General features: G+C 37.9%; 7 protein-coding genes across 14 annotated transcripts in view; 2 read left to right on the forward strand and 5 right to left on the reverse strand.

Annotated features, from left to right (window-relative positions):
- slc25a48 (solute carrier family 25 member 48) overlaps window positions 1-4,473 on the forward strand; it is a 10,552-nt gene extending 6,079 nt beyond the window's left edge. Inside the window, exon 7 of the mRNA XM_053631540.1 lies at window positions 1-4,473. This exon is cut by the window's left edge and continues 707 nt beyond it. The gene's annotated coding sequence lies outside the window, so the exon portion shown is untranslated.
- Window positions 4,474-14,447: 9,974 nt separating this feature from the next.
- cplx2b (complexin 2b) lies at window positions 14,448-40,421 on the forward strand. Its single transcript, XM_053631329.1, has 4 exons — window positions 14,448-14,810; window positions 30,628-30,782; window positions 35,190-35,365; window positions 36,623-40,421. The coding sequence occupies exons 2-4, from the start codon at window positions 30,752-30,754 to the stop codon at window positions 36,818-36,820; spliced, it is 405 nt and encodes a 134-aa protein (XP_053487304.1). The 5' UTR covers window positions 14,448-14,810; window positions 30,628-30,751; the 3' UTR covers window positions 36,821-40,421.
- Window positions 40,422-45,961: 5,540 nt separating this feature from the next.
- On the reverse strand, window positions 45,962-50,472 carry thoc3 (THO complex 3). The gene is made up of 6 exons (XM_053631636.1): window positions 50,237-50,472; window positions 49,676-49,832; window positions 48,961-49,165; window positions 47,266-47,427; window positions 47,033-47,133; window positions 45,962-46,858 (listed from the first exon to the last, which is right to left on the reverse strand). Exons 1-6 carry the CDS (start codon window positions 50,468-50,470, stop codon window positions 46,695-46,697), a joined length of 1,023 nt encoding a protein of 340 aa, XP_053487611.1. The 5' UTR covers window positions 50,471-50,472; the 3' UTR covers window positions 45,962-46,694.
- A 6,047-nt stretch (window positions 50,473-56,519) lies between these two features.
- shtn3 (shootin 3) lies at window positions 56,520-74,202 on the reverse strand. The gene is made up of 16 exons (XM_053631656.1): window positions 73,463-74,202; window positions 72,474-72,534; window positions 66,371-66,465; window positions 66,016-66,178; window positions 64,102-64,199; window positions 63,737-63,818; window positions 63,234-63,328; window positions 62,839-62,985; window positions 60,961-61,114; window positions 60,498-60,657; window positions 59,344-59,414; window positions 59,118-59,233; window positions 58,440-58,502; window positions 58,211-58,331; window positions 57,556-57,799; window positions 56,520-56,967 (listed from the first exon to the last, which is right to left on the reverse strand). Exons 1-16 carry the CDS (start codon window positions 73,514-73,516, stop codon window positions 56,823-56,825), a joined length of 1,869 nt encoding a protein of 622 aa, XP_053487631.1. The 5' UTR covers window positions 73,517-74,202; the 3' UTR covers window positions 56,520-56,822.
- Window positions 74,203-75,268: 1,066 nt separating this feature from the next.
- tmem216 (transmembrane protein 216) lies at window positions 75,269-80,049 on the reverse strand. Of its 3 annotated transcripts, XM_053631017.1 has the most exons (6): window positions 79,349-80,049; window positions 78,906-78,919; window positions 78,710-78,803; window positions 77,906-77,998; window positions 77,593-77,794; window positions 75,269-77,358 (listed from the first exon to the last, which is right to left on the reverse strand). In XM_053631017.1, exons 1-6 carry the CDS (start codon window positions 79,359-79,361, stop codon window positions 77,343-77,345), a joined length of 432 nt encoding a protein of 143 aa, XP_053486992.1. In that variant the 5' UTR covers window positions 79,362-80,049; the 3' UTR covers window positions 75,269-77,342. The 3 variants fall into 3 exon arrangements, with proteins under 3 accessions (XP_053486992.1, XP_053486991.1, XP_053486993.1); XM_053631016.1 differs by having other exon boundaries at window positions 78,710-80,049; XM_053631018.1 differs by lacking the exons at window positions 78,710-78,803; window positions 78,906-78,919 and having other exon boundaries at window positions 75,270-77,358.
- A 165-nt stretch (window positions 80,050-80,214) lies between these two features.
- matr3l1.1 (matrin 3-like 1.1) lies at window positions 80,215-119,421 on the reverse strand. Of its 6 annotated transcripts, XM_053631011.1 has the most exons (23): window positions 119,121-119,421; window positions 115,894-116,025; window positions 114,937-115,805; window positions 113,874-113,935; window positions 113,754-113,792; window positions 113,344-113,360; window positions 112,878-112,984; window positions 112,515-112,576; window positions 112,094-112,132; window positions 111,969-112,000; window positions 89,665-89,720; window positions 89,463-89,582; window positions 89,003-89,127; window positions 87,446-88,430; window positions 86,458-86,539; window positions 86,296-86,351; window positions 85,273-85,467; window positions 85,011-85,142; window positions 84,151-84,284; window positions 83,866-83,923; window positions 81,041-81,125; window positions 80,813-80,934; window positions 80,216-80,688 (listed from the first exon to the last, which is right to left on the reverse strand). In XM_053631011.1, exons 3-23 carry the CDS (start codon window positions 115,693-115,695, stop codon window positions 80,647-80,649), a joined length of 3,309 nt encoding a protein of 1,102 aa, XP_053486986.1. In that variant the 5' UTR covers window positions 115,696-115,805; window positions 115,894-116,025; window positions 119,121-119,421; the 3' UTR covers window positions 80,216-80,646. The 6 variants fall into 6 exon arrangements, with proteins under 6 accessions (XP_053486987.1, XP_053486986.1, XP_053486988.1 ...); XM_053631012.1 differs by lacking the exons at window positions 111,969-112,000; window positions 112,094-112,132; window positions 112,515-112,576; ... (5 more) ...; window positions 115,894-116,025; window positions 119,121-119,421 and adding exons at window positions 89,800-89,831; window positions 89,928-89,966; window positions 90,157-90,218; ... (4 more) ...; window positions 94,026-94,924; window positions 98,664-98,738 and having other exon boundaries at window positions 80,215-80,688; window positions 85,273-85,416; XM_053631013.1 differs by lacking the exons at window positions 111,969-112,000; window positions 112,094-112,132; window positions 112,515-112,576; ... (5 more) ...; window positions 115,894-116,025; window positions 119,121-119,421 and adding exons at window positions 89,800-89,831; window positions 89,928-89,966; window positions 90,157-90,218; ... (4 more) ...; window positions 94,026-94,924; window positions 98,664-98,738 and having other exon boundaries at window positions 85,273-85,416; window positions 86,314-86,351.
- A 4,165-nt stretch (window positions 119,422-123,586) lies between these two features.
- LOC128611478 (matrin-3) lies at window positions 123,587-141,436 on the reverse strand. The gene is made up of 21 exons (XM_053631019.1): window positions 141,313-141,436; window positions 135,662-136,612; window positions 135,171-135,232; window positions 134,512-134,550; window positions 133,859-133,959; window positions 133,440-133,498; window positions 132,329-132,442; window positions 131,868-131,993; window positions 131,394-131,549; window positions 131,160-131,284; window positions 130,523-131,066; window positions 129,295-129,415; window positions 129,004-129,023; window positions 128,056-128,178; window positions 127,455-127,583; window positions 127,245-127,367; window positions 127,002-127,132; window positions 126,346-126,667; window positions 126,060-126,237; window positions 124,024-124,139; window positions 123,587-123,910 (listed from the first exon to the last, which is right to left on the reverse strand). The coding sequence occupies exons 2-21, from the start codon at window positions 136,439-136,441 to the stop codon at window positions 123,857-123,859; spliced, it is 3,423 nt and encodes a 1,140-aa protein (XP_053486994.1). The 5' UTR covers window positions 136,442-136,612; window positions 141,313-141,436; the 3' UTR covers window positions 123,587-123,856.
- Between the last annotated feature and the right edge of the window lie 2,743 nt (window positions 141,437-144,179).

Genomic DNA, 144,179 nt, shown 5'->3' on the forward strand with positions numbered 1-144,179 from the left:
ACCCATCCTCATCTGGGTGACAACAGATAGTGCGATTATAAATAAATACCTTCTATAAATGTGCTAATACTACATGGTGAAATAGTGCAGTTGTGTAACCAGGAAAATACATTACAGTTTTTACATGAAGTCTGTTTTATTGAACTTATCCACTGTTCACTGATGGAGACTTGAGTGCAAAACTGTATGAGGCAATTGCAAAGATATAATAGCAATTGTAGTCTTAGCCATCATAGCATAATTTTTAAATGGTACCATCCTCAGTAATCTCAACGATCTTTAGGCTGCTCTATGCTATGCAGCAGCATGTGACTTCCAGTTGATGAGAACTCCAACCAGAAGTAGGGCATGAGGATGGACCAGGCTGGTCTGGAGAGCAGTAGGGTCAGGATCGCTGGTATCTCAGGAGTATCATGTGTAGCTCGACAGAAAGAAAGAGAGGGAGAGATTATTAGGTATGCTTATTGTCCCGTAATGGTTAAGGACAATGTACTTTGTGTGAGTACAAGCAGGGACTCTGACAAGACTAGCTATGATGGCAGAACTAAAAGGGAGAGCCAGAAGGTAACACAGACATAAGAGTACCCTAGGACATAAGGCAGCTAACCACTCCACCATCAACAAACCTGGGTGAACACGTGAAAGTGGGGGGCGACAGCATCCAAACATCCCAGTTCACTACAACACTCTATGCCTGTTAGCCCTCTAAATCTGCTCCTTTACCTAAGGAAAAACTATTCACAAAAAGCTTGACTAATCAAATATGTTTTCAGCCTGGACTTAAACACTGAGACTGTGTCTGAGTCCTGAACACTAATTGGAAGGCTGTTCCATAACTGTGGTGCTTTGTGAGAAAAAACTCTTCCCCCTGCTGTAGCCTTCACTATTCAGCAAATAGCCTGCACCTTTCGATCGAAGTGGGTGTGGCAGATCATAAAAGACCAAAAGTTTGCTCAGGTACTGTGGCGCAACACCATTCAGTGCTTTATAGGTCAATAGTAGTATTTTATAATCAATGCGAAATTTTACTGGGAGACAATGCAGCGTGGATAAGATAGGGGTGATGTGGTCATATCTTCTGGTTCTATTAAGGACTCTTGCAGCTGCATTCTGGAAGCTAATTCCATGTTTACTAATAATTTGACCCAGAGGTAGCATATATAAAAACTGTGAAAAAAGAAAAAATCAGTGGGTCAAAAACAGAACCTTGCTGAACACCAAACTTTACCTTAGTATGCATAGAGAGGTAAGGAAAGAATTTATTATTTTTAGAAGGGGGTTAATTACTACTGGAATAATCTGTTTGAGAAACATGTAAGTAAGGGATCTAGTTTACAAGTTGATGATTTTGATGAAATTAATCAAATATTCAGTCTCTTGAAGGGGAGTAAAACATTCTAATCGTTGATCTGATATTGTTATATTATTATCTACAGGGTTAGTTATAAGGCTGTCTGGTTTTAAATTAATATTCTGACTGTTTTGTCTAATATTTTCAATTTTGCCAATGAAAAAAATTCATGAAATCATCGCTGCTATACAATGATTGTGTACATGTTTCTGTGGTGGTTTTATTCCTAGTTAATTTTGCCACAGTATTAAATAAGAATCTAGGGTTATTTTTGTTATCTTCAATTAGGGTGAAGAGATGGACTGACCTAGCAGCACTGGGAGATTTTCTATAATTCAGGAGGCTCTCCTTTCGTGCTGTTTGAAATACTACCAATTTGGTTTGATGCCATTTACGTTCTAATTTTCGAGTGGTCTATATTAAGGTGTGTGTGATCGTTATACCAGGGTGCTAGCTTTTCTTTTAAGTGAAGCTACCTTATCTAGTGTGTAGCGGAAAGTTGACTCTAAACATTCAGTTGCATGATCAAGTTCTTTGAGATAATTATCTGAGATAGCTTCAGACTGCGTAAATGTGACTATATTTTCTATATTTAATCCATATGTTAGTATTAGGTACAGAGTGTGACCACCATTATGAGTGGGTCCTATTACATTCTGACTGACCCTTACTGAATCTAGAATGGACACAAACGCTGTTCTCAGAGGGTCTTCTGGGTTATCAAAATTAATATTAAAGTTACCAATAATTAGTGCTTTGTCTAGAGAAACAACCAGGTTCAAGATGAAATCTGCAAATTCACCAAGGAATTCAGAATATGGCCCTAAGAGTCTGTAAATAATAATTAGCGGAATTGACTTGGTAAACTTATTTTTTGCAGCTACATGTGTTATGTTAGGGTTAGGGTTTAAAGAACTTCAAAAGAGTTTAATTTATGACTACGTTTTTGTGTGACGCCTAGATTATCATTATAAATGAGTGTGACACCTCCTCCTCTGCCAGTTATACAGAGCTGATATATATATAACTGTATCCAGGAGGACTGACTTCATTTAGTGCTGTGTACTCATTTGGTTTAATCCATATTTCTGTTAAACACATTATATAAAACTTCTGATCAGTAATGGTTTCATTAACAATAAGTGCTTTAGACATAAGAGATCTAATATTTAACAGTCCTAGCTTCAGACCTAAATTCATTATGATCTAACTTTATGTTAATTAGGTTACTAAAACAAACTTTCTGAAAATTTCAAAATTTTTGTTTAGATCGGGGAAAAGACACAGTCTCAATATTGTGGAACCTAGGTGATGACTCAGTGCAGCTAGCAGACAGTCGGTTTAGCCTGCTTGTCTGCACCCTGGCCTTGGCTCTGGATTGTCAACGATTAACTAGGCCTGTTCTGAGACTGTGCTATGCTGCAAGAAATGATAGCAGCACCTTCCCAAGTGGGATATATACCGTCCTGCCCTAATAGGCCAGCCTTGCCCTCATTATGTCGTGGAAAACAATTTTTCCAGCCTAAGTCAAAAACTTCAGAGACAGAGAGTTAGTAGATGTCAAAAAGTAAATAAACTTTATTGAAACAATAAAGTGAGACAGTCTGCAGAAAGTCTAAATTATGCAAACACACACAGCCCTTTATATACCTTTTTCCACAGCGAACTCATCTTAGACAGGTTTTTGCCTTTCCTCATTAAAAACAGACCAATCTTCTTCACCACAATTAATTATTCATGTCTTTATGTTATCTTAAATTTGTGGGGTATGCGCAGTTAGTTATTTTTCTTGAAAAGGTTTTATGAGGACAATGTTTCTTTTTAAAAAAGATTTCACTCAGTCAGAGTCTTTTTTTTTTTTTTGCTTGTTTGTTTCTCCCTGACCTTGACCAATACTCCCTTCTTAGGCCTTATCCTAACTTAATTGGTATCTGGCCTCAAAGTTATTTGCTTCTGTGGAGGAAGATACAGGCTGGTACAGAAAAAAACAGTTATTGTACAGTAAGACAAAGAATTCATCTAACTCAATACACACTTAGAATATAGCTTGATCAAACACTGTTCTGTAGGTTTAGATTATGCTTTTAAATATTGATTATACACATAGATTATGCTTGTTAAGTAATATTGATTATTGAATTATGCTTAAGTAATCATTCTAAATGTTGGTTATACATATTGAATGCACTTCATTAACATAACCAAATGTTAGTTACACATATTGAATACACTTCATAAATATTTTCTATAAAAATTACTCCAATTATCTATAAAGTCCATATTTTACCATATTATAATTGTATTCATTAAATACAAAATAGCAAACTTCTAACCAGAGACATTAATATTGATATTTTCGATATGATTTTATGAATTTAGCAAACTCAAGTCCATAAAAAGTACAAATACAAGTGAACCAGTGTCACTGATTTATGTATAACAAGCTTCAACAACATCTGAAAGTGGGTTAGTGGTTTAATGCTTCGACAGAAATGGCTGCAATAAGATTTCACTTAAACAACCCTCCAAAAAATAAACAAATAAATAAATAAATAAATAATGGTCAGCAAAAGTTTGTAAAACATTAGATCTTTAGCTAGTTACTTTAGTTAGCTAGCTAGATAACCTTACTTCATCTGAATGCCAATTTCTATGCAAATGGATTCCCCACACACAAAATAGCACCTTAATTTTATTTTGTTTTGTTTTTCCATATATGTTAAAATTAGTATAACACCATGGACATTGAGCGTATTTAAATAAATTATGCTGCAACATACCTGAGGTAATTTCACTGAAGTCTGTGTTTATCCTGCACTGCCTCACCACCCCTCACACATACTCTGCCCCCCTCACACATACTCTGCCCCTATACAGCCACTCTCACTATGTTATGCCTGTGATTTTTGCTTCACGTTTTCATTTAAGCAAAGGTTACTCAAAGCTGAGGATCTGACTTACTCTCATCAACATATGTGGCATGATTATTTGGCAGCTTCAATAAATAAAAACATAACTACCATAATTAGTAAACTTGTTCACCATCTTTTTGTCTTTTTGATGTTTAGTTGTACAATAAGTTGTTCTATCTGCACAAATAAACTAAATGCACCAATATCCTTCTTTGTAATAGCCTGCTGTACCTGAGCACTGCTGACCATTATATCTTATCCTTTCTATCAGTTAGATAAATAAGACTACAAGGGTTGCTTAATCACTGAACATATTTCAGAATGTAATGTAATGCAATGTAATGTAATGAAAACATCACAATATTTCATTCTGTCCAAGAGATTTTGTCAGGGTGACTAGATGGTCTGTAAAAAGAGATCAGAAGTTTTTCAGTACTGATTTCTCAAAAATGCATGTGCAGTAAAAGCTACTATCCATAGTCCATAACAGCAATGCTAATGATTTTGAAGATTTCTTTCTCTGTGTGTGTGTGTGTGTGTGTGTGTGTGTGTGTGTGTGTGTGTGTGTAAAATTACAATTTCAATAATATACAGTATTGGAGAAAATGAATTTCAAAAATGACGTGATACATCTTTCCACCAGGTGGAGGCATTGTATCAAATTTGAATGATCCGTGCAGTGAGTTGTGTGTTGCCTTTTTTAACGCTGGGGGTCATCAGTTAACTTATTTGTTTAATTAATTAAATGGAATACACACTGCATATATTAAGCTAAATGTATTGTTATAGGATCTGTACTCACTGTTATCACTGTGGCTTATAAGATAAAATATCCAGAAAAACAACATTTAGATTATTTTATAGAACAAATATTTATTATAATGAATAATGACAATTACTATTATTGTAGATGTTGTTGTTGTTATTGTTGCTCTTATCATATTTCTTAAATAGTAAGTTATTCTATAGATATTTATTTTGTTATTGGCTACCTTAAACTCCAAGTTTAGTAATATCTTTTGCTTAAGATCTTCTGGTACCTTCACATGCATGGAAACTTTAGTTACTAAGCTAATATTATATTTTATAACATTATATCATGGATGTCCTTTATCTACAACCCATGGAGTCTGAGGCCAAAGGCAAAAGAAGCCATAAGGATGCATTGTGTCTCAGTACAGCTGAAAGCCTTCAGCCCTATTCCACTTGAACCAACTGCTTTCCTCTAAAGTCCATTAGCAAGATGAGTAGGCACAGGTTAAGTCAGTAGGTTACTGAACAAAATCTAGCATTTCTAGCATTTTAAATGTGTATTTTAAATGTTTTTCTTTTGTAGAATTAGTACAATGCACATGTGTAGCTATGCATAAGGAAAATAGTGTTATTTAATAGTATATAAATAACATAAATATGGGGTCTTACTAAAACCTCCCTCATGAAAAGTATTTTGTGACTGAACACATTTTAACAAATGTTAAAATCTGTTGTAGTAAAGGAGTTATATGGCAGCTGATAGCAATGTTTCTTCAGAGATTAGGTTATTGATGATTGGTCATAACATTTTCTAGAAAACCTTATTTACAGCCAGTGTCTAAGAGGTCCTGCCTCCACTACTCATCAGCGTTGATTCTGAACAAACTGACTCCAATTAATCTCTGTGTGACTGAGAAAGTTAAATACCGTATGATCAATACTCCCAGATCATGCAAGGATTGGACTTACTTTATAGAAGTGCATATTGTAGTAGGACCACAAAGTAGATCAGGTTTTGGCATCCTCTAAAATGCTTTATATCTGGGGGAAATATAATCTATTTTCCTAAGAAGAATTTAATTTATATACAGTAAAATATCCAGTGAAAGCCCAAAGTAAGATAATGAGAGAAGGTCCTTTGGTCATTGATTTCTTTCAAAGGATTAAAATGGAATTTTACAGACATAAATCTATGTATGCTTCTAACAGAGATGTATTATTGTCCTCCTTGTCTCTGTCAGACAGGCGATGGCTGCTTGACTCGGCTGCTATAAAATGGAAAAGAAATCGCAAACCAAAAGACAGACTCTGTTCTTACTGGCTTTAAATAACAAGAATAAAGCAAAGGAGCATATTCATTTAGCTTGTCTGTATTGCAAAATTCATATTGATTGTAAAACAAACAAACAAACAAAAATCTTGTTTGCAGTTTTTCTTTCTGATCCCAATATTCATGCTTTATTATCGAAACAGTACATTAAACTAAATTCAGTACAATTGCATTTTTAATGGCACTAATGCTTGAGTCTCAACAGCACTTGCAGTCCACATACTGTAATTCATTGTGCATCAGTGACTGTTTCTGTGCAGAGACACTATGATTGGGTTACCTCAGCATGTCTGTGGATGTCATGAATAAGGTTTTATTGCTCTTTTATTGTTGGGACAGGGAAGGTTCGCATGCCAGCTGCTGCTGCTGGCTGGTATATAAATCCCCTGAGTGCACCTCCCTACAAAAAGCAAACATGAGACAGGAGAAATATAATATCCAGCCTCCACATTACCTGGGGATTCCTCTTTACTAAACCAACTTTACATATTGTAGAATAGATTATCTGGACATTATTTCATCGCAGTGACATTAATGACCTGATGCACCAGACACCAAAAATGAGAAGAAATCAGTTTATACAATATGCATGAGATTTGGTTGGAACAAATACCACAAACTCTCTAAGTTAGAATGAATAGTAGTGCCAACATATGCAAATAGTGTCAAGTGTCACAATGGTATTTATGCATATTACATACATATCTTCCTGCTTATTGTGATGAGATGTATGAGAGTCCTAAAAGCAACATAAAGATCATTGCAACATGCTATAATTTTGAAAACAATAGCTACAATTATAATGCTATGATGTTTTTAGGATCCTGGATGAAATTAAATGTCTATGCCAATGGCCTTTAAGATGAAACACTGGACAAATGTTTCTCCTTGACAGTCAAATACACACTGGACACTAATCTGTCTAAACAAGACATATGTTTTCCCTATGGACCATCATGATTATCTTAGCTTAACCTTACTCAATTGCATTGAAATCTGTTTTAGGTGCAGTAGCACATTGTGTCTCCTCAAACAGGCTCACAAACAACATGGTTTTACAACATATTTATATTTCATTCATTATTATATATCTTAATAATGTATTCAGATATATATAGATACCAGCTCTGAGTCTTCTCTTATAATGCCTGATGAGGTTGGAGAATACATGGCAAGGGATCTAAGACCATTCCTCCATACAGAATCTCCCCAGGTCCTTCAAATTTTGAGGTACATGTTGGTGGACTTTCCTCTTCAGTTCACCCAACATCTTCAGTTTTCTATGGGTTTCAAGTCAGGGGACTGGGATGTCCATGGCAGGACCTTGATTTTAGGGTCAGTACACCATTTTGTGTTGATTTTGATGCATGTTTTGGATCACTGTCCTGCTGGAAGAGCCAACCACAGCCCATTTTAAGTTTTCTGGCAGAGGCAGTCAGGTTTTCATTTAATATCAGTTGATATTTGATCGAGTCCATGATGCCATATTTCCTAACAAAATGTCCAGGTCCTTTGGCAGAAAAACAGCCCCAAAACATTAAAGAGCCACCACCATATTTAACCGTGGGCATGAGGTACTTTTCCATATGGCTACCTCTCTGTGTATTAAAACCACCTCTGGTGTTTATTGCCAAAAAGCTCTATTTTGGTTTCATCTGACCATAGAACCCGATTCCATTTGAAGTTCAGTAGTGTCTGGCAAACTGATGATGCTTGAGTTTGTTTTTGGATGAGAGTAGGGACTTTTTTCTTGAAAAATTCCAAAAAAAACTTCTGGTGATGTGAGTGATTTCAGATTGTAGTTTTGGAGACTTTCTGACCCCAAGACACAACTAACTTCTGCAATTCTTCAGCTGTGATTCTTGGGTATTTTTTGGCCACTTGAACCATCCTCTTCACAGTGCACTGAGACAATATATGCACACGTCCAATTCCAGGTTGATTCATAACATTTCCACTTGACTGGAACTTCTTAATTATTGCCCTGGTGGTGGAAATTGGCATTTTCAATGCTTCTGCTATTTTCTTGTAGGCCCTTCCCATTTTGTGAAGCTCAACAACACATCACATCACAGCTATAGTCCTTAGTCTTACCCATTGGTCTTACCCATTACCCATTATGAATGATTAAGGGAATTTGGCCTATGTGTTACCTCCTTCCACCTTCCTGTGAAACAGGAAGTCATGGTTGAACAATTTCCTGTTCCTAGGAAACTGTCTCAGACAAGCCATAATAAAGGTTTACTGTTTTAAGCTGTTCTTTGCTGTTTTTGTGTGTATTTAAACTGTGGAAATCATTTTGACCCATAACATAATGGATGATTTTTTTGAACACAATAGGAGGGTTAAATGTTTTTAAAGGCAAATTTTACCCCTAGCCAGTTTAAAACAAATAAATTATTTAATGCGATGTGTATTTAATCCAAATATATGAAATTCATATTCAGATACTTTTGGCAGCTTCTAAGCTCCATGATATTCTACCCTGGCTATGCCTACAGCACTGACTGAACAGCTGTCAGTAGTGTTTGTTTGGATCTGATGAATAGGAGAGATAATGACAGATGAGTATAGCACCCTCACAGCATCACTAAAAACCAGTAAAACCCCCTTATATACAAACTAAAGTTACTGAACACATGTAACTCTAAGCTGATGATTGATGGTGCCAGTAGCTAAAAAGCAACGAAAGACAATTCAGCACTGATGTGTCCTTCAGTACAGGTGTGAAAATATAATATGGCAGACAAAGTGATTAATGTTATGTGAAAAGTGAATGTAGTTCAAATCTCCCCAAACGGTTCTCTTCTTTCAAATAAGGTACACACATTAAATATCAAATCAAAATCCTGTTACCAATAGAATATAGAAAATGACAATAGATTTCACTGCTTAAGCATGTTTCCTATGACTTAATATATTTTAATAGGCCTTCACACTGTATATATCGATCATGATTTACTGAAAATAAACAGAATATGTAACAGGTGAGTAGACTTTATTGTTTTATTCTCAGATTTTTTATTTTCTTGAATGAATATCAATGAAGAAGCTCAAAACCCCTTATTCCCATCAAATAAATGTGTTGTTGTGGCTACTCTAAGCTGCGGCGGGTGGAACACAGACACTCAGGAGGCAGGAGTGGGGAAGAAAGGTGCTCTTTTATTTTAAAAAGTGGGAGAATGGGTAAGGTGAGGAATAATGAATTGTGGTGCAGGCAGTGGGCATCACGGTTTTCCCAGCATGGGGAGCGGCCAGCAGGCTGGAGCAGCGTCGAGGCGGGACCCAGGGAGCATGGCGCTGGATGTGGGTACTAGCTGGGGGCACAGTGTAGCCAAGGATCTTTGTCGTCTTTGCTGTTGGGAACAGAGAAACATGTTTCAGCGTGACCATGACATGAGAACTTGCTCACCTCTCTGGGTTGCCTGCACCCTTTTATAGTCTCCTGGCTCCTGCAGGAGGGTGAAGAGCAGCAGCTCCACTTATTAGCTGCCAGTTGTGTGTGTTTCTGCCGCCCCGCCCTGCTGCCATGTACTCTTGTGCTGTCTGGCTTAGCATCAGGAGCCAGGCCCATTTACCAATATCCCTTGGTCAGGTCAAGGGTGGAGATGAAGCGGGCTCTCCCCAGTCACTCCACCAGGTCATCTACTCGGGGGACGGGGTAGCTGTCAAAATCCGAGACCTGGTTCAGCTTGTGGAAGTCATTACAGAGCCTGATTCTGCCATTGGGCTTCGGAACCATGACGATGGGGCTGGACCAGGGGCTGGCGGACTCCTTGATAATTCCATCTTGGAGCATCCGGCTGACCTCCTCCTCAATAGCCTGACAGCAAGCCTCCGGGACATGCTAGGGTCTTACCACTACTTCCGGTGGGGTTTTATGGTGGACCAGATGAGTTAAGCCTGGGGTAGACGCAAAGACATCGGCGAACTGGGCGACCAGCTCCATCAGCTCTTGGCGTTGTGTGGGGGTGTGCTCCTCGCCCCGGTGGACCAAGGTTTGCTCGTTGGGATCTGTGGGGAGAGTGGCAAAGGCAGACACCACTGGCGTGGGCCACTGGCCTGGGTTTGTCAAGAGATTTATGTGGTATAGCTGGGTGTCTGCATACTTACTGGGCTGTTGTAGGCGGTAGTTTACTGGGCTCACCCTCTCGAGGACTTTGTATGGGCAATGCCAGCAATCCAGGAATTTACAGGAGGTGTTCAGGAGTAAGAGGAGCCCCTGGTTGCCTGGCTGGAACTCTCTGGGCTGGGCTGGCTGATTGTAGGCCCTTTGCTGGTCTTGCTGTGCCACCTCCATGTCCTCCTGGATGATCAGTATTACATGGCCGATCCATTCCTGCATGTCCTGGATGTACTCCATGAGGGAGTGGAATGGCAAGGGTTGTTCTTCCCAGGTTTTCTGGGCCACGACCGGCAGTCCTTGAGGGCGCCATCCGAAGAGGAGTTTGAAGGGAGTGAAGCCTGTGGGCGCTTGGGGTGTCTCTCAGATGGCAAAAAGCATGTAGGTAAGGAGGAGGTCCCAGTTCCTACCATCTTTGTCTACCACCCAACACAGCATTTGCTTCAATGTCTGGTTGAAGCTTTCCACGAGATCATCGGTCTGGTGGTGGTAGACGGATGTCCTCAGATGTTTTACCTGCAACAGTTGATACAGATCAACCATTAACTTAGACATAAAGGGCATACCTTGGTCAGTTAGGATCTCTTTGGGGATCCCCACACGACTGAACAGAAGCATGAGCTCTTTCTGCCGGACCCACAGCTGGGCAGCTGGCGGCTTACATCTGCACCGGCCCCAGGCAGCCAGTGAAAGGGAAGTTGTGGGGAACCCTGGCCAATCTGGCCCAAGCAGTAGCAGGACGGGGAGCTCCGGGATCAGCCCAATGAGGAGCAGTCATTCGAACGCAGAGGTTGAAACCCGTACTTCAGATGTGGAGACCTCCTGGATGTCCCCATGGATGCAGGAAACCGGGAGAGTTCTGGTTTCCTGGGGGGCTTTGGCAAGGATCGTAGGACGGGCCAGGGTCATGGTGCTTCTGGAGTCTAAGAGGACTGAGACCGGCTTGCCATTCACTTTGACAGAGATGGTAGGGGCATTGTGGGGCATGAAGGCATGGAGGGCACAAAATGGCCAGCAAGGGTTTGACAACTTGCTGCAGGGTTGGCGGGTCTGGCTCGGTGGGCATGGGCCTGTCCCAAGGAGTTCCATAGGTGAGGCGGCTGTCAGGACATCTCCTCTCCCTGTGGAGGTCCACTTCGTTCCGACGTGGGAGCAGGATGTGGCGTGGGCAGGGAGCACGTCCCATCGTTCTCCCCTGCCAATCTCCAGGATGGCTAAGGCACACTCGAAAGCCTCTAACATCTCCTTGGGGTGTTGGCACCTCGCATCCCAATGGTCTTGCTTTTTTGGGGACGGAGCTCTTAAAAATTGGTCCATCATCACCCACTCAAAGACCTCAGTGGCAGTGTGCCATTCTGGTTGAAGCCACCTCTTAGTGGTACAAAGCAGGGTATCCATTTGGGCTCGAGGGGTGGCTCCGGGGTGGTAGGACCATCGGTGACACTGTTGGTGGGAGACAGGCTGCCGCGTTGGTGGGAGATAGGCCGCAGTGAGCAAGGATTTCACACTTGAGGGTCTCATAGTGGGCTACTGCGGCTGGCAGGAGTGTGTAGTAGGCGAGTTGCACCTCCCCTGAGAGAAAAGGAGTGACTATGTTGGCCCAGGCATGCTCCTCCCTCTCCTCGCCCAGGGTGACTCACTCAAAGGTCTCTAGAAAGGCCTCAACATTGTCTTCATGCTGAGCTTGGTGAGCAGGCGCTGAGCATCTAGGCAGGGGTCCGGGAGAGGGATGGCTGCAGGCGAGCTGGGTTTCTTCAGCTACAGGAGCTCATGGATGGTAACACGGAGGCTCTGGGCCAGCTCCTGAGTCACTGTCTGCTGCTGGATATTCGTCTCCAGCAGTTGTTGTAGCGTGGGATCCATGCCAGAGGTCTGGGCTGTGTCTGTGCTCATGCCCGCATTCTCCACCACTGTGGCGGGTGGAACACAGACACTCGGGAGGCAGGAGTGGGGAAAAAGGTGCTCTTTTATTTTAAAAAAGTGGGAGAATAGGGAAGGTGAGGGAGTGAGGAATTGTGGTGCAAGTGGTGGGTGTCGCAGTCTTCCCGGCATGGAGAGTGGCGGGCAGGCTGCAGCAGCATTGAGGCGCGAACTAGGGAACGTGGCGCTGGATGTGGGTACTGGCCGGGGGCACAGCCTGGCCAGGGAGCTTCATTGTGTTCACTGTCGGCATTAGCGTCAACTTTTGTAGGGAACAGAGAAACATATGTCAGTGTGACCATGACAGGAGAACTTGCTCACCTCTCTGGGTTGCCTGTGCCCTTTTATACTCTCCTGGCTCCTGCAGGAGGGTGAAGCGCAGCAGCTCCACTGATTGGCTGCCAGCTGTGTGCGCTTCTACTGCCTCGCCCTGCAGCCATGTGCTCTCATGCTGTCCACAATAAATGAGGGGCTGAAGCGGAGCCTTCCGTTCAGCACCCGGGCAGCAGTCGTGCGGGGGGGGGCATTGGTTTTGGTGCATGTGGGCTGCATGCCCACCATCACAGTTGTATTAATCTTACTGAGTGTATTTGTGTTGATTTCATGATCATAAGAAAAATTTTAATGGATTTGAGTGTACACTATATGTGTTAGTGCAGATGTTAAAGGTATATCGAAAGCACAATCTAGCTGTTTTGAAACATGACTCTTTCATCAGTGATCCTCCCAAAGAAAAACACATGCGTAGATTGAGAATGCTTGCGCAAGAGAAGAAGTCAACATGACTGACAGGCAAGGAGAGATGCCTCCTCATCATGGTTGGTTGGATGTTGGAGTTTATTCATATGAGCATAGATTTTATTGACAGCTTCCAGAATGGAAGAGAACTTAATAAAACATTACACAAAGTGTTCTTTAATTTAAAAAAAATGCTGTAGGCTGACTGGCGTTTCTAAATTGTCTGTAGTGTGTGAATGTGTGTGAAATTGTGCCCTATGATGGGTTGGCAGCTTGTCTAGGGTGTCCCCCACCTTGTGCCCCGAGTTCCCTGGGGTAGGCTCCAGGCAACCCTGCATAGGATAAGTGGTACAGAAAATGGAAGAATGGAAGAGAACTTAATAAAACATTACAAAAAGAGCTCTTTGATTAAAAAATAAAAAAGGTCTTGTTGGGGTGGGGGTGGTTGGGGGTATTTGAGTCATGGTGGTTTAGTGGTTAGCACATTTGCCTTGCACCTCTGGGGTTAGGGGTTCAAATCCCTCCTCCACCCTGTGTGCATGGAGCTTGCATGTTCTTTCCATGTCTTCAGGAGTTTCCTCCCCCATGTTTTTATGTTTAACACTGCATGTATTAAGAACAAACTGCATGTTAATGTAGATATTCAGTCCTGTCAGTTACAATTCAACAATAAGGATGTAGAACAATGTAAATATTAATACACACAGAAAGAATGTTTGCAGAACAACAGATTTTCATCCAGTGCAACTCTGTAAATGGTAATGCAACAGTGTAGTACTACCTGTACTTTTGCTGCCACTACCTGTACTTTTACTGCTACTGTACTTATAAAAATATTATTTTAAATTTATTTTCACTATTATACACTTTACCTGTCTATTATGCAATAATTGCTATGTCCATATATGGTATAAGTTAATCTGCTGAATACTATGTTATGTTATGTTATGTTATGTTATGTTATGTTATGTTATGTTATGTTAGATTCACAGCATTTTTTAATATTGTTATTCTTTTGCACTACCTGTTATTTCACACTAGACACTTTCACACTAGAACTGTGTACTGGTCAGCACTACACTGTCACTTACTGTGCCTATTAGTAGTTACTGTATTGTCTTGTGTTGTTTGCACACTTTTGCAGTGCACTTTATGTTAAATGTGTATGTTTTATTTAGTTCTGTGTCGTCTCATGTGGTTAGTGTGTTGTTTTATGTAGCACCTTGGTCCTGGAGGAACGTTCTTTCGTTTTACTGTGTACTGTACCAGCTGTATATGGTTGAAATTACAATAAAAACCCCTTGACTTGAATGTAGGTATTCAACATTAGGATACCATATTGACGCAATTGTCAAGGCAATGTTAGTTATGTTCTTGTTATTGTTGTTGTTGTTGTTGTAGGAAGTATTGTTGGGTGTATTACGAAATGACGCGTAGGACTGTTGTTATTTATAGCAGGTTTCTAAAGAAATTGAGGGGCCAGAGAGAGGAGGGGGTGGAGGTGCACTGTGGAGGGAGGTACGGAGAGAAGGAGGGAGGAATGGAGCTCTGCGGAAGAAGGGAGGGACAGAGGGTAGGAGGGAGACTCGGAACAGCGCAGGCGAGCAGACGCTGTTCTCTTCAAACAGATAAGGCGGACTAACCCGGAGACTGCAGCCCTCTGTCTCCCTCCTATCGGCGCAGGTCTGTATGCCTTTTGGTCATTGCAGTCTTGGCTTTTTAGCTCTGCATCATCCGCAGTATTAGGCTCGCGGCCGCAGGGAAGCGTCGAGCGCGCGACACGTGAGGGGCAGGGCGCGCGGAGCAAGACGGGATGCGCCGCTTCAGTTTCATATTGCACGGGGGGTAGAGAAACACACACACACACTATGAGTAAATACCAGTTTCCATGTCCATGAGCGCGTGCATTTGTGTATGCTTTTATGCGTACAGAGAGAGATGAGATGGAGGAGGCGGCGGAGGATGTTGCTCCTGCTGCTGCTGTGTTGGTTTCGTTGTGGAGGCTGCCGGTGTAACGCTGGTGTCCTAAAACCGGAATCACACGTTGCTTCTTCTCGTTTGGTTCTCTTCCGTTATAGTTCCATTAGCAACACGTATGGGCCTGAACAGATGCGTATTTTTATAGCAGGCTTTCAAATGCATAAACAGCTTAAATAATTAATTTGAAGTTGTATTGATCTCCTGATGCCTCACGTTCACGATCGGCTCTCTGTGCGTGTGTGTGTGTGTGTGTGTGTGTGTTCTGTAACGCTAATGAAGTAATAAGTCTTATCCTATTCATATCTTATCCTGTGCCACTATTTTTCCAGTTCGAAATGCACCAAGCATGGATATGCGATGGTGTGTAAACTGCAATCAAAAGCCTCTCAGTTAGCTTGGGACAAAGATGTTACTCGTGTAAAAACGTTTAAATTAGTTCTGATGTGCAGATCGACGACATAAGCTACAAACCATGACGATTAACACAACATGAGAGCTTGGTGAGATAGAAACAAAACGCAGGGTATGGTATGTGATGCTTTCCTGCGCTGCAGACACACTAGTTGTCAATAGGACTCTGCACACCAGGTGCCCTAAATGCACATTGCTGTTTTACAGCATTGGTTCCTGAGGCATGAGAAGAATAATGTGTAGCATCTGAACATTCTTCATGTGCTTTCTCAAAGCAAGGATGCTGTCATCGCTGTAACACTGTCAGACATGAAAAGCTGTGATTAATGTAGGCTGTATTGCTCTCATGTGTGCTTTTCAGTGCATGAAGGGTAACAATGTTACATTAATCAAAGTATAAAAGGACACATAATAAATATGAATTAAAAAGGTATACATTTATTTAATTATATAACAGTCTAAAACTGACAGGGAATGCAAATAAAAACAGATATGTAAATGGTACACATAAAATCATGTAGGCCTACATCTCATAAATAGATATATTCTGTGGAATGTTTGAATAACCATTTGAGACAGATCTAGGGAAAAAACATCAAACTAAACACGAACATACCAAAAAAACATACAGCAAACACTGCAAGTATGTGTAAAGCCTACCTCTTTGGACCACTGGGTCATGAGATTTAAAAAAAAAAAAAAAAAAAGAAAAGAAAAAAAAACTGTATCCACTACTTAAATATTAGTTTTAATCTAGTTATACAGTCTTGGAAGGACAAAATCCAGCACAGTTTGGTGATTTTTCTGCTCTGAGATGCCTATTAACATTATAATTAAGTGGTGAGTTCAGACATGTTACACAGAGCAGCAAAATAAATAAATTATCCTGCCAGACTGGAATTTGGCATACTTCATTTAAATAATCCTGATAGCCCCACTGGAAACCTTTGGCTTTTAATGCAACCCCCCCCCCCCCCCCACACCCTCAAAATATATCAGCTATGACTATATAACTAACCAAATTGAAAAAAAAAAATGTTTAGTACTAATATGTTTTGAGTGAAAAGTGAAGAATGGCATATTCGGAAACTTTTTCTTGTTTAATTGCAAAAAATCATCAGCAGAGACCCAGCAGCTGTACTAAATCAAGTGCTAAATTATTTATATCTGCACCAAAGAAATAGCCCTTGCAGGATGTAGTCTGAGCTTTCTGTGTTTCACATTCATCTTGCTAGGTTATAATGGCATTTTTCCCATAGGAAAACATTAAACATGAAACAGCCAGAGGGTAAAAGAGTAAAGCTCAGTAAAGCACATAAAACACCTTTCACACATAAAACTGCTCCTGGGTATGAGTGCATGTTTTTTTGGTAATGGTCAATACAGATACTAACACTAATACAGAAATGTCCAACCTACTTAGTCAATCAGGGAATATTTTATTTAGCTCTGTTTAAGTTTCCCAGGTTTACATAGTGGCCATGAAAAGTATACACAGCAAATGTCCATTTATCTGCACTACTAGACCTGTTCATTATTACAACCCCAATTCCAAAAAAAGTTGGGACACTGTGTAATATGTAAATAAAAACTGAATGCAATGATTTGCAAATCTCATAAACCCATATGTTATTCACAATAGAACACAGAAAACATAAATTGTTTAAACTGAGGAAATGTACCATTTTAATGACAAAATAAGGTAATTTTGAATTCGATGGCCTCAGCATGTCTCAAAAAAGTTGGGACGGGGCAACAAAAGACTGGAAAAGTAAGTGTTACTAAAAGAAACAGTTGGAGGTTAATTGGCAACAGGACAGTAACATGATTGGGTATGAAAAGAGTATCTTAGAGAGGCAGAGTCTCTCAGAAGTAAAGATGGCCATAGGTTCACCAATCTGTGAAAAACTGCATCTACAATTTGTGTAATATTTTATACCCAATCATGTGGGAGTGTAAATGATAGACGTAGTGAATGGGACAACCACATCAACATCAAATTTTAGTTTCAGATTTACATGCATCATTCAATTTTTTAAACTTTACTTTGTTACTCTAACGTCAAAATGACCTGAACAAAATCATTGTAATACAAATATGATTTGGGAAGTTAGAAATGTTTAGAGAACGTGAACCAAGCACATGAGCTTTCACTTTCAGTAGGAACCTCAAATGAATAATTTTGGCCCCAAACAGAACATAAGTGTTAAAAACTGTGTCCATTGACAGTTAGATATTTAGGAAGTTGGCAGTGAACTGAAAAAACTTTTAATTAAGCTAAATAGTAAGAGATAATTCTATTTTGGATGGCTGCTCACAACAAGCATTTTAAACGAGAACTTATCTTTCTTACCTACATTCTTCCTACTTCTAAGTGGGCAGACACACAGACACTCCTCCAACTCACAAGAGATGCATGCGGTAGCCAAACAAGTGTTTGTTTTGGGGTTTTTTTTACTGAATAATGCATAATATTTGATAATTATTTGAACTGAGAGAACCTTTAATACTGCTCAGTTTGTGTGATTTTATGATTTATAATATAATATAATGCACTGTGGCTTAGTGGTTAGCACATTTGCCTCACACCTCCAGGGTTGAGGATTCGATTCCTGCCACTGCACTGTGTGTGCAGAGTTTGCATGTTCTCCCTGTGCCTTGTATGTCCAAAGACATACAAGGCTGATTGGCGTGTCCAAAGTGTCCGTAGTGTATGAATGGGTATGTGAATGTTTATGTATGTGTATGTGAGTGTGCCCTCACATACCCTGTGACATGCAGGGTGTTCCCTGCCTTCTGCCCCATGCTCCCTAGGATAGGCTCCAGGTCCCCCACAACCCAGTAGGATAAGCGGTATAGAAAATGGATGGATGGATAATATAATATAATAATGTCGTATTGTATTATTGCTTTTCTGTCTAAAAAAAACCCAGACACATTAAAAAAAAATCAAATAAATAAAAAAGCTCTAACATACTTCATAAAGCACAGCAGGCCTGTTCCTGTGGCACAGATGGACTAATACATGTTCCACAGGAGTGTAAATGCTAACATCATTTGCTAATCTTAAAAACTACATGTTGTGTATGAAAATTGAAACCCTTTTATGTGAAATTCTTGCATGACAGATGTTGCAAGCCTGTTTTTTTATTGTTTACTTTATAAGGTCTGCATTAACTACCTGCTGTTTATACTGAGATAATGACAATACAGCAGATAGTACTTTCTACAGGCCTGATAATCAATGTAACACACTTTACATATTATTTGTAAATGAAAAGAGCAAAAAGCAGAACAAGATAGAGTTGTAAACAAATAAAACATTGTTTTATTTGAGTTGTAAACAAGTTGTAAACAAATAAAACATCAGTAGATAAATGAAAAATAAACGATAAGTGATAATTTAGGTTACCAGACTTTTAAGCTTGTTTTTCTACTTCACATGTACTCAACTTTTACTTACAGGTTATCCTTTGCTTGGTCATTAACAATGATGGTGTTTCAATTTTGGCTCAAAAGTTGCTTATATAGATCCATAGCTGTAGGCGTGACTAAATGAAGTGCAAAATCTATTTATTAGCTGTTAGATTTTAAGAAGAACTTTATTCATGAAAAATCTGCAAACATTCAATATACAGTGCATTAGCCTGTGCATTTACACATTATGGTGCTAATAAATTATATTCACAATTTACAAGGGTTTTTTTCTCCAGCTATTCAAAGTACATTACATTTACATTTATAGCAATTGGCAGATGTCGTTATCCAAAGCGACTTACTCGTTTATACAATTGAGCATTTGAGGGTTAAGGCCCAGCAGTGGCCGCTTGGCAGTGCTGGGATATGAACTCACCCTTCCGATCAGTAGTCCAACTTCTACCACTGACCAAAGTCAATCAAAGATTGAATATTTGTAACAATATCTAGTAGTATGTAGTAATGCAGTAATCTGTTTTACACCCAGTCTTCCATAAGACTTTCATCTTATGTGTTTCTTAATCTATCTAAGGTTTTTAATACTTGTTTACATGCATTACAAACTTGTTTAATTTGAAGGAGGTAATTAAAAAATTGAAGAGGACATAGAGAGCTACCTTTTGGAATCCCATAATTAATCTCTTCTATAGAATTAGTGTGCCAGTACTTTTGCATTAACTCTACACTGTGATGTATGAATTCTGCTGTAACTACTGAAGTCAGCAAATGCTTGGCAGATGTGGATACAGTGTTGTGACATGCTAATTGGCCCCCATATGAGTAAGAGGCTTCTGTGACCTCCCATGCTATTAGCACCCACTGATATACTTTGACACCTACTTAGCAGGTGGTTAGGGAAAGTGAGTGTAGAAACCTTCCTTGAAAGCAACTAGCCCCAATTGCTCTTCAATAAATATTCATATGTTGCTGTAATATAAATATTCATATGTTGGCCTAAGTGGGTCAAGAATGAGGCATCACATACTACAGAAAAAATAGACAGAACTAATAATATGTTCTATTTAATATTTTAACATTTATATACTAAAGTTACAGTGTGTATGATATCTTTGGTTAAAAATGGCCAAACAAGTCAGGGGACAAAAAATACTGTATAATAAGATGTTCCTGAGCTGCCATGAGTCACCCTGACCATTATGCTATAGTTGGAATTGGAGGAATTTTGGCAGGTCCTATGTCAGTTTGGATATTTTAAACATCATCACACCACAACATTAGGAACAAAAGAAGTCTGGCTCCACAATGGCAAGCAAGAGTCATAGCCTATCATTACGCTTAATATCCATAAAATAGTGAATATTGTTATGTGAGCAAGTGGTCAGATATGAAGTACACAGGACAAGAAAGACATGCTGCATGGCATAATGCATTTACAGCATCCTTAGTAACTGCCTGGTCAGGGTCATGGTGGTTTAAATTAGGCTAATAGTTTATAGTAAAAATAGAACCAACTACATTTGTTAGAAAATATCGTACAAACAAAAGTAATAACTGCATCAGTGGGATGAAAAATGGTCCTGTGCACATCTCTAGTTGAGACCAGTTGTGACTTTATTTGATGTAGCTCAAGTTGAGGAACTGTCAGAGCCATATTTAATAGGCCATGCTGACAGTGTTGGCATTTCTATGTCTTTTTCCCCAGTGATTTTTAGTGTTTCCAGAGGCATAGTGATAGGGTTCATATTTAATTTAAAAATAATAATAATAATAAAATGCAAATATAACCATCTGGTTTAGGCTACATCCACTTTGGGTTTAAATCTGAATACAAGTCTGAATATTTGAAGCTCTAAACAGATATAAATACAGACACAGTTAGTGCCATTGTGTTATCTGACCATTGAGAGTGAGTTCACAGTTAATCAATGAAACATAAAACACATTCTGAGCTAACTCTATTTGTTGATAAATCAATTTTTGTCATATGCAAATTAGTGTGTTTAACAACATTTAAATACAGTGGGGGAAATAAGTATTGGAGGCGTCAACATGTTTTTCAGTAAATATATTTCCAATGAGGCTATTCACATGTTCACGAGACATCAGTATTAACTCAAGAACTCCATAAATATAAGGAATTCACAACATAAAAGTCCATAAATAAAGTTATGTGTAATAAAGTGTAATTACACAGGAAAAAAGTATTGAAATGAAATTTTTATTTAATACTTATTGGAGAAGCCTTTGTTTGTAATGACAGCTTCAAGAAGCTTCCTGTATGAAGAAATTAGTCAACCACAGTATTCAGTTGTGATTTTGGCCCATTCTTCTAAACATATTGTCTTTAAATCTTGTTCAGTTGGATTCAAGTCAGGTGATTGACTGGGCCATTTTAATGCCTTGATTTTTTTCTCTGAAACCAGTTGAGAGTTTCCTTTGCTGTATGCTTTGGATCGTTGTCCTGCTGGAAGGTCCACCCACGTCTAATCTTCATCATGCTGGTGGATGGCAGCAGATTCTTCACAAGAATCTCCCAGTAATGGGCTCCATTCATCATTCCTTCAATTATATGAAGTCTGCCAGTACCATGCAATTAAAAATAGCCCCACACCATGATGCTTCCACCTCCACACTTCACTGTTGGTATAGTGTTTTAAGGGTGATGTGCAGTGCCATTTTTTTCTCCAAACATGGAGTGTAGTATGACAGCCAAAAAGTTCAATTTTGCTCTCGTCTGACCAGACTACAATCTCCCAGTATTTCATAGGCTTGTCCAAATGAGTTGTAGCAAACTTTAAACGTGCTTTGACATGCCTTTTCATTAGTAATAGAGTCTTGCGGGGTGAGTGTGAGCAGTGGAGTGCATTGCCTGTTGTTTTCTCTGTGACGAGGGCACCTGCTGCTTCCAAGTGTTGAGCTTCCACTGGAGCTCTTTCCGAGTGGTCCTTGGCTCTTGGGCTACTCTTCTGACTATTCTTCTGACTCCCTGTTCAGAAATCTTGTGAGGAGCTCCTGTGCGTGGCCGGTTGATGACGGAGTGATGTTGCTTCCACTTGCGGATAATGGCCCAATGGTGCTGATTGGAAATATACTGATTGGAAATATGTCTGTATCCAATTCCATCAATATGTTTCACAACAATAAGGTTGTGAAGGTCTTGTGAGAGCTCTTTGCTTTTATCCATCATGAGATGTTTATTGTGTGACACCTTGGTAATGAAAAGCCTTTTTATAGACCATCAATTTACTAACCCAGCTGATATTAACTTGCACAGATAGGAGGTATAATTACTTTCGAATTTCAGCTGGTTCCTTGCCTTAGCTTGCTTTGGAGAACTGCTTTTTCTTAGTGTGTTCAATCCTTTTTTCCTGTGTCATTCTACTTTATTGCACATAACTTTATTGAGGGACTTTAATGTTGTGAATTCTTTATATTTCCAGATTTCTTGAGTTAATACTGATGTCTGGTGAAAAAATGTCATGTGAGTAGCCTCATTGGAAATAAATGTGAAACAAATGTTGACGCGTCCAATACTTATTTCATCCACTATATTTACAAAAACCTTATATTGATGTATATTTTCAACAGCATGATATTTATTCTGATATGAGTAAAGGAAAAAAGGCTTTTGTGTAACCTGGACTTTAAAAAAAACCTTTTGCAGAACATTTTTGGAGAAGATAAACAGATTAATGTAGTAGTAGAAAGTAAGATGACTGACAAATCTTGTAGACATTTCATTACTCTTCTTGGGGCTCCATCATTTTATTATCCATCATAAGTAGAAAAAAAAATGTGATTTTTCATGACTTACAACTAGTAGACATTTCCAATTGACCAGGGTTTTTGAAAACCTTGACAGGCAAGTACAGGTGCCTGAGAGAGATAATGCAAAACCTTGAAAAAAAACTAGCTGAAACTTATTCCAGCAAATACAAGCTTTATTCTGTAAGTGCCAGGTACAACATGCTGTGTGTTGAAGTGTACAGTGTGTGGAAAGAGTGATTGGTAATGAAGAGTTTATGTCCTGGAGTCTCCTGTGCTCCACTAGGCCTCATCATCTCGTCCTGGCACCCTATGTTTTACATGGGAAGCTGTTGCCCTGGTAACAACTCTTCACACCTGATTCTTAAACGCCACTTCATTTGCCCCTGCCAATTTGTGCGATACACTCAGGTGGGCCCTAAGAGGTTATTTAAATGTACACTTCGGCTGGATATCTAAATCTCTTTTATTCCTATTGAGTATTAGCTTTACAAATCTTATTTTGATTATATTAACCACTGTAAATGTTTAAAACCATAGCACCGCTGCTCCATGTCCTAAATGTTTCATTTCAGAGGAAATTTATTTCTCAACCTCTTTTTTTTTAACCAACCATTATTTATAATGTTACTCTATGTATATAAACCTTTTTATGGAAAATGTAATAATTAAAAAATGTGGAGCTTCTCTTAAGAACATTTTACACCACCTGTCCAGTATGTTGGCAATTTAATTAAAGTGACCCTTAAACTTTAACAGAGTGTTTTTTTTTTTTTGTTTTTTTTTAAATAAGTGTGTCTCTGTGCAGCACGGTCATGGTTTCTAGCAAGAAACACTACAAAATACAATATTCATGCTATACTTTCTAAAAAGCACATGGGTGATATTTAAACTAATTGCCACTATTGGAATTATTGGGGTGGTGTTGGAGTCACTAGCCAAAAAGGTTGGGAACCCCCGATTTACAAAAGTACCATGCGTGAAAGGCAAAGAAAAGTCCGTCACTCATCATTAAAACCACAAATTATTGTTCAGTCAAGCATGCATGAAGTCGGCAAAGCAGAGGCCAAAGTTAATTAATGACATAGCAGGAATGGGTGAAGAATCCATAAAGCCAAACCTCACAGAGATATATAATATTTTTGATAAGAGCAAAGACTTCCTCAAGAGACTTACTAAGACTTTAATTTCCCAAATGCATAGGCCAGCCTTCAGTTACTTACCAATTTATTGCCTATTTTCTGCTTTTGGTTTTACAAAAGCTGAATTTTGTCTGGTATGTTTACACTTTTTCATAGAACTTTGATGTGATACTTTTATTAGCATTGTATAATTAGCAGATCATACTGTGAAATTATAATATATCATTAACCATGTTTGAAATATGCTCATGTATAGTAAATAAAGAAAAGGCTTAATGTGTTATAGAGTGATGGATCTGCACAGCATCCTCTCTTGGCTCTACACCCTACATTTAATCTTACCATCTATGGTGCTTTGCTGTCAGAATCATTTTGTAAATCAGGCTGGGAAACATGCAGTTTAATTTAATTATCCTCCATACCCTGACTACCAGTATGCCCCATATGACCCCCCCCCCACCCCCCACCCCCCCCATCTCTCATTCTTTTCATGTGCATCTCAGACCATTTTGTGGTTCTTAACATAAAACAATATTGATAAAGACCTAAGTACAAATTTATAATGCAAAAGCTTAAAAGACTAAGCATACAGCTCACAGTGATTAAAGTCTGTATATGCTACATTTTACAGGTTAGCACAAAAATGGGCCCCTTATTCAGTTTAAAATTTCAGTACACATTTGTGTTATGTTGAAACAGACTTTATTCTCATTACAAGGTCTCACATTAACATAATTAGCATTTGCACAATAATATGAAAAACAGGAATGGTTAAGGTTTGAATTGGATTAGCGGTCATGGTACACAATGTTGGGTTGCTTTTTACTTGTGGAAGACACAAGGTTAACAAAGAACAAACTAAAGTAAAATGTCACTGAATATTTGTAACTCAGTCTAAAGCTTAGACATGGACAACACTTACTGTATGTACACTCACAGAGCACTTTATTAGGAACCATATACTAATACTGGGTAGGGCCTCCCTTTGCTCTCAAAACAGCCTTGATTCTTCATGGCATGGAATACACAATACTTTGGAAAAAATTCTTTTCAGATTCTGGTCCATGTTGACATGATTCCATCACACAGTTCCTGCAGATTTTTTCAGGTGCACTTTATGCTGCAAATCTCCCGTTCTACTACATCCAAAAGATGTTCTATTGGATTCAGATCTGGTGATTGGGAAGGCCACTGAAGAACATTGAACTCATTGTCATGCTCATGTAACTAGTTTAAGATTACTTAAAATTGTGGCCATGAAGGATGCACATGGTCAGCAACAATACTCAAATAGTCTGTGGGATTGAAGCGATGATTGATTGGTATTAACAGGTCCAAAGTGTGCCAAGAAAACCTTCCCCATACCATTGCTCCACCTCCACCAGCCTGGACTATTGATATAAGGCAGGTTGTGTCCATGGATTCAAGCTGTTGGTGGCAACTTCTGACACTACCATCTGTGTGCCTCAATAGAAATTGAGATTCAGTCTTCAACTGTCCAGTTTTGGTGAGCCTGTGCCCACTGCAACCTCATCTTTCTGTTCTTGGCTGACAGAAGTGGAACCCAATGTGGTCTTCTGCTGTTGTAGCCCATCTGCCTCAAGGTTTGACAAGGTTTCTGCTCACCACAGTTATACAGCGTGGTTATCTGAGTTACTATAGCCTCTCTGTCAGCTCAAACCAGTCTGGCGATTCTCTGTTGACCTCTCTCATCAACAAGGCGTTATCGTCTGCAGAACTGATGCACACTGGATGTTTTATTTTTTTTACTGCTGAGTAAAGTAGCGACATGAAAATCCCAGGAGATCAGCAGTTCTGGAAATACTCAAACCAGCCCATCTGGCACCAACAATCATGCCACAGTCAAAATCAATGAGATCACATTTTTTCCCTATCCTTATGGTTGATTTGCACATTACCCGAAGTTGCTGGCCCATATCTGCATGATTTTATGCATTGCATTGCTGCCACATGATTGGCTGATTAGATAATCGCATGAATGCATAGGTGCACTGCTGTTCCCAATGAAGTGTGCAGTGAGTGTAAGTCAACCAAAAAATATTGCTCTTTATTCAAGACTCATCTCGAAAGCTGAAATTCCATTTAAAATGTCAGTTGTCCGAAAATAAAGGGGTGTCATGTGCAATGTTTTTAAGGGAGAAACATGCTGTGGAAAAAATGGAAAATATAAGTGATTGTTCCTATACAAATATATTCCATAATAAAGTTGATATTTGCATGAAACTTATCTTTTTTGAAGGGCATATGGTAATAGAAACTTCTTGCCTTCAATCACATCTGCTTTGCCAGATAATTAAGTTCAAATTGGTATTTTATTTAAGTTAGATCTGTTTTTAGTTTGTTAATAACTGGTAAGGGCTACGTTTTAGCTTAAGTCCAGGAAGGAAGATCATGTAGTGGCTGATATGGACAGGGTTAATTATAGTTAATTGTTATAACTATTTAACAATTATTAAATTACTTAGCAAGCATCCTCTTTGTGGGGTTAGTTGGCATGTTTTCATTATTTATATGTAAAATGTTTAAATATTTGTATTAGATCGTAGTAAATGTATCAAATGTAAATGTATCATCTGTATCAAATTTGGTTGGTCTAGGTGTTTTGTTTTTTTAGAACCTAAGCAAAAATTTAAAAACTGTTACAAACATCCCTAATCTCCCCTAGAAATGGAATGTTGTAGAGCTTAAAAAATGAGGAGACACCAGGATGTTGTTGACATTATCTTTGACATTATGTGACTTTTACAGTATGCTGCAAATCATTTGTTAGGTGTACTATATTCATTAAGTGAAAGGACATTTTTATTACTGCGAATTTAAAAGAACTCTTAGTAAATGTCATCTGTTTATGGAGATTTTTTTTTTTTGGTGGGGGGGGGGGGGGGTAGTGTTTTTTTTTTTTGTAGAACTCCATGCTACATTTCTACCATTCCTTAATTTACAGGAAAATAGATGTGGATTATAATGTGGAAATAGAGGTGAGCTTAAAGTCCAAATGGATGATAATCGCTACTCCAGAATAAAACAGTCTCATTAATTAAAACTGCACTATTGCAATTACAAAGCTAGAATTAAAAAAAAATGTGTGGAAAAAATTTTGTTGTTTTTTTAATCAAAGAATATAATCTTACAAATCTGACATTTACATTACGATTGCAGCATAGTTCCTCAAATCAATTTCCTACAAAATTTCTAAAAAAAAAAAAAAAAAGTCTGAGTCCCCCAGTCTTTTTCTATGACAAAGGCTCATTTATAATGTGAGATATCTATTTTGTAATGACTTTGTCCTTCAAGCTATGGAAAATGAGATGGCTTTTTTTAGAATCTATTCTCAGGCTATGGGGTAAAAATTAGTTGAATTCCACTAATTTGTTACAGACCTCTAATACGAGGGGCTTGGTGTATGATATTGTAGTAAAAAATGTATGAAACTGGGCCACCTTTCCCTCTAGAATGAACTGCTACTATAATTTATTACCATCCAGTCATAGGCATAAATGATTTCAGTCTATGAACTTAACAGGTATAAATGAAGACTATATTATAAATGAAGGTATTTATTTTTGATAAATGTTTTATTTTTCATTCGATATGAAAAAGATGGAATGCCAGAATGACTGGGGAACTAGATGTTTTGTCAGGGTTTTCTTTCGTTTGCAGTTTTATTCCTCTTGCATATCCCTTCATAGATTTCTATATGCAACTGCCTAGTCAAACAGCAATTTCTGTTCATGTGTATCTCTGACAGCTCTAAGGCACCCTGATTCATTGATTTTTCCTATCGCCTGGTCCCACTCCCCAAGGTCATTAAGTTTTTGCTGGAAACGCTAGGTCGCAACAGGATTACGGCATGTAGCCAGTGACCGTACACCTTATATATCTGCCCTTGACAAATTCTGCTGTTGGAATAATGAATGGTTTTGACCTTTTACACTAACACCCAGAGGCACATGAAGCAGACATTAAAAAATAGATGCATACAATCATTCTTCCTTTTTGCAGTGGTAGCATAATAGTTAAGACTCATTGATTATGGGACTTCATCAGAAGGTTGTGAAATCAAATCGTAACACAGCCAAACTGCCACAAAGAGCAAAGACCTGAAATTATCGTATCATGGCTGACTTTGAGCTCTGAACCCAGCTTTTTAACAAGCTGGGATATGCAAAGAAAAGAATCTTACTGTACTGTACTTGTATATCCAGGGTCCTCAGTTTGAACTTGCTTTGCATGTTTTCCTGTGTCCATGTGGGTTTTCTTTGGGTTTTCTCTCAAAAGCATACTGTCTAAAACCATGCTAGTAGGTAGATTGGCTACACAAATTTCACCTAGGTGTGAATGAGTATATGAATATTTGTGCATTGTGCCCTCTAATTGACTGGTGTCCCATTCATTCTGTGTACCTGCCTCAGGCCCAGTGTTCCCGGGAAAAGCTCTAGATCCACCTTGACCCTGGATACATCAGTTAGCGATTACTAAAAATGAATGAATGAATTAATGATTATACTTCTATATTATTTTTTCTTTCTTTCTTTCTTTCTTTATAATATATGAGAGAAAGTGTATAGGCTTGGCTGTGTTCAAGCCATATTTTTCTCTGTGTGAAGGATTTGCTTATTTGACTTATAATAAATCTGGTGCATCAAATCAATAGATGCTATTATCATTATAAAATAGGTGTATGCAATCCAGTAGTACGTAAAAATACATACACTCTTGTATAGACGTAGCCGAGCCATTATAAGGCTTGTTACTCTATATGATAATTATTATGCCTAGCCTTTCCCCTGCCTTACTTTGTACTTTATTATTACTTAAATATTTATATGCTCTAGTTAGCATCATGACTGAATTTTAATTACTTTGGGTCCAGAGAATGCAACTATATGTATATATACAGTGTGTGTGTGTGTGTGTGTGTGTGTGTGTGTGTGTGTGTGTGTGTGTGTGTGCACCATGCATAGTAATAATATATCATGTGTTCATTTAAATGCATTTACAATTACAGAATTTGCCATAAGTAACATTGTAGTCTATTAATAATCTATTACTGGATGAGTATTAATTAAGACTTCACTAATATCTGCAAAAAGAAAAAAGTTCTTCTGGGCTTTTGCTATGTCTTAATGGTAAGAAACATTTCTTGTACTTGTGCTTTTTGTACTCGAATATATGTTTTGAATTCAATATAACATGAGAAATCTCTTCTAAATTTTTGGTCAGATTTTATGATGTTATCATAATATTCCACAGGTATTAACAGGTTTCTGGTCAGTGATTTCATGCAGTCTAATCTAATAAAAAAGAAAGAAAGAAAGATGGATGACATGAGGTTGTTACTGCTATATTGCAGTGCTCAGGGCTGGAAACTAAAATTAGATTTATGATGTATTTTCAGTAGAGCTGTACACTCTATAAGACTACTGTATGGCTCCTGTTTTGCTCTATTAATATAAGTCAGGAGGTGTCAGCATCAAGCTGTAGTGGACCACAGCCCACCAAATATTTTGTCCTTTCCCAGATTCAACCCTAAACCTCTGATTCACCTCATGATGTGTGTCAAATCAAGTAATATTCCAATGTATACAGTCCTGTGTCCCAATTGAAATGGATTCTGACACCCATGATAGTTACAGTTGATACAAACTTGCTGTTCCAGCTATACTAAGGTTGATTATTTTATACAGTACTAGTAACCTATCATACAACAATAAGAGTCCATTGCTTAAGAAATGCTGTGTGAGCTTATTTACATATTTACATATGAGGTTTGACAGTGCTTGTACAGTTCTTTTGCATTCATGTTTATTAGGTGTAAACAATTTTAAAAAATAGATGTATAATATGCATATACAATTTCTGCCATTTGAGTTTGGAGAGATATTTTGTAAAAGCATGACTTTTACAAAGTATCTGCAGTTTTTAATTTCTAAATATTTTTTTTTCTTTACCTTTCCAAAACATCTTGTGCTGCTGGGGAAACCATGGTGCCAAGGACACGATTAATACAGACCATTTGATTGGTTTGTTTCATAAACCTATTTATAATGGTGTGCTAAGCACACCACCAAAAAACCCTTTACTGGATTTGATTCCCACTAACATGCTATACAATCAGCCATCTGTTTGCATTTCAGTCCATTAACATGATCTAACAAAATGTCATGCTTAATTTACCCAAAGGGCAGCTCCTTGTGGTGCATTTTAGACCAAATCGAGTACATTTTTGCTTTACATTACAGCTATCTCACACTCTGATATAAATATGTGATGTGCAGTGTTAGGTTTTTCTTTAAATGCGTCTGATCGTGATTCATAACAAGTGAATAGCAATTAGAACAAATGATTATTGCACCCTTAAATTTTCTCATGGTTTGAAGGTAGTTTTTTCAGTTCTCAGTTTTGCAGGCTTTTATATGAATCCCCACTAATTTGCAAAGTCTGAGTGATCAGTTCTGTTACTTTATACTGTCTTGTGTGAGTGTTCATGGTCAGTTCTGTTACTTTACACTGTCTTGGAGCTTGAATCAGTTATGAAAGAGATTATGTGCACTGCATGGGTCAGATTTCTCTTACTATAGTCATGCAGCCATAGAGACAGCACTACGCAAAACCATTCTATAATATCTTAATATATGTTAATCTATATTCTTAAGTGTAATATTGATTAATACACTGCATGCATTGCTTATTGTGAATATAATGTTCTGTTTTTTTTCATCTGTCTTTTTTTCCCCCAACAGACGTAAAAGCACCATCATCAAGCACAGGAGAATACATGCTGTAGTGGCCTAACGCAGTTGGGACTACAGATAGATTACATGCACCATTCTCTCTAGCTTTTTCAAGACCAGATAAAAGTGCATCATGGATTTTGTAATGAAGCAAGCACTGGGAGGTAAATAACATTTTTAACCACTAATTTAGTCTTTATTTTGAATATTCCCATCTAAAAAGCACTGTTGTTATCTTCACTACATGTTTTTTCTTTTTTTTTTTTTTTGCAGTCACAGAAAGAGATAGTTAGGTGTTTATGTGTTTACATTGAGACAACAAGCTACAGTATTTTCAAATCATGCTTATGAATAAGACCATGAGAATTATTAGAATGACAGTTTATTGGTTCTCATTGTACACCAGGCTATGGTTTAAACAAGTTGTGATTTTAGCCATTTGTTTGTATGAGATATAGATTTTCTAATTTAAGAGGACCGGTTTTGTTTAAAGGTCAACTCTTCAAATCGATTCCTTGCATTGGTTTCATCAGCTAAATGACTATAGATAATGTATTTCCCAATTGCCTCAGATGGGCCCAGATGTGTCAGGCACTTGAGAGCCATTGTGATCAGATGATGACCTTTTATGTATTTTGTCTAAGACGCAAAAGCACTATGCGTGGATTGCTGCATCTGCCAAAGTTTTAACACTACAAATAGCGATTGTTCTCCTAAATTTGTTCTGATTAACTGGCGTGTGACTGCTGCTGGACTGCGGCTTTCAACTCATTACAGATTTACATCAAAGCACCAGCTTTTGCTGTTGCTTATATTGTAGGAATAGGACCATAATTGTGTTAAAAGGTAAACTTTTATCCCAGATGCAGGGCTTTGCTCTGTCTAATAGTGAGTGATAAACACATCTAATAAACAATGTTTTACAGAAGAGATGGTGTTATTTATGTGTTTATACCATACCACCATATTTATAGTTTTTGTATTTTGAATTTAAATAAAAAAATCTGGGGAAAAACTATTTTTTTTTTAAATGGCTTAAAATGTCCTGTGCATTTTTCAAGCCTAAAGTAAATACATGTCAAATATATTTTACAGTTGGTACACACATATTTTACATTTGGTACACAAGTATAAAATCTGCAGCTTGTTCACCATGTTTGATGTTTCTCTTTGTTTGAGCTAAACTGTATACAGTTTCGTAGTAATAGTAGCAAGGCATTATTAATCTATGAAGGTCATCTATTATTCAGATAATTTCTTCTCATCAAATGTCCACATCCTGTACAAATGATTCAGGGGTATATATCATTTCAGGGACTTCCTTAGATTTCCAGCCTATTACTTGTTTAGATACAGACATGAATTTAGAGGTGCATGTTTATTCTTCATTGAAACAGTTTTTGAAATAGTTTAGACTAAACATTTTAAGCTTACAGTGAACATCAGTATTGTTGTTGTACTAACAACATCAGAATTTGAATTTTAAACACTCTTCACATGATGTATTCTTGCCACTAAGGCACAATTGGCTCTGGTGAGAGTATGTAAAACGTCAAAGATATTCAGAAATAAACTGATGTCATTTGAACACCCAGTTCAATGAAAGATAAAAAATGACCCCAAAGACAATGACAGCTAAAATATGCATTTCAGTAACAATTCCTAACTATTTTAAAATGCAAGGATTTTTTGGCACATGGTCACAGTGGTGGCTCTAAGTGGTCTCTGTTTCTTACTTTGCAGAAAAATAACCTAACTAATATGTTCAGTTGATGATTTTCATATAATCTAGAACAAGAGCTTTTGTCTTATGTATGAATTTCCAACCAATGCTGTGTGATAAAATCATCAGAATTGGTTGCCCACCCATCTTCCATCCTCACAGTCTTTCATTCATTCAGTGCTTTAATGTAAAGCCATGCAGAATCTAATAGAACTCTTGTCTTTTGTAATGGTAACGATGTTCTTTGTGGCATGACTTACACACTGTATTGTTTGGCATGGCCTACATACTGTATTTCCTGTATGCTTAGTGGAAGAGCTATTGTATTCATTTGGTCATAGAAAATTCTCATAGGAATATGAAAAATATGTAAAAGTTACAAAGCTTTTACCTGAAATGGATGGTTGTTATTGAACCACTGCTGCAAATTAAGAAAAAAGATTCAGTAGTAAAGTTTGTCTGTGGACTTTTATAGAGGTTAAACCTGGGTATTCTATTAAGTTGCACCATTTAATGACCTTGAGTTAGCCAAAAGGTGACCACTGGGGTGGCAAGACAATTATCTTTTAGGAAGCTGTTTGTGTGTGTGTGTGTGGAGGTGGTGGGGAGTGGGAGTGGGCATGCCAGTCCTGAAATTAACAGCGACCTTTTACTGTCTACTCTCTAGAGACTGTACACGCAGCTAGACCGTGGCTAAACGCTAATCTGTCAGCCCAAGGTGTTCTAATCGCACATACGTTTGCCAATTAAATCCTCCGCTGGTAGTCCTTTTGCCAATGAATGCTCTGGGTGGCCTGTGGACATAATTAATGGCAGGGGAGGACTGTGCATTATCATTTAGAGTTGAAATGGGTTTTTGCGCATAGCATAGAGTGAGTATTCAGATTTCAAAAGCATAGTTGTTCCAGTTGCTCATGTAAATATAAGTTATCCACTGATTTAACAGATGACAGATTAGATTCTGTCACACTCTACCTTTGCTGACTAGGTTCACATGGATTCACACAAAACAGATATTCAGGTTCCTTCTGTGCCTTATATAAAGCAATGACTCATATAGGTTTATACAGAATATATTTCTGTTTTATCTTGCAACTGAAGGAGTTACAAGAATTCTTTCTCTCAACCATATAATATGAAACTGAGGAAAATGTTAATCTAATATATGTGATGTAATGTATTACAGTTGAATAATACATCAGCTAATACAATTAACATCACTCACTTGTTCCTAATGGCTGTTCTGCAGTTTTTCAGATAAATCACTCACACTGTGCCAGAAAGGATCATTAGCCACATTAATAATTAAAGCAAATGTCAAGTGTCATGTCAGAAGTATTACAGTATATTGTACTTTTGTTGCAGTGTGGTATTAGATCATGGAGTGCTTGTGAAATATATTGGATGTAATTTTGAGTTTTAGAGTAGAGAACTTTTAGTAGACTAATATGCATGATTGCAGTGTTGATTTTATATTCTTATTTTAAAGCATTTTTTAAAATCTTATTTTATAGCATTTTATTCACTAACTGCAAATAAATTTACTTAATGTCAATGTATGATTTTATTATCAGTCATGAAAACATTATTCTAGAGCAGTGGTTTTCAAAGTGGGGGCCCCGGCCCCATTGGGAGTCACCAGGGGGCGCCTCAACAATTAGGTGTGAAAAATAAATAAATACATGATTTTTTTTCTTTCTCACTCTCAACCAACCACACACACACACACACACACACACACACACAATCAATTCCTAATCTAATGTAATGTTAAGATGTAATTATTAATAAAGAAAAAAGGGGGGGGGGTATATTCAGAAGTCTGTATTTTAATGTGTTTTAAAGACATCTTGCAAAAGGGGGGCCTCAGTCAAATATTAATGCCATTTGGGGGGCCTTGCCTTGGAAAAGTTTGGGAACCCCTGTTCTAGAGCTCCAAACTGCAAAGAATTTAGTGATGTGAGGCTTAATGAATAGATGAGTTACTAAAACACACTCCTGACCAATATCTTTTTTTTAAAGAGAGAGAGAGAGAGAGAGAGAGAGAGAGAGAGAGAGAATGAGAATAGGGGCTATCTCTCAAATGCAGACGTAGACAAGTGAAACAGATGGCTATGAGGGAGGAGAAGCATGTATCTCTCCAGTGGCCCTGTTTGGCTTCTTTATTTTGGCTCAGAAATATCCATTTAGCCAGCGTATCACACTGAGAACACCACAGCATCACAAACAGTGAAACAGCCTTTTCATAGGCAAGCAGAGGACACTTAAATAGTGTGATCAACTCTAAACTAAGTCTTGTAAAGCTTACAGTTATTAGGCTTACTTTGGTTATGCTGAATTTCTTTTGCTATTCTCCATTGGGTTTATTTTAATTATTTATTTATTTGTTTGTTTGTTTGTTTGTTTGTTTGTTTGTATTAAAAAAATCAAGAGCACACTATACTGGCAGCTGGGTTTAGAGCATCTATGTCTACATATATTTATCCTTAAAGAGACTTTTTAGAAGACAGTACATTTACAACACACAAGGTTTCTAGCTCCTAACGTCTGACTTTACATCATTCCTTACAATTGTGACTACATTTATGTTAGTTTCACTGTAGACACTGAATAATTCATAGTAGTTACTGAATAATATTCTTTTAGATTAATAACTGAATAATATGACAGGCATGTAAGGGGTTAACAAAAATGATCAGCATAGGTGGAGTACTCAGAATCTGTTTCAGGATCTACACTTCACTGATATACCATGTATAACATTGTTTATTTACCAAAAAAATTATACAAATAAATTAAATTAAACAATTAAAAACCACTAATAGCAGATACTGGCTGCCCTCTACAGGGGCCACCAAAGACATGGGGAAAATGTTAGGTGGAGAAGAAGAAAAAGACCCAGATGCCCAGAAGAAAGAAGAGGAGAGGCAGGAGGCACTACGGCAACAAGAGGAGGAGAGGAAGGCTAAGCATGCTCGCATGGAGGCAGAGAGAGAAAAGGTCAGACAGAGCATCAGAGATAAGGTGAGCTTCCTGTTTTCTCCAAATACCTGTGAAAAACTGATGCAACACCAGAGACTCAGATTTCACTAACCGTGTTACGCGTTTAATTTCAAAACTCATTCAAAAATCATGAGTCATGTTATGTTTCAATATGTGTATGGGGATAATATTTTCTTAGATAATTAAAAATGTAATCTCTATCTCTGAATTTCTGCAGCAGTCTATCCCCATATTTATATTTCCGTTTTTAGCTCATCATTGATATATATAGCTCTTCAATGACATCTAATTACTTTGTTACAAAATAGGTAGAAAACCATTGGAGATGGTGTCACATATGCATGCCCTTGAAGGAATTATTCCATTTCTTAGTGCTGACACTCAGAAAATTATTCAATTAATTAAAATTCTATTTTTTTTGCATAACATTTTTATTAATAAACTTTGTCACAAAACAGCTTTACAGAAATCTAGATGTAGATTTATATTGAGATCCCTAATGAGCAAGCCATCAAGGAGAAACTCCCTGAAAAGACATGAGAACTCAAAGGGACTCCACTGTCTTCTAGGTGACACCTGATTATAAATCATTACTCTTCTACAACTGTATAAAGTCAAAAAAATTACCAAGAGTGTTGAAAGGATGTTCATTATGATCATCATAGTCTTAATGATTACTACATCAGTTCTTAATCTCTTTGTATATATTATATCTATTTTAATAAATCAGAAGTAACTTATCTTAAGTTTCGAAAAGATTGGGATCTGATTGAACATGGTGCACATTTAATGTAAATTAGAATTAGTTGAATATCAGCTTTTGAGAGGATATAAAGCTTCTGGCAATTGGTAGACAGTAGACCTTTTTATCCAAAGCAGATTACGAGTGAGGCAGGATAAAATCCAAGCATGTAACTGAGCAGTTGAGGGTTAAGGGGCTTCCTCACAGACTCAGCTGTGGCACTCTGCCATGTTGGGAATGAATGTGACTCGGAACAATGCTAAAGCACCTGATATTCTATTTGTTTCTTTCCAAGTGCAGACATTTAATGTGATTTAAAAAGTGTTGGGTTTTTTTTTTTTACACAATGTAAGCTTTTGGATCATTGAAAAAAAATTTCCAGGAATATTTCAATCATAAAAATTTGCTGTTGGTCATTTATTGAAAACCGCAATGCTCTAATATACTAAAAAAAAAAAAAAAAAAAAAAAAAAAAAACATAAAACTCCTTGAAAACTTTATCTTGCTTGTGGTCTGAATCCTTTATGATTATATAGTATGGACTGAAGAAAAAGGAGGAGAAGGAAGCTGAGGAGAAAGCAGCCATGGAGCAAGCCTGTGAAGGCTCGCTAACTCGCCCGAAAAAGGCCATTCCTGCAGGGTGTGGGGATGACGATGACGATGACGAGGAGAGCATTTTAGACACAGTCCTGAAATTTTTGCCAGGACCTCTTCAGGACATGTTTAAAAAGTAATGGACATGAGACTGTATTTGGGGGCTGCTGGGAGGTTTTCTTTTGCGGGGAAGGGATGTAGTTTGAGACGGGGGATCTTGCCAACTGTGGAAGGCTTTTCACTGCCTCAACAAAGTCTTAGTTATTATTTCTACTGGTAAAAACAATCCATTCCCCTACAAAGTTGGTCTTGTCACTGCCATTCAGGTTCAAATTGTTTATACGTTAAAGATTTTTTCTATTGGTTAACTTATATGTACAACCATGGCTTCATACTCTGAAAACTGTGGGCCATTGGGATTCATTATAAAGGAAACAACAGGAATACATTCCATGCAGTTGACACTAGAGAACAGCAATTTAAGCATGATGCCTTCAGACGACTTTCAACATATTTTAGTTGAAGCGGGGTTTTTTTGGTTCTTGTAAAGAAAGGACTGAAAAAGATTTCTTTCTCTTGAATGACAGATCTTGAATAATTAAGGACAACATGTTACAAGTGGTCAATTATTTGGGTTTGGTGTTGCCATATTTAGACCTAAGAGAGAACATGATTGTGTCTATACTGCCATTCTAGACAACCTGAATGCTCAAAGTCTATTTGTCATTTCTTGGATACTCTTTTTCCTTTTTAAAAAAAAAAAAAAAAAGTTGTCTTTTACTGTGTGACCGAAGTAATAGTCATTGTTTAACATTTGAAAGAGAAGTAATATGAACATGAGTCCTGCCAGCATAAGTTTAGGAAAGGAAAGCATATAGGTTTGCACTGGATAAAAAATAAAAACAAAACACTGCCACATTTTAGCCAACTAGTTATATCAGTGACCAAATCTTTTCTATGAAGTAAAACGTGTTGCATAAAATGATAATGCATAAACGTATTATACTTGTATTTGTAATCCAGCCTGAAAAGCACTACACTGATGGGAGATAGATTTTCCGAAAAAATGAGCAACTGATTTCTTTTTGCCCCAAAAGACAATCAAATACAACCATTGTAGCCCAGTAAAAAGGCATCAATATTAAAACTTCAAGTATGAAATAGGCCTGCTAGTTAATGGGCATCTATTTTTAGAAAATATGTTTTTTATTCAAGCCTTGACCAGACTCAAAAATCCTGACAGAAGGTGTCTAGGAAAATGTTTAGATTTGCATTCAAAATCAATAGACCAAAGAAATTTCTAAATTTCTAAATTTCTGTAAACAAGTCCAAGTTTGCCAAGGTCTGGTTTTCATATTTGGTCTTCAAATAAGAATTCAAGGCACAAATCAATGAAACAAAATCAGTGGAAACAAGATATAATTCTACAGTCTAGCTCCCTGACAACTATACTGTCTAATACTGCCAAGATCTTATGCTAATTTCCATATCCATATATATATAGCTATCTTTCTATTTATCTATAGCTATAGTTATCTAATAGCTATAGCCAATCTATCTAACAAGAAACTTTTTGTTTTGTTTTGTTTTTTGTTGTTGTTGTTGTTTTTGTTTTTTTACATTTTAATCACTGTGTAATTTTTAACATAAAACATCACTACATTATGAAGATGGCAAATAGTCTTTGGTAAAATACTTAAAGGGTTAACTGGTATAATTTTAATGTAAAGTAAAACATTTTTATTTCATTTTCTTAACATTTCATACTGTTTAGAAAATACGGACTTTTATAAGGAGACATTTTGAGGGGTTGTGTATATATATGAGTACTCCTCTAATATTGACAAAGGATTTTAAAAAAATACTCATCAGATGAGAACCTGGGCTGAGCAATGCATAAAGGTAATACAGTATATTAAAACCTTTAACTATTGTTAGTCAGGCAAGGATGGTAGTTAGAGTTAGCAGCTGTAGATTTATTGTGAGTATTTAAACCCAATTTACAAAACTCCCTGAGCCACTCCCTGAGCCACTCATTAAATTGACAGATTTGCTTCACAACATATTAGAAGTAAATATTGACAGTAGTTTTAGGTCAAATCCAGCAGGTGAGTTTTCTATTTTGAATAGAGAGAAAGATAGGGTGAACTTTTTTTCTAGTGCTGAACGTTTTTTCACTAGTTAAAGCCATATTGTTTAGATTGCAATAATTATTGAAAATATGTAGGTAAACAATTTTCAGTCATGCATTCATTTCCTGTAAAATTGTAGAAGTTTGTGGATGCTTTGCGTATCCACCATTCTTATGTGTAATCTCTGACATCATGTATGTGAAACTGTGTATATACCTAGGTATATATGCAAACATTTCTAAAATGATAACGTACTAAAAGCCATTGTTAATGTCTACTGTATGTACTACGACTTTCTCTACGTGAATGTGTATATGTGTCTGTGCTCGTCTATAATGTATGACATGTTGTTAGTTCATGTACTATTGATGCTGTGGGTGTTTCATAATTGAATGTGCACAAGTCTCATTGTCTCAGAGACAGCACAATGTCTGACTTGCATGCTGTCTGATACCAAAACACTAGGTTCAGTGCTGTTTATATATAAACGTCCCTGCAACAGAAGCCGCTCATTAGATTGAAGAGTAATCTTGTTCTTCTGTTAGAACAGAAATGAATCCCAGGCCAGTGTATGCGATTTACAGTACATGGTTCAGAGTAAAATATACTTCTTCTTCTTCTTTTTTTTAACTATACACTCTTTGAAAAATTAGTACTGTACCTTTTGAAAAATAGCACTGTACCTGTAGAACTGTACATTTCCTTGTCACTGGAATAGTACCCTCACATCTTCAGTACCTTTAATATGCATCGTTCACCTGGAAATGTGGATATATTGTACTTTTAATAATGATTTAAGGTAGGCTACATAAAGGGAGTGTAATTAGTTTTTATAGAAAAGCTTTTAAGGTACATTATATGCAGCTGTCTAGGTAAAAGGTACACACTAATGGTACAAAATGTGTACCCTTGAGTGTATCACCTCAGCAACAGTGTACAGTTTAGTACTCTTTTTTTCTAAGAGTGTATGCAGTATGACTTAAAAAATAAATGATTTATAAATTATTCTGATGATTGTTTTGCTCACTCCAGATTGAACACATCTAGCTTGTTTGTAATTATATAATTATAGCATAATTAATTATGTAATTTTATTATAATTTCTATAGAAAAAGTGGCATTTTTCTATTAAAAAAACCAATTGGGTAAAAGGGCTGGATATGTAACTTTGTGCATCTACATTTTAGATATCCCTGATAGAATTCTTCCTGTGTTAAAAAGTTTGGCACATACAGCTTGTTTAATTTCTGGTAGTGACAGCATTTTTTTTTTTTTTTTTTTGCTTCATCATTTCATGTTTGAGGTAGACAGTTACTTAACTTCATGTGTGCTTTCACTTTAAGCCTTACCATGCTTACTAAATGTGATCTGTGGAAATGATGTTTATGTCTATTGGCTCTCGTGTCTGTCCAAGGCAAATTGCATAGAAACCACCTGTGCTAAGGGCTATCAATACCACACTTATACACACGTTTCTCTTTCATGTTTCTGTTGCCACTTCAGCAGACAAATTCATTTTAAAGAGGAAAATTAGACTGCATTTACAGGATGGTTGAAACATTTGTCTCAGTTTCCTGAGTCTGCACTCTGAAACTTAGATACATTTATACATTTTCCTGAAATATACATATATATATACATATATATATATATACATATATATATATATATATATATATATATATATATATATATATATATATATATATATATATATATATAAACCCATAGCTGAAGTAGATGAAAATGTATCAGCTACTATTTCATACATAACAAAGGGTTTATATATATATATATGTATATATATATATATATATATATATATATATATATATATATATATATATATATATATATATATATATACACACACATAAACCCTTCGGCTAAATGTTATTTAAATTACTTTATTTCTGGTAGAAGCTCAGAAGACAAGTTACAAGTTACAAGTTACAGAATTGGGATTAATAAGATGATTGAACTTCTGGCTATAACAGGTCATTTGTAATTGCTTTTCATGATACATGCTTAAAGGAATAGCACTATAAAACATAAATCGATCATCATCTTACACACATATTTGTATTTCTGAGTTAAAGAGTGAGTATAAATTGAGATGTTGAATAATTTAATCAGTTTCTGTTGTCAGGGACCTAAAAAACGTCAATCAGGGAAATATTATTTCTCAAAATCTGTTGCTACATACTGTATTTCTTATGAAGAGTACAACATTTTTCACATAGAGTGTATTTAAAACTTGGAATGTTCTTTCTGGAAAAAGCAATTATACAAAATGTAAATGAACATGTGCCGTGTGAATAGACTACATGTATTAATGTTTACTGCTTGATGATTTAGTCTTGCACTTAAGGGGTATTACTGCTGGGGTTAATATCTAATAAATTATTCTACATATTATAGCTAAGCTTTCAACTTTATCATGTCAAATAAAAATATTTTAGTGTACTTTCTCTTAAAATGTTGTGCATTTATAAAATTTAAAAAAAAAAAAGGTAATGCATTTTTCAGAAATTCTTTCATGCATGAAGAAACTTTTTTTTTTTTTTTAATCTGCATTAACACTGCCACCTTTAAACCTTAACAATGTGAGGATACTGACAGCAACTGCTGTATCCAAAAACATTACAATTATTGCAGCCAACAGCTAAATACAAAACTGCTAACCAACAGTGTGAGGCAGTATTCTTGATAAGATATTAAACAAACAAACAAACAAATATATAAATGGACACATTTTTTTTTAATTTTTTTTAACAAGATGGTCTGCCAAAAAGACTAATAACTACAAGGATGTCATTTTCTTTCCTTAATTTATGCTGAATCACCTCTTGGTGTGTTACTGTATATTTTTTTTTATTGTGCAAGATAATGATAAAGTTGAAAGGTATTGATTTAAAAATAAAAGAAGGAAAAAAGTAATTTTTGATGCAGGGTATGTGTATGTATTGGCAATGTATAGTGTGAGATGGAATATTTCTTTGATTGCATGTCACAGTACACATCTCTGAAACCAAATCACTGTACAATTGTCATTAACAAAATGTAAAATTGAACTGTGTCTTTTTGGAAAGATCATACACAAATAAAACTGATTTTTAAAAACATTTCTGTGTTGAACATTTATTGAACATTTGTTAAAATTGCCTTTGAATAATTTATACTTTTGTACATTGTCTTATTATGCATTATAACCTCAGGACTAAAATTTATTATAATGAAAAACTTGTTCATTTTTAGAACAGAATCCAGTAGCTGCAAATTGCATGATTATTTTTGTTTGTTTGTTTGTATGTATGTTTTGTTTTAGTGTTGTTCAAATATCTGCACAGGAGAAATTCTACACATGTATTATCAGATCATGATCTTTAATGAAAGACGCTAAAAGTGAATAGTCATGGCAACTTTTTTTTTGCTAGTGAAGACAAATGTAATTAAACTGTGATCCAGGGTTTGGGGAAAAATAGAATCTTTACAAATTAAGAGTTTCTAAACAGAAAATGTGGACAGAAATTGCATGTCAAAAGTGGTTTGTTTCAACCCCATCCTGAATAAAGCAAAAAGACAAATTGTTAAAGAGTGAAGGTAACTTATTAAAGCTATAAAAGGAACTGGCAGTCTGTTTGGAAGCAACAAAGGAAAGAAAATTAATGAACAAAAAAAGTTAGAGATGAAGCAAGTGACAATTTCTTTATTAGCAATAATTAATTAAAGAAGGGAGCAATTGATTTTGTTAAAAAAGACTGTATAACCAGTTGATGTTCACTGTGACAGGATTTTCTTTTAAGAGTCAATATTTGTATATAATTACATGATAAAATAGATAAACCATTTTACATTTTCTAAGTATCTGTTAAAAGGTCTACAAAAGTATTGATTTTTTTAGTACATAACAAATTTACCTTATACATGTTGACTTTCTGTTCCTATTCCTATACTGGCAGGCTGTAAGTGGATTTAGTGCTCATCTTGTAGCTGACTGGTGCCTGGAAAGCAACATGATTTAAAATATTCCATGGTGTGTCTTCCTCTATCCAGAGATTCCATTTAGATTAGCAACATCAGACCTTTATGAATTCTGCTATGGGTATCCAGGCTGCTCTAATCTTGTTTTATTTGTATATGAGACCAGGCCTTATCAATGATCAAATTTCATCAAGTGAAAAGAAAGGCTTGTTTTGGTGATACAGAATATTTGGTAGGAAGGGAGAGAAATAACTTTATGTATAATACAGCACCAAGTACATATTTTCCTGATTATTTGGTAGTGTTCTTCTATTCGTTTTCTATTTACAATGAACTCCCTCTGTAAGACATGTGATGAGGCAAAGGTGCTCAAAAGAAACCAAGTCAATCCTAAAGCCTTTTGCCATGTAGCAATTCAGAAATGACTGTTTTTATTGGGTCTATTTGTCTATGAGACAGTGCACACACATACACACGCACACAACAAACCAGTTGGACAGGCAGCCCTTCCTGATGAACCTGACAGAAACATTTACATTATATATGGAATCACACTGAGATGCTTACAGATTATATGAAAAAAATAACTAAATTGCCCTGCAATATGATATCACTTACAAAGCATGCCAGTCCCCAATACATAACTGCAACATCAATCTGGAGCTGACAGAGGGGAAACAGAGGATGCCAAATGGAGAACATTTTGTGTTGAGCCGCAGTCTATGGTTACACTCAAATGCCCTTGAATTTCTCTAAGACATTGTCTTCAGTTTCCACCACACTTGCACACTGACAAGCTCTAAGCACCGGTCTATATTTACATCCATTTCTCTAGGAGACATGTTCTTCTCATTTTCTCGTTCCACCATTCTTGCACACTGGAAACCTCTAAGCTCTGGTCTATATTGCATACAAAAATATAGAACTCATAAAATCCTTAGAATTTAGTATAGGGTTATTTCTTTTCTTGGCTTATGGTTATGTCCTTTTAAAATGTCTCTGAGCACATCATTCATGGTATATAAACCTGCTGTATAAAACATATGAGATATATTTAATATCTCAACATTATAATAATAATAAATATGCAATTAACTAGGCAGGAAGAACAAAAAAGGCATATTTTCCAACCCTACGCTCACCTGGACAAGACAAGAGATATGGCTCTTGCTAAATTAAGCGTAATTAAGGTGTATTCAGAAGGTGCTTGTAGCTCCCTGCGATGTGTAGGAAGTGAAGAAGTGAGACATCCTGGAGCCTGCAGGGCTGAGTCACTGGAGAATGGGGTGAGGACAGCTGCCACCAGCTCATGTGGACACACAGCACTCATGCTGGGAAAGTCTGTCACCGCTGAAGAAGATTAACTACACGCCTAATCTCACTTTGTGCCTCATTCCCCAGTGACCGGAGACTCTAAGTCTACAGGCAACCAGTGTTTACTTAATCAATGGTAGCCCTCTACTGTACTCTTATTTAATGCATGGCACAACTTGAACATAGTGACTGTTGACCTCAGCATGTAATAAGAGGCAACGAGTAGAGGAGAAGTCACATTGCAGTAACAGCAGTTTCCTAGTACCAGATAAGTGGCACAGCTGCCAAATGTCTTTTGCTTTCCTAGCAGGCCTAAACCATCCATTCAAATTCACAAATCCATATGAAATAATAATGGCAAATTAGTAGTCCATCTAACAGCACATTTTTTTGGTAATATATCTGATTGAGTACACCTTGTGTACTGTTAAACAGCCAGTGAAACTAAACATTTAAACAGTGATTTTTAAATCTTGTAGCACTAATTTACAAGTATAATGGTTTTAAGTGCATGAATGTGGCCCCAAGGAGATGTCAGTATGTAGGGGAACCTTGAGTTACTTTTTTTATTTTGGGCATCATGGCTCTTGATGCAGATACACATTATGGCCGAAAGTTTGTGGACGCCAAACCATCACACCCATATGTGCTTTCTGAACATCCTACTACAGATTTGCTGTTACAATAACCTCCACTCTTCCTGGAAGACTTTCTACATGCGTGGTTGGGGGAATTTACTCATTCACCTACAAGAACATTAGTGAGGTTAGGCACTGATGTCGGACGAGGAGGCCTGGGGTGCAATCAGCGTTCCAGTTCATCCCAAAGGTGTTCAGTAAGAACATGGGAACACTAGATGCAGGGGAGGGATGCACCCTGGATGGAACTCAAACACACTCACACAATATTAAAATTTACATACAGAATCACTAATAACATATGTAACGGTGATTGTTTCATTGGCATCATAAAGCTTTCATGCAGCCATCTTTCCTTAAAATCATCTTGGCGCTGATTCCAAATGCCAAGAAATCCTGGCAGAACCAGTCACATATGTAACTAGCATTCTATTTTGCCCCTTCTAACTGCTAGGAGCAGTGAGAATTACCTGGGTAATGCATGCTACTGCCAGGACATGGCAAACTGACAGGACTAACTAGAAGTGTTCACAGATGCCCGCTGCACTCATGCCACTGGAAGGGATGATGTTAACCCTGTAGAATCAGGAGAAGGTGTACGGTGATGCCCAGGTAGCAACAGTGCAGACATCCTGGTATAGCATATCCCCAGGTAATGCCCATGAAGTAAATGCTCTCTAAGAGTTGCATGTCACAGTAAGGTGCTAGGTGTCCAGTCTGGCTATAGGACATTGTGATGACGTCCACCACCAGTGGGCCAGACTCTGTCAAACAAGTCTTTAGAGAGTTGGTTTACGGATCAGATGGTCACTGTCTGCTCTAAATAGTACTGGGCACAACAAGGAATGCTATCCAGGTTTGCCTTCATGGAATTTATTTAACTTACTAATTTGGGTTATATTACCTTGGGCACAACTCATGAGTTCAACCATAATGTCACTCTACAGTCATCTAACCAACACATACAAGGCAAGCTTATAGCCAAAGCATGTGCTCCTCCCACTCATTTGCTTACATAATCGCTAGCAAAAAGGCAGTTTTCACAGACACTTACAAAGCATACTGTATCTGGAAGTGCAACCTATGGGGTGTACATAATCCACAGAAGAGGATGCAAGGGTCTCCCATTCAGGATCAGCAATTAAGATTTTAAAGATTTCTACTTGAACCACTGATCAAATGGAAACCCATTGCTGCAGTGTTCTACACAGAAACTAAGAGTTCTTTCATAAAGGCAAGCTGTAGAAGCCTATAAGGTGCTTGATTTTTATCTTTTTTCCAGAACTGGTGTACCTTACACTGAGTACTGATGTTTAGCTTTTTGTATTCCCCAATACATATCTGTTCAGTAAATTATACCCTAATGACTTTGATATATACAGAGAAACTGAAAATAGAAAGTACATTACTTTAACAACTGATACACTTTTGCATGCATATTCTTCCTATATGATAAAGAAATGAACAATATTATAAGAAATGTTTACTAAAACAATCCAAAAAACAGTGGAATGCCTGCAGTGGGAAAACATACAGCAACTGTGCTACTGTGGAAGTGGCCATGATGCGCTCTAGTGTCTATTTTCCAAAATGATGCAGTATCCTATAATCTACAAGAGACGTTTCACAATTATTCGTGAAAATATGACAAAATACACATACAGGCCTGTAAAAGAAGTTCCACTACTGACAATATCAGTTTACGTACAAGCCACAACATTTCATATTTACAGATTTTCAAAGTAGCTGTCAGACATATAACACAGGAGAAAAGAACCTCTGATGAATAAAAAAACAAAGATATATTAGAAAACAGTCCCAATAAACAGTTAATGATCTATCATTAGGAGGATTATCTCCTCCTCTTAAAAAAAAGCAATGGGCATGTAGAGAAACAGCAGGTGGTTTAAGAGTTACAAAGTCATGTCCATGTTTAATTTAGCTCTTTATGAGTCATTAGGAAGGCCAAACAGTTTCACAGTCCCTGCCTCCCGATTGCTGTCGTATTTGCCCTCCTTATCATCACAGGCGTAGGCCAGCAGCGGCCTTTTTGGGTGCCAGGCTACAGTGAAGGTTGGAGACTCGCACTGCACTTCCCAAAGCTTCTCCCCTACACATAGATGCATCAGAATGAAAGTCAGATAAATATGTGAGCTCTAAACAACAAAAATAATAGTGAAAAAATATAGAAACAATTTAAATAGCAGAGTTGTAAAAATGAAAAGTCAGTGGGCACAGACAATCAAACCAACTACAATATACAGGGGGGAAAAAAATTGTTTACCTGTCTCTACTTCAGCAATGTCAATAAAGTGATCTTCAGAGGCTGATGCCAACATTTTGCCATCATGACTGAAACTCAGGGTTCTCACTGGCCAGTCTAACCTGCATGACATCCAATCAATACAAGGACAAGTTTCTCTACATTAATCTATTTACATGTATGCATTCCTTATTTTGGTTAAGAAAATATAATAAATATGAACAAATTTAATAACTGCCTTAAAATTTCTTTACCTAGAGAAACAGCGAACACACACCAGCTCTTCGACATCCCACAGACTAACCAAGGCATCTGCACTTCCAGTAGCAAAATATTTTCCAGTGGGATCAAATTTGATACAGATACAGTTGGATGGATGGGCATTAATTGACTGGATAAGTTTCAGCTCAGGATAGCTGGAACAGAAATCAATCACAAAGCAGATGTGAACAACTTTAACTTTACAGATGTGTAACTTGCTTAAATAGTATCAGACTTAAATGCATTTATCCATTTACTTATTTACATAGAAACACAATGTTTTAAGTGTACAGAAGCCAATGCAATCAGCAAATACTGTCCAATTAGTCAGAGTGTAACTGATGCTTTTGGTGGTTTTTGATTTGCAGGCATGTGCAGAAATCACAGTATTAATCTAAATCACAGTATTAATCTAAATCAACTAACTATACACCGATCAGCCATAACAATAAAACCATCTACAATCAATGATCAACAATGATTAACTCGTTACAATGGCACTTGTCAAGGGGTGGGATATATTAAGAAGCAACTGAACAGTCAATTCTTGAAGTTGATGTGTTGGAAGCAGGAAAAATGGGCAAGCATAAGGATCTGAGCGACTCTGACGAGGGCCAAACTGTGATGGCTACACGACTGGGTCAGAGCATCTCCAAAACAGCAGGTCTTGTGGGGTGTTCCTGGTATGCAGTGGTTAGTACGTACCAAAAGTGTTCCAAGGAAGGACAACCGGTGACAGGGTCATGGGCACCCAATGTTCACGGATGCATGGGGAGAGTGAAGGCAAGGATGCACGTGGAGAGTGAAGGCAAACCCGTCTGGTCCGTTCCCACAGAAGAGCTACTGAAGCACAAATTGCTGAAAAAGTTAATTCTAGCTATGACAGAAAAGTGTCAGAACAAACAGTGCATCACAACTTGCTGTGTATGGGTCTGCGTAGCTGCAGACCGGTCAGAGTGCCCATGCTGCATGTGATACTCTGGGCAATGTTCTGTAGGGAAACCTTGGGTCCTGGCATTCATGTGGATGTTACTTTGACACGTACCATCTAGCTAAACATTGTTGCAGACCAAGTACATCCCTTCATGGCAATGGTACTCCCTAATGGCATTATCCTCTCAGTAGGATAATGAGCCCCACAACACTGCAAACATTGTTCAGGAATGGTTTGAGGAACATAATCAAGAGTTCAAGGTGTTGATTTGGCCTCCAAACTCCATAGATCTCAGTCTGATTGAGTATCTGTGGTATGTGTCGGACAATAAGTCCGAACCATGGAGTCTTCACCTCGCAACTTACAGGACTTCAAGGATCTGCTGCTAATGTCTTGGTGCCAGATACCACAGCACACCTTCAGAGGACTTGTGGAATCCATGCCTCGATGGGTCAGAGCTTTTTTGGCGGCGCAAGGGGGACCTACACAGGTGGTTTTAATGTTGAGGCTGATCGGTGTATATAAATAATTTACAAATAATAATGAATAATTTGTAATACAGATTTCTGAACCTCAATCGAGAATTCATCGTGTCCTTTGGCAGAGAGAAACAATACACAATGCTTCTGCAGCACAGCAGGTCTGCCCTCTGGCGTTCAGTTTGTTTTCTCATAAAAAACACATAAAAACCTATAATACATTGCAGATTTGCTTCACTTCCTGCAAGAGATTAATGTTTTCACTTCACCGTTACCTCAAAATGTTGATGCAGCCATTGCCATTTGTCAAAAAGAACATATCATTGTCATTGTTCCAGGAAATCTCGTTGACCTCAAACTTGAACTGCTCTTCAGCACGTGGACGGTGAGTCTTTGCATCAATGAAAGTCACCACATCATCCTTATTCCCAACAGCAATTGTCTGACCATCAGGACTCCAACATATGTTGATGTTCTCTCCTAACAATTACAGCACGTCATAAAATAAACAAGAACTGAGTGATCGACACCAACACATTCTCCATTAGTTAATGCAGATACAGTGCTCCATTTGTTATGAAATAGTTATGAACATGAGGTGGGCCATAAAACTACGGTGGCCGTCAGAAGCCAACGTGCTGCAAAATCTAAACTGCATGCAAATGCAGAGAAGCGCATGAAATGCAGAGAAGGGCATGTAAATGCAGAGAAGCGCATGCAAATGCTGAAAATGATGTAATAAGCCAAAAACGTGATTTTGCACACGTTTTCCACGTTTGCAGTGCATTGGCCCCTGACAGCCACCATATACAAAAGATGGTAAAACATATGTATATAAAATATAGATGAAGATACTAAAATGAAACTACAAAGATGAAGGATGCCGGTCATTGGACAATAATGAACTTTGTGTGTTAATGCATCACATCACTTAGTCATTAATGGTTTTCCTATAACAGCATGCCTTGCTGTGGAGGGCATGAGCTTTACCTTTCGTGCTGACTGTGGCCATGCATTTAGTAGTGCGGACGTCCCAGATCCGGATGGTTTTGTCTCCTGATGCAGTGACGAACAGATCTGGGTTGGTTGGGTGCCAACACAGCTGATCAACACTGTCTCCATGTCCTCTGTAGTTATTTTCCTTCACCTGTGTTGAGTGGAAGAACAGTTAAAGTCCTGAAAATATGACAAACAGTAACCCAGTAGTCATTTCTGTCATCCAGTAAATAATGCCTAATAAATTGAAGAAAAAGAAACTACACTATATGAATAAATAACCTATAGGCTTAAGCATATGTTAGCAAATATGTCACGGCATCAGTGACTAGCAATAAACCTTAATCCTGTTTGAGAATGTGGTTAGAAATGACAAGCAACCATTAGCTGAAGTAACTAATATTATTGCCTCTTGTTCTAATGGAGAAATGAGGTAGCTTATGTAAACTTTATCCTACATTAAACTACAGGATAAAACAGTGTAATTTACTATCTTATATAATGTTTAGGTCAGGAATGCGGAAAGCACAGCTAGCGAGTAACACTTGCACCTACCAGGCGGTCTTTTTCGAGGACAAAAACACTGGCAGTTTTGTCGAATGAACCTGAAGCCAGTCTTTTTCCATCACAGCTCCAGGCGACAGAGTGAACTTTCGCACTATGTGCCGGAAACTCACGACTTTTGCTGTTGTTTTTGAAATTCTCGTGCATTTCATGATAATAGGAGGACGCCATGCCACCATCCGCCACTTCATTACTCACTGCATCGACTGTTAAAATAAACTTCATGAAATGAAGGCGCCACCTAGTGTGTGGGAGGACTATTTAAGCTTATTTCTCTATTCCTCTAATACTCAGTGAAACACTACATGGACACAAAAGTTTGTAAACACATGACCGTCACACCTATATGTGGTTCTTTGCCAGACTGTTACCACAAAGTTGGAAGCATACAGTTGTAAAGGATGTGTTTGTATGCTGTACTATTACCATTTCCCTTCACTCGAACTAAGAGGCCCAAACTGTTCCAGCATGACAATGTCCCTGTGCACAAAGCGAGCTCTATAAAGACATGTAGTGTGTCCCAAATGACATACTATGCACTATACATTCTGCTGGCTAGTGTATGAATTTTAGAACGGTAGTATCGTCTCAAATGGCACACTTTCGGTATTGTACTAACCGAAAGCATAGGTATGCTGTTTCCTGGTCAAGGGCAAATTACGTCAAATGCACATAATGGGACACCGGTTGCATTAGTGAAATAGCCAAACAGGTAACAAAAATTAATTGGTACATTTACTGTATATGTTAATGTTTCTTTTTTATGCCCAACAAGACCTCAGTCACCGTCAGACTGAGGAGTAATCATCTCTGCAGGCGTATTTTGCTTGCACAATTTAAAATCAACATAGTAAGTTGTGGTTGTGGCTATGGCTGCTGGCAATGTAAATAGCTTTTTTTTTCCTTCAGCATCTGAGCCTGATATAGCCCCTCCCTATCCGCTACATAAGTAAAGCTGTGACCGTTGAGTGCATGAAGTGTCCATCATCCCACACTTTGTTTTTTCAGCTGAATGAGTGCATCATCTGGGAACTTAACATGCACTTTGTTTGTGGGGGTTTTTTCAGTGTGAGCACACTAATCACACTACTACAAAATGGCGTAGAATAGTGCACAAGTGCGATTTGGGACACACTAATGGTTTGCCAAGGTCAGTGGGGAAGAACTCAAGTGTCCTGCAGAGAGCCCTGACCTCAACCCCACTGAAAACCTTTGGTATGAACTGGAATGCCAAGACTGTATCAGTCCTTTTATTTATTTATTTATTTTGCTCCTACTGCCCTATCTCAATATTAAAAATCTCCAGTACAGAGATTGCAACTGACATAATCTACACTCCAAACAGTAAATAGAATTAATGTAGCAGCAACAGAGACTCATTTAAATATATTATATTATTCTAATAAACCCATATTTATTGACAGAGGCAAAAGAGCATCCCAGTGACTTGTATGAGGACATACAAGCGATGTCAGATGGTCAACCATGATGAGGATCATGTTCCCAACATTGACATCATAGAGCCACTACTCACCACCCAGGAGTGTGAGGGTTCTCCAGAGGTCACTGAATATAACAGTCATGAGGAGACTAATGTCTTCCCCAATATGGAGACTGAATCTAACCGCATCTACACTCCAAATGGTGTCATTAGGGAAGATGGTAAATAAAGTTAACAGTGCAAAATCAACATAAAATTTACAGTGTAATAGTAAGAACCTGTTATTCTAATAAACTCATTTTTTATTAATAGAGACAAAAGAACCTCAGAATGAATTGTATAAGAACATGCAAGTGTTGAACGTGCAAGTGTCTAACGGTCAGCAGTGATGTAGACAAGTCACTATTCAGCTCAGAGGAGTGTTAGAGTTCTCCAGAGGTCACTGATTACAGCAGTGAAGAAGAGGGACCTTACACTGAGATACAGGAGTGACCACTCATCTCACAGAAGTCTGATGAGGTTGGTCCTGCCAGCCCTGTTATATCCATGGATATACAAATTGATGCCAAGGTGCAGACATAAGAAAAGAGAAAGGGGGAAGAGTATTGCAATGAAAACCCTATATTTGATGAAGAGGCCACAGCCGAGCCTTCATGTACAAGGCAGAGAGCAGATTCAAGTGAGCAACCTGTCAAATATGAGGCATGTGAAGGGGACCTTACCTATTCTGAAGTCCAGGAACTTTCAGAAACAGTCTACAATTTGTTCAAATGCTTATATGATTACATGAGTTAAACAAAATGATCTGATTATGGAATATGACAAACATTTCAAACATGAAAGTTCTAAAAAGAATCTAGTACTATGCATAATAAATGTATATTTCATATCAATTTCAAAATAAATTTGTATATATTGAACAAAGCACATGTCTAAACATTTACAACATTACATAATTTAAACCTGTTTATCTGTATACTTGAACTGAACAGACACCACAATGTTCTTCAGTTTTAGACAAAGGCATAAAATAGTGACAAAGAAACAGTTGTCTCACTCTTCGTACACTTTATATTCAAACTTTCAATAAATCACCCAATATTCACTCGTGAATACTCAATTCTTAGCCTGATTGCTCAAATCCATATGCTGGACCCATTCTGGGCTTGTTTTTAGGTGGAGCCATGAAATTAATGAAAACATGTACACCCCTTATTGTTCTTATCGATCTTTAATCAATTATTTATTTATACTGAGTAGTGGTAAGGCGCACGGTGACTTAGTGGTTAGCACGTTCGCCTCACAGGTCCGGGGTTCGATTCCCGCTGGGGCCATGTGTGTGCGGAATTTGCATGTTCTCCCTGTGCTGCGGGGGTTTCCGCCAGGTGCTCCGGTTTCCTCCCCAGTCCAAAGACATGCATGGTAGTCTGATTGGTGTGTCTAAAGTGTCCGTAGTGTATGAATGGATGTGTGAGTGTGATTGTGCCCTGCGATGGACTGGCACCCTGTCCAGGGTGTACCCTGCCTTGTGCCCGATGCTTCCTGGGATATGCCCCAGGTTCCCCCGCGACCCTGAAAATGAGTAAGCGGTTGAAGATGGATGGATGGATGAGTAGTGGTTAGGATGAAACCTTTCAATCATTTCAATCACATGAACACACTTAAATGAGGTTCTTTGAATAGTTTAGGATTTTTAGCTTCATAAAGGTGTTCTACTTGAATCCCTCTAACAGGGAAGCCCTCTGTTGTAGGGTTGAGCCTTTAACCAAATACAGTGCTGTGAAAACATGTTTGCTGATTTCTTCTGTTTTTGTGTATATCTCATACTAAACAGCTTTAGATCTTCAAATGAAATACCACATAAAACAAAGGCAACCTAAGTAAACACACGATGCAGTTTTTATTTATTTCTTTTATTGAAGCAAAAAAAAGTTATCCAACACCTATCACCAATGTGAAAAACTAATTGCCCCTTTAAAAATAAAACCTGGTTGTGCCACCTTTAGCAGCAATAACTGTAACCAAACGCTTCCGATAATTGGAGATCAGTCTTCCACTTACTTATAGGACTAGGATTTACTTCTAGGCTTTGGATCATTGTCTTGCTGCATAATCCAGTTGTATTCAGATTCAACTTACAGTCTGAAGACCAGACATTCTCCTTTGGGTTTTTCTGGTAGAGAGCAGAATTCATGTTTCCCTCAATTACTGCAAGTTGCCCAGGCACTGAAGCAGCAAAGCATCCCCACACCATCACACTCCCACCACCATGCTCTTTTTGTGGAATTGTGTGTTTAGTTTATGCCAGATGTAATGGGACCCCTGTCTTCCAAACAGTTCCACTTTCTACTCATCAGTCCACAGAATATTCTCCCAAAAGGTTTGAGGATCATCAAGGTGTGTTTTGGCAAAATTCAAACAAGCCTTAATGGGTTCTGGGTTAGCAGTGGTTTTCACCTTGCCACTCTTCCACAGATGCCATTTTTGCCCAGTGAAAATGGAGTCATAAACAGTGACCTTTATTGATGCAAGTGAGGCTTGTAGCTCCTTTGATGTTGTCCTTCGCTCTTTTGTGACTTGCTGGATGAGTAGTTGCTGTGCTCCTGGAGAAATTTTGGAGGTCAGCCACTTCTGGAAAGGTTCACTACTGTGCCGAGTTTTTCCATTTGGAGATAATGGCTCTCACTGTGGTCCATTGGAGTCCCAGAGCCTTTGAAATTGCTTTGTAACCCTTCACAGACTGATGTATTTTAATCACCCTCTTCCTCATCATTTCTGGAATTTCTTTCAATTTTAGCATAGTGTGTTACTGGGTAAGACCTTTTAACCAACTTCATCCTGTTGAAAAAGTTCTATTTAAGTGTTGATTTGATTGAATAGGGTTTGCAGTAATCAGGCCTGATTGCGTGTAGTTTAGCTGAACCCCATTATAAATGCAACTTCATAGATTTGGGGAATTTGTAACACAGGCCTAGTTGGTATAATAAAAATAATAATTTGAGGAAAGCACTTGCCTTTTAATGCTTTCTACACTCGATTGTATCTAAACAATATAGCATCTTCTTGCATCACTGTGAAATAAGAAGTAAAATGAAAAGTTAACCAATCATGTAATTCAACAGCTTGATGAAATCTACAGTCACTACAAGCCATACACTGAGCTCTTTACACTTTGCAATGATATTTGATTTTTCATATTTGAGCTGTTCAAGCTATACTAAACTTCTACTTTAGTAGATTTAACTCTGACTCATCCCAGTAAGGTATATTGGGAGGTGGAGTGCCTTTTGTCAGTCCCTTTTTTCTATCACACATTAAATCTTGTTTAGAGGTAGAATGAAACGATTTTATTTTCCAAAGGGCCTATATCAAACTGCCATAATTTTATGAAGTCATTTGTTGAGTTTTTTTTTAAGTAAAAAAAAAAAGGTGCTGGCACATATCTAACATCAATTACCATGATGCTAGTCATCACATATCAAAAAGCCTTTTCAGTGTATCTTCATTTTTATTCAGTCCAGTTTAAAAGGTATGGTGCAGCAGAATGACATGGTTTCAGATGAAAAGGTCCACTCATTTTAAAAACACACACACACACACACACATTATATGATCACAACAATCAGATAATCTAAATTCATTGTAACCTACAAAGTTAAGCCCATAAGGCTGAAGAGGAACAAACAGTGTTCACAATAAGGCCAATAAACATTCCAAAGGTGCTGAATAATTAATAGGTCAGTTAATTCTTCCAGAAGAATTTATCCAAAAAATGTAATATGTTTATATATCTCAATGGGTGTAGGAACAAAATGAAAGTCTAGCTGCAAATTATTTTACAGCTGATTATTTTACAGGCAAATTATTTTACAGCTGATATAGTAACAATTTGCAAGGATTACTATCTTATGAGGATGGATCACAGACTGAACCACAGTGCCTCAGATGGAAAAAAGTGCCTCAACGTGCATTAGGTCCAGTGCACACCATTACAATTTGCAGATGTTATTGCATTGTCTGTGGAGGCTACAAACTTCAACACACCTAGCTCTACCCTTAAATTGCATTAAAGCATAATTAAGCAAACGTAGCACCAGTGAACAGTGCATCCATTGCAGTGCAAAAAGTTGGGCAACACAGGTGGAAGACGTCAGAGGAAAACAATTCACTCCTTGATTGTGTTCACATTTTATGATGTAGACAAGCTGTACAATTAAAGATAGCTAGGAGGTGAGTTTGTCTTATAGGAGGTAGAGTGAACAGACCTTCACTTGTCTCCTTCATGCTTATCCACATCAGTGTGAGCTCTTACATGGCTTAAGTTTGCATCTCAAGTGGATAGTTCCAAAAAAAAAAAAAAAAAGAAAAAGAAAAAAAGAAAAACACTTCAGAAAGGACAACAAAAGTGCCTCGATGTGCAGTATTGTTCTCAGACTGGTTCAGAATTCAGGTTGTGCATTGTAAACAATGATCTTTACTGTTCACTTTTTAAATATAGCAATGTTATTATTAATAATAAAACCTGTCAGAGGAGCTAGTTATTGTCAGAGATGTGTCAGTGTGATTTTTTGTTTCTTTCACTGTGTTTCACAAAATATCATTACAGTCAAAACCATAACATATTACTTTAGGACATATTGTTCAGCACCAATCAAACTGTATTTGGGTGACCGAAAGAAGAGGTTTTAGTTGGGTGACCAAAAATAAGATTAAGACAAATAATGAATTATACCCATCATAAAGCATTAAAATTACTTAAATGTTCCCCAAACACTCTACTGATGGAGACAGAACAATAATTCACAAGAGAATTAATATTCCCTATAAAAAGACACTGGTTAGGAATGCAAATCATATGTTGCTTTTAAAATATTGTTGTTCATTGTACTCATTGTGGCTATGCTTAGTTTGTAAATATAATTATCATAGGATATTATATAATATTATAATTGAGCCTGTTCCCTTTTAAGTGTCAAAATACATTTATAAAGAAAAAGTAAATACTGCTGCATTCCAAAAGTGGACAGTAAGTAACTAGAACTGAAGAACATTTCTGGACTTTGGAATAAATAAATTGAAGAAAAAAAAGATGCTGTGCAAATGTTGTAGCTGTCCTGCTAGTGCCGTTTGTTGCTGTTAACACTCAGCATCCATGCTGCTGTTTGCTGTGTTGGTACTGTCTGCTGAGGAGCCGATAATCACCTGTGGGTCCTCGTGCTGCGCTGGGTGGCTAAGGCCACTGTGCTGTTTACTTTTCTCCTGCTCTTCATGCTTAAGCTCTCTGAAACACACCATGAAAGATGTTTGAGCTTTATAGTTGTTACGGAACGGTTCTGCATGGACCAAATTGTAGAATGAAAAATAACAAAGGGCTTGGATGTGTTTTGTACACTTGAAAAAAGTTCGGCTCGAACTGCGTTTTATATCTTTGTTTTAGTTTCTTTCCTCCACTTTCTTTCTGCTTTACCTTTCACTTTCTTTTCAAATTATTTTTACTATTATTTTCCATTTACGCTTACCTCGAACAAAGCCCTGACATACCATAACTGTCACCCCTCTACAAAGGTGTGACAAAGGGTTGCAGCCAAGCAAGGCTGGAGAATTCTGGGCAACAGAGCGCTCTCGCACAGCCACTCTGTGCACCACTGCCGACCTCTGCTGGCTGCTGGCAGTGTAGCGTGACGTCTTAAAATAGTGAACATACTAGTACTACCACTACTATTATCACACACACACACACACACACACTCTCTCTCTCTCTCTCTCACACACACACACACACACACACGCGCACACACACACACACAAACAGCATCTTGAAGCTAAAACATTTTTCTCTATATAGAGATGACTGTAGAAGTAAGTTTACCGTGCAGAAGAACCACTGATGACCAATTCAGAGTGCTCTTTCTCTGAGAGAGATGTACACACAGCAGCATTTTGCTTGCTTCCATTTGGTTCTGTTCCCAAATCAGCACTGCTCCTGGGGCTGGAATCACTCCCTGAGAGAGAGCTGCTGCTCGGCCTGTCCGTGTCTTTTCCCGAGTCTGAACTGTGCCGGCCATTCAGACTATCAAATGAAGACACTTTGCTGATCTGACCTTCCACCTCATCTATAAAGGTATGAGAGCAATCCAATCAAAATTGGCTAAATGTTTATTTTTATTTTTTTTTAATGATAAAGGAGGCACTTGTAAGGTTTAAACTGCTTGGATTAAGTACTGTTTTGAGATTAATCAGACTTGTGGTATTGGATAGCAACATTTAAAAAAAAATACACCTTCAGTTCATTTCCAATTAAACATTATGATTGTACTAAATATTTAAATAAATGTGTTTTTACATTTAATGAATTAGATCTTCAAATAAATAACATTCATAAAAACAATCCACATCACATAGACAATCATGCATGGATAATATACAATATTAAGTTAACATAATATAACACATTAATGCTAAGATTAATTTGCTCAAGCACACTAAAATGTACCCTGACATTGGCTTTCAACATCAAGACTAACCTGCTGAAGCTGGTTCACAGGCCTGCTTGCGTCTCCTCCTGAGAATCACTTCCAGTTCACTGTCCTTCTTAACAGGCAATGTCTCCTGGAAGCCACGACTGGGACTCTTTTTCACTGCATCCTGTGAAATCAAATGAAAAACCATGAATCTCACATACTCCAATGTACATGGTCATATAGAATTACTTTCATTTGTCATACACAGTGCAGATGAAGAAAAATAAAGTACCAGGATGCCTTTTAGCTCCTCCATAGCACTCTCCTGGTGCTTCTCCTCACTAGCTGGACTTAGCTGTTGAACAGAAAGTACATACAGTACTGTGTGGCATTTAAAAAACAATGATTTGGTTGCACAGAACACTGTTAAGCTACATATGTTCTTATATATGTATATATATATATATATATATATATATATATATATATATATATATATATATATATATATATAATTCTATATTCTAAATCTTTTATATTTTATACTCAAATGATATGATATACAAGAAAGGCATAGACAGTTTCTGACACTGAAGCACTGAACAGATGGTATATACTAAAATCCTGACTATGTGTCCAACCTATTGATTTTAACCCTATGAGACAGTGTGTTGTCATAGAGGCTCAGTCATTCAATGCCTTAAACACAATCAATTTACTCTCACCATTTGAAATGTCCACCTACAACACAAGCTTAATAATGATTCTATTCCTCGGGGAGCATGACCAAATAGTCCTTTTCTAAAAGAACTTCATTTATCAGGCTTACCACTTACCTTTGAAACAAATCTCTGCAGATGTGCCAGTCAATTCAGCAGGTCACATGCAGAACAAATATAAGATTACCAATCATGAATCAGAACATACGGTAAAATACAGAGCACTGAACAACTATCCACTTAATGAAGACACTGAGCATCACCTTTGTGTCCTGTCCTTTCACAGGTCTGAGAACCACCCCATGTTTGATCCTTTCCATCATTTCATTCACAGCCTTTACTTTGACATCATCCGCAGCTTCTGGCACTGCACAAAGAAAATCCAACATTTGGCAGGTCAAGTCAGAACATAAGAAAAGCCAGGGCTACATAGAATAATGTGCTGTTTGTACTGCGTGGGGCCAAAAGCAACGTCACCTGGAGCCTGCTCTAATTTTGGAGAGCCTTTTCCTGTCTTGGAAGATTTCCTCATGATTGCGATGAGGGAGCTGTTCGACAAAGAATTGTGTATAAAGGGAAAATCAAGAGTTCAGATTTGTGTCTACCATCAAACCACCATTTAAGTATATACTTCTTACTAACATTGCAAGAATAAATATGTATATACACTCACCATCCACTTTATTAGGAACACCTGTACACTTGCTCAATTATGTAGTTATCTGATCAGCCAATCATGTCGCAGCAGCACAATGCATAAAATCATACAGATACAGGTCAAGAGCTTCAGTTAATGTTCACATCAACGTCAGAATGAATAAAATTTGTGATCTCTGTGACTTTAACCATGGCGTGGTTGATGGTGCCAGATGGGCGGGTTTGAGTATTTCAGAAACTGCAGATCTCCTGGGATTTTCACACACAACAGTCTCTAGAGTTTACACAAAATGTTGCGAAAAGCAAAAAAACATCCTGTGAGTGGAAGGTCTGCATGATGAAACACCTTGTTGATGAGAGAGATTAGAGAAGAATGACCAGACTGGTCTGAGCTGACAGGAAGTCTATAGTAACTCAAATAATCACTCTTTACAACCACGGTGAGCAGAAAAACATCTCAGAACACACAACACATCAAACCTTGGGGTGGATGGACTACAACAGCAGAAGACCACATCAGGTTCCACTCCTGTCAGTGAAGAACATGAATCCAAGGATATCATTGGGCACAGACTCACCCAAACTAGACAGTTGAAGAATGGAAGACCAGGTAATTTAGTTTTTCTAATCTTCAACTGTCCAGTTTGAGTGAGCCTGTGCCCATGATAGCCTCTTCCTGTTCTTGGCTGACAGGAGTGGAACCTGATGTGATGTGTTTTTCACACCATTATGTGTAAACTCTCGTGTGTTAAACTCCCAGGAGATCAGAAGTTTCTGACCTGAATCTGCATGATTTTTTGCATTGCGTTGCTGCCACATGATTGCCTTATTAAATAACTGTGTAAATGAGCAGGTGTACAGGTGTTCCTAATAAAGTGGATGGTGAGCGTATATTTCACAGGGTAATTTAAAACATGTTTGTGGACTAAAGGACATGAAGACTACAGTTGTCTATGGCCTGGCCCAAACCTTACCTGAGGGGGTTGCAGCGGGAGGGAGGTGGTGGTGGGGGAGGGGGAGGAGGAGGAGGTGGAGGTGGAGGGGGCTGAGGAGGAGGAGCAGGGGGAGGTGCAGTCCCAGGAGATGGAGCTGGCGATAATTCCCTTTTCCTCTGAGACTCCTGTAGCTCTTTCACTGCAGAAAACAACAAGGTGGGTGGGTGGGGGACTTATAAAATTTCTGATTTGTTAATTTTTAAATGCTATGCAGTCTTAATTTCTGAATATATGACTCATTCCTGGAGCAAAAGAAATTGTCAACATGAACAAACTGGTGCTAGTTAGCCTGATCTTGTTAGTTATCTCTAGTATATCTCCGTTGAAGATGCTGCAATGTTATATAGATAATAAAGATTAACTAACCATCAACCTGGCCTGATGATGGAGGTACAACTGAAACTAGAGACTATTTTCCCAGAATTACAGGATGTGAGCTCACCTCTGCTCTCCAAGTCACCACACTTTTTCACCTCCTGCTGGAGACGTTCTTCTGTGTCTTTTTTTTCCTCATCTAGTAACTCCAGCTGTTTCTGCAGCTGTTCTAGCTGCTTTCGCAAGGCACTCTGATCCAGCTCAACCTCCAAAGCCTTCAGCTACATAGAGAGAGGAAAAGGGAACTTGTAGGAATTACAAAGACATTTCATTGGGAATCAAGATTTATCCCTGCTCCATTTCTTAACATGTCAACCTCTGGAAGAGGTAATAAACCATAAACAATCAACACATAGCACATCCAGGATTAGACATGACAGTAAAGTGAGTTACAGTAAACAAATCAAACCAACAACAACAAAAAACTTTTGTTAATAGTTTTATATTTACTGTACAGCAAATACTTAATCAATTGTTTAGATAAGACCCTATTCAAAACTTGCAGTTCTGTGGCGTGACATTGCAGACGGTCTGTCACCATTGCGGAATATTGATTTAACCTTGCCCAAAATTTGCATGCAAGCCCTGGGCAGCTGCGGATTTATTGATGTCCCACTAGCCGTACTTCACCCTGCACCTGTCTGCTTGGAACAGCAGTTCTGTCAGCAGGGCTACAGTCTGTCATTAACCTGGGAACAGCTGATTTTATTTTCTGATCCATGCCTGTCACCTGGCCCACAATGCTTTAGATAGCAATGTGAAAATATGTGAGCCGGTTTTGAGACCCATCTGTGAAAGTGCCAGTGGATTTCAGCACTTTCTGTAATGCTTTCTTGTAATGCACTTTCTGTAACACTCTATATTGTTTGAGAGCTGCTGGATTTCCCCTCTGATATTTTGAAGCTGTACTTAATGCAGTGCTGTGTATATATACTGTGGAGGCAAGGCAAGACTCGCATCCTCTCATTTGTTATTGCTCCTCAAGGAAATGCTCAATCTGCTGAGCCTGCAAACACAGAGCAACTGAGGTGCAATGCTCAGAAATAAAAATAAAAAACACTACTGAATTGTTGGCCTACTGAGCAAAATACACTCATAACAGATCTACAAGGCACACATCTGGGGACACTGACTTTTAAAGTCATTTTGATTAATCCTTTGCTCAACTGTAGCATTTTACTCTTCAGCTTTACCCTTAAATAGCACATTAGGGTATTTGTGTTTATATATGTACACCTCTTATTTAAACATCATTCATGGTAGAGCTTGTCAATATGACAATACAATATTGAAATCACAAGAAATTACTTCACAGTGCGCTTTTCTGAATGGACTGTTGGTATCATCAGTAATTTTTCAACATTGTCCACCCCTGTTGTCATGTTCAGTAATGAGTAACTGATTAATTAACCAACTGTTATTATTTTGTATCAGATGCTTAGGCTTTCCTTTTTCTGTAAGTTTTAAAATGCAGCACTGATATTTGCTTAGACTTGTTATCAAACCTATATATTATGATACATATCTTTGTGGCAGCGGGGGCGTGGTCTAGTGCAGCTTGTGAATGGAGGGCAGAGTCTGGGAGAAGGAGTGGGTAATTTTATGAATGAGCATACACCTGTGTGTGATTAACAATGATCTATTTATATACTGTGTGTGTGTGTCTTGCAGTAACGTGCTGCATGCCAAGTAGAGAGAGCTGGTGGTGCAGTGCAACAGTAGTTTCCTGCTGAGCTTGTGTGCATGTGTGAAATTTGAAGCAGTTAAAAAGATTGCCATGCAGAAAGCCCAATAATAAACATAAGCTGGCATTCTCTCATACCGGCCTACTGAGTTCTCATTCTCCTCACACCAACCAGGGTGTCACAATCATACAGTATATCTTGTGACATGCTATTTGACAGTATAAGGGTTTTCTGCTGGTGACGACAGTGAGATGGTCTACCTTTTCTTGGTGCTGCAGACGTTCCTGCTCCAGTGTTTTGGTTACATTTGCTACATCCTCCAGTGCTTTGAGCAGCTGAACACTGGGATCTGCCTGCTGCAGGAGAATCATGCTCTGCCTGTTAGCTTCTTTTTGCTTCACCAACATCTAAAGAAGGAAAAACAAGACCATCAACTTTCCGCTCTGAACATTCCAGTTCCAACTGAAGTCCAAAACAAAAATGTGTTTGTAGAATTATCTGTCCTTAAAACTGAAATCAGATCAGTTACAACAAATAATGGCACAATAGGAACCATGAAATGTATTATGACAGGTGTTTAGAAAAACAGTTTACGTTAAACAGGTCGTAATACTAGTGATGTATGTATTTATCAGTAAGAACTATCACATCATACCTCATGTGCATAGGTCTCTGCCTTCTCCCTCAGGCTCTGCTCCAGATCCAACTGTTCCTTCAGTCCTTCATATTCATTAGCAGCCATCATGGACACTGGGAAGACAGATATTATGTGAATGGTAACCCATGTTTTGCTTTGAGTGCTGTACTGTAGCTAAACCATCACAGGCAAAGTGAATACAAACACAGAGGGAGGGAGTTCAGTAGAGATCATATTAAATTACATTTCCCTAGCTAAAGCTATGGGATTTTCTGAGCTAGATCTTGTCCCGTTATTTCCATCATGGTGTTTAAGGGGAACTAGGACTGAGTAGGCTGGGAGGAAAGGATGCTGGACATGCAAGCATGCTGATGTCATGCATAAACAGTTGAATGCTTGGCTCCACAGAATAAAATAAAAGGCCACATAACTGATAATATTACATCAAATTTATTTAGAACATCACTGCTAATCAGCAGCCACTGTATTTCATGACCAAGGGGCACCAGAGAAATGCTCACCTCTGTTGAATCTCTTGATGGTCTTGCTTTGCTGCTCAATGGTCTTGTAAAACTCCTTCATCTCTGCTTGCTCTTTTACAGTCTAGTAAACAGTAGAAAGTGTTTAAAACACATACCATACAAGTCACAGAGTCAGGTCAAATTTAAATAAATAAAAATATATTTTGAAAATGTAAAGTGAAGAAGTTCACTGAAATATTCTTCTATGTCTTCCATGAGGACAGATACTAGAGGTTACTATGAGGCTTCATTACTATTTGATTTATTATTCAAAAGGTTCATGCATGTAGTGCATCCCCAAGTCCCCCACACAGCTCCGTTAAGCACAAGTGAACTCATTCTCGTGTGACAAAACTGTTACTTACAAGGGCTGTCAACTCCTCGATTTGTCTTTTCTGCTCCTGTAACTGACAGACTAACTGCTTTTTTTCCTCCAGTAAAGTGTTGACTGTTTCCTGAAGATCTATGGTAAAAAGTAGCATTTCTATGTAAAGCAGTGGTTGTCTCCTAAATTCTTAAAGTTTTCCTGAACAAGGCACATTTTCAGAAAATCTGTATGATATCAGATTTTTCTTAGAGGACATATATCACATATATGACATATATATATATATATATATATATATATATATATATATATATATATACAGTATCTCACAAAAGTGAGTACACCCCTCACATTTTTGTAAATATTTGATTATATCTTTTCATGTAACAACACTGAAGAAATGACACTTTGCTACAATGTAAAGTAGTGAGTGTACAGCTTGTATAACAGTGTAAATTTGCTGTCCCCTCAAAATAACTCAACACACAGCCATTAATGTCTAAACCTCTGGCAACAAAAGTGAGTACACCCCTAAGTGAAAATGTCCAAATTTGGCCCAAAGTGTCAATATTTTGTGTGGCCACCATTATTTTCCAGCACTGCCTTAACCCTCTTGGGCATGGAGTTCACCAGTGCTTCACAGGTTGCCACTGGAGCCCTCTTCCACTCCTCCATGATGACATCACGGAGCTGGTGGATGTTAGAGACCTTGTGCTCCTCCACCTTTCGTTTGAGGATGCCCCACAGATGTGCAATAGGGTTTAGGTCTGGAGACATGCTTGGCCAGTCCATCACCTTCACCCTCAGCTGCTTTATCAAGGCAGTGGTCGTCTTGGAGGTGTGTTTGAGGTCGTTATCATCCCCTCTGAAGGGAGGGGATCATGCTCTGCTTCAGTATGTCACAGTACATGTTGGCATTCATGGTTCCTTCAATGAACTGTTGCTCCCCAGTGCCGGCAGCACTCATACAGCTCCAGACCATGACACTCCCACCACCATGCTTGACTGTAGGCAAGACACACTTGTCTTTGTACTCCTCACTTGGTTGCCATCACACACGCTTGAAACCACCTGAACCAAATAAGTTTATCTTGGTCTCATCAGACCACAGGACATGGTTCCAGTAATCCATGTCCTTAATCTGCTTGTCTTCAGCAAACTGTTTGCGGGCTTTCTTGTGCATCATCTTTAGAAGAGGTTTCCTTCTGGGACGACAACCATGCAGACCAATTTGATGCAGTGTGCGGCGTATGGTCTGAGCACTGACAGGCTGACCCCTCCACCCCTTCAACCTCTGCAGCAATGCTGGCAGCACTCATACGTCTATTTCCCAAAGACAACCTCTGGATATGATGCTGAGCACGTGCACTCAACTTCTTTGGCCGACCATGGCAAGGCCTGTTCTGAGTGGAACCTGTCCTGTTAAACCGCTGTATGGTCTTGGCCACTGTGCTGCAGCTCAGTGTCAGGGTCTTGGCAATCTTCTTATAGCCTAGGCCATCTTTATGTAGAGCAACAATTCTTTTTTTCAGATCCTCAGAGAGTTCTTTGCCATGAGGTGCCATGTTGAACTTCCAGTGACCAGTATGAGGGAGTGTGAGAGCGATGACACCAAATTTAACACACCTGCTCCCCATTCACACCTGAGACCTTGTAACACTAACACGTCACATGACACCGGGGAGGGAAAATGGCTAACTGGGCCCAATTTGGACATTTTCACTTAAGTGTGTACTCACTTTTGCTGCCAGTGGTTTAGACATTAATGGCTGTGTGTTGAGTTATTTTGAGGGGACAGCAAATTTACACTGTTACACAAGCTGTACACTCACTACTTCACATTGTAGCAAAGTGTCATTTCTTCAGTGTTGTCACATGTGAGGGGTGTACTCACTTTTGTGAGATACTGTGTATATATATATATATATATATGTATATTTGTGACATGTACCTTTGACCTGCTGTTGGTACTGAGTGTAGGGGTCTGGGCTGTGCTCCTGTGGATCGCCCTCCTCCTCCAGAGAGATGCAATCTGATATGCTGGGCAGGAGCTCATCCAGACACGGTCGAGACGACAGGCTCAGATACTTTAGCTTCTTGTTCTCACAGTTCAGCTGTCAAAATATTACACAACTATCAGAGAAACCAAATTTGCATGTAGCATGGAAATTCAGTTTACTAGCACAACCTATACACAATAATCATGTGTGTGTGTAGATTGATAAGAACATGTAAGTGTGGGTTGTGGACTGTCTGTAATAAACATGCATTTAGGCTACCAATGGAGTAAAGGGTAGATGCTTTACCTTTGTGGCCAGTGCTTCAGCATTTTCCCGACAGGACTTCTCAATCTCAAGCTGAGTCTGCAGCACGTTCACCTCCTCAATTACCATTTGGGAAACTACAAGAAACAACAACAACAACAAAAGGTTAAAAACACACACACACACACACACACACAAATTGGTTATACCACACTTTCAGAATTAAACAGATTTGTGTTATTTAAAATTGCACTGTAAGTATAATAACAAAAGCAAACACGTCTTTTTCTAGCATGCAAGTGGAACCACCAAGATGGTTATCTGTTTCATGTTCACAATAGACAGCCTCTCAACAGTTTTGACAACACCAATACCCTTGTTGTCACAGAACCCTACTAGAGTAACTCTACACCCTGTGGAAGCCTTATAACAGCAGATCAGGTGTCATAGCATTGTAGCAAAGTCAAGCAAGTTCACATTCAAATGCCTGCTCAGTAGTGTACCCCTGTATGTGCACACCATTCATGTCTACCATTCATGCCTTTGATTGTTTCTTCTTCTTCATCACAGTGCATTAAGAAACAATAGCAAATGTGGCAATGCATGAGCATTACATCACAAACATAACATGGAAATTGATCAACCAAATTCTGTATATGATTCATTTGTGACTCTATGGGGCTGAATGAAGATGAGATGATCAATTCTTTTACATAGCAGCTAGTGAATAATGCATGAAGAATGCTCTTCTCAGCATGCAGTCAGACTGGAATGTATCATCAGCCTGTTTAAAGGAACGCTGAATATATTTTTTCAACAAATATTTACAACAAACATTTTTCACACTGAAGCCAACTAAGCACATCATGAGACTGTAATGCACAGTGTACCCATGATAGCCTCAGATTCCTGTTCTTGGTTGACAGGAGAGGAACCTGATGTGGTCTTCTGCTGTTGTAGCCCATCCACCCAAAGTTTTTATGTGTTGTGTGTTCTGAGATGCTTTTCTGCTCATCATGGTTATAAAGAGTGATTATTTGAGTTACTATAGACTTCCCATCAGCTCAGACCAGTTTGGTCATTCTCCTCTAATCTCTCTCATCAACAAGGTGTTTCATCATGCAGACCTTCCACTCACAGGATATTTTTTTGTTTTTTTGCATCATTCTATGTAAACTCTAGAGACTGTTGTGTGTGAAAATCCCAGGAGATCAGCAGTTTCTGAAATACTCAAGCCCACCCATCTGGCACCAACAACCACGCCATGGTTAAAGTCAAAGAAATAACACTTTTTCCCCATTCTGTTGTTTGACGTGAACATTAACTGAAGCTCTTGACCTGTATCTGTATGATTTTATGCATTGTGCTTCTGCCACATGATTGGCTGATTGGATAACTGCACAAATGAACAAGTGTACAGGTGTTCCTATTAAAGTGGATGATGAGTGTACATTACGTTATGCAAGTAATTAAAACATGTTGACACTGGTATTAAATAAGAGCTATAGTCATTTGTGCTAAACAGTACCAGTACCAGCTCCACCACTATAATATTATATATATTATACGATAATATTTATATTTATATTACATGATAATATTTCACTAAAAGATGATAATGGAAGGAACATCACCTCAAGCTCATCTTGGCAATGTGTAATATTTTGCACTTTTCCCTGTTAGAACATCACCTCTGCAACACTTTGGTGATAAAGTGCACTTGACATCTAAGTAGAGCTTTCCTGAGGCCCATTATTAAATTTGGTAGTAAAGTGTTAAAATGCTTTTTGCTGTTGATCAATTTTTGCATTTTCATGAATTGTGCAAAAACTTATTTGCTGTAGTAACAGTTCAGACTGTCCTCTATCTGTGTGCCAAATTTGATAATTTACCCGCAAGCGGTTCTATGGGCTGCCAAGAGAAGATGATGAAGAAGAAGATTTCCGATAGTGCAAAAACTTTGACCTGAGCATGGCTCATTCATACCTTCTAATTTATTCATCAGAATGAGATAGGATGTACAGGCTGGTGGTAATGAACATTCAGCTGGACTATGGTTTCGCTCTCTAAAAAGGTCAAGGCTCTCTGTCCTAACAAAGCCCTCTGGACATTAGCTCTGCTCTTTTAGCATCCAAATGACTGACTGAGCTCGGCTGTTCAGATTCTAGGTCAGCAACCGTGTTGTGCTGTGTGAGGAAAATATGGCTCACTCTATCAGCCATACTGACACAGTCTGCTCATGTTAAGCTAATTTTAATTGAAAGTAACATGGAGTACCTCTTTTGATTACAGTGATTTAAGCTCTGCTGATAAATTATAAGTCTCCTGTTAATAACTGTGCGATTTTGTTTGTAACTTAAGTCTTAATTGCACACAAAGATTACAGCCATCTCTCCTCTCCAATCAAAAAGACTAATTCCTGTCTAAAGGTATTTTATATTTTACAAGATGTAAGATTTTAGAATTTCACCCTCTCTGGTAGAAAAATACACCTGCAGAAGAACAATTTGTAACATGGGCTGTGCTGCACTCTTCCTCCACTGCATGCACATTTAGATATAATGCCATGTTGTGTTCCAAAGTGTACAATGCACAATAAGCAATGATATCAATGGTTCAGTGAAATACTACGTAGTACGGTAGTATGTAGTGTGGGATATTGCTCAGTAATACAGAGAATATTATGAGAATAAAATAACTTTATTGTGCACATCAATGTGACTTTCACAGTTACTGAGTACCTCTGAACAAGACCTTGTCTTTTATCTACAGCCAGTCAGCTCTTACAGTGTCCGCTTGATCAAGCTGCAGTGCCCATGCAGTGCAGACTTGTCTCAGTGTTAACTGGGCTCAAACAAACTCCTGCCAATCACAGTATAATCACTGTACCAATATCAAAATTAATTTCGACCCAACACCCCTGATACAACGCTGACTGTGAATTACTATAAAAGGATTGTCAAGGTGACTCACAGCTGCTCAGAAACATCTTATTATAAAGTATTTTTACTCACCTGGTTCAATTAACATATTTTATAATTTTAACAAAAATAAATAAATTCTAAAAATTCTATGCACTCTTGCTTTACATTTGATGAGAGCTTATATAATGATACTGTATATAGTGACTCCTTTTTACCAAACAGATGGTGAGGGATAACTAATACTCATTGGAGCGTCTTTAAAAATAGAGGTGGGAAGCAGTTATTTTGCCAGATGCTGCCTTTAATATACCTCAGTGGTTTCTCCAGCACAGCCAATGATTAAATAGCATTTGGACCAATCACATTCAATCAGCACAGACCCACAGCATGTCAGCAATTACAGTGAAAAAACTACACTGACATTTGCAGAGTCATGTTAGGTACTGCAGAAAACTATTCTTACTGTTAGTGGGAGTATGTGGCTTAATGAACTGACCTACTGCGCACTGGCTCCAATATACTACGTCATGCACATAACATACTTTGTACATTTGTACATGGACTGCAGGTAAATACAATCATAGAAACAATCCTGTGACAACAGTGGCACTTTCAGTTAGTAAATAATTAATAATTGTCGTCTTAAATAATTCAAAGGAAAAGTGCCTGGCAGAGATGAGTACAGTATTTGTCAGAGTCTATTAACACTCCACTGGGGATGATGGTAGCTCCAGGAGGAAGCTTTGATTGTTTCAGAAAGTCTGGGGCTTCATCTAACTGAGCTCTATTGATCCATACAGCATGTACTGATGAGCCATGTACTACAAACATGTAATAATAATTTTTTTTTTTTTAAATAAAGGCGTTTCTATTGAATTTTAATGTAGGTTAAAAGCTTTAATATAGGAACTTACTATTCCCAGTTTTCTATTTTGAATATAATAACATCATCAAAGTTAAGATGACCAGTTAAGATGACATGCATGCATAGCATAAAAAGCATGGACGTAACGGGAAACCACATCAGATTGCCGCATTGCTGCTTTCAGCACAATTGTAGTTCAAGCAGTAGCAAATTCAAATTTCAACTTTTGCACACTTGCAGCTCACTTCCAGTTCTAAATCGGGCTCATAATTCAAGCAGAGAGACAGCGATGTGCATGATAATGATAAAGAATCCATATTATCTGTACCACTTATCCTACACAGGGTCATGGGAAGCCTGGAGCCTATCCCAGGAGACTCGGGCACAAAATGCAACCCATTGCAGGGCACAATCACACACACACACACACCCATTCACACACCATGCACAATTTAGAGATACCAATCAGCCTACAATGCATGCCTTTGTACTGGGGGAGGAAACTGGAGTACTTGGAGGAAACCCCAAAAGCACAGGGAGAACATGCAACCTCCATGCACACAGAGTGGAGGCGGGAATAAAACCCCCAACCCTGGAGGTACGAGGCAAACAGGCTAACCACTAAGCCTGGTGTTTAGTTCACAGAATTATCAAAAAGCAGTCATGAACGCATGGAATTATTTTGCATAGGTAATTATTTTAGCAATTTTATCATGATATATATCTTTTCAAGATATGAAATTACCCATATCTTCACTGTAAAACCGGATAAGTTCATTTAACTCAAAAAATTTGAGGAAACTAATTACCTCAAAATTTTTAAGTTGATAAATCAATTTCTTTAAGCCAAATACACTTAAATTACAAAGTTTGTATCAAATTTTTGTTATATTTAAGTGTATTTGGCTTAAAGAAATTGATTTATCAACTTAAAAATTTTGAGGTAATTAGTTTCCTCAAATTTTTTGAGTTCAATAAACTTATCCGGTTTTACACTGTTTATATACGATTTGGTCCATGTTGCCCAGCACTATGTGAAGGTAAAAACAGTCAACTGGAAAAGGCAACTGGATGCCTAATAATGTTTAAAATCTTGCTAGCTAAGTTTTATTCCCTCAAACATTGAATGCATCTACTCCGCCATAGTAATGGAAACTTAAAATGCAATTTACTTCCTTCTCACTTTTGGAGGCAACTGGATTTGAAAATGGCAGCCTCTACAGTAACTTGTGATTGGGGATACATGCAAAAGAGACACATACTACATTTCCTTTCAGGAAAGCCTACACTACAAACAGAAGAAAATGTCAAAATTTCACCATATGAAGGATTTCCCCAGCCCACCATGTATACACTAGAAATGTAAAAGAGCATGAGTGGAGGATGCTGACTTTGCACAATACAAGTCTCATCCAGCATCTTTCAAATGAAGCTGGCTAAGCCTGGATGCAGATGATCAATTACTTCTAGAAGTACTATACACAGTTTCCCTGACCCATTTAGGAAAAACACAGACTAGAAAAATCAGGAAGTCAGGAAGTTAAAGAATATGTTCAAGAATGCACTCTAGAAAAAAATGGGCTCCTCACAGCTTCTTTGGATAATCAGTGTGTCTAGGTTTCTAAATGGGGTTTACTTGGAACAAAAAGAAACCCATCTGTCATGGGGTTCTTCATCCATCCATCCATTTTCCAAACCGTTTATACGACACAAGGTTACAGGCCTATCTCAGAGAACTCGGGGCACAAAGCGGGGGACACCCTGGACAGGGTGCCAACCCACCACAGGGCACAATCGCACACACATTCACACACTACGGACAGTTTGGAAATGCCAAACTAGGGGAGAAAAACAGAGTACCCAGAGGAAACCCTGAAGCACGGGTAGAGGTACGAGGCAGACATGCTCACCAATAAACCAGGGTTCTACATATAAAATATAAATTTGAACCTTTTACACTGGTACATTTAAGGGTATAACATGAACAAACATTGATGTTTTGAAGGTATTCTATTCAGGATTGTTTAGGAAAATGGCAACACAGCATTTACACTTACATTTGTGACTGAAATATTGTGAGTTCAGACCCCAGGAGTTTCTGTTCGTTCTTGAGAAAAGCCCTTAACCCATAACTAATGAAATCGATGCCTGGATTAGATTCTGCCTGAGTGGCCATTTGGATAAAAGTGTCAGCCAAATAAATATATTTCTGTATTAATTTTTTTCTTTACGTGTACCATATCAATGAGCATTTAGCAATAAAAGTGCTGATTTAGCAATGAAAATCATTCATATATTAAAAGATTACTAGCATTATAGCACTAACTCACCTCAAACAGCTTTCAGGTGAACTTACCTCTCTTAATATGCTTAAGCTGTCTTTCAGCTTCGTCTCTCTCTTCAGTCAGTCTCAGGCACTGAAGAATTTATAAAAGGGGACGACAATCACTTACCATGACAGACTCAGCCACTTTGTGTTAGACGTGTCACAATGAAAAGCATTTTAAGACAAACTGAAAATAAGATACTTTTCTGTACACATATTAACAAATTACATGTTTTGCTAAAGCAGCAACGCAACATCAATTCTTTTGCTATTTTGTCCAGTATGTTTCGTTTGAAGCTTGTCCATGTAAAACTCTGCCATAATTTGTAATCAATGTTAGTTTAAGAAAGGTTTCAAATAAAAGTGATGGGATTTACCCTGCTGCGGGTCAAACATAAAAACTCCCTGAGACGATATGAGGTGACATGGGAGAGTGGGATTAAAAATCATTACTCTTCCACAATTGTACACTTCTTATGTACAAGTGTACAGTATCCGGGTGGGATTATCTACTGAAGAATAGGTGAGACTTGGGCACAAATTGTTTTTGGGAACTGCAATCTTTAGAGCATCTTCATGGGCCCATCATATTGTACCCTTACTGTGTATCTTGTACCTGGGAAAGTGCACATGGTTTAGCTTTTTGAAGACCTTTTTAAACATCAGTGGTCCTTAAGGTCCAATTATATACCTTAAAATGTCTGAGTGTGTATATATTATATATATATATATATATATATATATATATATATATATATATATATATATATATATAGCCTGTATTATTATCACTGTGTTATTATTACGTGCAGTGAAATGAAAAGAGGCACAAACAATTCAGCTGCAGATGGGTGTGTACCACTGTGGCCTGAATAAATCAAAATGCCGGTTCGCTGGTTTAGCGGGTACTGTGTGACCTAAAGAAACTCGATATTACACTTCATCCACGATTTATAATCACCCCAACAGCGTAATTCCTACTGTACTTTATTTAGTTTTCCAACCAGACCATCCCTTACCTCAGTCTTGACTCTGTGAGCCTCTCCCTGCTCGCCTCCTCCACCGGCCTCCATCGCTTCTGAAATGATGAACAAGGTAAGCGCGCGCACAATAGACTGTTAGAAACGGACACCGGGTCTGTTTAATATCTTTTATAAACTCATCACCTGATTGAAAAAACAACTGTTCAAGAAAGAGAAATTAAATGTGTCCTAATTATATTACCATTACCAGACAGCCGCCTCGCATCCATAGCCCTTCAGCAGACAGTGAGTGGTCCCACCCGGCTGGATGAGAGCGACCCCTCTACTACTCACACTGCGTGTGCGCGCAGCCAGCCTAGACACGGGAGCGCGCACGACAGCGCAACGATGGGCCGCGTGCCAGAGTTCAAATAACGATTATACATAGCCCCGTGCCTTCAAACCGCACATTACAGATGAATATATTCACCAATTCATAGCAAAATAAGTATACGGAAAAATAAAATCTTAATTTTTCGTGTTATTGGTGAAAGTAATGAATTGCATCCTCTTATATGATATCATTCATACGCACACTTGAGCGAGCTCAGCCAGACGTGGCTCCGCCCACAGGGTCAAAACTCTGATGCGTTTTCCATCCTATCCAGCATGGTATCATCTTTAATACAAATTAATATATACAATTAAATTCACTTGGTTTGAGGGACATTCTGTAAACGAGCCGCTGATTTCTGATTTGATAGTTAAAAAGAAAAAAGAAACAGGAAAATGTATTTATTCATAAACTACCTATTATTATCTACAGTTTCATTTTTATAAAGTGTTCATTTTTAAGGACTCAGTGATTAAGGCAAGACACTTCATGTAGAATAGACAAGTTTAACAAACTTCATCTATAACATGTCTTTTCTTAAACTGTAGTAATTGTTTGGTTTTTTTTACTCTTAATTCAACATTTAAAAAAAAAATCACTGTTTTGTCCATCCACTTGTGAAAATATATGAAATACATTCATGAAAATGTACATTATTTAAAATATTACAGAAGAATTAACCCCAAATAATATTGATAATTGTATATTTAATTGAATATCACCAAAGTAAATATTTGGTGTGACGACCCTTTCCTTAAAAAAATTTGTAATCTCCGGTACAATTTGTGCAGATTTACAAGGAAAGGAGCTGGTAAGTTTTACTGAGCATCTTGCAGAACCAGCCATGGTTCTTCTGGAGACTCTGACTGTCACAACTGTGTCTTGTTTTTGCAGCAAAACCCTGCAGCCTTCATTCTGTTTTCTTGTCTGAAAAGTGTCTCTTACATAATATGCTGCTTTCTCTACTGACATACAAACATTTTTCTGTAACATTTAATTTTGTGCTGGAAAATTAATGTTGAGAAATCTAAAATGTTTTTTTTTTTTTTTTTACTGACTTGATAATGCAGAAATCATAAAATAAAAATCTATAATTATAAATTTGTACTATTAAAATAGGGTGGCTAAGACTTTTGCACAGTACTGTGTGTATATTTTTTATATATATATATCTATATATATACACACACATACACACACACACACACACACACACGCATACATACACACATATACACACACACACACACACACACACACACATATAATGTATGTATGTATGTATTATTAAATATGCCAATTAGAAAAAAAAATCTAACCCTAATTTCAGATTTAGAAAAAGTTCCAATATAAAATATATTAGTGATCAACTGGCAAAGATTTCTCTTTATATTCACAAATTATTAATTGCATAACAATATTAAATCTAAGAATGCAGATTTAATAATAGCATATATCAAGCTTAAGTAAACTGTTAAGCTTAAGACATTTTATCCCTCATTCTAAATAGTCTCAGACAAATCCTGATGTCTGATATTGTCTATTTCCAGAGACGCTTCAAACCTTTGCAAATCTAAAACAGGAAACTTTTCCCTTAGGGCAAATTATGGAAAGCTAAGACATGCTTCAATAAACAATAAAACAAGTGAACTTGAGTTAATTTATTAGCAATAAAAACAGTTTAGAAGAAAATTATTTTTAGTAAAAATATTTTCCATTTATTTAAAAATGCATTTGGTACTATAAAAAAACAAAAAAAACAAAACAATCAAAAACAGTCACAAAGACAGGGCAGGAAATAACAGTGATAAAAAAGGTTTGTGGCAACAATGAAAGAGATGAAATATTGAAGTACTTCATCCACATGCATTTAAAGTTGGACTGATGTCCAACGGATAGTCTGATAGTGATCTCAGCTGCTGTTAAACATCAATGAAAAGTGCAGTAAGTGGTACAGATCCTCACAATGATGAAAAACATTGCTATAGTCCACTCCGAAACTATTGGAATGGCAAGGCCAATTATTTTGTTTTTGTTGTAGACTGAAGACATTTGGGTTTGAGATCAAAAGATGAATATGAGAAGAGATAAAAATTTCAGCTTTTATTTCCTGATATTTATATGTATATGTGTTGAATAACATAGAACATAACACATTTTGTATCAGATCACTAAATTTGTTGGTGAGCAAAAATACTGGAACATGTGACTGACAGGCGTTTCTTGTTACTCAGGTATGTTCTATTAGATTGATTCTTTAAACAATAAATAGCTCTGAACATCTACTCTTGGTTTTAGCCTTCAGTTTCTCTTGTGAAGACTGTATTTGTTGTTAAAAAGTATAAGCCAACATGAAGCCCAGAGAGCTGTCTATGGGAGAAAAGCAAGCCATTTTGAAGCTGAGAAAAGAGGGAAAATCAATCAGAGGCATTGGGCATAGCCAATACAACAATTTGGAATGTTGCGAATAGGAAAGAAACCACTGGTGTACTGAGCAACAGACACCAAATGGGTTGGGCAAGGAAAACAACAACAGGTGATGACAGAAACATGGAGAGCTGTGAAAAAAAAACCCCCAAAAACAGTCAGTCACATCAACAACCTCCACAGGGCAGGGGCGAAGGTATCACAATCCACATTTTAAATAAGACTTTAAAGAAGAGAGCAGAAATATAGAGGGGATACAACAAGATGCAAACCACTCATCAGCAGTAAGAATAAGAAAGCCAAATTGTAATTCACAAAGAAATACAGAGATGAGCCACAAAAGTTCTGGAACCAAGATGAACCTCTATGAAAGTGATAGAAAGGCCAAAGTGTGGAGAAAGAAAGGATCTTTTCATGATCAAAAATGTACAAGCTCATCTGTGAAAGATGGTGGAGGTAGCGTCATGGCTACTTCTGGAACAGGCTCACTAATCTTTATTGACAATTTAACTCATGATGGTAGCAGCACAATGAATTTAGAAGTTTACAGGAACATTTTGTCTGCCAGTTTACAGAGAAATGCATCCAAATTAATTGGGAGGATTGTGTGTTGGGAGGAATTGAGAGGAAATTAATTGGGTTCATCATAACCCAATAGAGCAGCATTTCACCCCCGAAACAAACAACTGAAAGATTCTGTAGTAAAATCCTGGAAAAGAGACACAAAACAAGAAACCAACAGTTTGGTGATGTCAGTGAGTCCAGGCTTGATGCAGTTATTTCAAGCAAGGGATGTGCAACCAAATATTAAGTGTTATTTACTTTAATTTACTTCAAGACTTAACTGTTCCTATACTTTTTCTCATTTAAACATTGTGTGGTCTGATACAAATATCAATATGTAAATACCAGGAAATAAAAGTTGAAATCCTAAACTCTCATCTCATGTCCATCTTTTGATCTTTCCCAAATGTCTTTGGTGTGTAGCACATACAAATGAATTGGCCTTGCCATTCCAATAGTTTTGGAGGGGACTGTATGTTGAAAACTGGATACCAAACAAGAATACAGGATATTCTCATTCTAACAAATATTTCCTTGTCTTCCGAAACATCCTTAATAAACACTGGCCCTAAAAGAATGAAAAGGAAGATAATCAGACTTTCAAACAACAAAGATTAAAATGTCAAAACTATTTTAACATAAATGGTCCAGATATTGCATACATACTAACCTAATTCTCCTCCTAAATGAACTAATGACTTAAATTATGGCAATCCACCTTGTCAAGATTCAGTTATGTGCAAAAATGCTTTTGTCTGTCAAATAAAATAGATGCTGAACAAACAAACATTATAACACTTACCTGGAAAATGCTGCAATGGTTATTAGAGCCAGAACCAGCTCCGGAGCATAGAAGCAGAGTAAAATGGCACTGAGGACAAATTCGAGACGCAGTATAAATGTCTGCAGGAGCATATAGTAGACACTTAGTACTGTGCATGGCACCAAGACACCGACACTAACAATGAGCATCAGAGAGCGCTCACACAGGTTTCCCTTCCATCCTGAAAAGGAGGATTTCAATCACCAAGTCATCAACTACAGTCAGAATTGCTACAAAGCATGTGAAATGCTTATCCATGATTTAATTAACCCCAGTATTATTTTACACTGACCATAAAATAGTCGCAGGGCTTCCAGACCAAGGTAGAGAAGCAACAGAACAATATCCAGTATGAGATTAGCCTGAGGGTATGGCAGCAATACACCTGAAGAGGTGATTAATCATAAATATCATCAATATTCAGCACTTGTTAAATTTCATTGGTGCAAATTTACATAAAATTGAGTCTATTCATGCAATATAACACAAGGTCAATAATATAAAACCTGCTTCACATACGGACACTTAGTTTCCAGTTTATTAGGAATCCCTATCATGTATATACACCCACTGGCCATTTTATCTACTACATATCTAAAATGTATATATTACTAACAGTAGCTTATCTGTTGCTCTGCACAATTTGTAGTGTGGCACTGTAGTGTGTGTTGCAGTAAACACAGAAGTTTTTGCTAGGATTTAAATACTGTGTATTCTCAGGTCCTACTTTATTACACACATACACCTTGTTCATACACAGTCAAAGACTGTAGCCTTTTTTCCATGTACAATTTGGGTTAATTGTTCTCTAGTATTTTAGCAAAGCAGTAGTAACATTTAGGTATTTAATAACCATAGCAATACTGTTGCTTCTGATATACTCATCACACCACATCACAACCATGTCAGGCTCACTGCTGTTCTGAGAACAATTCACATCTCTCATGGCGAGGCAGCAGTGGCCCTATGTTCATACCTCTGTGGAGGGAGTATAATAAGGGCCAAAGAGTGAACATACAATGTAAGTGTACCTAATAAACTGCCAAATTAATTTAAAAATATGAAATTTACAAGAGGAGAAATCATGATAATTTACCTTTATAGATAAACATTAAAATTTCAGCTATAAAGAAGGCAGCAAAATACCAGCTGTTCAAATAAAACAGGACCTGCAAGGGCATGGAGGACAACTGAGATTTTGTTAAGAAGGGTAATATCAGAATGGGTTTTTGCTGAAACAACATATGAGTACAGAAAGGGGAGCAGGAGTTAATATTATATTGAAAGGATACAATGGGGTGCCGTCCTACAAAGGGGGAAAAATGGTTACAATCCTGTTTCACATTAACCGATGGTTCTTATACTGAATAAACTACTGAGGTTATGCAGATCGTTAGTTTGAGCAGCCCATATAAAATGGGGATGATAAAATCGTTGAACAAATTTCATAATCCTCACATACAACAACTTATCGGGTAACGTATATGCCTTAATAAAAATAATTTTAAAAAAAAGGCTTTATAATAACTTGAGCAAAACTAAGTACGATTATAACTGCACATATAACCATAAGCGATTTTAATTGCAGGCACAACAACGCCATTTCTCTAAAAGGCATATGTTTCACTTTCTACCCACAGTAAAAGTATGTTCAGACTACACTCTTTAATTAATTTTGTTAGCCAAACGTAACACCAGTTACAGTTAATGATTTAATTCTTTACAAGCGTCTTACCGTGGGCCGCCATGTTGGAATACCATGGAGACGGCGTCGTATTTTGGGCGCGACGGCCACTTCATCTCCAATAAAAATCCGTGAAATATACATGTGACTACGGCCCAATCAGAAGCCAGAGGATGGGCATGCGCAATAAAACACGAGCGCAATGGCATGGTGTTGCCAAGTCAGCGGCATTGTTGCAGAATGGAGATGCTGATATTTCAAGGTGTCCGACGATTCAAGAACCAGTGGGAGTTAAACTACATGTGAGATTTTGTATTCATTATTTATTTACACTTGCGTTTAAATTCATTTTTTTCCTTACATGTGGAAAAACAGAATTAACACTGAAAGGGTAGAGATTCTTGGTACTCTCATTAATTCCTGACCTTTCAGACACCTGAATCATCTCTTAAACGTTTATATAAAATAACACCCAACTCTCCCTTCATTCCACTCTCCATAACATTAGTTCTATGAACTATGGCATGAATGCATCCATCAGTGAACTTATCTATTCATTTTCATAGCTAGATATTCTTTATTTATGGTAATATACTATTTTATAACTGTAGGTTTCTCATTTTTCTTTTGTTGTTATGTATGCACACACTCATTCACATATATGGGTAATTTAGCACAGCCAATCCAGCTACCTGCATGTTTAGAGAGGTGGGAGGAAACCAGAGAATCTGAAAGAAACCCATATGAGAAGACAGACAGTAATCCAAGCTCAGGATCAAACTAGGAACCCTGGAGCTGTGAGCCTGAAATGTTACACTCTACGCCACCATGCCATCCATATGGTATTCTAAATAATATAATTTTTCACATGGAATGCAATAATTTAACATTTAACTCTACTCTCAAAACAGAAAGAAATGTGCTCATAGATAAACAGGCAATCATGATTTAATACACATTTAAAAATTCTATCAGTTTCAACAAAACAATAAAAATATTTTGTGTTTAATAATGGAGCAATATGCCATTTTATTCAACTGGATATCGTTTCAACAACAAATTCAGCTGAACTTGATACATCCTTGAATAAAATGTTCCTGCAAAATTGTTTTATTATTAAAACACACGTTTATGGTACAGGGCGGTCTATGATGACAAGAAGAGAAGGCTGACACCTCTCCCTATTTTCTGCACTAATTGGGGCAACCGGAAGTCTTTCCAGTCAGGCCCATGACTGGTTGTACCACCCTCCTACCAGTTTTCATTTGGCTTAGGGTCAGCGGGGCCCGCTCTACTCTGCACCCTTGAATCTGTCCTCTTTCTCTCACAGCCTTTCCGTTATGTAAACATTACTTTTTAGTTTCCACAGAGCCACTTCTTTCCTTGTGTTCCTAAGAAAGTGCAAGCAAAGATATAAAGCATCAGTACTAACATATTTTTGGGAGAAAAAAAATTGCAGGAAAATTAAGATTCAGCACAAACTCGATAAAAGAAACAAAACACCTGAACATTTACCTTCACTTTCTCATGATGTTCAGCACTTCTGCAGTGCTCGTCTTTTGCTTCCTCTTCACTGGCATAGATGACATTGCACAGGTTACAGAAGTAGCCCACCACAGGCCGGACAAACTCAGTTCCTGTGAACACAACACCAGATTTTGGTTCCATGAACTAGCACACCACATACTTCACCAATCATACGCCGTAATATGCAATGGAAGGAGAGAATACTGCATCACTTACCTACTGGGTCATTTGTTTTGAGAGTTTCGTTTAAAGATTCTGTGTTACCATTTAGTGCATCACTCTGCTGCTTATTATTGGACTCCTACAACAAGAACATAATATGCAATAATATTTACATATTAGTAGCAACATGTTTATTGGGACTTACATTTCTGGGAGAGAAAAAGAAATTACAGTCCTCAACCACTAAAACATATGGACAGTAAAGCTCTGAAGAATTATTCTAGTGTTGCTGTAATTATGCGATGAGCAACACGAAGGCAAAATATGTGCTCTAATAACATCTAGCACTATCCCAGCACCAGTATCACCAAACTTGTTTATTTATTCCTTCATTTACCAAGCCTACTGATCTGAAGTGTTTTTCCCATACATACAACAGTTAATTTCCAATAAACATTTTAGCAAGCTTTTAGCAAGTCTGCAATGTGGCAGTGAAGATGTAGAAATAATAAGAGTCATGACCATTCAATTCTTTTCCCCTCATTTTCCACCTCTGATCAAATTCTTGCCTCCTTCACATACAGTGGGTTCAGAAAGTATTCAGACCCTTTAAAATGGTTTTATACCCTTGTTCCTTGAGTTAATTGGACTTCATAGTTTGACATGCACTGTGAATTATGATACACAAACACACAGGTGTGTGCCTTTCAAAGTCATGTCATCAATTGATTTTGCAACATGTGGACTCCAGTTAAGTTCAAGAAAACCAAAGCAAACAGGAGGCACATGAGCTCAAATTTGGAATGCTTTAGCCAAGGGTTTGAATATCGAGCTAAATTACATATTAATCTTTGATTTTTAATAAATTTACAAGAATTTTTTAAACATACAGTGAGGGAAAAAAGTATTTGATCCCCTGCTGATTTTGTACGTTTGCCCACTGACAAAGAAATGATCATTCTATAATTTTAATGGTAGATTTATTTGAACAGTGAGAGACAGAATAACAACAAAAAAAATCCAGAAAAACGCATGTCAAAAATGTTATAAATTGATTTGCATATTAATGAGGGAAATATGTATTTGACCCCTCTGCAAAACATGACTTAGTACTTGGTGGCAAAACCCTTGTTGGCAATCACAGAGGTCAGACGTTTCTTGTAGTTGGCCACCAGGTTTGCACACATGTCAGGAGGGATTTTGTCCCACTCCTCTTTGCAGATCTTCTCCAAGTCATTAAGGTTTCAAGGCTGACGTTTGACAACTCGAACCTTCAGCTCCCTCCACAGGTTTTCTATGGGATTAAGGTCTGGAGACTGGCTAGGCCACTCCAGGACCTTAATGTGCTTCTTCTTGAGCCACTCCTTTGTTGCCTTGGCTGTGTGTTTTGGGTCAATGTCATGCTGGAATACCCATCCATGACCCATTTTCAATGCCCTGGCTGAGGGAAGGAGGTTCTCACCCAAGATTTGACGGTACATGGCCCCGTCCATCGTCCCTTTGATGTGGTGAAGTTGTCCTGTCCCCTTAGCAGAAAAACACCCCCAAAGCATGTTTCCACCTCCATGTTTGACGGTGGGGATGGTGTTCTTGGGGTCATAGGCAGCATTCCTCCTCCTCCAAACACGGCGAGTTGAGTTGATGCCAAAGAGCTCCATTTTGGTCTCATCTGACCACAACACTTTCAGCCCAGTTGTCCTCTGAATCATTCAGATGTTCATTGGCAAACTTCAGATGGGCATGTATATGTGCTTTCTTGAGCGGGGGGACCTTGCGGGTGCTGCAGGATTTGAGTCCTTCACGGCGTAGTGTGTTACCAATTGTTTTCTTGGTGACTATGGTCCCAGCTGCCTTGAGATCATTGACAAGATCCTCCCGTGTAGTTCTGGGCTGATTCCTCACTGTTCTCATGATCATTGCAACTCCACGAGGTGAGATCTTGCATGGAGCCCCAGGCCGAGGGAGATTGACAGTTCTTTTGTGTTTCTTCCATTTGTGCATAATCGCACCAACTGTTGTCACCTTCTCACCAAGCTGCTTGGCAATGGTCTTGTAGCCCATTCCAGACTTGTGTAGGTCTACAATCTTGTCCCTGACATCCTTGGAGAGCTGTTTGGTCTTGGCCATGGTGGAGAGTTTGGAATCTGATTGATTGATTGCTTCTGTGGACAGGTGTCTTTCATACAGGTAACAAGCTGAGATTAGGAGCACTCCCTTTAAGAGTGTGCTCCTAATCTCAGCTCGTTACCTGTATAAAAGACGCCTGGGAGCCAGAAATCTTTCTGATTGAGAGGGGGTCAAATACTTATTTCCCTCATTAAAATGCAAATCAATTTATAACATTTTTGACATGCGTTTTTCTGGATTTTCTTGTTGTTATTCTGTCTCTCACTGTTCAAATAAATCTACCATTAAAATTATAGACTGATCATTTCTTTGTCAGTGGGCAAACGTACAAAATCAGCAGGGGATCAAATACTTTTTTCCCTCACTGTATTTTCTTTGTCATTGGATTATTAGTGTGTAGATAAATGGCCAGGAAGTAGAACCTCAACCAATTTGTATGCCAGAAATACTCTTCAGTTATACTTTAGGAACAGAAAGGAAGCTATTGAAGAAAAACAATTTCAGACAATTCCATTTAAATCCTACAAAACACTCAAACCACTTACTCATGAGATATCGCACTAACAAGAATCTCAAACGGACACACCGATGGTCTGGTGGCAAAAATTGTAGCTAGCCAAAAATGGCCTTGATTTGTGAACATTTAAGTTCGTGAGGAATCTTAAGAACGTGTAAGTAACATCTCTGTATGATAAACAGGAAGGAAGCTATTGCTAACCTACACCATGTCCTCGACAAGGATCTGTACTCACCTTAGATATTTCTCCTTTTCTGATCTCTTCATCATCAGAATCAGAATCAACACTAAAACTAGAGAAAGACAAGAACAAGCAAGACATGAGCCTTGAACTTTTGCATTATGAGATTGACAACCATTTAATAACATGGGTCAACTCCTTTAAAACCATCACAAGACGCATCTTAACAGTACATTCCCTTGTTAGCCCTCTCATTCAAGCTTTTTTAGCCATGTCAAATATCTCTCATGAATTCTTCTACTTGCAGTTATATAGGATTAATATACTTAAAATAATTACCCTTCTCCTGGTACATGGCAGTATTTCTCAGACACTTTAATCTTCAAGATGTTACCGCGTAGTACAATATCTTGATTTTTAGAATCAGCTGCGATTCTCTCAGCATCAGATGTGAGCGCCATCTCAATAAACCCCTGTAAGAAAAGTTATTTTAACAACCAAGTTACAGTTCTTAAAATAGTGAATAAAATGCTAAGACTTTTCAACCAAGCAAATAATTATTAAAAGTGTTAAAATAAGTCTCCTGGTGCATTTTCTGGTAAGGGGAGCAAGAGAAAAAACACATACAAGATTCTGTAACTGACAAAAATGTCCATTATTTAAATACACCATATACCACAGTGCTGCTGAATTCTCAAATCTGATTGTACAGAAGGTGTTGATTTATATTCTATAACAGCAGCTCTGTCCGTAGTGCTTTCATATAAAGAAACAATTTTCTTTTTTTGTCTCGTTAACTTCCAGTGAGAGAAAAAAAAGAGAACTGGTCAGGGAAGAACTTTTTATAACTGATACAATCTAAGTGGTAATAGAAACTGACTTGTTTGATGTTCCACAACATTAACCATAAACATAAATTGAAAGTATGATAAATCATTCCTTAATTAATGAAAAAAAAGTATAATTGGGTTGTTATTTGAAAATAAGACTTCCAGATTATTTTCCTTTAACATCACACCTCATTGTGCTGTATTCCTTACTCACATAGGCCCTTGATGCTGAAATATGCATGAGGCACAAAATACAGAAGTTTTCTAAACATTACACTTTTTAAACATTTTCAAATTCTACAGCTGATATAAATACATCATTATAAATGCAGCTTATCTAAAATATGGAGAAGACTTATTCTTATTTACCTTTTTGCAACTGCGAAACAATACATGGTGGGTTACGTCTCCATATCGCTTTATGATCTTCATAAAATCAGAGTCTGCATAGTCTTCAGCGCTTGGTAGATTTCTGACCTCAAGGACTTTGCCAAAGGTTTCCTTAAATATTTCAGAGAAAGTTACTTCTAGATGTATTACTACTACTACTACTAATAATAATGAAGAAATCCTTTCTGAATTCTTCAAGGAATTACATACATAAAAATGAGATTGTAACAGGTTTGCTTACCTTGAGGTCGTCGGTCACTCTCTCAGTGTCCTGTTCCTCTTTAGGCTGATCAACAGTGTCTTCTAGGTTCTCTGAAGTGTTGGGTTCTGCAGTTGTTTTGCTGGTACTTTCTTTTGTTGGTGATTCGGATTCTTTATCACTTTGCTTCATATAGGAGACAGGATTTGTGCATGTGGTTACTTCTTCTGATGAGTCCTTAAATATTCCAAAAAATATATATATAAACAACAACAAAAAAATAAATGTCCCATCACATTCAACTGCTTTTAATTCCAGCAAATTTCTTAACATATGTAAATATTTGTATAAACATAAAAAGATTCAACAACTGAACAAGTTTCACAGACATTTGACGAATAGAAATGGAACAATGCGTCCCTGAACAAAGCGGGCGGGCGGAGGGGGGGGGGTCAATATCAAAAGTAAGAGTCAGTATGTGGTGTGGCCCTCCAGCTGCTGTAAGTACTATAGTGCATCTCATCCTCATGGACTGCACCAGATTTGTCAGTTCTTGCTGTGAGATGTTACCCTACTCTTAAACCAGGGCATTTGCAAGTTCTCGATCATGTCTGGGGGGAAGCCTAAGACACCTAAGACATTGCTACAGGGAGACAGGAAGGACAGCTGATCGTCCTTTTCCACTGCAAGGACGATCAGCTGTCCTTCCTGTCTCCCTGTAGCAATGTCTTAGGCGTATTATATCACAGACATTGCAGTTTATTGCTCTGGCCACAGCTGCAGTCCTCATGTCTCCCTGCAGCAGACCTATGGCATGTTCACGCAGGTGAGCAGGAACCCTAGGCATTTTTCTTCTGGTGTTTTTCAGAGTTAGTCGAAAGGTCTCTTTAGTGTCCCAAGTTATTGTAACTGTGACCTTAATTGCCTACAGCCTGTAAACTGTTAGTGTCTTAAGGACTGTTCCACAGGAGCATGTGCAATAATTGTTTATGGTTCATTGAACAAGCATGAAAAACATTGTTTAAACCCTTTCCAATAAAGATCCAAGACCTAATCTGTCCTCACCCCCTTCAGGTGACTAACCTCAGCTTTTTGGATTGAGGGCTTCGGTTCATCTGATTCTGAAATGCATAAAAGTACAGTTATTTGTAAGTCTATAGACCTGCTTTACAAAAGCTAAACAAACAAGAAAAAACTGCAATGTTCTGATAGTTGTGAAAAGAAGACCTTGAGAATCTGAAAAATTTTCTTCTGTGAATTCATCTAAGGTCACACAATTTTCAAGGATCTTGGGGAAGTCATGTTCTTCCTGTGAAAAAGCCAAAAAAAAAAAAAAAAAGAGTAAATTATTAAAATTCATAAAATTTTGACCTCTTTATAAGAAGCACATGTACACTTGCTCATTATGCAATTATCCATTCATGTGACAGCAGTACAATGCATCAAATCGTGTAAAAGTTCACATCAAACATCAGAATGGGGAAAAAATGTGATCTTATTGACTTTAATCATGGCATGGTTGTTGGTGCCACACAACCATTAAAAAATCTTCTAGGATTTTTACACACAACAGTCTATAGAGTTTATACCAAATGGTTCGAAAAACAAAAAACATCTGGCGATCAGCATTCATTCTCCTGACCTATCTCCACAACAAAGTTCTGATGACAGAACTACCACTTACCGGATGTTTTTTGTTTTTCACACCATTTTGTGTAAACTCTTAGGGTCTGCTCTGCATGAAAATTCCATTTGCTGAAAAACTCAAACCAGCCCATCTGGCACTAACAACCTTTCCCCCAGTCTAAGTCATTGAGAAGAAGCCTTTATTCATCACATACATTACAGCACAGTGAAATTCTTTTCTTCACATATCCCAGCTTGTTAGGAAGTTGGGGTCAGAGCACATGATATGGCACCTCTGGAGCAGAGAGGGTTAAGGGCCTTGCTCAAGGGCAAAACAGTGGCAGCTTGGAAGTGCTGGGGCTTGAACCCCCAACCTTCAGATCAGTAACCCAGAGCCTTAACCTTTGAGCTACCACTGCCTTCACCCCATTCTGATGATTGACTGAAACTATTGTCCTGTAGCCGCATGAGCAATGCCACATGATTGTCTGATTTGAGAACTGCATGAATGACCAGGTGCACTGACGTTCCTAATAACATGGCCAGTCAGTGTATACACTTGCTTACGTCACAGTTTCAGTAAAATTACCTCCTTTAATTCCTGGTCTTCGTGTTCTTCAAACTTTTGGCCCTCCGTCATACTGTTTGATGTTTCTGATGTATCAGCATTTGGAGAATATTTTCCAGTTTTGACTTGTTCCATTGGGTGAACATTTGTTATATCCATTGATGGTAAATTTTCCTGGTCACTTGTGGGCTCATAATCATCAATGTCATGCACCAATTCTTCACCATCATCTGCTATCACTTCTATCCCTTCAAGGTCACTGTCTGAATCTATCCTTTCAAGATAGTCGTTGCTCACAATTCTCTTTTCTTCTGTATCTGCACTTGATTTTGTAGCTTCATCTTTAGCAGCAGAGCTTGAAGAATGGCAGGAATGTGAGGAAGTACTAGAGCTCTCCTTGGGTTTTGGAGAATCTTCTCGCTCTTTTACATTGCGACTCCTAGAAGAGTGGGTTCTCTCTGACGAGCATGTTCTTTTGGGGCTAGAATGAGTCCTCTCTGATGAGCGTGTTCTTTTGGGGCTAGAATGAGTCCTCTCTGATGAACGTTTTCTCTTGGGGCTAGAATGAGTCTTCTCTGACGAGCGTGTTCTTTTGGGGCTAGAATGAGTCCTCTCTGATGAGTGTGTTCTTTTGGGGCTAGAATGAGTCCTCTCTGATGAGCGTGTTCTTTTTGGGCTAGAATGAGTCCTCTCTGACAAGCGTGTTGTTTTGGGGCTAGAAGGAGTCCTCTCTGACGAGCGTCTTCTCTTGGGGCTAGAATGAGTCCTCTCTGAGGAGCGTGTTCTTTTGGGGCTAGAATGAGTCCTCTCTGATGAACGTTTTCTCTTGGGCCCAGAATGAGTCCTCTCTGATGAGCGTGTTCTTTTGGGGCTAGAGTGGGTCTTCTCTGATGAACGTCTTCTCCTTGGACTAGGAGAGTCCTTCTGAATGCTGTGCCTGCCTGGGCTTGATCTCCTGTGGGTGTTAGAGCTCCGGGATTGCATTTTGTCACCAACTTCTGCCTCTCTGGGCCATAAGCAAGGAAAGGATACCGATTTCATTACAACTACCTCAGCTCGATTTTGCACAGCATTGTATTGCACATACTACTGCTCATATCTGCACTTTATTCCAAATATAGTCATACTATTGCTGCTATTTATTTTCTATATCCCTTATATCAGGGGTGTCCAATCTAATCTGGAAAGGGCCGGTGTGGGTGCAGGTTTTCATTCCAACCAAGCAGAAGCCACACCTGAGTCTATTGAAAGCCAAGATCAACTGATTAAACAGGTGGAATCAGGTGTGGCCCCTGCTTGGTTGGATTAAAACCTGCACCCACACCAGCCCTTTGCGGATAAGATTGGACACCCCTGCCTTATATTATAGCTTTATATTTTTCCTTTTCTACCTGTATAAAATTAAATTCTTGTTTTTGTAAATTCTATTTTGATGTCGTACTGTGTATGGTTGTGTGTGTGAGACAAATAAAATTTGAATTATAATAACTGAAGGAAACTGAAATATATAATCAAGCTAGATGCTACAAAATGCATGAAGACCACCTATATTCATATAAATGCATGAAAACTACGTACCTTAGTGAGTTATATTCACAAGAGAAAGTGACTTGAATTAATTTGCCTTTTAATTTCAGTTGATTGGCTGAGTAGTGTTCAACCAATTTCTTGGCACCTGTTAAACAAGTCATTTCCACAAAACCCTGTGGAAGAGATGAAGTGAAGTATTAGAAGGCACAAGTGAACTTTGGGGGAAAAAATGCTCACCTGACAGTTTGCTTCAGGACTGCAGCTACAAATTAATTAATTTTGCTGTTTCCTTTTTTAGAATTTAGAGGATTTTATAGTCATATGCAATTTTAAATGAATTACATCACACAATCAAATGAGTGGGAACATGTTATCTTACAATCTAATAGCCATTTTAACAGTGAGTGCTAACTGTATGGTAATTATGTTCGTATTTATACTTCAACCTAAAATTCCAATTTCCACTCTAATGAATATTTAATGTCCACATATGCAATGAACTTGGTACCCGGTTTGGCAGAAACAAGGATCTTTTGACAGATCCAAAATGTTTAGCAATGGCGGTCAACTCTGCAGTGATCCCTTCTCCAACAGGTAATGGTGTGAAGCTCACAACTCGAGAACTCAGCTAAAAAACAAAAACAGAAACAAAATGGCTGGTCAACTACAGAAATGAAATATACAGTAATAAATGGCAGCATACAACTTACCTCATCTTTCACTTGTGACTTCTTCTTGTCTGAAGTATTTTCGATTGAGGCTTCATCTTGTACAAGATACAGCACAATTACTATATAATATTTTGAAACCTAATATTGTTAACATGCTAAGGAAGAGACTTTTACCTCTTATGTCAGTGGACGTGTGACCATCATTTCTAATAAAATGACAAAGGATTAGTCTAAAAGAAATAAGTGTATTTTACAACTTTGTGTAATAAGTGCATTTCCAATTATTGACCAAATTTGTTTACCTTCTAGAAGATCGAACAGTCCCATCCCACTCTGGGTACCTACAGAAATGTAATCACTTTTATAAAAACTATAATTATATAAAGTATTTTAATAAATGCACTGGCACAGACTATTTGTATATTTTCTTGAGTAAAATTAAAATCCATTTTAGAGCTGATGAAAAATATCTAAACATCGTATCAGTGCATTCAGTAACAGGGCTACTAAACTGATGGAATAATGACTTACTTTCCCATAAGGTCAAGCTGGCTCTGAGCATGCTGACCACCTGTAATATGAACAGACCAGTCCTACAAAAAAGAAAGACATTGCATACATCAGATAGCACAGAATTTCAGTAGTGTTCATCATATCAATCACATGAAGCTTGAATAAAAAAAAATGTACATGTGTTTATGTAGCTAGCAACATGATCTAGTTATTCAGCCTAGGACTGAAATGTTCAGATTCCATCACAGGTCTCACAGGTCTCCCCCCCCCCCCCCCCAAGTGTTAAATCTGTGTTACTTTGAACATTTTAGCTGTCATACTAGGTATATAAATATGAGAAAATGTAGTAATGCTGCCTCTATGAAGACTACTTACCTTTTCAGAAAAGACAGTGATGTTGCAGAGAACACACAAGTAAGGAAAAACTGGGGGAACTGTGCCATTGAAGTCTGAGGCCTCCTTCCTGGTTGGCACTTTGTAAACTTATAGCACATTAAAATAAATCAATACATTAAGAAACCAAGTGATTGGTACAATAATGGACATCATGGTAAAAAAACTCAACTGTATTTATTTTATTACACAAACCATAGTAGGAATTCGGATAATGTTAATATTTAAAACTATTTTGAGACAACACTCAAGTTTGTCAGTCTGTTGGGAACATTGCACTATTCCGGCACTATTATTTACAATGGTATTACACCACTCGCATTAGTCATGCTAATACTTTCACACGTGCAACGTCATCACACTGAACGAATGCATCCAAAGCCATTTTGTGTGCGCATAGTTAAAAGCAAGTAGAAAACCAACTCCAGCACAAACACAACATGAGATTCTAAGATTTAACAAGTTCAAGAAGAGATGTGGACATTTACCTTCTGAGCTTTCATTCCTGAAATTACAAGAACATAACATTAGAGTTAGTGTATCTTTCCTTCTGAAAAGGTATAACACATTTTAATAGGTAAAAACAAAAAAGTGCAGAATAGGTGGACACAGAATAGTGAGGGAAAAAAAGAGAGAAACACAATCCCAAAAGAAATTCATTTGTTAATGTTTAACAGTATAAAAGTAATAAAAATGAATGGGCCAATGTACCAGATGTCTGTATTAATTCATGATCACATCCCAAGTTTTGTCCAGTACACATTGTTTTAAGTCAGTGTAACAATAACAATGTAATAACAATGTAAATGGTGAACCCTGTTCTTATTCTGTTCTGTTTCATTGATCAAATCAATGAAAAACTACTGAAATGGGATTAAAATTATTTTTACATAATTTATTTACCTTCTCGCAGATTCAACAGTCTGATCCCACTTTGGGTAACTACAGAAAAAATTTATGATAAATTCACCAACAATGTAAATTCTGAGCATCTGATATAGTCTACTTAAGACCATCAACAGACAAAATATTTTAACAATAAACCATTTAATAATATAATATAATATAATGTATACCACACAGCTTTCACAGCTGAGGCACGCACTTACTTTCTCACAAGATGAAGTTGACCTTTAGCATGCTCACTTCCTCGAACATGAAAAAGCCAGTCCTGCAAAAAGTGGGGGGAAAAACAAAAATACATCCACATTGTATAGAATTAGATAAAGCTCCAACAAATACAGTGCAATAAATATGTCTCGCAGAATGTTCCAGATAATTAGCCTTGCCACTGGCAGTAATTTTTCCTTGTTCCAGACCAAAATTATTATTATTATATTTAAAATTATTAAAACCAAACTTATTTTCATTAACAAACAAACAATGACAGAACATTTCATAACTAACATAAGCAAAAACTAAATTGAAAGCAACAATGAAACAAAACTAGAAATGCTCCTGAACATAAATGAAATAAAATACAAGGCAGATATAAATAGCTTTTTGTTTTTTTAATTCTTAAAAAAAATGGTGAATTTTAGGTAATAAATGCAGAAGGAAAGTAGCAAAGTTTAATGGTATTAGATGGGAACATTTTGTCCCAAACCTACTCGATACAAAAACATTACTGAAAAAAAGCTGAAGTTCAGGCTGGATTTATATCTTTAGCAGAAGTTGTTAATGGAAGTCACCAGCTTTCCAAAACTTAACCATGGGTTTCACAGAATACCTCATACTGCCAGAATATATGGATTGATTACTGTTAAAATGTTAAAAGGCAACATTAGCATTAGGCAACATTTTTTTTTTTTTTTTTTTTTTTAGAAATAATGCAAATCTGTGTATTTTTATTCTCAATAGATCTGGCAAAAAATTTTCACCGACCATAGAACTAAAAAATTATTAACTAAAACACATATAAAATGGAGGAACAATATCAATATGAACTTAAAACTACAAGAAATGAATATTACTAAACTAGCATTACCATACTAAAACGAAACCAATTTAAATTGCATATGGAAATAGATATATTACAATGGATATAAAAAAAAGTCTACACACTCCTGTTAAAATGGCAGATTTTTGTGATGAAAAAAATGAAACCAAGATAAATCGTGTCAGAACCTTTTCTACCTTTATTGTAAAAAAAAAAAAAAATTAAATAAAATAAAATAATTTTCTGGGCATTTTTATTTTTTTCTATAATAACCTGGTTGCATAAGTGTGCACACCCTTAAACTAAGTTGACCTTTAGATTTTATCACAGCATTCAATCTTTTAGGCTAATAGTCCATCAATCAGTTTGGCACATCTTGACTTGCATTATAATTGTAACTTGTAATTATAAAATATTACATTATTCCATTCTTCCTTGCAAAAGAATTATATCCCTGTCTAACTGGCGGGGCAACTCCTGTGCACAGCCCTCGTCAGGTCACCCCACACATTTGTCAGTGGATTTAGATCTGGACTGAGGTTGGGCCATTCCAAAATCTTGATCTTGTTTTGGTTTCTAGCAAATAATCAATAACATGGTGGTGTCTAATCATCCAAAAGTTTATTCTTTTCTTATAATGTTACATTCTGAAGCATTATTCCTCTTATACCACAGCAATCTGTCAACAATTACAGTTTGTACATTTATTAATGAACAACAGGTCAAACTTTAACTGTTTACAGTTACATTTAATGTTGTGGAACATCCACAAGACAAGTTCCTGTTATCATGTAAGTTACAAGAGCTATAAACAGTCGCTCCCTCACCACCCCCTGTTTACTCTCACTTAAAGTTATTAAAGAGATAATTCACCCAAAAATTTAAAATCTGTCATCTATTACTCACCCTCATGTCGTTACAAACCCATAAGACTTTTGTTCATCTTCGGAACACAAATAAAGATATCTGAATGAAACCTGGGAGATTTCTGTCCCTCTAGTTACAGTCCAAGTAATCAAAACTTTCAAGCTCCAAGAAGTTCATAAAGGCATCGTAAAAGTAATCCATGTGACTGCAGTGGTTTAATCCCAATTTTATTAAGCAATACGAATGCGCAAAAAAACCCCCTAAAATTAAGTCTTTATTCACAAAATATCTTCACTTTCACACTTTGAACCCTGGGTATTGGAAGTTTTTGGTTTTTCTTATTTTGTCCCCCCCTGAAACATTTCTTTGATTTTTATATGTTGCAATTTCACCATACAGGTGAAAAAGGTTCCGACATGGTTTAACTAATTTTGTACGTCACAAAAACCTGCCATTTTAACAGGGGTGTTTGGACTTTTTATATCCACTGTAAATAAAAAAATTAAACAATTAAATATATATATATATATGAACAACAACACTCATGGGCTGCAGTACAGTTATTATAGCAAAAGCGTTTCCCAATAAACTTACCGGAGTGTCCAAAGCTGATGTTAATTTACATCTTTAGCTGGTTTGGTGACGAGGTGGTAATGATAGCTGCATGAAAACTAAAGAAGCTACTTACCTTTGTAGAATGGATAGAAATGTCACAGAGACAACACACATGAGGAAAAGCCGGGGGAATTTTGCAATTGTAGTCTGAGGCCTCCTTCCTAGTAGGCACGATAACAGGTGGCTCTAATCTCAGAGAAAGGAGAGGCCTCGGTCCGAAATCAACAAAAGTGCGTGACGAGGCCTCTGGTGAGTCTGTGGTATTGCTATATGGGTCATTGTCCTTGGAGACGATGTAGTCTGGAGCACTGCTACTTTTACTGCTGGAACCGCTGGTACCGGTGGTTAAAGAACTCCTTCGTCGAGGATTCCCCCAGCGGTCCTGCCAGGTTTGAACTTGCTCTGGAGGAAGAGGGTACACTGGGTGCGCAGGTCGATCGATCGGATACTCGACAGGTTTGGTGTGGCTGCTACCCTCCCAGGCACGAGTCGAGGTATCGTCAAGAGGCTGACTTGTGCTGGGCCTAGATGATGAAGTGCTGGATAATTTACGTTCTTTGACCTGTAAAAGCAGTTTGGGAAGCGTCTCGACTGTGATGAGATGCTCAGGAAGTTCTGCAAGGTGGGCAAGGTCACTCGAGTCCAGTCCACAGCTGTGAAGAAATGACAAAGCCATCCCGGGTAAGTTGACAGGAGAGTCTACAGTTCGGTTGGAAAATGTTGTAGAGCATTTTTGCTCCTGAGACGAGGATCTAACACTTGGCCGGTACGTATTGGATTGTCTCTGGTAGGAATCTGTATACATGTGTTGATGTGATAGAAAGTCATCCCCTGTGTTCGTGTAGGGGTATTTCTGAGACATGCTTCAGGGCTGGAGATTTCCAGATGACAAAACAGCAGAGGAAGCAGCTGATCAGCAAGAGCAGTTTTCAAGGGGAGTTGATGTTGGTTGAGTTGCAGACTATCATTCACCTGTTGATAAAGGTTGTAGATAAGAAGAAAATTATGCACTCAAGGTCCTTCTCGTTGCCAAGTAACAAGAAAACAAACTCAGACTTACCTCCAGGCATCAATGAGATATAATCTTTCAGATGCTGGTGCATTAAGCAATCATGTCTGACACACCACCACACCAGGATTCTGAAATGGGTGTGTTGATAATTGCGAGGCTAGCTAGATGCTGTTTCCTGTTCTCGTAGGAATTTTCAAGCCAGGCATGTGTTTAGTAAAGATCTGCAAACCAAGGTCTTCTCTTCACTAGTCTGTTTAAGGATTGAAGTGTTTATTATTGTGGAGTTCTCACAATAAAAAGGTATGTTGCAGACTAGACTCCTGCTGCTGCCCAAACAAGTCCACCAAATTGGAACACATTCTCCTCATCAAACAAAGAAATAGCAGGTAGAATAAGAATAGAGGCTATTGTTTCACAGAGACCATCCCAACATGTGAGACTCTCTAGCTGGCTGGCTAATTCACTTGATAGATCTACATGTCAGGTGGTTCCTACCCACAGTGATAAGACTGTAGCAAGTCACATCAATGCTGGGACTGCACAAATACCTTACTGGTACTGCACTGATTACTAAAAGATGAAAGGTGTGCTGTTCTAGCAAATAATCAATAACATGGTCGTGTGTAACCACCCCAAAGTTTATTCTTTTCTTATAATGTTACATTCTGAAGCATTATTCCTCTTATACCACAGCAATTTGTCAACAATTACAATTTGTACATTTATTAATGAACAACAGGTCATACTTTAACTGTTTACAGTTACATTTAATGTTGTGGAACGTCCACAAGACAAGTTCCTGTTATCATGTAATTTACAACAGCTATAAATAGTCACTCCCTCACCACCCCCTTTTTACTCTCACTTAAAGTTGTTAAAGGGATAATTCACCCAAAAATTTAAATTCTGTCATCAATTACTCACCCTCATGTCATTACAAACCCATAAGATTTTTGTTCATCTTCGGAACACAAATGAAAACGTTTGAATGAAACCTGGGAGATTTCTGTCCCTCCATTTACAGTCCAAGTAACCAAAACTTTCAAGCTCCAAGAAGTTCATAAAGGCAAATACCCACTGACCTTACTCTAGTTATTTTGGTCCTAACTAAATGTAAAGGTCTTGCAGTGTGTGTAAATATACATATATACACAACCCCAATTCCGAAAATGTTGGGGCAGTATGGAAAATGCTAATAAAAACAAAGGAGTGATTTGTAAATGTACTTTGACTTGTATTTAAACAAAAAATGTATAAAGACAAGGTATTTGATGTTTTATCTAATCAACTGCATAGTTTTTTGAAGGTAAACGTTTATTTTTAAATTGATGCATGCAACACGGTCCAAAAAAGTTGGGACGGGGCAATTTAGGACTAATAGCGATGTGACAAGTTAAAATAAGAAGGTGATGTGAAACAGGTGAGGCAATCGTCTAATCATAGTATATAAGGAGCCTCCAAAAAAGAAAGGCAGAGTTCTTCAAGAGCAAGGATGCTCCAATCTGCCAACAGATGCATCAGCGAATAATCCAGCACTTTGAGAACATTCCCTAAAGACAAATCAGTAAGGTTTTGGGCATTTCACCATCTACAGTGCACAATATAATTAAAAGATTCAAGGAATCCGGTCAAATGTTGGTGCATAAAGGGCAAGGCCGAAAACCATTTCTGAATACGCGTGATCTTCGATCCCTCAGACATCACTGTCTTAAAAACCATCATGAGTCTGTAGTGGATATCCTGACATAGGCTCGGTAATTCTTTTGTAAACCTTTTGTCATCAACACCATTCGCCGCTGCACCCACAGATGCAAGTTAAGTCTTTACTATGCAAAGCAGAAGCCATACATCAACACTGTCCAGAAGCACTGCCGACTTCTCTGGGCTCAGTCTCATAGACAGTAGCACAGTGGAATCGTGTTTAGTGGTCCGACGAGTCAACATTTCAAATAGTTTTTGGACAAAACAGCCGTCGTGTTCTCTGGGCCAAAGAGGAAAGGGACCATCCAAGCTGTTATCAGCGTCAGGTCCAAAAGCCAGCGTCTGTCATGGTATAGGAGTGTGCCAGTCCCCATGGCGTGGGTAACTTGCACATCTGTGAGGGCACCATTAATGCAGAAAGATATGTACACATTTTGGAGCAACATATGCTGCCATCCAGAGCAGGACAACGCCAAACCACATTCTGCCTGGATTACAAGTGCATGGTTGTGTAAACAAAGAGTACAGGTGCTAGCATGACCTGCCTGCAGTCCTGACCTGTCTCTGACTGAATGTGTGGCACATTATAAAGCGCAAAATAAGGCAACGAAGGCCCCGTACAGTTGCGCAGCTGAAGAAATACATAATGGATGAATGGGGGAAAATTTTGCTTGCTATTTAATAAGTGTTATTAAAAGAAAAGGTAATGTTACACAATGGTAAACGGTCTCCTGTCTGTCCAGTCTCCTTAACTTTGGGCTAAATTTATTTGCACATGCACCAGGAGCCAAGACTGGCAAGAGAGAATTATAATCAAGCAGCTGTGTATATTGTGTTATGTGAACAGATTCATTTCTTTGGTTTTAAATGAAAAAAATTGTAATCCTGATAGTACTCCCTTCATTTTTTTTTTTTTTTACAAAATGTACCTGTAATCTGAGTAGTTTGTTTTTTAATGGATTACAGTTACCAGTTTTTTGTATCCTGATTACAACAACATTACATGTATTTCGCTACTCCCCAAGCCTCAATGTGTGTGTGTGTGTAATATATATCTATCTATATATATATCTATCTATATATATATCTATATATATATCTATATATATATCTATATATATATATATATATATCTCAAGTATTCAAGACGTGGTTACGTCTTGGTCAAAAGTAGAGCAGCTTAAGATATCGATATAACCCTTTCATGTGAATTATTTATAGAACACACTCAGATTATTCAGCTGGTTTTATTACTCAAAATTGCACGTCATATTAATTTGGACCCCCCTGAAATATTACTTATTCGAAAATAAATGACCTGCCCATGTGCAGAAATAACGTGCATCAAACACATCAGTGAAAACAGTGGAAAAAAATTTAACCGCTATTCTATAGTTTGTTTACCAAAAACGACAATATATAGTAATATTATTTACATTTATGCAGTTTACGACTGTTGCTGCGTAACCCAGATGTTTAAAATTAAAACATATTCCTTTATAATAATAATAATAATAATAATAATAATAAGAAGAAGAAGAAGAAGAAATAAATAAATAAATAAATAAAAAAGCTGCAGCGTTCATTAGAGTTTATTTATTTTATTTTGGTTTTTGTGTAGAGTTCGCAGAGACATGCCGCACTGAGAATGGCAGTTAGTCATAACGAGCAACAGAAATCAGGATAATGGTTTACATTAAATTACAGTAATGGTCTCAAGCGATTCAGAGATGATTCATATCTTATATTTTTCCTACAAATAGATATACGTGTGGAAAATATTATTCAAAGGGATAAATATCAACATTTTCTATAAGACTTGAAGGATTAGCTCCAGACGTCCCTCCAGTGTACTACATAGCTAGCTAGCTAGCTAGCTACTTTTTACACGTCTGACTGAAAGCCTTTGTTTTTTCATCTTCAGCCATGTAACTTTCGATTAAATACCAAAACTAGCGATAGAGACAAACAAAACAAAAACAAACAAATATAACATACCTTTTGTTGAATTTAGTGAATGTAGCGTAGCCGGACAGCTAAAGGAATTTCCGCTTGCAGGAGAAACCCGGACTATGAGGCAAATTAAAAGCCTCCATATGACTTGAGTGAAAATACACAACACACACAAACTATCACTCCGAAGGGTTGAAATTCACTACAATAAAGCTGTTTTAGATTTTTTTTTTTTTAATTTTTACTTTAGAGCAAGGATAAATTTTTAGACACCGAGGTAATAATATGTAGTTAGTGTCACTCTACCTTTTCTTGTCTTGTGTTAGCCGAGTTTTACTTTCATTCATTCAAGTTCAGTAACTGCTTTATTCTGCTCAGGGTTGCGGTCGATCTGGGAGCACAGCTATTTGTACCCTTTGAATCTCATTTAGCCAGCAAGTTTTAGACATCTTTAGGCAGACTGTTTTCACCACTGCGTACCTTAACCTTTTTGCAAGTAAACATTCAAGGCAAGATTGTAAAGTAGCCTCAATATAACTTTCCCAAGTACTTTTGGTAAAAACAGTTAAAGTGGGGGCCGCCCCACCTTTGTCCTAAAATGAAGAAATGTTTTGGACACCTCTGGTGATCTGTGGGGACGTAAACACCAGGTATCTACCTGGACTTAGTACAGAGCAAGGGAACAAATTTCTATTCACACATAAATACCCTAGGAACACTATAAACTTTCTCACTACAGACAGCTCTGACCTGCAGATCAATAAGTATGTGGAAAGACCTGCTGCAGCTCAGAAATAGCCTGGGTCTGTACATCGACAAGAGTGGGATTTGAGTATGTTCTTTAGTAAGGTCTATTTTCTACTAGTCTGCAATTACATTTGTATTCACACAAACCTGTAAACTAAAATAGGAAACAAACTGAGATGACCAAAAGTGGTTTGACACAGAAGGCCAAAAATATTCCCCAGAACACACTTGGGTGATGGCTAATCTTGAATCGAATGCTATTTTATTGCTCATAATGTATAAAGAAAACACCCATATATTGAAAACATTTTGCAAGTGTGGTGTTCCAAACTTGATATTTAGTGTATTGTAACATTATAACATAATGAATTACTATTGCAGACAATTGTCAATGCTTTAATCCTGCACTAAAATTATAAATAAACTAATAGAGCACCTTACAAGCATTTTTTCTTCACCAAAATGATCATGGTTAAATATGTATAGTGATGTTAAAGAAAGGGGGCGGATTGGCATCATTTGGTGAATAAATGTTCATCAGGATTATGTACTGTAATATTTTGCTGTTGAAAGGGTGATTGCAGCACACAACAATATTTAACTGCGCTTAAAGTGTCAAATGCGTGAAAATGTAAAATGGGGAGAGAAAATGCGTCAGTTGGAGTGAAGATGAGAGTTTTATTTGTACAGTTATGACTATTACAAAAGTTGAAAATTTTACATTATTTAAACTGGAATGTTAACGCAGTTTTTAGGAATGTACAGTGTGAAATGTCAGATTATGAATACCCAGGATTAATTGCTAACCCCAGGTAAAGTAGGAACAGTGTGAAACATGAAACAAGATAACCCAGGATTCTGTTTAGCCAGGGTTTCGAATGACCCAGGGTTACTGATTTCAAGTGTGAAAAGCCCTAGTGACTGGTTAGAGGGCTAATTTTCATAGTGTAATCATCTAGATCCAATAATTCAAAGGAAAGGGAAAAACTGGTAAAGAATGAGAAAATCGGAGAAATTTGTAAAGCACTAGGAAGTACTGTACACAATTATTTAATCTGACCTGAAAACCATAATTCAGTTAACAATTAATAAGAAAGGGAATTACCTGCCATCTGCTCTGCACTAGTTTGTCTGAAAAAAAATTAAATGAATAAAGCAATGCAAAAATATTTACAGGAGACATGATTTCATCACAACCAGGAAATAGTCAGTGTGAGGAATGTTTTTAATGTTATCAGAGGTTGAACCAAAATAAAATAAAAAATTCACAAGAAGCAAACAGCCATAAAAGGGCTCCGTTCTATTGAGAATAGGTGACTTTTCTAATACACATGTAAGAAAAACAGTAAATGAGTAAGTGATAGAATCAACCTAAAAATGACACTAAAATCAATCCTCCAAAAGGAGAGACTAAGCAAACTAAGTTTCATGCACAACCAAATACTGCGCAGTACCAACTACACTCCTCCATACTCAGTTCTTTTCACGATTACTCTGTGCTTTGGCCTTCTCCTTTTCCAAGTGTTTCTAGAAAGCAGAAAAAACAAGTTGAATTTGAATGAATACAGCCTGCATTTGTAGATTTCTGTCTTTAATACAGGTTCATCATGTAATAAAATATGTAAGCCATATGAAATCACCTTGAGTTTCTCATAGTGTGCCTGACTACTGCAGTGAACCTTTTTAGCAGTGTCTTCATTGGAATAAAAATGGAAACACACCCTACAATAGTAGCCCATCTTCACAAACTCCACACCTGAAAGAATAGTGCAGTGTTGTTAGTGATTAAATCAGCACCATTTTTCTCTGCACAAAGAGGAAAAACTGTAGTTCAGGCACATTTTCACCTAATAATATATGTTTCCACATTCTAAATCTGAGTAAAACTCATACTTTTGGCTTATTTTGCAATTTACAAAATTTGTATATTAACCAAGTCCATTTCAATTCCAGGCTGTAATACTACAACTTGTGGAAAAGTTTAAGGGGTAAATATTTATGCAAGGTGCTGTAATTAATCCGTAATCAGGATCAGGCCCTCATTTAGATTTTGCATTTGACTCTAAAATGATGACTTACCCACTGGGACGTTTGGATCATATGGACCGAGAACATCTACAGTGGTTTCAGGATTTTTGATGGACTCAGTTGGAGGCGTGGGGGTTTCACTCGGCTCGTGGCTCTTCTCAGACACATCAGCAGAAGATGCAACAGATGAAGACTCAGTAGGAGGAACATCAATGTCACTCTGAGCCTTCTGCTCAATGCAGAGAGAGAAAGTTAAAAGCAAATTTAACATAAACCTGAACCATTTCCAACACATGTAGACATGAATAAGAACAGAAAAAAAAGGAAGGAAGGGAGGGAGGGAGGAGGGCACACTGAATACTGACCGGTGGTTTGAGCTCCATGTTCTTAGTTTCTGTCGTATCGGTGTTGTGTTCCTCTGTATACACGTTGTTCACTTCCGCTACACACACACTAGGTTCAGCTTTGACCGCCACCTCCTCCTTCTCATCCTGTAGTACACTCAGAGCTTTCTCCTCCCTAGGCCTCTCCTCTTTAGCTTTTTTGGATGGGGGTTCCTCTTCCTTCACACTGGTAGTTTTTGCTGAGGAACTGCTCTGGCTTTCCTCTCTCTCCTCAGAGTGCTCTCTCTTGGCTAGCCATTTGTCTTCTGCGGTTGGGGGTCTGTGTCTGCCATGTGAAATAGTCAATCAGCATAAAGTAGCTATGTTTACATGCAGTGGGTTAAAAATGTAATGTGCATATAAATGGAGACCGTCTACAGAGTCTCCAGGATAAACAGGATAAATATACAGGATACACATTTGGACATGGGCAAAAATCATTAGTCGGTAGCTACTGTGCGTGTGTGTGTACGCATGCATGTATATTCATAAACATACTATATATACACAACCCCAATTCCGAAAAAGTTGTGACAGTATGGAAAACACAGAAAAAAGTGAAAATTCAATTTACCCTGTACTATATTGAAAGCACATTATTAACACATTATTTGAAATTTTACTTTGCAAATTTAATTTTTTAAAAAATATATATATACCCATTTAAAATCTGATGACTGCAATACACTCTAAAAAAGTTGGAACAGTCGACCGTTTACCACTGTGTAACATCACCGTTTCTTTTAATAACACGTATTAAGCATTTGGTCACTGAAGACACCAGTTCATTAAGTTTAGCCGGTGGAAATTTCCCCCATCCCCCAATGTTCAGCAGAAATGTTCAACAGAAATGTTTAGTTCAGCAGAAATGTTCAGCAGAAATGTTCAATAAAAATGAAACTGGAAATTTCCCCCCATTCATCCATTATGTATTTCTTCAGCTGCGCAACTGTACGGGGCCTTTGTTGCCTTATTTTGCGCTTTATAATGTGCCACACATTCTCAGTCAGAGACAGGTCAGGACTGCAGGCAGGCCATGTTAGCACCCGCACTGTCTGTTTACGCAATCATGCGCTTGTAATCCAGGTAGAATGTGGTTTGGCGTTGTCCTGCTCTGGATGGCAGCATATATTGCTCCAAAATGTGTACATATCTTTCTGCATTAATGGTGCCCTCACAGATGTGCAAGTTACCCACGCCATGGGGACTGACACACTCCTATACCATGACAGACGCTGGCTTTTGGACCTGACGCTGATAACAGCTTGGATGGTCCTTTTCCTCTTTGACCCGGAGTACACAACGGCTGTACCAAAAACTATTTGAAATGTTGACTCGTCGAACCACAAAACACGATTCCACTGTGTTACTGTCCATCCCAGATGAGACCGAGCCCAGAGAAGTCGGCGGCGCTTCTGGACAGTGTTGATGTATGGCTTCTGCTTTCCATAGTAAAGACTTAACTTGCATCTGTGGATGCAGCGGCGAATGGTGTCGACTGAGAAAAGGTTTACCAAATTAGTCCCGAGCCCATGTCAGGATATCCATTAGAGAGTCATGACGGTTTTTAAGACAGAAGTGATATTCGGCCTTGCCCTTTATGCACCAACATTTGACCGGATTCCTTGAATCTGTTTATTATATTGTGCACTGTAGATGGTGAAATGCCCCAAATCCTACCGATTTGTCTTTGGGGAATGTTGTTCTCAAAGTGTTGATTATTCGCTGATGCATCTGTTGGCATATTGGTGAGCCTCGACCCATCCTTGCTCTTGAAGGCTCTTGCCTCACCTGTTTCACATCACCTTCTTATTTCAACTTGTTGCATCGGTATTAGTCCTAAATTGCCCCTGTCCCAACTTTTTTGGAACATGTTGCATGCATTAAATTCAAAATAAAGATTTGCATTAAAAAAAACTATGCAGTTGAGTAGGTAAAACATCAAATATCTTTATATGTTTTTTGTTTAAATACAAGTCAAAACACATTTACAAATCACTCCTCTTTATTTTTATTAACATTTTCCACACTGTCCCAACTTCTTCAGAATTGGGGCTGTAGGATTAATATACTTTAAAATAATTACCCTTCTTCTGGTAGATGGCAGTATTTCTCAGACACTTTAATCATCAAGACATTACTGGGTAGTACAATATCTTGAGTTTTAGAATCAGCTGTGACTCGATCAGCATCAGATGTGAACACCACCTCAACAAACCCCTATAAGAAAAATTATTTAAACAACCAATTGACAGTCCTGAAAATAGTGAGTAAAATGATAGAGCATATAATTATTAAAAGTGTTAAAATAAATCCCTCGGAGAGGGAAGTAAGAGAAAAACACACTCAAGATTGTCTGCCAGAGGCAAAAACATCTGCTATTTATATACACCTAATACAACAATGCTGCTGAATTATCAAATCTGATTGGTCAGAAGGTGCTGATTTATTCTCTGAACAGCCAATCTGACAGTAGTGCTTTCTTGAAAGAGACAATTTCTCAGCAGCACAAGCTGTTTTTTTTCCTCAGGTGCTGATTTATTCTCTGAACAGCCAATCTGACAGTAGTGCTTTCTTGTAAAGAGACAATTTCTCAGCTGCACAAGCTGTGTTTTTTTTCTCAGGTGCTGATTTATTCTCTGAACAGCCAATCTGACAGTAGTGCTTTCTGGTAAAGAGACAATTTCTCAGCAGCACGAGCTGTTTTTTTTCTCTTATTAATTTCAAGAGAGAATTGAAAAAAGAGAACTTAAGGGAAGAACTGTTTATAAATTATACAATGTAAATGGTAATAGAAACCAACTTGTTTCACAGACGTTCCATAACATTAACCATAAATATGAATTGATTTTTAAGTATGATACATCATTCTTTAATAAATAAATAAAAATTAATAGTTGGCAAATTACTGGGGCATAAAATAAATAAAACACTTCAGTATGTGCTGTTTATTTTAAAATAAGACTGAGTTTCTTATTTTCTTATAACAGCACACCCTGTTGTGTTGTATTCCTTACATATGCTGAAATATGCGCATGGAAAAACTACAGTCGTGTTAAACATTACCATTTTATACATTTCTAAATTCTACAGCTGTTTTATATATTATATACATAATTGTAAAGCAGAACAAATAATAAATGAAGAAATCCTTTCTGAATTCTTAAAGGAATTATATACATAAAAATGAGACTGTAACAGGTTTGCTTACCTTGAGGTAGTCTGTCACTCTCTCAGTGTCATGTTCCTCTTTAGGCTGATCAACAGCGTCCAAGTTCTCTGAAGTGTTGGGTTCTGCAGTTGTTTTGCTGGTACTTTTTTTTGTAGGTGATTCAGATTCTTTGATACTTTGCTTCGTATAGGAGACAGGATTTGTGCATGTGGTTACTTCTTCTGATGAGTCATACATATACATATACACACACACACACACACACACACACACACACGGTATCTCACAAAAGTGAGTACACCCCTCACGTTTTTGTAAATATTTGATTATATCTTTTCATGTGACAACACTGAAGAAATGACACTTTGCTACAATGTAAAGTAGTGAGTGTACAGCTTGTATAACAGTGTAAATTTGCTGTCCCTTCAAAATAACTCAACACACAGCCATTAATGTCTAAACCGCTGGCAACAAAAGTGAGTACATCCCTAAGTGAAAATGTCCAAATTGGGCCCAATTAGCCATTTTCCCTCCTCGGTGTCATGTGACATGTTAGTGTTACAAGGTTTCAGGTGTGATTGGGGAGCAGGTGTGTTAAATTTGGTGTCATCGCTCTCACACTCCCTCATACTGGTCACTGGAAGTTCAACATGGCACCTCATGGCAAAGAACTCTCTGAGGATCTGAAAAAAAGAATTGTTGCTCTACATAAAGATGGCCTAGGCTATAAGAAGATTGCCAAGACCCTGACACTGAGCTGCAGCACGGTGGCCAAGACCATACAGCGGTTTAACAGGACAGGTTCCACTCAGAACAGGCCTCGCCATGGTTGACCAAAGAAGTTGAGTGCACGTGCTCAGCGTCATATCCAGAGGTTGTCTTTGGGAAATAGACGTATGAGTGCTGCCAGCATAGCTGCAGAGGAGGTTGAAGGGGTGGGGGGTCAGCCTGTCAGTGCTCAGACCATACACTGCACACTGCATCAAATTGGTCTGCATGGCTGTCGTCCCAGAAGGAAACCTCTTCTAAAGATGATGCACAAGAAAGCCCACAAACAGTTTGCTGAAGACAGGCAGATTAAGGACATGGATTACTGGAACCATGTCCTGTGGTCTGATGAGACCAAGATAAACTTATTTGGTTCAGATGGTGTCAAGCGTGTGTGGCAGCAACCAGGTGAGGAGTACAAAGACAAGCGTGTCTTGCCTACAGTCAAGCATGGGGGTCGGAGTGTCATGGTCTGGGGCTGTATGAGTGCTGCCGGCACTGGGGAGCTACAGTTCATTGAGGGAACCATGAATGCCAACATCTTCTGTGACATACTGAAGCAGAGACTGGGCTGCATGATAAAGACTCCAAACACACCTCCAAAACGACCACTGCCTTGCTAAAGAAGCTGAGGGTGAAGGTGATGGACTGGCCAAGCATGTCTCCAGACCTAAACCCTATTGAGCATCTGTGGGCCATCCTCAAACAGAAGGTGGAGGAGCACAAGGTCTCTAACATCCACCATCTCCGTGATGTCATCATGGAGGAGTGGAAGAGGACTCCAGTGGCAACCTGTGAAGCTCTGGTGAACTCCATGCCCAAGAGGGTTAAGGCAGTGCTGGAAAATAATGGTGACCACACAAAATATTGACACTTTGGGCCCAATTTGGACATTTTCACTTAGGGGTGTACTCACTTTTGTTGCCAGCAGTTTAGACATTAATGGCAAATTTACACTGTTATACAAGCTGTACACTCACTACTTTACATTGTAGCAAAGTGTCATTTCTTCAGTGTTGTCACATGAAAAGTTTTAATCAAATATTTACAAAAATGTTATATATATATACACACACACACACACACACACACACACACACACACACACACACACACACACACACACACACACACACACACACACACACACACACACACACACACACACACACACACACACACACACACGTCACAGACTAGTAAAAATCTGTATGAACCGGTATGGGGCAAGACCTCATCTGTCCTCTTCCCCTTCAGGTGATCACTTAAAACACTAGTTACCAAAATCTGGAAAAAAAGACTAACCTTGGTTTTTGGGATTGAGGGCTTCGGTTCATCTGATTCTGAAATGCATAAAAGTACAATTATTTATAAGTCTACAGACCTGCCTTACAAAAGCAAAACAAACAAGAAAATGCTGCCATGTTCTGACAGTTGTGAAAAGAAGACCTTGAGAATCTGAAAAATTTTCTTCCATGAACTCATCTAAGGTCACATAATTTTCAAGACTCTTGGGGAAGTCATGTTCCTCCTGTTAAAAAGCAAAACAAACCCAAAGACACATTTAAAACGTGTATTAAAATTCATTTAAAACTGTATATACGTTCGCTGACCTCTTTTTTAGGAACACCTGTATACCTGCTCGTTCATAGATTCAGTTAATGTTCACATAAAACTTCAGAATGGGAAAAATGTGATCTTACTGACTTTAACCATAGCATGGTTGTTGGTACCAGATGTTTTTTTCCCAGAAACTGCTGATCTCCTAGGATTTTTTACACGCAACAGTCTATAGACTTTTCACCAAATGGTGTGAAAAATGAAAAACATCTGGTGCTCAGCAGATCTGCAAGCAAAAACCCCTTGTTAATGAGAGAGGTCAGAGGAGAACCGACACACTGTTTTGAGTTGACAGGGAGGTCACAGCAACTAAAAAAACAAAACATTCTCTACACAACTGTGGTGAGCAGAAAAGCATCTCAGAATGTACAAGACATCACACCTTAAGGCAGATGGACTACAACAGTCCAGTATGGCCATTCTCCTCTGACCCCTCTCAGCAACTAGGTGATTCTGCCCACAGAACTACCACTCACTCACTGGATGTTTTTTTCAGGAGTATTGACAATTCCAGGAGTATGAAAATTGTATGAAGTTTCCAGGAGATCAGGAGATTTTCTGAAAAACTCAAGCCAGCCTGCCTGGCACCAACAACATCGCATTTTTGACATCACTCCATTCTGATGTTTAAGGTCAACATTGAAATGTCTCTATACATAGGGGAAATTAACACTTTTTTATCAAAATGTCTTTCAAATTTTAGTTAGTTTATATTATCACACTGTTAGACGTTTGCCAAACTTATTAACAAATTCAAAAAGACTCAGTGTTGCGAACCAACTGAGAAGTGGATGTCCACAAACATCCACTGATGAAGTCCCCTATGTATGGAGACTTTTAGGACACCCTGTATTGTCCTGTATCTACATGATTTTATGCACTGCACTACTGCCACATGCGTGCTATAAGTTGTTCTATCTACTGGTAAGGTAGGATTCTGACTTGTGTACTATCTAGTTGACTCTTCGATCTAGATTCTTGTCACTAATATTGTTGATTCTGCAGTTTTTGGAAGTGTCTGTTGATATATTTTAATTCGCTCTTTAATCAAGAGTAGTTTCAGTCTCCCTTGAGGTGTGAATTATGGGCAGGGCTTACTAAAATATATTGAAGGTTAGTGGTCAGAAGCATAAGTCCATGTAGTGTTACCAGATCCCTCTCAGCCCTACTTAAACTCACTAACCTCACTCCTGACTAGGCTCTGGACATCTCTTACACCCAGAAGCTCTCAGCCACAAACCTGAGGCCAAACTACCAGTAACCTTACCTACCCTCCACTGTGCTCGCATTCTCAAACAGTGGTGGTAGGTGGGCTCTGGAACTGCCAGTTTGCTTTAAAGAAAGCTGATTTCATCTCAGCTTTAGCTTCCCATTACTCTCCTCACTTTCTGCCACCAACAGAGATGTGGATATCTCCACAGGACTCTGTTACAACGGCTACTCTATCCTCTGCTAATGATGGTATTCTTAGTGCGTGACCTAGTGAACAATTATGTATGGATGTAGGATGTATTTACTGATAGACTTCAAAGCACTTCTGTCAGTCACTCTGGATAAGAGCATCTGCCAAATGCCATAAATGTAAATGTAATGTAAATGCAATATAATTGACTGATTTGAGAACTGCATGAATGAGCAGGTGCCCTGACGTTCCTGATAACATAGCCAATCAGTATAAATACTGTACTGTTTACGTCACAGTTTCAGTAAAAGTACCTCATTTAATTCCTGGTCTTTGTGTTCTTCAAACTTTTGGCCCTCCTTCAGACTGTTTAATGTTTCTGATGTATCAGCATTTGGAGAATATTTTCCAGTCTTTACTTGTTCCTCTGTGTGAACGTTTGTTATATCCATTGGTTCTGATGGTAAATTCTCCTTGACGCTTGTTGTAGACTCATAATCATTAATGTCATGCACCAATTCTTCACCATCATCTGCTATCACTTCTATCCCTTCAAGGTCACCATCTGAACCCATGCTTTTAACATAGTTGTTGCTCACAATTCTTTTTTCTTCTGTATCTGCACTTGATTGTGTAGCTTCATCTTTAACCGTAGTGCTTGAAAAACAGCATGAACTTGAAGTACTAGACCTCTCCATGGATTTTCGAGAACCTTCTCGCTCTTTTACATGGCAACTCTTAGAAGAGTAGGTCCTCTCTGACGAGCGTCTTCTCTTGGGGCTAGAATGGGACTTCTCTGATGAGCATCTTCTCTTTGGACTAGAACGAGTCCTCTCTGATGAGTATCTTCTTTTGGGGCTATAGTGAGTCCTTTCTGATGAACGTCTTCTCCTGGGACTAGGAGAGTCCCTCTGAATGCTGTGCCTGCCTGGGCTAGATCTCCTGTGGGTGTGAGAGCGCCGGGATTGTGTTTCGTCATTAACTTCAGCCTCCCTGGGCCATAAGCAAGGAAAGGATAGCAAATTATAAAAAATGAAGGAAACTGATAAACATATAATCATGGTAGAGGCTACAAAATGCATGAAGACCACCTATATTCATATAAATGTATGAAAACTTGCCTTAGTGAGTTATATTCACCAGAGAAAGTGACTTGAATTAATTTGCCTTTTAATTTCAGTTGATTGGCTGAGTAGTGTTCAACCAATTTCTTGGCGTCTGCTAAACAAATCATTTCCACAAAACCCTGTGGAAGAGATGAAGTGAAGTATTAGAAGGCACAAGTAAACTTGGAAAAAAGTATCACCTGACAGTTCAGGACTGCAGCTATAAATTAATTGCCCAAAACTGTTTCCTTTTATATATATATATATATATATATATATATATATATATATATATATATATATATTATATATAAAAGAGTTTAGAGGATTTTATAGTCATGTGCAATTTTAAATGAATTACATCACAATCAAATGAGCAGGAACATGTTATCTTACAATCTAATAGTCCATATACAATAATACAATCCATTTTAACAGTGAGCGCTAAAGGTGTGGTAATTATGTTCTTATTTATACTTAAACCTAAAATTCCAATTTCCACTCTAATGAATATTTAATGTCCACATGTGCAATGAACTTGGTACCCGGTTTGGCAGAAACAAGGATTTTTTGACAGATCCAAAACGTTTAGCAATGGCAGTCAACTCTGCAATGATCCCTTCTCCAACAGGTAATGGTGTGAAGCTCACAACTCGAGAACTCAGCTAAAAAACAAAAACAGAAACAACTGAAGAATTAAAATACAATATTATTTTATATATATATATATATATATATATATATATATATATATATATATATATATATATATATATACACACACACACACACACACACACACACACACACACACACACACACACATATAGATAGATAGGTAGATAGACAGACAGACATACAGATAGATATAGATCCATGACCCAAGTTATGCAAACGATTTGTATCCAAGTATTAAAAATAATCCTAATATTTATTATGATGTTAGGTTGTCCAGTTAATTTTGAGCCTGTGAGAATGGAGGGACTCCATACAACATTTTTGTTAAACCCCTTAAATTAAAGCTGAAAGTCTACACTTCATTCACATCTTGATTGGTTCATATCAAATCCACTGTGGTGGTATAAAAAGGCAAAATTACAATAATTGTGTCACTGTCCAAATACTTATAGACCTGACTGTAGATAAGTATACACACGGAAACATTTAGAAGAGTTAAATATATCCAGTATAAGGTTTTACACCGGTATTATTATTCGCCAGTTCGGCTTTATAAAATGGGTAGTTTAAACAACAATAAATGCTGGAAATGTAAACAAGAAACTGGCACATATATTCATGCCCACTGCAAAAGTACAAAGTTTTTGCCTTTTGGGGAAATTGTGTTGAAATATCTTGGGAGATGGTTGGGAGAGGACTTTCCACTTTCACCATGTGTAAGTCTTTTAGAAGATAAAACAGATTCCTCAGATTAAAATGTCACAGCAGTGCAACAGACACTTAGATGCTGGAAAGATCTCCTACACTTAGAATGTAGTTTGAGAATGCCTCATATGAAAAAATGTTAGCAAAACTGAATCGAAATCACATACATATAGATGATTGGGAGAACATTAAGTTATTCAAAGGAAGAAATTATATTAAACCCAAGTTTGTATTGTCTTCCAACTTATCCATCTTCTTGTGCATTACATCTCGCTTTTTTTGTATTGTGCCTGTCGTGTTAACTTTTGTTTGTATTGACTGTGTTAAATCATATAGAAAGTAAACCAATAAAATGTCATTAAAAAAGAATTATTAGTATAACCTGAATTTAACTGAAATCTGCACAGGTAGAAACGTTATACTCTGACTGGTCTTTGAACTCCCATTTCCACATAAGCCTCTTCTCCAAACTGTCTCAGAAATTCTCAAGTATTTTTCTTCCACTGTATTGATTTCAAACTTAACACAGACCACTTTGCCATGTTCACAAACAAATGTAAATAGAAAATGAAAGTGGAAAGGCAGGAATTGCAACATACTTACTTCATCTTTCGCTTGCGACCTCTTCATAGCTGAAGTAATTTCTTTTGAGCTTCCATCTTGTACAAGATACAGCATAATTACTATATAATATTATGAGAACTAACTTTTAACATGCTCAGGAAAAGATGAGGATTTTACCTCTTATGTCAGTGGAGGCGTCACCATCATTTCTAACAAAAATTACAAAGAATTAGTCTACAAAATTAGTGTATTTTAAAACTGTGTAATAAGTGCATTTCCAATTATTGACCAGATTTGTTTACCTTCCAGAAGATTGAACAGTCCCATCCCACTCTGGGTACCTACAGAAATGCAATTCCTTTTATATATAATTTTATAAACACTATAATTATATAAAATATTTTAATAAATGCACTGGCACAGACAATTTCTTGTTTCATTATATTTAACAGCTAATGTATATTTAACTGGGGATGTACATCTTGATTGAGTACAGTTTGGTGATTTCTAAGACTGGTCATCTCTAAGGATATCTTAGTAGTCAGAGAAATAAGTAGAGACTACAATGCATATTACACACCATGCTTAAAGCTTCCACATAACTACTAAAATGATATTTTCTAGTGTAAAATGTCAAATCCATTTTATAGCTGAGGAAAAATATCAAAACATAATATCAGAATTCAGTAATAGGGCTACTAAACTGATTGAATGATGACTTACTTTCCCATAAGGTCAAGCTGGCTCTGAGCATGCTGACCACCTGTAATATGTACAGACCAGTCCTACAAAAAAAGGGGGAGAAAAAAAAAAAGACATTGCATACATCAGATAGCACAGAATTTCAGTAGTGTTCATCATATCAATCACATGAAGCTTGAATTTAAAAAATGTACATGTATTTATGTAGCTAGCAACATGATCTAGTTATTCAGCCTAGGACTGAAATGTTCAGATTCCATCACAGGTCTCTCCCCCACCCCGCTTTTTTGGTGTTAAATCTGTTACTCTGAACATCTTAGCTGGCACACTAAGTATACAAATATGAGAAAATGTAGTAATGCTGCCTCTATGAAGACTACTTACCTTTTCAGAAAAGACGGTGATGTTGCAGAGAGCACACAAGTAAGGAAAAACTGGGGGAACTGTGCCATTGAAGTCTGAGGCCTCCGTTCTAGTTGGCACTTTGTAAACTTAGAGGACAGTGAAAAATTAATACATTAAGAAACCAAGTGACTAATACAATAATGGGTATGAAGACTAAATGGTATTTATTTAAAATTTATTACACAAACCATAGTACGAAATCGTTAATAAAACTAGTTATTCCAGTCTGTTGGGAACATTGTACTATACCGGCACTAATATTTACGATGGTATTACGCCACTTTCACATATACACGGTCAACACACTGAATTAATGCATAAGATATTCAGAGCCATCTTGTGTGTACATAGTTATACGCAAGTACAACCCCATCCTGCGTGTCATAGCACAATCACAACATGAGATTTTATGTTTTAACAAGTTCAAGAAGTTGGGGAATTTTACCTTTGGCACTTTCATTCCTGAAATTACAAGAATATAACATTAGAGTTGTGTATCTCTCCTACTGAAACAGTATGACACACACATTAATAGGTAAAATAAATAAATAAATAAATAAATAAATAACCAGGTGCAGAATAGGAGGACACAGAAGGAGTGAGAGAAGAGGGGGGGGGGAAGATAAATTCACAGAGCCAAATTAAATTTGTCAATGTTTAACAGTAATAAAAATGAATGGGCCAATGTACCAGATGTCTGTATTAATTCACAATCGCATCCTAAGTTTTGTCCAGTACACACTGTTTTAAGTCAGTATAATTTTACTGTAAATAGTGAAACCTGTTCTTATTCTGTTCAAATCAATGAAAAACTACTGAAATGGGATTAAATTTTTTTTTACATAATTTATTTACCTTCTCGTAGATTCAGCAGTCTGTGCCCACTTTGGGTACCTACAGAATATATTTATGATAAATTCACCAACATAATATAATGTAAAACACACAGTTTTCACGGCTGAGGGATTCACTTACTTTTTCACAAGTTCACGCTGACCTTTAGCATGCTCACTACCTCGAACATGAAAAAACCATTCCTGCAAAAAGCAAGGGGGGGGGGCAAAAATACATCCACATTGCATAGAATTAGATAAAGCTCCAACAGAGTGCAATAAATATGCCTTGCAGAATGTTCAAGATAATTAGCCTCGCCACTGGGAGGAATTTTTCCTTGTTCCAGACACCAAAGTTATTTTCAATAAAAAAAATGCCAGAACATTTCATAACTAACATAAGCAAAAACTAAATTGAAAATGACAATGAAACAAAACTAGAAATGCTCCTGAACATAAATGAAATAAAATACAAGGTAGACATAAATTGTTTTTTGTTAAGTCTTAAAAATATGGTCAATTTTAAGTAATAAATGCAGAAGTTAAGTAGCAAAGTTTAATGGTATTAGATGGCAACATTTCGTCCAAAACCTACTCGATACAAAAACATTAACCTACAGAAAAAAAGCTGAAGTTCAGGCTGGATTTATAACTTTAGCAGAAGTTAATAGAAGTCACCAGCTTTCCAAAACTTAACCATGAGTTTGACAGAATACCTCATACTGCCAGAATAAATGGACTGATTACTGTTAAAAGGCAACATTAGCATGTTTTTTTTTTTTTTTTTTAAATTGATAGTTACAAATCTGTGTATTTTTATTCTCTATAGATCTGACAAAAATGAACTCTGCCCATAGAGCTAAAATTATTAACTAATATATATATATATATATATATATATATATATATATATATATATATATATATAAATAATATATATATAAATAATATATATATATTATATTCATATATAATGAATAAATCCAAATTAAAAACAAAGCCAATTTAAATTACATATGGAAACATATGAAATAAAAAATAAATAAATAAATAAAATAACACTAATCATGGGCTGTAGTATAGATATAATATTTCTACAGCGTTTCCCAATAAACTTACCGGAGTGTCCAAAGCTGATATTAATTTACATCTTTTGGTGACGAGGTGGTAATGATAGCTGCATGAAAACTCAAGATGCTACTTACCTTTGTAGAACGGATAGATACATCACAGAGACAACACACATGAGGAAAAGCCGGGGGAATTTTGCAATTGTAGTCTGAGGCCTCCTTCCTAGTAGGCACGATAACAGGTGGCTCTAATTTCAGAGAAAGGAGAGGCCTCGGGCCGAAATCAACAAAAGTGCGTGACGAGGCCTCTGGTGATTCTGTGGTATTGCTATATGGGCCAGTGTCCTTGGAGACGATGTAGTCTGGAGCACTGCTGGTGGATAAAGAACTTCTTCGTCGAGGATTCCCCCAGCGGTCCTGCCAGGTTTGAACTTGCTCTGGAGGAAGAGGGTACACTGGGTGGGCAGCTCGATCAATTGGATACTCAACTGGTTTGGTGTGGCTGCTACCCTCCCAGGCACGAGTCGAGGTATCGTCAAGAGGCTGACTTGTGCTGGGCCTAGATGATGAAGTGCTGGATAATTTACGTTCTTTGATCTGTAAAAGCATTTCAGAAAGTGTCTCGACCGTGAAGAGATGCTCAGGAAGTTCTGCAAGGTGGGCTATATCGCTCGATTCCAATCCACAGCTGTGAAGAAATGACAAAGCCTGCCCGGGTAAGTTGCCAGGAGAGTTTATAGTTCTCCTGGAAACTGTAGAGCAATTTTGCTCCTGAGACGAGGATCTAACACTTGGCCGGTACGTATTGGATTGTCTCTGATACGAATCCGGATACATGTCTTGATGTGATAGAAAGTCATCCCCTGTGTTCGTGTAGGGGTATTTCTGAGACATGCTTCAGGGCTGGAGATTTCCAGATGACAAAACAGCAGACAAAGCAAGTGATCAGCAAGAGCAGTTTTCAAGGGGAGCTGATGTTGGTTGAGTTGCAGACTATCATTCACCTGTTGATAAAGGTTGTAGATAAAAAGAAAATCATGCACTCAAGGTCCTTCTCGTTGCCAAGTAACAAGTCAACAAACTCAGACTTACCTCCAAGCATCAGTCAGACATAATCGTTCAGATGCTGGTGCATTAAGCAATCATGTAGGATACACCACCACACCAGGATTCTGAAATGGGTGTGTTGATAATTGCGAGGCTAGCTAGATGCCGTTTCCTGTTCTGGAAGAAATTTTCAAGGCAGGCATGTGTTTAGTAAAGATCTGCAAACCAAGGTCTTCTCTTCACTAGTCTGTTTAAGGAGTGAAGTGTTTATTATTGTGGAGTTCTCACAATAAAAAGGTATGTTGCAAATTAAACTCCTGTTGTTGCCCAAACAAGTCCACCAAATTGGAACACATTCTCCTCATCAAACAAAGAAATAGCAGGTAGAATAAGAATAGAGGCTATTGTTTCACAGAGACCATCCCAACATGTGAGACTCTCTAGCTGGCTGGCTAATTCACTTGATAGATCTACATGTCAGGTGGTTCTGATTTCTAAATGACGAATAAAACATGAAAGCTGTGCTGTTCTAGCAAATAATCAATTACGTGCTGGAGTGTGATCACCCCGAAGTTGATTATTCTCTTATAATGTTACATTCTGAAGCATTATTCCTTTTATACCACAGCAATGTATCAACAATTACAATTTTTACATTTATTAATGAACGACGTGTCTAGGGCTGGGGGGTACAGCTAAAAAAAATTATCACATTACAATGTTTCATATCATTCGGTATCAAAAATTATCGATAAATTTGAATCTTTTTTAAACAAAGACCAGTAGGAAAAAAAGTTTCAATTTAACCCCTTTATTTTTTATTCACCCACTTTATTATGGCAAACAACAAATAATTTTAGTTTTAAGTCAAAAACGAAACAGAATTTAAACAAATATCTTCTCTTATATGAAGATTAAATAAACAAGTGTTGAAGAAACTCTTAAAATTAATAAATAAAATGTTACAAAATGTATGCAATGTAAGTGTAAATGTAGAACAATCAAATTAAACTTTAAGGGAGATCAACATCGCATTACAGTGCAGAATGTGACTCGTGGTTTGTGCTCAGCCTGTTAGCATAGTTAGCCTAGCCTCGTATAAAACATCCACTTTAACACTTACTTCGGGATAACACTGTACTGAGATCCGCATCTGACGAGTCGAGCTCCTTCTCTGAGGACACTCACTGTCCTCCCCAGAGCCGACATTTTAACAGAAAACACAAAAAGCGGCAAAATGTCACATTTCTCCCTTTCCCTCTGTTCATGTGCGGATCACTGCGCATGAGCACTACAAGTCTCTCGCAGCTCGTTTCTCCATACTTGGCCGTGACATTATTATTTTTTTTGCAAAGCTTATACACAACAGTGTTCTGATGTTGGTCAGATGAAAAGAAAACAAAAAACTGCCACCCTGGTGAGCTGACTTTTTTTATTCACAATCTCCTCAGCAGGCACTGAACTCATTTTCGCGTGTTCTAATGTCACATGGCAATGACTCAACTGAACCCCACAGATATGCAACTTGTTATTGGCTGTTTGCTTGTCACTCGTAGCACACTCCTTTATCAAGGCATATGATAGGCTGTTTATGATCCAGAGACGGCGGGTTTTTCATGCAACCAAACTTCATGTATGTTTACATTTTATCGAGCATTATACGGAACATTTTTTTCCCTGTTACCAATAAAAGGTGTACCGCCAATAAATACTGATACCGTTTTATTGCCCAGCCCTAGACAGGTCATACTTTTTTAACTGTTTATAGTTACATTTAACGTTGTGGAACATCCACAAGACAAGTTCCTCATATCACTTAAGTTACAACAGCTATAAAAAGTCACTCCCTCACTACCCCCTTTTTTCTCTTACTTAAAGTTATTAAGCTTGTTATTTTACAGAGAAACCACAAAGCAGGTTAGTTGACACCCGACACACCCTCCATGAATGGTAAATAAGTGTCTCCTTTAAGCAACCTTCATAATATCAATGATTATATGTACATGTGCTGTAAAGGAGTACATTAATATAAACCTGTGATTTAAACTACTTTCGGAATCAGATTTGAGTATTTAACAGCACTGCGGTATTACTATCTTTACTACTACTAGACAGCCTTACACCCAAGTGCCTTGTAATCCATACCCTATTGTTCTGGGAGTGGTCCACCACTCAGGTCAACAGTGATCCTTTGGTAGTTCTTGTTCTTTGACAAACGAAGTAGAGGCTCCAGTCAGTAATTATATACCTACAAAATGACCTATATTGCAGGCGTGTGTGTTGGTTCAGTATCAGTGTACTGAATGGCCACTAAATGCATGTCTACTGTGGTTGATCCTGTAATATTGTAGTTTGCTTCATGATCAGTATCTGATCTGTCTCATCTAATCTATTTAGTTAACAATTTAGAGTTTTACTGAAGAAAAACAATCATCAGCAATCATCAGCAATGATAGAGGGTAACAAAGCCAACATTTGCTCATGTTCTCAAATGCTATACAAAGTGATCAAGCTTTTGCACGATTTCATTAGTCAAGTAGAGCAGTTTAAAATATCGATAACCCTTTCAGCCATAAATTATTAAAACACATACTCTGAGATGGTTTTTATTAATGAAAATTGCATATCGTTTAAATTTGAACTTTTTAACCCCCCAAAATATGACTTATTTGAAAGTAAATTAACTGTCCATGTGCAGGAATGAAGCACGTCAAACACATCAGTGAAAAGAGTGAAAAACTTTCACCTCTATTCTATAGTTTGATTAACAGAATTATAAAATACAGTAATATTATTTACGACTGTTGCTGCGTGACACAGATGTTGAAAATTAAAATGTAGATATATTCCACTGTAAAAAGCTGCAGCGTTCATTAGAGTTTATTATTTATTTATTTTATTTTGGCTTTTGTGTAGATTGTCTGCAGAGACATCCTGCACTGAGAATGGCAATTGGTCATAAAGAGCAACAGAAATCAGGATAATGGTTTACAATAAATTACAGTGATGGTCTCAAGCGATTTAGAGATGTTTCATATAGAAACATCTCAAACAGAAATACGTGTGAAAACTATTCATGAAAGGGATAAATATCGACATTTTCTATAAGGCTATACAAGCTTTACGCATTAGCTTCACACGTCCCTTCAGTATACTACATAGCTAGCTAGCAGAAAGCCATGCTGTCATGTATCTTTCGACTAAATACCAAAACTGGACTGGCGACACAGACAAACTAAATAAAAAAAAAACAAAAAACAAATATAACATACCTTTTGCTGAATTTAGTAAATGTAGCGTAGCCGGACAGCTAAAGGAATTTCCGCCCGCAGGAGAAAACCGGAACAAGAGGCAAAGTAAAAGTCTTTTTTTACTTGAGTAAAAAAAAAAAACCATAACACGCCCAAAGTATTTCTCAGAAGGGTTACAGTTCACTATAATAAAAATGTCATGATAAGTTTACTGTTAACCCCCAACCCCCACCCCCCATTTTCTTTCACCATTTGTGCATTTACATACCTTCCTGTTTTATGCAAATATGTCCTTCCCCCTAGCTAATCAATAGTTAACCCACTGTCTCTGTTATGTGTCAATTACGATATATACTCTGTCTTTCTTGGAATAAATGAGAGATTTTGCCATTTGAACTTTGTGTCATTTGGGAAACTCTCCCAAGGGCTTGGTGTGGGAAGTGTGTAGCGAGGCCAGGACGCCTACTTTCTTGTATTTTCACTTTCTCTCTTCTTAAGAATCGTAACCCAGAGATTCTCTAGTTTCAAATCCTATCAGTGTTCTACCTGCTCGTCCAGGGATATAGATTCACAAATCCTAACGTCATTTTAGACTTTTTTTTAAGTTCACAGAACAACAAGTTCACCATAAGGAACATTAACATTATTACTTTAGAGCAGGGATTAATTTTTTTAGACACATGAGGTAAATATGTATGTTACTGTAACACTATCTGTTGGGACTTTTTGCTAGTGGTGTTAATTTCGATTCATCCCAGTGACTAGAATCTTTTGATTCTGTTCACCAAAAAGATTTGTTCACTGATTCCATCATTGACCCTTTCCATAAAGTACATCATTACACCAATGAGGGTCTTTTTTAGATATTATGAGTAAGCCATTGTTTCACCTACCTTGTGCCTCCAGTCCCCTGGAATAAGCTGTGCAGAAAATGGATAGATGGATGGAAGTTTTCAGGAGAAAAGATTGTGATTTATTATATTTATAGGATTTATTACATTTGGCATGTCCAATCCACAAAGAGAAGGTCTGGTGAATTTATTTTCAAGACAGTCAGTACAGGCTAGTTTTGAGAGAGTGGTCATGAATGAGAATATGTTATTTATTTATTTATTTAACATATTTGTATGAAGTAGTTTTCAATGCTACAATCCATCCATCCATTTTCTGTACCGCTTATCCCGCACAGGGTCGCAGGGAGCCTATCCCAGGGGACTCTGGGCCCAAGGTGGGGGACACCCTGAATGGGGTGTCAACCAATCACAGGGCTAAATTGCACACACAATCACACACCCATTTGCACAATACGGACAATTTAGAGATGCCAATCAGCCTACAATGCATGTCTTTGAACTGGGGGGGGTATAGAAGTGGGGGTGTGCTTGAGCACCGGTTTGTGAATGGAGGGTTGAGCCGGAGAAGGTGAGTGGTAAGGATTGCACACCTGCGGGGAATTAGACTAATGAATATTCTGTATTGCAATGAGCTTTGGCGAGAATAAAAAGGAGAGAGATGAGTGCCTAAGGTCAGAGAGAGCCAACCAGCACAAAGACCTCTGTGTCTCTCTCTCTCTCTCTCTCTGTGTGTCTGTGTGTCTGTGTGTGTTTAAAAAAAATAAAGCCACTGAAACGTGACAGTAAAAGATAAAGAATAAAGCACAGTTTGAGTCTTTCCAATCCTGCCTCCAGCTTCTTAGTTCCCTATCCGAACCTGGGAAGTGTTACACTGGGCCTGAAACCTGGGAAAACTGAGGAAGATGAGTCCTTATTGCTGGCCAAGATCATCATGTCCCTCACCAACCTCCACCAGACCCAGCATCAGGCCCTCCTCCAGCTGCACCAAGATAAGGAGCAGAGCATCAAGGACCTGTTCAATTCACAGGTGGCGGATCAGCAGGTGTCCAAGGCCTGGTCCAGCAGGCGTGTGGTCATGCCCCATGTTGCCCTAGACAAGATGCGACCACAGGAAGACATCCACAGACAGGTGGGCTGGTCAAATGGTTTATCAGATGCTTAAAAATATGATTAGTAAGTTCGTTCATGATGATGCGTGGAATTGGGATAAGTGGGTCAAGCCCCTGTTATTTGCAGTACAAGAGGTCCTGCAAGCCTCCATGGGGTTTTCCCCATTTCAATTATTGTTTGGAGGCAAGCCTCATGGTGTCTTAGATGTCGTTAGAGAAAATTGTGAGGAGGGACATTCTAATAACAAAAATTAAATTCAGTACATTCTTGACCTGAGAGCAAAACTCCACACATTGCGGCAATTAACACAGGAGAATTTCCTACAGGTGATAACCGGGGTACTCAACTAAGGGAATTTGCACCAGGAGAGAAAGTGCTTGTTTCGCTACTCACATCAAGCTCCAAATTACTCACCAAGTGGCAAGGACCCTTTGAGGTCACACAGTGAGTCTGGGACACCATCTATGCGATGAGGCACCTCAATCTCGTCAAACCATGGAGAGAGGTAGTCCCTGTGGCTTTGGTGAGAGTAGTTCTGGAGAGGGAAGAGCTGGGACTAGAGGTAATTCTAAAAATGATAGCTCAATCCACTTTGTCCCTTATGGAGACCACCTCTCCCCGTCACAAATCACAGAGGGTGCCAAGTTGCAGGTGGAGTTTACCATGTTTTCGTCTCTACCTGGTCACACTAATCTCATAGAACACCACATAGGGAGTCCTCCAGGTGTGGCTGTACGCAGCTGCCCATGCCGGATCCCTGAACACAAGGCTATGCTTGACATGGGGGTAATCGAAGAGTCCCAAAGTGACTGGAGCAGCCTAGTAGCCTTAGTGCCCAAGGCCAACATGTCTGTCCATTTTTGTGTGGACTTTATAAATATCAACATGGTCTCTAAATACGACATACCCAATTCCATGCATTAATGAACTGCTCGATCGATTAGGTGCGGCTCACTTTTGACACTGGATTTGAGAAAGGGATATTGGCAGACCCCCTTGACTCCAATATCTCAAGAATAAGCTGCTTTTTCCACTCTGGGTTACACCAATTTGTGACCTTCCTTTTGGGTTGTTTGGGGCCCCCACGACATTCCAGTGACTCATGGACAGAATCCTCTGTCCACACACTGCTTGTGCCACTGCTTATCTGGATGACACGATCATCTACAGTAATGATTGGCAGTGTAACTAGTATCACATGCAGCATCTGAGGGCTGTTCTGAGATCGCTGAGGCAGGCGGGATTCACAGCAAACCCACAGAAGTGTACATGGAAATATGGTATCTGGGCTTCCACTTGGGCCATGGGCAGGTGCATCCCCAAATTGATAAGACAGCAGCGATTGTGAGGCGAGACAGTTTCTGGGGCTGGCTGGCTATTATCGTAGGTTTGTGCCTAATTATTTGGATGTCACCAGCCCACTGGTTTGGGGGGGGGGGGGGGGGGGGCTTTACTTACAAAAGTTTGAGAACCTTTGTTAAAAATGGCCGAGACTTGAGTGCATGAAAAATAGGAGTCAGTACATAGACGTGAACGGGAACAATTCGTTCACTTAAAACATTCCCTCAAAAACACACATTTGTTCACAAACAAACCACCACATTTTACTTTGGAACTTTCCTCATACACACGCAAAGTTAAACTAAACCCAATTACATTATGTTAATATGAAGTTCTAAACAATGTTGTCTTAGTGCTGTATTAGCCAAATTTTACTTTCATTCATAACCAATAACTGCTTTTTCCTGCTCAGGGTTGCAGTGGATCTAGAGCCTATCTGGGAACCCAGCTAAAACGTTCTGGGATTATTTGGTTTTGGTTCCTGAAAAATTCTAACAGAAGATTTATTTTCAGTTCTCGTTTAGTTTACTAGTCAGGTTTTCTTTACAGAAATGCTTTCTAACCGGTAAACATGCAACAGTGGAAAATGATTAGCAAAAAATTATTTCATGTCACTTTATATATCATTTGGACTGGAGTAGAACATACCCAAAGGAATTTGATATATTTAGGATTTTATGAGTTGTATCTCCCAGGAAACATTGCCTTATTAATGTACAAAAAAAGTCAGCCATCCCTATTTTTGTTTTTTATTTGATGCAAAAAATGATGAGTTTCTGACTTTCCCTCTGATTTTAAAACACATCATACATATTTGTACATTCATTTCAAATAGTATACAGTGGTTAAAAAAAAGTCTACACACCCCTGTTAAAATGGCAGGTTTTTGTGATGTAAAAAACAATAAATCATATCAGAATTTTTTCCACCATCAATGTGAAACTACAATGTACAAAAATAAAGTGAAAAGCAATCAAACATTTTTTGGGGAAAAAAAGGAAAAATAAAAAACTTACAATAACCTGGTTACATAAGTGTGCACACCCTTTTTATAATTGGGGATGTGGCTGTGTTCAGAATGAAAAAAACTTGCCATTTTTACAGGGGTGTGTAGACTTTTATATCCACTGTATTTAAAATAATAGGACACGTGAATTCATCACAACCAGGAAGCAGTAAATGTGAGGAATGCTTTAATGTTAACACAGGTTGAGAAGGAAAAAAAGAAGAAGAAGAAGAAAAAAAAACAAGTCACTAACAGCCATAAAAGGGCTCTGTTCTATTGAGAATAGGCGACTTTTCTAATACACATGTAAGAAAAACAGTAAATAAGTAAGTGACAGAATCAACCTAAAAATGACACTAAAATCAATCCTCCAAAAGGAGAGACTAAACAAACTAAGTTTCATGCACAACCAAATACTGCGCAGTACCAACTACACTCCTCCATACTCAGTTTGTCTCATGATTACGCTGTGCTTTGGCCTTCTCCTTTTCCAAGTGTTTCTAGAAAGCAGAAAAAACAAGTTGAATTTGAATGAATACAGCCTGCATTTGTAGATTTCTGTCTTTAATACAGGTTCATCATGTAATAAAATATGTAAGCCATATGAAATCACCTTGAGTTTCTCATAGTGTGCCTGACTACTGCAGTGAACCTTTTTAGCAGTGTCCTCATTGGAATAAAAAAGGAAGCACACTCTACAATAGTAGCCCATCTTCACAAACTCCACACCTGAAAGAATAGTGCAATGTTGTTAGTGATTAATCAGCACCACATATTCCTAAACAGAGGGGAAAACTGTAGCTCAGGCATATTTTCACCTAACAATGTGTTTCCACATTCTGAATCAGAGTAAAACTGATACTTTTGTATTATTCTGCTTTCTGTTTGGTCTGATTAAATTTCTCCCTGCACAAATTTAGAAAAATGTACAGGAATGGTATTAAACAAAGTTACTTGATTTATTGCTTTGAAAAATTTAAGCAAACCTTTTGCACTGAGAAATTATGAAAATCAACCAAGTGTTAAACATCTTTGGAAAGATGTTTGGAAGACTTTGCAAAATTAACTTATACTTAGGCACTGATGTGTGATTTAAGTATATGCAAAAGTATTCATCCTCTTGAAGTATAACAGCAAATTTACCAGAAAAAATAGGCAAAAACAGGGTAGATCTGCAGGTATCAGCACTAACAATTTAATACTTTTTAATACCATAATCAAGACAATTCCAAAAAAATGTAAGACCTGCACGTCACTTCAATCATGCTACATCCGCTATAATGGTTTGTGTTCATGCATATACATCCATTTCTGGGTTTAAGTAAACTATAAGAGGGTAAACAGGGATATGGGAGACCAGAGCAAATATCTTTTTTGCATTACCATTTGCTCTAACAGTGAAAGAAAAAATAAATAAAATCCAGTATTTCCTTTTCATGACTTTCCAAGAGAGGAAAAAATATAGAGAGATGGATTAAAAAGATGTCAAATTTACCATCACTCCCTCAGCAGCTGTATTAGAAACCCCCTCAAAACAGTGTTTAAGTTTTTTGCCATTTAATGCCAGGGTAATGTAACAAGTAGTGTTAAATGCACAGCATTTAGTGTTTAGTGTTAATTTAGTGTTAAATGCACATAATAAATGCACATAATTTTTATCTAAAAAACAAAATATATATATATATATATATATATATATATATATATATATATATATATATATATATATATATATATAAAAATAATGTGAACACGATGCTATTTTGTAATATTACTATTGCACTGAATGATAATACATTTTTATTTGGGGGTACAGATAGTAATATAACAATAGTAATATATTTCTGACTTAATTCAGTTTTATGCGTTAGACCTTTTATTTTGGCAGAAAACCGCAGGAAGACCTCAGCTTAGTTGGCAACAGTTTTTTAATTCATTTATCATTACCAATTAGTTGAAATGCTGTAAAACTCTGCCCAGGAAAATGTTTGAGATTACACCAATATAAAAGCAAAGTGAAATTTGCATGTGTTGTTTTCTAAATGCAGGTTATAAGCATCTCAAACACACAGCACAAACAGAGATGAAGTTGGTGTGGAGCGGCATTTACTGTGAACCGAGTCGCTCTAAAACACTGATGAGCCGCACACACGGAGTGTAACACAGTCACACAGGTTTACCATCTCAAAAAGCTAGTCAAAAAAACGTCGTCGGTTCGGTTGTATTTTTTATGACCTTTAAAACAAATTTAAGACATTTTAATGCAAATTAAGGCCTTATTTTACATTAAGCAATCTAAGATATTTTAAGGATCTGCGGAAACCCTGAAAACTATCAGGATCCAAATGTCTAAATCTGATGAGACATATCCCAGAAGACTTACTTTAACTGCAGTCAAAGTTGGTTCTACCAAGTATTCACCTAGGAGGATTTTTGTTTAGTTAAGCTATTGTGTCACAAAGAATATTTTGCAGTTTTTCAAAATTTGTATATTAACCAAGTCCATTTCAGTTCCAGGCTGTAATATGGAGCTTTAATAATATGGAAAAGTTTAAGGGGTAAATATTTATGCAAGGCGCTGTAAATAATCCGTCATCAGGATCAGGCCCTCATTTAGATTTTGCATTTGCCTCTAAAATGATGACTTACCCACTGGGACGTTTGGATCATATGGACCGAGAGCATCTACAGTGGTTTCAGGCTTTTTGACGGACTCAGTTGGAGGCGTGGGGGTTTCAGTGGGCTCGTGGCTCTTCTCAGACACATCAGCAGAGGATGCAACAGATGAAGACTCAGTAAGAGGAACATCAATGTCACTCTGAGCCTTCTGCTCAATGCAGAGAGAGAAAGTTAAAAGCAAATTTAACATAAACCTGAACCATTTCCAACACATGTAGACATGAATAAGAAAAGAAAAGAAAAAATCAATACTGACCAGTGGTTTGAGCTCCATGTTCTGAGTTTCTGTTGTATCTGTGCTGTGTTCCTCTGTGTGCTCTTTGTTCACTTCAGCTACACTCTCACTAGGTTCAGCTTTGACTTCTGCCTCCTCCTCCTCCTCCTCCTCCTTCACCACCTCCTCCTCCTCCTGTGGAGATTTCTCCTCACTAGTGTTCTCCTCTTTAGCTTTTTTGGATGGGGGTTCCTCTTCCTTCACACTGGTAGTTTTTGCTGAGGAACTGCTCTGGCTTTCCTCTCTCTCCTCAGAGTGCTCTCTCTTGGCTGGCCGTTTGTCTTCTGTGGTTGGGGGTCTGTGTCTGCCATGTGAAATAGTCAATCAGCATAAAGTAGCTATGTTTACATGCAGTGGATTAAAAATGTAATGTGCATATAAACAGAGTGTAAGATAAACAGGAGATATATAGTATACATATTTGGACATGAGCAAAAATCTTTAGCTGGTAGCTACACACACGCACACTTTATAGATTATATATATTTATATTGTACAGGGTGTCCAGTTTAGGATACATACAATTCATTAATAATCTGCAATCATTCAGATTGGAGAAAATCTGTGTGTATAGACGTATCCAGAGTTTCAGCAAAACATGACCAATTAATTAAAACAATAGAAAAGAATGCACTAACCCATGTTTGAGTTGTTTGTACTTCCTGCTGATGTAGACAAGCAAGCGTTTGCCTTCAAATTTGAGCGGATTCAGCCGAGCAGACTCCACAAATCTTTCTGCATCCTCACCCTTCTCCATTTCAATGAAGCACTGGAAGCAAACACATGGAGACAAAACATCATGCCAGTGTTACAGATGAAGACGTGATATGTGAATAATAAGGTATATTAGACATTCTGCACTATTATGATTACGCAGTTACCTCACAACGTGACCGATTCAAATAGTAACGTTTGACTTTCCCATATGGCTCTGCGACCTTCAAAAAGGACGCGTCTGATGATTTAAACGGGGGGATGTGTCCAATATAGACGACTTTGCCGCTCTGTAGTGTTTAGGGAAAAAGCATGTCAGACATTTCTCTTCTAATTGGATGCATTGCTTTATGGTGCAGAAGCATAATGTTGCTCACCTGGATGGTTGCGTAGGTCATTGAATGGTAAATTTTGACTGTTTTTCCACACACGGATGGGATGACATTTCCGTTGTAGAAACGAACCATTGATCTGGCTTCTTGTTCAGTGCTGAATTCCAGAAAGGCCTTCCCAACAAAACATGATACAAATTACATAAGCAAACCAGTAAATAATCTAGGAAATAATGTTTGACAGGTACTGCTTTAAAGAGTTGTATATGAGCTTTAATTGCTCAGCTTGGCCACCACCCATCTTTGAGCCATATACAGGGAATTGTAAATTAGATGGTAGAATTCATGATTTGGGAGTGTTCAGCTACACTCAACTTTCATTAAACTTTAAGCCTCAATGACTGTTGAATGAAGAATGTTCTGCTTTATAGCATAATAAAGCAATGCATGGCTCAACTTTTATCTGCTATTGATTGATAAGTCTCTAATTCCTTTAATACTAAACTCTGTCTTAAATGCAAACTCAGATGCCACATAGTCATGAAAATAAATAATGGCAGGCATTATCAGGCAAGAGTATGAAGAAGTAAGAACAAAAACCTTAATTACAGAATACTACTAAGATTAGAAAGATAAGAAAATTCACCTCAGGCCTGGAATGCAGAACCAAGTGTCGTACAACTTTCCCAAAAGGCTTTGCCAGAGCCAGAATCTCATCCAGATAACCATAGCTGCGTTTAAATCCAACCACATTGACAACTCTCAAGCCCTGTAAAAGTAGTATGGCTTATTAGAGCAGATTCCTCAGGAAAGTCCAAGAAATTTACATACAGGTAAAAAGCCTAGACACTCTACTTTGAGAATATATAAGTTTTATAACCGTCGTTACATAACATTTATAACCGGTTGGATGTCAAGAACCTGTCCAAAAAGTTACATTTATACAAATTTCCACTTAACCTAAAATGTTGTCACTCACCCCAGACATGTTTGGTGTTTTACAAGAGTGATACATACATTTATCTAAGAAGTAAGCTTAAAGCCAGCTTCTGAACAGGTTGATCACATTTTGGCCTTGCTAACGAACTAATGAGTTCAGTTGGTAATTATCTACAAAAGGTGAAAAATGTAGGACACACAGCTCAAATTAGGAAGCTGGAATCACTCTCATCACACAGACTGGCTTCACCTTGCTATTTTATGAAAATGTTATTAAAAGTATCATATTAAAAATATGGTATTACTTAGCCAACACTATTTTTTGAAGCAAGTGTGGGATGATTTAGACCTGCTGTCTGCACAATGCTAAACTAACAGCTACAAGCTTCTCCTATTTATTAGCTACATTAACTTAATAGCTTTGCATAAGTAAAGTAGCACACTTGGACACCAGACATGACTTTGCTGATCACCTAAACTTAAGATAAGTGGCAAAACAATTTAAAATGTATTTTTTGGCTAAGCCATTATGAAAGTTGAAATGTAAAACACAGATTATCATGGGTCTCTTAAGACAACAGTCTACAATGTTACAACATTAAAGAAAGTCAAATTAACTAACCCTTGAAGTTTTTGCTAAAAAGTTAATACTTACTCCACTGTCCTTGGATCTACCTAAAAGCAGACAAGAAAATTTACATTTAAATTTGGAAACAGCTCACATCAATATTACAATGTATTATATATTCATATTCATTAAAATTCAGACTGTTATGCTAATAATACATAATCAACTAATGCACACCAATACAGAATCTACAGCACTTTGCAGACAGGCAGCCTATTTGGACACCAAACATTAAACACCATACATTTCCTGTTGGAAACATTAATTAATTTCAGCTACTGAATTCTGCTTGACAAACTAAACATTTAAAAGCAGAACCTGTAGAAGCTCTGTCTCTAGATCTCGAGTCGTGCCGTTCAGCCTCATCCTCCTCTGCCAGCTCGTCCAGAGTGACAAACTCATCAAAGTCTTCAGGGAAATCAGATTCTTCTGGTACATCCTATTACCACACAGACAGAGATAACATTACTTCAGTTAAGATTTTTGACTCTGTATCATTTAATGGCAAATAGAAAGGCTTAACAATGTGTTGTGTGAACTGTGATGGGTGCAGGGCAGTGTGTGGGTAAACATCACATGCAGAGATACGTTAGCTTGTGCATGCAGACACACTGCGCATGGACTGGCCATGAGGTGAATTTTGATTTTGTTGATGGAGAGCTGTGTCCAGTTGTGGATCCAGAAACATTGTGGTGAGATTGAATTTAGACTTAAGCACTCTGCACAGCTTATTCGAGTTGGAACAATGTTCAAAGTTCCCGTGAAGTGCCTCGAAATGCGCGGCATTATTTGATGTGTTCATGTAATTTGCACTGAAACAGCAAGTCAGGGCGGGATATATCAAGTGGCTCCTCCACCTTTTAAAATAGGCCATTTCTTAATTCTAAGAACGAATGGACTTGTGTTCTTGTGAAGACCAGTCTTGCCAGGCTACCTTGGAAGAACGAACTCTAAAGACAGGAGGACATAGAACGCATCTTTGCGAGAATTGAGATGTGCTGTGAGCTTCCTGTTGTGCAATGGACTGTCCCAGCACATTTCTAGTAGTGGGACAGGGTCCTCATCCCTTTAGTGCTCACTAAGTAATACGTTTCAGCCCGTTAATAGATTTACTGTTAACTTGCTGATTAACCAAAAGTTAATTTAGCATTTATTAATGTAGAAAGCTTTGTTTGCAACTGCGACCTCACGTTAACTAAAAACTAAGCTAACGAGTTTAAAGTTCCCTGTAAATTGTATTTAAATTTCAAAAAGCCAAATTCAAGCACCTTGTACGAACCATGTAGAGACCATTTGATTGGACACAAAATCTGATGAGAAGCTGAAGTGCAGAAAGATGTCATCAAAATTGCTGATCCGTACTGGTGGTAGAGACAGACTGCATACATCTTCTAAATGCAAATTTTGTCTTGGTTTTGGACCACAATAGTTTATAGACAACCTTAAAGCTAACATACTCCTACTAAAAGTCACAAAACGTCCATTTTGATTCCATGGAGAATTGGTTTTCTTAATAATGTACAATTTAACTGTTCTTTCTACTCACTTGCTCGATAGAATCATCTGCAGTGCCCTCGTCCTGCTCCGCATCATCCTGCACATCTGTTTCTTTGAGTTCTGTGTCGTCTTCCTGCTCCTGATCTTCCTCATGCTCCACCGGTTGCTCCATCTCATGCTTATGTTCAAATGCTTCCTCTTCTGGAACCTCTGTGTCCTCATCATCATGCGCATTTTCATCATCATCATCTTCTGGTTGCATAGCCGAATCCTCAAACTCCATGGCAGCTTCCTGATCTGGCTGTGCAGTCACAGATTCCTTTGTCTCCTGGTCTTTACCAAACGCCTCTTCCTCTTCATCATGAGCTTCCACAACACCTTGGCCTTCATCACCAGAACCTGCCTCGGCCCGGACCTCCTCTTCCACCTCCTTAGGCTTTGAGATCTGTGCCTTCTCTGACAAGCTCTCTTTGGCTCTGGAGCTTGAGCTTCTCTGAGGCTTGGATGAGCTTTTGGAACTTGTTCTGCCGCTGTTCTTCTGACCAGATTCTTCCAGCTCCTCTTTTAACTGTTCTCCTTTACCAGGTATGACCCTAAAACACGTTCCAGATATTAGGCTTTTTTTGGTCTGATTTCTCATTTGATTAGTTACAGACACGGCTCCTTTAAACAGATACGTTACTCACGTTAAGGTCTTGTACTTTGTGCAGATGTTCATATGGATGGTCCTACGACTAATGGTCAGTGGATGGATAGTGTAATACTTCACCAACATCTCTGCATCCTCCGAGTTGCTCATCTGCACAAATGCCTGTGACAAGGAAAAATTTCAGTGTGCATGGACAGAAGCCTGACAATATGAATCATGACACTGAAGCCTAAAAGATTAACCATCAGAAGATAGGACTCATGATAGATACCTGATCATTCAAAAATAGATGGTTCACAACGGTGCCAAATCTGCGGGCTACTGTGAGTAACTCTGCTTTCTTCTCAGTCTCTCTCGGCAAATTGGAAAAGAACACCACTGGGCCAGAATCTCGATTTCTGTTCTCTCGATCTGGTCTGTCATTTTTCTAGAGTGAAGCATGTTTAGCATTTACAGTCAAAATTTGTAAAAGAATGCACCACGTAATCTTCACATTGTCTTTTAGGTCATCCCTATACAATCACTTTCCTTATAATAGTTTTAGACATGTTACTGTTTAAAAGATTAAGCAATGCTATCTAAATTATATTCAAACATTTAAACAAAATGCTATATAAACATATAGCAGTTTGCATACCTATAGCTACTGAAATACAACGTCTGTGCTCAGTTTTTGTATTAAGCATTATGTAATGAAATACAAATACATTTTATTTCCTTTAACTAGTTCAGACTGCAGTCTTACCTCAATCACCAGCAGCTCCTTGGACAAGTAAATCTTCACTTCTCTCCCATGCAAAGTTGCAGGCTTGTTCTGGTAGTGATTGGTCATTGAAAGCGCTTCCTCGTGTGTTGCAAGCTCCAGAAAGGCCTACCACAGAAACAACAGTGACCATGTTGAAGCAGTGATAGAAGCAAAAATACAATATTTATAATTCTAAGGACTGCATACTCTATCTAATGACAATTGCAAAGTGAATACCAGGAAAAAATTTTTATTCTAAATTAATTAAACATATTATTCCTGAATGTTTATGTAACATATCTCATAGTATTCAACTGAACATCATGCCTTTCACAAATCACTTGTCTAAGGTAGATACTCTGCTTTTACAGTAACTACCAGGCAATTCACAGTGAATCAAAATGATGTAAAAACTGGGAGTTATATGTTATATAATTTACAAGTTATATGAAGTGTGTTACCTTATTCTTGAGTACAAGGTGTTCACGAATGGCACCAAAACGATTGGCTAAACCAAATAAAGCAGATAACTTTGGCTTCTCGTCATATTTTACCACCACCACCCTGCTTCTGATCTGAAATGCAAAGACAGAAAAAGGCAAAAAAAAAAAGGTTGCAAATAAAATAGGGATGAAACTGTTACCGGTTTCATGATAAAATTCCCAGACGGTTAGTATTACCGTGTCACATTTAATTATCTTTAAAACCGTGCGTGATTATCATGATTTGTAAAACTCATGGTAAATGCTGTCCACACACACCCAGCATGAGTCTGACACAAATCAGAAGTGTGGTCATACTTTGGATTTAATAAAAATGCTGAGGGAATCATAATAGAAGATGCTAACCCTGTCTGCAGAGCTTGCCAGTAGACAGTTGCTGCAGATGGGGGTTTAGGTGCTTTCCCCTCTTTTCCCATCGCTTTTAAATTGCTTATGAAAGCCTGTGTGGCAGTGCGCATTTCACTTTCGAATTAGCAACAATTCGGGGGCAATTGCTTGAATATTGGGTTTATTATTATTCTTAATGAAAAACACAACAAGAACAAAACAGTACAATGACAAACTTGCTTATATTAAACCAAATCTTACGCCATCGTCTTGTCAGTCAGCTCGCATCACTCTCGTCACGTGCTAAATGAAATCTGACTCCTGCTGATCTGTGCTGCATCCATTCTCTAACTGAACTAAATGATTTTCATTACTATAAAAAAGCAAAACGACAGTGGGGGCAGTGCCGTGGTGGGCAAGTGATGTAATCAGTGTGCGGCTGAACACCGTGTACCGATAATCACAGCAAGCTTAGTGACAACCATCCATCACTTTATAGTCAAATATCAAACCTGTTTAAATGATTTCAGTGCATCAGTACATTTTCAGAAAATTAACAATACGGTAATAAAACCGTGATTATTTTGGTCACGATAATCGTGATATGAAATTTTAACACCGTTACACCTCTAAAATAAAATGTCATTGTTACCCAAATAGCACAAATAGTAATAATTACTCAGTAAGTCGAAGATGAAACTAGATCGTTTTATCTCAACAGCAATTTGTACAGCATTATTACCTTTGGTGTCACAGAATATGACGATGTTTTGCTTGACATACTCATGCTTGAAGTAGAACCTTAAAAAAGAGAAATCCTTAGTTAGGGCTATGAATTTATCAACAGAACACCAACACAATACAAAACATCAGCCAGGATCCATATGCATCTTATCTACACATATAATTAACTTCTGGATGAATAATGTCAATTTTCTCTGACCAATCATGTCACACACTTCAACCCTCTCCACATAAAAAGTGACAACACTGTGATGGAGGGACATCCAATTTGCGATGATATTTTTCTTCAAATTTTGTGACTTAATTTACAAATTCCTGAAGAGACTTACAGGTTCATAGCATGATTATATGTAGTATAGATAATTAAATAAAAACAGTAATAAACAACAAAACCAAAACTGTACACAGACTAATTACCCCAGCTTGAACTCATGCTTGTTCGCTGCCTCATAGAAGACGGAGCAGCACCCAGAAGTCCATCTGATCGGCTTTTTGAGCTCAGAGAGAGAGAATCTGACCTGAGAGAGACAATGTAAATACTTTGAAAATTGGAAAAACCTGCTCTGTTCTGAAATATTTATGCTAGTTCATATACAGACTGGTGACAAATTCAAGGAAAAACACCATGTGTTTGTCCACAAGTATACAGAATACCTTCAATAAGTCTAAGCAGAGATTTTATATGTCTCTGAAAGTGTACTAGAAGGATGAACACCACTCTTCCAAAAGCTATTCCCACGATTTAAAAAATAAAATAAAGATTATGGTAGTGTAGAGCACTAAAATGTGCTCCCACAGATGAAGTGGCCATAACCTATGATTTATATCATTTTCATACTCATCAAAACATTCAGTGAGCCCTTATGCCCTGTGGATGGTGTCGGGTCATCCTGAAAGATCATACCATTCAGGACAGAAATGTTTCATCACAGGATATGTTTTCAATAAGAAGAACTCTCCAAACAATGGCAGCAAAATGCAGTCACAGCACAACAGAAGCAAAGTATATTCCTTTAATTTGTCACCCATCTGAATATATACTCTATAAAATAAATGCATTATTTACATACATTCGACCAGAGGGCATTTGAGGGTCCCAATCTGGATACCTACAAACAGGAAAAAAATAAAAATAAAAACAAACAACTTTGTTGCTTTTGAAGATGGAAGCTAAATATCATTTGTATGAAGGAAGAATAGTGATGCCTAATTGTATAAATAATACAAAATCATAGACATAAGCTCCCCAGACAAAAAAAATTGTCACATTCACCAACAGCAGTGCCTTGTACAATATCATATGGGTTTCGTGCTTCATGTCCAAGCAGAACAACATTCAAACCCCACACGCTCCAGGAAGACGGTAGGGTGCATAGAGCCAAATTTGTGTGCAACTTTTTCTTACTTTGGCCTGCGAATCACCAAACATCAATGTCATGTGGTATTACGTGGAACTGCAGTTGGAACACCAAATGCCACCCAGGAATTCAGCAGAATTGCACCCAGCCAAGGGGAGACTGAGCTAAAATTGACATGAAACATGTCACGATACGGGTGGAATCCTTACCTGACATGATTGGCAAGGGGAGGCGTAACCAAGTATTAGGAAAGACTTGACATGCGACTAATTTATTTGTCCAGGAAGCTTAATATAATCCTCAATCATAACTTAAAAATAACATACAAATTAAAGGCAAATGAAAATGTAAGGACACTGAGGTGGACATACAATTGCAGAAGGACCCTCCGGTTTTCTGCATGCCGCATCCCAGTTGTGTGCTGAGTCCATTCCTGCAAAGACATACAAAAAACTGTTTTTTTTTCTTTGTTTTTTTTTATTTATTCAATGCTGTCCATCTGATAGTAATTAGATTTAAATTGATCTAATTCAACAGTAATAAATGCTTTAGAATGTGCCCTGATATATGTTGACCTCGCAAACAAGACAATGGATTTAAATTAAAGTAGATATTATCCCATCGCTAAATATTTTTAAATACAATATTTACAATGACTAACCATTGTAGCAAAAATCTATAGTGAATAATGACTACTATAAGCACTAAATGGGGTCACAGTCTAAACACACTGGACAAACACCAAGATGTAATGATGAGCAAACTGAACGCTTTTGGATACGGGTGTTCTCCACCATGTGGCTGATATGTTCAGGAGGGGAAAAAAGTTGATGTGTGAAAGAAACTGTTCTAAACTACTCACCATGGAAGAATGCACATCAAAGTCACAAAGGGAGCACACATGGGGAAACATGTGTGGCATGACACCCAAGAAATCCTGAATTTTGCCCTGAGATGGGGATCCCATCCGCCGCTGCATAAAGAGATCATCAGATGTTGAAGATGAGGTCGTGCCTAAGCCACGATAGCGGTCAGTGGAAAGCTCGGAATACTGGCGATCCCGACTGCTGCCACCGCTCCCGTAATCGAGCATATCGTAGCTGCGAGAGGATAAATCTTGAGTAGAACTGTAGCCAAAATCAGAGTGAGAAGTGCGGCTCTGACTTGTGGAAGTTGCAGAACGGTCCAGTCTTCCTCCCTGCCCATCTCTCCACTCGTCTCGACCTCCTCTGTATGAGGGGTCTGGGGAGAGTGATTGAGATAGGAGGTCACTGGACAGAGGTCGACTGGCCTCGGTCTTTCGGTTCTTCAGCTGCATGATAAGATGTGGTAGTGTTTCCACACTTATGTTCTCCTCAGGCACCTGGGCCAGTGCATCCAAGTCATTGGGAGAGAGACCAAGGCTGGCAAAAAGCTTCATGGTATTGCTGAGAGGGTTGCCAACACGACGGGGGGCCAGTTGGGAATCCTGGCTGTCTGCTCCACCCAATCCCATCAATCCACCATGCTGCTGGGACGAGGAGCCATAGGGATCAGGCCGAGACTCGGTCATGCTAAAGTTCAGAGTCTCGGCAGCAGCCAAGAGCCCCCGGCCAACAGCAAAGCCTTTCTGAGCACTGTCTGGCGTCAGCTTCTGAGACATGGCTTCAAAATGACAGGGAGAGGCGACACAACCTCAGATAGGCAATTAAAGTAAAGAACGATGTATCTGATTGAATTGTCCCAAAAAGGACGGTCCGTAAAATTCCAAATGTCAAAGATAAGCCAACGGTGAGAATGGACAGATCCTCTTCTATGACAGAATGAAACAGGTCTGCAGAAAGACAATGGAGCAATGATTTCTATTCCATTCTAATTGTTAGCAGTGCCACAGCTAAGCAAGTCAGTGAAATTTAGACAGTGAAAAGAAGTAACAACTGACAATACAATACATTGCAACATGCCCCAAAATATCAAGAGTTACAGAAAAGGCTATATGGATTTTATGACAGAATTGAGCAAAAGATCATCATGGAGAACTGTTAAGATACAGACGTATGCACATCCTTAAAATGACCAAGAATGAAAGAAAAGCATTGCATATCACAGCCAGGACAGGAAAACCATGGAGGCATGAACCAGCTTAATTTTTGTTTTGTTTTTTAATTAGAATTACAGGAGACACAATCGACTTCAATTGGGTAGGAATGTGTCAGAAGAAGACAGAACAATGTTAAGTGCTTTACATGCTTTGGCTCCAGGAGAGGTGTCATTTTATTTGAACAAGAGAGCCTGTGGTATTGTACATCATCCCTAAATAGATGATTTAGAAACAGCATGTGAAAGAAGTACATGGAATTACTTCACTAGATCAAAATCCAATTAGGTTTCTTCACCCAGAGAAAGTTAATGAACTAATGCATGACTTAAATCTAGTAATAAACGAACAGCTTTCATATTTCAGAATTTTTTTCTCTTCTGAACAGACTTCTTTTAACTAAGTATCAACTGAACAGGATAAATGGCAAGGACAAAAATCAGAGAATTCAGCTTCTTTGTCTAGCTGCAGAAAAACTATACTGAAGACATGGCTTTGGGCAAACTGGCTGACCGACTAGATCTCATTCACTGGAAAATCAAGTTGATAATGTTCATTAATTGAAGTCAGAGTTATGCATTTTCAACATCACTTGAATGTGTGACAAACTGTGTTACTGGCTACCTGCAAATTTCACTCCACTGGTGTAATTTTGGCAAGAGGTGTTCGATGAACAAGTTCAGGTAAGTTAAAATGCTTCCAAGGACCAAAAAAATACCAGAGTATCAGTCACAAAGAAAGTGAAACAGTAATGAACACACAATCTATTGTAATGTATTCCACTCATTCCCTTGTCTTCAGAAACATCTTTATCTTAGGCAGGACCAGTTAAGCCTAAATGTTTCTGAAGTGCGCCAGCTGTTCTGTTCCTAATCCCAACAGGGACTAGTAACACTTTAAATAGAAAACATCATGTTGTTGCTGGTGGTTTCATGGGGAGGATGACAGAGTTAGGGTATCTAGACAGACTCTGTAATGCTGCATTCGACTTGAGGTCACAACTTATAATTCCCAAACCAGCAACCAGGAAAAGCCAAAGAAAACGACTCCCTCAACATGAAATTCCTACTTGGCAGTGTACAGTAGTCTTTTCAACTATGAGTACCTTCCAGGTTGATGGAGTGACATCAAATCAACATGGCTGTGCACAGCACTAGAAAAAAAATAGCACTTCTTATTTTTAAATTAGTTGTGCTGTATATACAGTCCCCTCCGAAACTATCAGAACAGCAAGGCCAATTTGTTTAGTTATTGCTGTAGACTGAAGACATTTGGGTTTGAGATCAAAATATGAATATGAGATCAGTGTTTAGAATTTCAGCTTTTATTTCCAGCTATTTATATGTAGATGTGTTAAACAACATAGAACACAGCACATTTTGTATCAGACCACCCATTTTGTAGGCAAGCAAAAATACTGGAACAAGTGACTGACAGGTGTTACTTGTTACCCAGGTGTGTTCTATTAGATTGATCGTTTAAACAAAAATGGCTCTGAACATCTACTCTTGGTTTTAGCCTTCAGTTTCACCTGTGAAGACTGCATATGTTGTAAAAAAGGATAAGTCAACATGAAGACCTATGGTGACTATGGGAGAAAAGCAAGCCATTTTGATGCTGAGAAAAAAGGGAAAATTAATCAGTCATTGAACAAGCATTGCGCATAGCCAACACAACAACTTGAAATGTCCTGAAAAAGAAAAACCACTGGTGTACAGAGCAACAGACACTGATTGGGTTGGCCAAGGAAAACAACAGCAGCTGATGGCAGAACATTGTGAGAGCTGTGAAGAAAAACGAACAACAACCGTCAGTAACATCAACAACCTCCACAGTGCAGGGCTGACGGTATCGCAAACCACCGTTCAAAGAAGACTTAGAAAGCAGAAATATAGAGGCTATACAACAAGATGCAAACCACTCATCAACAGTGAGAATCAGAAAGCCAGACTGGAATTCACAAAGAAATACAGAGATGAGCCACAAAAGTTCTGGAACCAAAATAAGCCTCTATCAAGTGATGGAAAGGCCAACGTGTGGAGAAGGAGAGTCTGCTCATGATCCAAAACATACAAGCTAATCTGTGAAACATGGTGGAGGTAGTGTCATGGCTTGGGCTTGCATGGCTGCTTCTGGAACAGGCTCACTAATTTTTATTGATGATGTAACTCATGATGGTAGCAGCAGAATGAATTTATAAGAACATTTTGTCAGATAATTTACAGAGACTTGCATCCAAATTAACTGGGAGGAACTTCATCATGCAGCAAGAAAATGATCCAAAACATACTGCCAACTCAACAGACTTTATCCAAGGTACAAAGTGGAAGGTTTTAAACTGTCAAATCAATCAACAGACCTTAACCCAACTTGCATGCATTTCATCTCTTAAAGAGGAGACTGAAGGGAGAAACCACATGAAACAAACAACAACTGAAAGAGGCTGCAGTAAAAGCCCGGAAAAGCATCACAAAAGAAGAAACCAATAATTTGGTGATGTCAATGAGTGAATGAGGCTTGATGCAGTTATTACAATCAAGGGATATTCAACTAAATATTAAGTGTTACTTGTTTTAATATACTTCAAGACCTCTATTCCTATACTTGTATTCACCTAAAACTGGGTGGTCTGATACAAAAGGATCTATGTTTTTTGTTGTTTAACACATCGTACTCACATCTCATATCCATCATTTGATCTCGAACCCAAATGAATTGGTTTTGCTGTTCCATTAGTTTGAGTGGACTGTACAAGTATTTGCTGTAGATCAGTGGTTATCAAAGTGGGGTCTCAAGGAAGTCGAATGCAGCATAACTACTAGTGCAAACGGCAGAGTCTTCTGAATTGACAGGCAACATGAATGACAGGGAAGTACAGAGACCTCCATGTCCTCAATGAGAAGTTCACCAAATGTCTGACTTAAAGATTACAGACCCCGCCTTTACTGCAAAAATTCACATGTTTACAGTTTTGAACTGGATATCAAAAAGCTGAATTGCAGAGGGCAAAACCTCCGATCAGGCTAAGATGCTAATAACTTCACCCATCTGACTGAAATGAAGATTCTGGGGACATCTTTTTGTGTACATGGGCAGGACAGGGAGGCAGTTTCATGAAGTGTAAAAAAAAAAAAAGTCTAACCACAAGTACTCCATTCTTGACCTTTAAAACACTCAAAACCTGGTTTCACTGAAAATCCGCTAGAGAAGGAGAAAAGAAATGACCATTACAGGGGGAAAAAACAGAGGAAATGCATGAAAGGAGAGAAATAGGAGACAAACTGACACTGTAACGTATTTCCAAGTGAAACAGACTAAGCGTTGGAGATAGGGTGTGTGTGTGTGTGGGGGGGGGGGGCGGTATATGTATGTATGTATGTATGTATGAATTGACTGATAAGAGGCCAATCTGAATACAAATAAATATTATGGACCCGAGGGCAGATTTCCAAACTGAGGTTTTTTCTCCCTCCAACTCCAAGACAGTGACTTAAACTTTTAATCGTTTCTACATAATTTTACACATCATTTATACTAGTAAGAGATAAAAAATATTGACTATGGCACCTCTTAAATGCAGATTATCCTCAATGCTATGCCAGCTGTAGCTGCTGAGAAAAGCCAACACAGCTACCATGATATCTACCATGTATGTACAGCGTGTTTACCGCATTGTTCACTTTCTGCAGCTATAAACACATGCACATCAGATGAGACATCAGTCCGAGTGCAGAGAGATCCGTGTGAAACTCACAGCACCGAGTTTTGTTTTTAAGAATGGGCCAAATCTGATGATGGACAGAAGTGTGAGTAAAAAGACAGAGGAGGTTAATGGTGTGTGAGATGTTTTTAGTTGTGAAGCTGTAGGATGTGAAGAGAGATTCGTGTGTGCTAGTAGTATGAAATTCCCGACTTAAGCCAGGGAAAGCTTCTGCATGTGAAGAAAGCGGAATAAATGTAGAAACCGCCACGTTTGTATAAATCTCCACAAATTAAAAGTGAACTGCAACAATGCAACATCCAGCTCTCTCAGGGACGAGGATGAAATATTAGAGAAAGGCCGAAACTAGCTTACTGACTTACTGAGTACTGTTTCACTACTAGAGCACTATACTGTTAGTTAGCAGACGGTTTACATCTAACTAAAGACTGGCGCTCATTTAATTATACAAATATTAACTGGGGAATTATCAACAAGTGTGTTGTGTTGTGCATTATAAAATATATTTTAAAAAAATGTGGCACGGTCACAATGCCCAGGATTGCAACTGGCTAATCTAGCTAGCATGCTAATCGGGGGAAATGGCGAACCGAGGAAAGAGGTCAACATTTTTCATATGCAAAACATCATGCATAGTTTTTATTTATTGATCTACACTTGGAGGAAAATACTTATCCGTATGTGAATGATAAAACAATTAACGCGAAGAACTTACTGTATTAATATTCCCTCACACGCTGCAAAAGCGAATATGTTTCAGTCAGACTTGAAAAGATCACCTGACTGACACACTTCCGGTCCACTGCGACTCTTGTCCAATCAGAGGCGCACATTGCCCCCTAGCGTACCGGCCCTCTTTTGTAATCACTTTCAGTGACCATTTTATCCTCAGGCTCAGGGTCGCTGTGGATACAGAGAACACAGGATGTATATGATAAATCCAACTTTTTGTCTGATCATGTCATACATTATTGACTACGTTTACATGGACAGCAATAATCTAATTATTGACCTCATTCTGAATAAGATAATAGTGTGATTAAGGTGTTTACATGAGTCGCGTTTAGAATACTCCTTTCATGTTCCCTGTTTTACATGTTATAGAACATAATTCGATTAACGGCACACGTCATTACGTCATACGTGTACATGTCTGTAACGCACGTCGATAATGCGACTAAAATATGAATACTCCACATGTCTTAATTCGATTTTTGTTTACTTCGAGTATGACTTTAATCGGATTAAGGTAATAAAAAATTGCTGTTTACATGGTAGTTTCTTAATCAGAGTATTGTCTTAATCGGGTTAATATTGGATTATTGTTGTCCATGTAAATATTTTCAATCTTTAATCAGGTAATGCTTTATGATTGCATGCGATTATCAGGTATCCCTGCTGATAGTGGGCGCTGATGTAAGGAAGATTGATAGAGATGTAGAGGGCTAGGAACGTCCACACTTTCCCATCAGGAGGTACCAATAGGAATCTTGCCTAGGGCACCAAAATGGTCAGAAACGGCCTTGGTGAGAATACACCCAGGATAGGATTGCATGGTTGTATTCTATTCTATTCTATTCTTTTCTATTCTATCATACATCTTCAGTAACTGCTTTACCCTGTTCAGGGTCAGTGTGGATACAGAGTATATACGAAGAGAACAGGGTGCAAGTTGGGAATACAACCCATTGTAGAGTTCTAATCTACTCTATTCTATTCTAAATACAGTGTTTAAACTAGTAAAATCAGCTATCAAGCATATTATAAAACATATTCATGTTTTGTTGCACTTGTTTTTAAACAATCATTCAACATCAGATTGAAAATGAAGTCATGTTTCCAGGGTTATGGTTGGTATCTGGTACCTTTATCATTCACACCCATTCAAGCATAACAATCATGTCAGCACTCTTAGACTCACCTAACTCATCTTACACAACCATTGCATTTTCCTACAATATGTTACAGGCTTGAAACGTTATTAGTGGATATACAAGGCGAGAAATATTTAATATTAGTTGATTAATCACATATTCAAATATGTAATTACAGAATGAAACGGCAGAGGGCAGACAAGGGCTTTATTTCTGCACACAATTTTCATCATTGTGTAGAAAGTAGTAGTACTTAATTATTCCTTTTTCATTATTGCAAGGATCATTTGCAGCTCAGCTGGTGTTATTATACTGGCCCTAAACATTCGAATAGTGGTCCTACTGTTCCAGATGATATTATATTAATATAGTTATTTGTTAACTGTAGTGTGTACTACTATCCAGGGCGCACGGTGGCTTACTGGTTAGCACGTTCGCCTCACACCTCCAGGGTCTGGGGTTCAATTCCTGCCGGGGCCATGTGTGTGGAGTTTGCATGTTCTCCCCGTGCTGCGGGGGTTTCCTCTGTCCAAAGACATGCATGGTAGGCTGATTGGTGTCTAAAGTGTCTGTAGTGTATGAATGGGTGTGTGAGTGTGTATGTGATTGTGCCCTGCAATGTTCCCTGGGATAGGCTCCAGGTTCCCCTGCGACCCTGAAGAAGGAGTAAGTGATAGAAGATGGATGGATGTACTACTATCCTTTATGATTTATCTTCATTGGGAATTTGTTATTCGTTTATTTTCCAGTTCTTGTCATTTTATCCTTATATGCATTGTTTATGATTGTAGATTGTTTTATTCTTTTTCTAATCTTTAATATTTCATGCAAAAGCACAATGAAGACGTTGAAGATGATTTTAAAGACGACAGTGATGATGATTATGATTATTGTTGTTGTTGATCAAGAAACATATTCAAAATCTCAAAGTGCTTTACATATAAAAGCGTAAAGGATTCAACAAGATATTTCGGATTAAATCCATTAAGTGCATAAAATAAAATCTACAGACATTGCAGAATTAACTATAAATAGCCTATGCCTAAATATGCCTTAAAAACCCTCATTTAAATAAAACAGGCTTGATACATTTTACTCTGTATTTATAAGCCTCCAAGAAGAGTATTTTCAACCCGCTGACCTGTGAAGGTCCTCTTGACCAGGTGAGGGTAATGTTTATGATTGTCAGAGGAAGAAAAAGCTATTTAGTTGTCAAAAATGTCCTTTCTTTCAGACGAATGCCAAAACCCATAAAAAGTTCAGGCCTGAGGGCTTCTTCTGCAGATTATCTTTCCTCAGGGGTTTTATCCTGTGCATCCTATCTTAACACAAGAGCAGGAGGAGAGTTCAGGCTATAAAAATAACACCTGCATTAAATAAATATACCTGTAAATATTTACAGGTTACACTACACATTAAAAACACATGAAAATATTTATTACATAATGGAATTGTTGTATGTGAATCAAGCTGATTTAGCTAAAGGTTAAGGCTAAAATAAAATGTTTACCCACCACCTACAACCTTTGTTCTCCAGCATACCTCCCCCTAGGAAAAAATATGTTGTAGCAGGCAGTTAAAACAAATCAGAATTATAAGTGTGAAACTTTCATCGATTAAACAACAGAATTCAAAATGGTGGAAGTAAGATAAGAAATAAGAAATAACCATAGGGAGTCATATATATGCTTACAGACTTTCACACAAA

This window comes from Ictalurus furcatus, chromosome 8, assembly GCF_023375685.1.
Source record: "Ictalurus furcatus strain D&B chromosome 8, Billie_1.0, whole genome shotgun sequence".
NCBI lineage: Eukaryota > Metazoa > Chordata > Actinopteri > Siluriformes > Ictaluridae > Ictalurus > Ictalurus furcatus.

Bases quoted from the DNA above. Each gene is read 5' to 3' on its own strand.
- cplx2b (XM_053631329.1), top strand. From the start codon at position 30,752: ATGGATTTTGTAATGAAGCAAGCACTGGGAG. The intron at 30,783-35,189 runs GTAAATAACATT...TGCCCTCTACAG, and splicing joins AATGAAGCAAGCACTGGGAG to GGGCCACCAAAGACATGGGG. The intron at 35,366-36,622 runs GTGAGCTTCCTG...ATGATTATATAG, and splicing joins GACAGAGCATCAGAGATAAG to TATGGACTGAAGAAAAAGGA.
- thoc3 (XM_053631636.1), bottom strand. From the start codon at position 50,470: ATGAAGTTTATTTTAACAGTCGATGCAGTGAGTAATGAAGTGGCGGAT. The intron at 49,833-50,236 runs GTAGGTGCAAGT...CACTCAACACAG, and splicing joins TCCTCGAAAAAGACCGCCTG to GTGAAGGAAAATAACTACAG. The intron at 47,134-47,265 runs GTAAAGAAATTT...GATGTCATGCAG, and splicing joins TGTGTTCGCTGTTTCTCTAG to GTTAGACTGGCCAGTGAGAA.
- shtn3 (XM_053631656.1), bottom strand. From the start codon at position 73,516: ATGGAGGCCGGTGGAGGAGGCGAGCAGGGAGAGGCTCACAGAGTCAAG. The intron at 72,535-73,462 runs GTAAGGGATGGT...TAAATTCTTCAG, and splicing joins CTCACAGAGTCAAGACTGAG to TGCCTGAGACTGACTGAAGA. The intron at 64,200-66,015 runs GTACATGTCACA...TTTTTACCATAG, and splicing joins GTACCAACAGCAGGTCAAAG to ATCTTCAGGAAACAGTCAAC.
- tmem216 (XM_053631016.1), bottom strand. From the start codon at position 78,857: ATGTTGTTTCAGCAAAAACCCATTCTGATATTACCCTTCTTAACAAAA. The intron at 77,999-78,709 runs GTAAATTATCAT...TCACCTCTTCAG, and splicing joins TTTAATGTTTATCTATAAAG to GTGTATTGCTGCCATACCCT. The intron at 77,795-77,905 runs GTCAGTGTAAAA...CCTCCTTTTCAG, and splicing joins AGCCCTGCGACTATTTTATG to GATGGAAGGGAAACCTGTGT.
- matr3l1.1 (XM_053631009.1), bottom strand. From the start codon at position 94,814: ATGTCTCAGAAATACCCCTACACGAACACAGGGGATGACTTTCTATCA. The intron at 91,703-94,025 runs GTAAGTAGCTTC...CACTTTTTGCAG, and splicing joins TTTCTATCCATTCTACAAAG to GACTGGCTTTTTCATGTTCG. The intron at 86,352-86,457 runs GTCTTCTTTTCA...TATGCATTTCAG, and splicing joins AAATTTTTCAGATTCTCAAG to AATCAGATGAACCGAAGCCC.
- LOC128611478 (XM_053631019.1), bottom strand. From the start codon at position 136,441: ATGTCTCAGAAGCTGACGCCAGACAGTGCTCAGAAAGGCTTTGCTGTT. The intron at 135,233-135,661 runs GTGAGTAGTTTA...ATGTCTTTGCAG, and splicing joins TTGATGTGCATTCTTCCATG to GAATGGACTCAGCACACAAC. The intron at 134,551-135,170 runs GTATGTCCACCT...TCCTGTTTGTAG, and splicing joins CGGAGGGTCCTTCTGCAATT to GTATCCAGATTGGGACCCTC.